Consider the following 144179-nt stretch of genomic DNA (forward strand, 5'->3'; position numbering starts at 1 on the left):
ATAAAATCTCCCAGTTCCTCCCAGAGTTGAATTACTATGTTAACAAAGATGCTCTCTTCTTTTACTCCTTCATATTTACAGTGATTATTTAAACCTGTGCTGGAGTGGAACCATTTTAAGGTCCTCAGTTGCAGTACCTTTCCTTTTACTCTAGAGCTTAGTCATTATTAAAATCCAAGTACCACCGTGAGAGGAATATTTTAGATATTATCTGACATTTTCACCTTAATCAGAATGAAGGATTTGAGAACATGTGTTAAAAAAGAGTATGGAACAGATTAGACTTCAAGATTTAAATATGTAAGGGAAGCAGAAAATGAGATTGCAGAATCTAATGGGGAAGGAATTGAGAAGAATCCTCCCAATTATGAAGCAAACAAATTTCACTTACCTCGTAAATTTGTCTAGAGTCTGTCCTATATTCAGTAGCCACTTATCAGGAAGCAAAATTCCTAGGGGGACAATAAGAATCAATACATATTTTATTGTGTGTCTTACAGTTTTGTGCTTTGTTCACAATGTTTATTCTTCCTTTTGAATTATTTCTGTTTGTATCTAGTAATTTATTTGGGTGCCTATAGTTATTGATAAGAAGATGTAGGATATGCAGTCGTTTATAAGTGACTGATTATTCCCTCCAGAAGTTTTAGGTTCCAGAGGTTGGTCACTCAAAGAGGCTGAATTATGTATCTCCTTGTCATTAATATGTCAGTTACTTCCCCAAAACTGTGTGGCTAGAGCATTCTTCCCAAGTTAACTAAATATAATTTTTCCATAAATCTTAAGCAATTCAGATGAAGCTTATCTTTAAATTACACGTACATATCCAATGATCCCTACTATAATTAGTTTTACTTTCAGGGATATAATAAAATGGATTCAAGTAACTTTGTTTATCAATATTATCAATACATATACTATTAGAAAAAAATCTGTTATAGTTGCCTTAGATGTCAGAATCAGAAAATATCCTTTGGGAATATTTATGACTGGAGAAGTTCAAGATAAATATTTTTTTTCACAGTTTTAATGTTTTACTTTTGATAAAGCAGAGTATAATAGAAAAAACAATCAGTTTCCAGTAATATCTATATCTCTATTCACTTACTGTGGGTTTTAATAAGCCTTGATAAGCTGTAGATCCATTTTTCCTACTCTTCTTTTTTTTTTTAGATAATTACTTTTTATTGAAGGGTAGTTGACATACAGTATTACATTAGTTTCATGTGTACAACACAGTGATTGAACATTTATATACATGATAATTCTAGGTACCAGCTATCACCATACCAAGTTGTCAAAATATTTTGACTATATTCCTTATGCTATACATTACATCCCGGTTACTTACTTATTTTACAATTGGAAGTGTGTACTTTATTTATTTATTTTATTATTATTTTTTTTTGTGAGGGCATCTCTCCTATTTTTTTTGATCAAATGGTTGTTAACAACAATAAAATTCTGTATAGGGGACTCGATGCTTAATGTATAATCATTAATCCACCCCAAGCCTAATTTTCATCAGTCTCCAATCTTCTGAAGCATAACAAACAAGTTCTTACATGGAGAACAAATTCTTACGTAGTGAATAAGTTCTTACATGGTGAACAGTGCAAGGGCAGTCATCACAGAAACCTTTGGTTTTGATCATGCATTATGAACTATAAACAGTCAGTTCAAATATGAATATTCATTTGATTTTCATACTTGATTTATATGTGGATACCACATTTCTCTCTTTATTATTATTATTTTTAATAAAATGCTGAAGTGGTAGGTAGATGCAAGATAAAGGTAGAAAACATAGTTTAGTGTTGTAAGAGAGCAAATGTAGATATCAGGTGTGTGCCTGTAGACTAAGTGTTAATCCAAGCTAGACAAGGGCAATAAAACATCCACGGATGCAGAAGATTTCTCTCAAAGCAGAGGGGGTGAGGTTCTGAGCCTCACCTCTGTTGATCCCCAAATTCTCACCTGATGGCCCCCCTGTGACTGTGCCTGTCTTAGGTTGTTCCTCCCTTGAGGAATCTTACCCGTCTCTGGCTAACCAGTCATCTTCCGGGGCCATACAGGGAAATGTAAAGTTGGTAAGTGAGAGAGAAGCCATATTGTTTGAAAAGGTTAGTTTTTTACTTCTTTGCATATTTATGCCCTGTGGCTTCTAGATAAATATTTTTATAAACAAATTCCCATGGCTTATTTCCCTGGGTTTGTGCCACTGAACATTTGTGAGCTGTTTAGGAAAATAAAGCAATATGACACAGAGGAGTTGTCTACATTTCAGAAAAACACAAATACATTAATGCTTTATTTTATATATATATATTTATCCCTGCATTTCTGAGATTTATTAATTTGAATTTCCAAAACTGGGGAAGTCAACAATCTGTTGCCTCTTTCTTCTTTTTTGCCTCCCTTTTCTCCTTCCCTTTCACACTCTGGAATTCATCAAGATGGGCTGTCTGAGAATTAAATTATAGCCAGAGAGTGACTTGTAGAAATAAAGAATTTCACAAAGCGCCGTGTCAGTATCATGTTGATGGTAGATAGACCTGATGATCTCTGTGTTATCTAAATTAAGATGTCTGATATTTGGGACATGCTTAAATGCAGAAGGAAAGAGAAAAATAGTTGTAGTTCTCTATGTATACATTTTTTAATAATCCAAAGTCTACAAACTTTAACTCTTAAGATAGAATATTTTAATCTTGAAACTGATTGTTAGAAAAAGTCATTGCCCAGATACAAAATATCATTACAAAGCCTAGCTATCCTGGAATAGTTGCACCTATACTCTAGATCTGTAAATTCCTTTACTATTGCATTAATCTGCCTATAGCAGAAAACACAAGTAAATGCCAGAGACTTAAATGTAAAAGAGAACATTTTTTTCTCACTCAAGCAGTTCAGAGGTAACCAGTCCAGAGCTGGTAGTTTGGCTCCTGGCAATGCCACAGGGACCTAGCATCAGCAGCTTTACTGAGTGACTTCATTTTCATGGCCACAGAACTGTTGTTCTACTACAATATAGTGTGTTTCACATATACCAAAAAAAAAAGTGGGCCCATGAATAAGCAAATATTGAATGATTTGTCTTTTTTTTTTTTTTTAACAAGATAAGCAATAGTTTTCTGTAAGCTCTAGCTGTTGAAACACTTCTTATATTATTTTGGTCAGAATGAAATCACAAAGCTACTGATAATCTGTAAAGAGCCTGGAAATTAAAAGTGAAGGTGGGTACTTTGCAACGCTAAACAAAATAAAGGTTTCCTTTGGTAATAAATAAGGGGAAAATGCATGTTGGGCAACAAAAGCAATGTCTGCCACAGTACTGGTTATCCCTTGTCACTGTGAAATTAAGAATTTCCCCAGGGGAAGAGCAAAGGGGACTTTTAATTTTCAAAGTATTTTTGAGAACTTTGCTATGACAGGGCAACAGGGAAAACCTTTGGGTGGCAAAAGTGATTAATCATGGAAAAGGAGTTGGACAGGCCAATAAATATAGCAGAGGCAAGCCGACTTTGATGTATGAGGGGATAACCAACCCTAACTTCCATAGAGCTGTGCCAGCTGCTTTGATGAGAAGCAGATCCTCATTCATAGACTTCTTAGCTGGGAATTGCCACACATAACTGGCGCAGCCACTTTTCATTACTGATGAAGGTCAGAAATACTGAGATGGGCCTATAATCAGTGATGCAACTGTCCTTATAGGAAAATATCTGACCCTGATTTTTCCAGTTTTACTATTATTTAGAGAATGGTAATTTAAGTGAGCCAGGACTCATTAGCTAATCTAACTGGCTCTCCTGCTAGTGGTAATCCCCTTTTAAAAGAATAATGTTGGGATGACAGGTATGCATGAATACATAGTTTACTTCCTATGTTAAAAAAAAAAAAGGGCAGGACAGATGCCACAACTGAGGCACCATCGGAAGTAGTATACACCAAGAATGGCTGGTGAAAGACACTGCTTTTGTCTCTAAGACACTTCTTGCAACATTCAATTTTCATTTTCTACAAAACGTGCTGACGTAAAAATTTTAAAGTTCTCTCGTGAATCTCTCTTCCTTTATTGTTATTCTTAAGCTACTGCCATATTTTACTTTTGTATTATTATAGCACAGTAGTTCCATAACTCAAGCAGAAATTGATATAGATTATGTCATGTTCAAAACATTGTAGTCAGTCAGTATTATTTAGTAACTATTCCCTGTGTTCAGTCACTGTATGAAAACAATGAGGAAAATAAAATGAAATCTGAGGACACTCTCTTCCAATTCACTGGTTACTTTCTTCTGTCTGACTGGCTTAGCTTTTTCTATGTGTCTGGTCTGCTCAGGCTGCATAACAAAGTGCCACAGACCTAGTAGATCAGATAATATAAACGTATCATATCTGTCTCCTGGTTCTGGAGGCTAGAAATCAGAAATTGGGGGGTCCACAGCACTGGTTTCTTCTGAGGACAGAGAGAGACCTGGAACAGAACCTCCTCTCTGAATCCTTCCCTTCTTGGATTATAGATGACCATTTTCTCCCTGTGTCTCTTCATATCATCTACCTTCTATGCATGTCTATCTTGTGCCTGAATATCCCTCTTTTAAAAGGACAGAAGTTAGATTAGGGGCTCACCCTACTCAAGTATGACCTCATCTTAAGTTATTACATCTGCAGCAACCTTATTTCCAAATAAGGTCACATTCTGAAGTACTGGAAGTCAGGACTTGAATATCTGAATTGGAGTAATGGAGGGGGTAGAAGACGACACTAGGAGGACACATACAGAATTCAACCCATAACACCACCCTAGAAGTTCTTCTTGTGTTCTTTGAACTTCTGTGTCAGGTCTCATTTTCCCATTAGTACCAAACTTCTTGAAAGTATATCTAATTAGTCTACAAAGTTACCAAAACATGTTCATATCCAACTATCCCCTTTATCCCTTTTATCTTATACAGTCATATGTTCAAAGAATAGGTGAAATAACAAACGCTAGAGATTTTACATGATTAGACTAAAACCACTGGGCAAGTGCCCAAGCCAGGACACAAATCCATGTTTTCTAACCCCCAGGTTCCATGATCTTTACAATATATCGTTCTGTTTCCACTGCCTTCTATTCATGCACACACTGATTGCAGATCTCACAGTCTTTTTGGTCTTTTTCTGTCTCACTTTTTGGTTCACATACTTTTTAAAAAATGTTTGGTCTATAATACTGTGTCATAAAAACAGTGGAAGTTAACAGAAGTTTAAAAGAAATCTTAGGTAAAATTCTCATTTATCCATGTTAGCTATTTTTAGTATAGAAAGGTTTATGATAAATTGCTTATCACCTAATCTCACTTCTCTAACGCCTCCCAGCTATCTCAAATAGCTTTTAATTTTATGGCTTATTAGAAGAAATGTTCTAAAAATTATTTATCTGTGCTCATTTTAAATACTCATTCACACTAAGCCATTGTGACCTTGTTGTGTCTACAGGAAAATATGTAGTATATTTCTCTAAATATCCAATAAAGCATATTCTACCTAATACACAGCTCTTCAGAGATCATCTATATGGGATAAGAGATAATGAAATGATTTAGTTTACATTATCTGCCACCTCTGAAACCTTATAGGGAATCAGTAATGTCTATAGGATTTGCAAAAAAATAAAATAGTTTCTTCATTTGTATTCTTGGAGAAAAGATCCAAACTCATGAGTAAATATTGCAATTGCATGTTGACTAAGAAAATATCAAACTAGGCCCCCAAACCTTAAGTAGTAGTTACTGGGAGGTTAGGTAGTGAGGGAGGACTTCTTTAAACAGCCGTCCAAATAGTTTATCTTTGATTATATTACTTTGAAAGTCTGATATTGATAGACACTTTAGGTCAAGGACATGTTTTGGTAGATTACACTGTGATGGCAGGAACTATTTTTATTTTTACTACTGTATTCCCAAAATTTAGCAGAGTATTTTGGATATAGTATTTATTCAGAAATAGTTATTGAATAAATGACTATGAATGCTATAAAGTCTTAAAAACACAAGGTCAAAGAAAGATAACTTTTACATACATCTGTCTGCTATGAAAATATAAAATTCATCCTCTTTTCCAAGTGGATTTGGAATTCCTATTTCACCTATTTATCTAGTCATATATGCAATCATTAATTTTTTCATTTATCTGAAACAGGTTAGCCTTTCCAGTATAAACCAGGTGCTGGATTGTTTCAGAAGGATAAGTAAGAACTTACAAAGTGATTTGGAGCTTTAAAGCATGCTAACATATATTTATAGTATAATACATATGCTATATGTAATATATATGTATTACATATATATTGATAGTGAACAGTACCAAAAGACAGACACTAACATGATGCTATAAGAGATTAATAGAGCAGAAAAAAATCCTTCAAACTGGCAGCATCAGTCAAGGGGTCTCATGCTCTTTTCACTCTCTTGATTATTATTTAAATAGTGCTACTGATTCAAATAAATGAGGTCAGTGTGAAAAATGCTGTTCAGCTGAAGCCTAGCCTTTCACCTTGGACAGGCTCCAGAGGGGAAAAAAAATCAGAGAATTGATTTGCTCCAGAGACATCAGCTGGAAAGCCTTCGGCATTTGTTGGCCAATCTAGCACTGAAAAGAATAAATAAGTTAGAGAAAAAGATATCTTTGCTGCCACATTCCTTAGGTGGTGCTAAACTTTCTAGCAGCATTATGTCTAAAAAGAATGGCTTCATTGAATTTAAGTTTCTCATTTTATGCTTTAAGTTTAGTTTTGGTATGTACACACATATACTTGTGCATGTGTATAGTTATATAATTAATATATAAGTATATGTAATAATGTTACATACTATACATTATATGTCTTATTACCAATCAGATATTTAGAATAATCAAAATCAATACAATAAAATCCCCATTTTGATATGCATTATATTAACGCATAGGAAAGTTAAAAGACTTGGTTATCACAACTTTTAACTTCCACCAAATGGCATTTTTTCAAGCATTATCTGTGTTGATCTTCACAAAAACTTTGTGGAGACCTTATCATTGACCTGTGTTACAGTGGAGGAAACAAAGGCTCTAAGTTAGATGGCTCCCCCAAGGTCACACAGTTGAATCCAGGTCTCTAATCAATGTACTTCCCACGACTCTATGACTATGCCATTTTTAAGTAAATGGCCCATAACCTGCTGAAGAACTTTAAGGTCTTCTTGGTTGGATAAAAGATCAGAAAAAAGTGTTTCTTCAGAGCTTATAAATGTGTAATATCCAAAGTAGTTTTGGTTTAGTTTTTCCAGTTCCCAAACCAGGAATACCTTTTCTCTCTCCTCAGTATTAAGTTCATTAGCAATTTCTCTTGACCCTAATATATATCTTGAATCCAGTCACTTTAGTGCTTATCTGTTGATAGTACCTTAGTCTGGTCACCATCATCTTATGCCTGGCTTCCTAGCTCCCTGGGTTCACTCTGGAGCAACAGAAGGTTTCTATGAAGGGTAAAATATGTGAAATTAAATTTATTTTTAAAACGCTAATTTCTGTAAGAAAATTAGTTTAATGCTTTTCTTTTGAAGAAACCATATATTTGTTTTATAACAGGATATTTTCAAAACACTAATGTCATACATGTAAATATTTAACTAGTAAGAACAAAGTACAGGAGTTGAAATATCCTCTATTGTGAAAGTATTAATATATTTCCAAGAAGCTCCAAGTTTTTGAACTAGGTCACCTTGGGTATACTTGAAATTTGTCATCTATGAGGATATGGCCCGGGTGATTAAGTCTAACTGTGTGATTTAATTTTACTGCATGCATATTTTACTCTGTAATTTTGATGAATAGACCTGTGAAGCAATTCAAGATGGAGTGGAAGGTTCTAGACTGATACCATTTCTGTGGTTGTCTTACTCCCACAATTCTTAATAAAAGAAAGAAAAAAATGAGCTTTGCACTGACCTTACCTGACAGCTGCTGTGTAGTCGCTGACCAGTTCTTAAGCACCATTTCTTCTCTGTATATTAAACAAGCAGTGTTCTCTTTAAAGGTACAATTAATCAGTTATCTAAATCTGGTGAATTTTCTCAAAAGCAGCCTCTGTGTCAACAATTAGAGGGTGCCAGGAATAAGAAGTTTGACTGTATACACTCTGTCTCTATTTTCAGGTATTTCTCCATACCCATCCTTCTTGATATGAGAAAGTAGAATTCATTAATGTCCATATCATTTCTATATTGGAGGTCTTTAGCCTGAAAGTTTGTTGAAAATCTTATAATAGTCAATAGATATCTCTGGACATAAAGAAACTAAGGGAGAGAGAAAGAGAATTTAGTATCAGTGAGTGAAATAAGTTTTTCATTAAATTTGAAAGCTACTTCATAGAATTGTCCTGGCCATTAATTGTCATCAAGAAACAGGAGAAATGTAGTTTGTAAAATATATTGAAACTGTTAGGCTCTGAAATATCTGTGGAAGATATCTAGGATAGATGAATACTAGTTTGCCCTTAAAATGTGATTGAGAGATTATGAAACTTGGCAGAAGTCATTAGAAGCTAGCTACAAGCAGCTAAATCAACAGTGATTGTCTTTCAAAAAAACAGTTTTTGGGAACACTGACATTTGGAATGCATTACAGCTGCCTGCAATAATTACTACCAAGCATATCCAGAGAAACAGTGCCCCAGATTGTGAAGATTTAAAGCATTTTCTTCCCACTCTAAGAATAAAGCTGAGTAAAGAAACAATGTTATTAACAAATGGAGTTTCTCAGCATACCTTGTAATAGTAAAATTGCATTTATTTACCTTTCTGCCCATTGTCTTAGTGGTATCTGTGTTTTAGTTCTATGTATTATAAAATCTACCATACCACTGTTATTGTATGTCTTTTAAGAAATCATTATCTTTTTAAGAACATATATATTTGCCATTTCCAATCATTTTTATTTATCTCTAAATATTCAGGCTTCTATCTGGAATCACTTCTCTTCAGCTGAAGGAACTCTGTAACATTTCTTGGATTGCTAGCTACTAATCGTAAATTGTCCCATATTTTCCAAAAGTATTTATTTTAAGTTCATTTTTTGGAAGAGGTTTTCACTGAGTCTATAATTCTGTTTTCTTTTTCAGTATTTTAAGATTTAATTCCATTGTCCTCTGATTTTTGTTGCTAATGAAAAAATCAGCTTTTATGCTTGTTATTTTACTAAATATGACTTTTTTTCTGGCACCTTCAACAGTTGCTATTAAATTTTGGTTTTCACCTGTTATCTAGGATGTTTTTGTTAATCTTTGGATTTATCCTGCCTGAGTTTCACCAGACTTCTTAATCTGTTGGTTTATATTTTTCACTAATTTGGAACAAATTTTTGGCCATTTTCTCCACAATTTTTTTTGTCACTTTTGATCATCACTCTCATCTGGTTTTCAGTCTTAGGTGATATTTATATGATTTTATATGATAAGACATCTGTGACTGTACCATATTCTATAGTTTATCATTTTTTCTCTGAGCTCTGTAACTTGCACTGTATAACTTAAGAATAGTGGTTCTCAATGAGGGGCAATTTTGCCCCAAGAGGGCATTTAACAAACTCTGGAGGCATTATTGATTGTCATAATGTGGGAGAGTAGCTTCTGCTGCCGTAATTGATGAGGTACAGGATAGCCCTTCACAACAAATACTAGTCTGATCTGAAATGTCCATAGTGTTAAGAATGAGAAACTCTGGAGTAAAGTGTTACATAATTTTATGCATCAGAAGACACAAAATTTTAAGATGTTGATGCATCCCAAACTGAGAGATTTATTTTAGTTCACTCCTGGATCAAAATCCCAACAGGATTTGTTGTTAGCAAGTTAATTCTAAATGTTACAGGCAATTTCATATTTGGACCATGAATTTCTTCATAGATATTTTTTCCCAAAAAATTCTAAATCAGGAGAGAGGGTAATAATTACTTTATGTTGTCTGAAATATTCTTAAAATGCATTCCATTGGACGTTTATTATAAGTTCTAAATTGTTTGATTACATATCCAATATCCCTCATTTCAAGTAGTTTTTTTTTTCAGAAAAGATGAATGGGAAATAACATTTTAGCATTCCATGAAGTTAAAGCATAGAATTTTCCATAAGTCTTCAAAAGTTTGCCTTATCTTATTCCAGAATCTATTGTTTTGAATACAAGTAGATAGCAATCTGACTCTTGCTTCTTCATAGGTAACTTGATTCTTTCACTTATTCTTTTCTATGGAAAATTATAGGGGCTTCATTTTTGTTATATACTCTGAAAATTCTTGAGCAGTGCCATGCATTTTTTCTTATTAAGGCATCATTGATGTACACTCTTATTAAGGTTTCACATGAGCAACATTGTGGTTACTACATTCACCCATATTATTAAGTCCCCCCAACACCCCATTGCAGTCATTGTCCCTCAGCAAAATAAAATGCTGTAACTACTTGTCTTCTCTATGCTGCACTTTCTTCCCTGTGACTAACCCCACACCATGAGTGCCAATCATAATGCTCCTCAATCTCCTTATCCCTCCCTCCCCACCCACCCTAACTCACGCCCTTTCCCTTGTTAACTGTAAGTCTCTTCTTGGAGTCTGTGAGCCTGCTGCTGTTTTGTTCCTTCAGTTTTGCTTCATTTTTATACTCCACAGATGAGTGAAATCATTTGGTTCTCATCTTTCTCCACCTGGCTTATTTAACTGAGCATAATACCCTCTAGCTCCATCCATATTGTTGCAAATGGTAGGATTTGTTTTCTTTTTATGACTGAATAATATTCCATTGTGTATATGTACCATATCTTCTTTATCCATTCATCTACTGATGGACACTTAGGTTGCTTCCATGTCTTGGCTATTATAAATAGTGCTGCGATAAACATAGGGGTGCATATGTCTTTTTGAATCTGGGATCTTTTTTTCCTTGGGTAAATTCCTAGAGTGGAATTCCAGGGTCAAATGGTATTTCTATTTTTACTTTTTTGAGGAACATCCACATTGCTTTACACAATGGTTGAAGTAATTTACATTCCCACCAGCAGTGTAATAGGGTTCCGCTTTCTTGCCTGTCTTGTTGATGTTGGCTGTCCTAACTGGTGTGAGGTGATATCTCACTATGGTTTTAATTTACATTTCCCTGATAACCAGTGATGTGCAGTATCTTTTCATATACCTGTTGGATATCTGAATTTCTTCTTTGAGGAAGTGTCTACTCATATCCTCTGCCCATTTATTAATCAGGTTATTTGCTTTTTGGGTGTGGAGGCATCTGAGTTCTTTTTTCTTTTTTTTTAAATTTTATTTTGGTATCACTAATCTACGATTACATGAAGGACATTATGTTTACTAGGCTTACCCCTTCACCAAGTCCCCCCCACATCCCCGTTCACAGTCACTGACCTTCAACATAGTAAGATGCTGTAAAATCACTACTTGTCTTCTCTGTGTTGCACAGCCCTCCCTGTGCCCCCACACACACTATACATGTCAATCGTAATGCACCCTTTCTTTTTTCCTGCCTTTATCCCTCCCTTCCCACCCGTCCTCCCCAGTACCTTTCCCTTTGATAACTGTTAGTCCATTCTTGAGTTCTGTGCTTCTGATGCTGTTTTGTTCCTTTAGTTTTCTTTTGTTCTTATACTCTACATATGAGTGAAATCATTTGCTACTTGTCCTTCTACGCCTGGTTTATTTCACTGAGCAAAATACCCTCTAGCTCCATCCATGTTGTTGCAAATGGTAGAATCTGTTTTTTCTTATACCTGAGTAATATTCCATTGTGTATATGTACAACATCTTCTTTATCCATTCATCTACTGATGGACACTTAGGTTGCTTCCATATCTTGGCTATTGTAAATAGTGCAGCGATAAACATAGAGGTGCATCTGTCTTTTTCAAACTGGAGTGCTGCATTCTTGGAGTAAATTCCTTGAAGTGGAATTACTGGGTCAAATGATATTTCTATTTTCAGCATTTTGAGGAACCTCCATACTGCTTTCCACAGTGGTTGAACTAATTTACATTCCCACCAGCAGTGTAGGAAGGTTCACTTTCTCCAAAACCTTGCCAACATTTGTTGTTGTTTGTCTTTTGGATGGTAGCCACTCTTACTGGTATGAGATGATATCTCATTGTGGTTTTAATTTGCATTTCTCTGATGACAAGCGATGTGGAGCATCTTTTCATGTCTCTGTTGGCCATCTGAATTTCTTCTTTGGAGAACTATCTGATCAGATCCTCTGCCCATTTTTTTTTTTGAGAGGGCATCTCTCATATTTACTGATCAAATGGTTGTTAACAACAATAAAATTCTGTATAGGGGGGTCAATGCTCAATGCACAGTCATTAATCCATCTCAAGCCTAGTTCTCTTCAGTCTCCAATCTTCTGAAGCATAACGAACAAGTTCTTACATGGTGAACGAATTCTTACATAGTGAATAAATTCTTACATGGTGAACAGTACAAGGGCATTCATCACAGAAACATTCGGTTTTGATCACGCATTATGAACTATAAACAATCAGGTCAAATATGAATATTCATTTGATTTTTATACTTGATTTATATGTTGATCCCACATTTCTCCCTTTATTATTATTACTATTTTTATTTTTAATAAAATGCTGAAGTGGTAGGTAGATGCAAGATAAAGGTAGAAAACATAGTTTAGTGCTGTAAGAGGGCAAATGTAGATGATCAGGTGTGTGCCTATGGACTAAGTATTAATCCAAGCTAGACAAGGGCAGCAAAACATCCATGGATGCAGAAGCTTTCTCTCAACACAGGGGTGGGTGAGGTTCTAAGCTTCACCACTGTTGTTCCCCAATTTCTCACCTGATGGCCCCCCTGCAACTGTGCCTGTATTAGGTTGTTCCTCCCTTGAGGAATCTTACCCGTCTCTGGCTAACCAGTCATCTTCCGGGGCCATACAGGGAAATGTAAAGTTAGTAAGTGAGAGAGAAGCCATATTGTTTGAAAAGGTTAGCTTTTTACTTCTTTGCAGATTTATGCCCTATGGCTTCTATGCCCAGCACTTGTCTCGAGGTATCTTTACCACCTGGAGGAATTATGATACTCGGTAAATTCGATATGAGGCACGAATTCTATTTAAGGGTTGTAATTAGGTAGGAAGAAGAAAAGCTATAGAGGTAGCATATGGAAGAAAACATGGGAGGATTGATTATTTCTTTGACATATCTTCTTGCAGAGTACCTTAAGTATGTATAGGTTTTAAACTACTTACTAACTTGCGCACACATATTAACATAATAGGAATACGGTTACATGAACAAAGCAACTGTATAATTACCAGCCATCTCCAGTGAAGCCAAGAAAACCATTTAGGCACCCTAGGCATTTGTGAAAATTAGTCTATGATATGATGGATATTGTCCAACTGTACTTGAACAGTCTGAGAGAAGTCAGACAAATTAAAGCAGCCCATTTCTGGGATCTGTTCACATCCCATATGTTCTTTTAACCGTAGATAGTCTATAGTCGTAAAATTTTGGAGCACTACAACTTGCACCCCTCCCAATTCCTGATTGAGTTCCAACAGTAAAGATCCGGTCAAATTCATTGTCTCACTGTATGCACATGCCAGCCTAGACATCTCCCTCCTCATTTCAATGGCAAGTCCAGGAAATGGTGGGGTGGACGCAGCCACAACCGCAGCATCGCCTGGATCCCTGTGGAGGCTTTTTGATGCTCATCCCCTGGCACGAGTCCTCCAGAGAGTGCTGATGCCGGAAGCTCCTCCTCATATCGTATCTTAGTTCATTTTCTGGGTAGCCAAGCTAGGCCTTGATCTTCTGCATAGAAACAAACAGACCCTTTGCCCACACTTTGACATGCCCTCTATACCACTGTGTAGAACTCATTGGAGGTCAGCACACAGGAACTGATTTTTTTTTTTAATCCTTAATCTACACTTACATGAAGAATACTATGTTTACTATGCCCTCCCCTATATCAGGTCCCCCCTAAAAACCACATTACGGTCACTGTCCATCAGCATAGCAAAATGTAGAATCACTACTTGTCCTCTCTGTGTTGTACAGCCCTCCCTCCCCTTTCTCCCTCCCCCCACTATGCATGCTATTCTTAATACCCCCCTTATTCTTCCCCCCCCTTACCACCCCCTGCCACACATCCTCCCCAGCTCCTTTCCCTTTGATACCTGTTTGTCCATTTTTGGGTTGTGTAATTCCGCTGCTGTTTTGTTCCTTCAGTTTTTCCTTTGTTCTTATACTCCTCAGATGAGTGAAATCATTTGGTATTTCTCTTTCTCCACTTGGCTTATTTCAGTGAGCATAATACTCTCCAGCTCCATCCATGTTGCTGCAAATGTTAGGATTTTTCCTCTTCTGATGGCTGAGTAGTATTCCATTGTGCATATGTACCACATCTTCTTTATCCATTCATCTACCGATGGACGTTTAGGTTGCTTCCAATTCTTGGCTATTGTAAATAGCGCTGCGATAAACATAGGGGTGCATCTGTCTTTCTCAAACTTGATTGCTGCATTCTTAGGGTAAATTCCTAGGAGTGGAATTCCTGGGTCAAATGGTAGGTCTGTTTTGAGCATTTTGATGAACCTCCATACTGCTTTCCACAATGGTTGAACTAATTTACATTCCCACCAGCAGTGTAGGAGGGTTCCCCTTTCTCCACAGCCTCGCCAACATTTGTTGTTGTTTGTCCTTTGGATGGCAGCTATCCTTACTGGTGTGAGGTGATATCTCATTGTAGTTTTAATTTGCATTTCTCTGATAATTAGCGATGTGGAGCATCTTTTCATGTGTCTGTTAGCCATCTGTATTTCTTTTTTAGAGAACTGTCTGTTCAGTTCCTCTGCCCATTTTTTAATTGGGTTATTTGTTTTTTGTTTGTTGAGGCGTGTGAGCTCTTTATATATTCTGGACGTCAAGCCTTTATTGGATCTGTCATTTTCAAATATATTCTCCCATACTGTAGGGTTCCTTTTTGTTCTATTGATGGTGTCTTTCGCTGTACAGAAACATTTCAGCTTAATGTAGACCCACTTGCTCATTTTTGCTGTTGTTTTCCTTTCCCGGGGAGATATGTTCAAGAAGAGGTCACTCATGTTTATGTCTAAGAGGTTTTTGCCTATGTTTTTTTCCAAGAGTTTAATGGTTTCATGACTTACATTCAGGTCTTTGATCCATTTTGAGTTTACCTTTGTATATGGGGTTAGACAAAGGTCCAGTTTCATTCTCCTACATGTAGCTGTCCAGTTTTGCCAACACCATCTGTTGAAGAGACTGTCATTTCCCCATTGTATGTCCATGGCTCCTTTATCAAATATTAATTGACCATATATGTTTGGGTTAATTTCTGGAGTCTCTAATCTGTTCCACTGGTCTGTGGCTCTGTTCTTGTGCCAGTACCAAATTGTCTTGATTACTATGGCTTTGTAGTAGAGCTTGAAGTTGGGGAATGAGATCCCCCCTACTTTATTCTTCTTTCTCAGGATTGCTTTGGCTATTTGGGGTCTTTGGTGTTTCCATATGAATTTTTGAATTATTTGTTCCAATTCATTGAAGAATGTTGCTGGTAATTTGAGAGGGATTGCATCAAATCTGTATATTGCTTTGGGCAGGATGGCCATTTTGACGATATTAATTCTTCCTAGCCAGGAGCATGGGATGAGTTTCCATTTATTAGTGTCCCCCTTAATTTCTCTTAAGAGTGACTTGTAGTTTTCAGAGTATAAATCTTTCACTTCTTTGGTTAGGTTTATTCCTAGGTATTTAATTCTTTTTGATGCAATTGTGAATGGAATTGTTTTCCTGATTTCTCTTTCTATTGGCTCATTGTTAGTGTATAGGAAAGCTACAGATTTCTGTGTGTTAATTTTGTATCCTGCAACTTTGCTGTATTCCGATATCAGTTCTAGTAGTTTTGGAGTGGAGTCTTTAGAGTTTTTTATGTACAGTATCATATCATCTGCAAATAGTGACAGTTTAACTCTTCTTTACCAATCTGGATTCCTTGTATTTCTTTGTTTTGTCTGATTGCCATGGCTAGGACCTCCAGTACTATGTTAAATAACAGTGGGGAGAGTGGGCATCCCTGTCTGGTTCCCAATCTCAGAGGAAATGCTTTCAGCTTCTCGCTGTTCAGTATAATGCTGGCTGTGGGTTTATCATATATGGCCTTTATTATGTTGAGGTACTTGCCCTCTATTCCCATTTTGCTGAGAGTTTTTATCATGAATGGATGTTGAATTTTGTCAAATGCTTTTTCAGTATCTATGGAGATGATCATGTGGTTTTTATCTTTCTTTTTGTTGATGTGGTGGATGATGTTGATGGATTTTCGAATGTTGTACCATCCTTGCATCCCTGGGATGAACCCCACTTGGTCATGATGTATGATCCTTTTGATATACTGTTGAATTCTGTTTGCTAATATTTTATTGAGTACTTTTGCATCTACATTCATCAGGAATATTGGTCTGTAATTTTCTTATTTATTGGGGTCTTTGCCTGGTTTTGGTATTAGGGTGATGTTGTCTTCATAGAATGAGTTTGGGAGTATTCCCTCCTCTTCTATTTTTTGGAACACTTTAAGGAGAATGGGTATTATGTCTTCTCTGTGTGTCTGATAAAATTCCGAGGTAAATCTGTCCGGCCCCGGGGTTTTGTTCTTGGGTAGTTTTTTGATTACCGTTTCAATTTCTTTGCTCGTAATTGGTTTGTTTAACTTTTGTGTTTCTTCCTTGGTCAGTCTTGGGAGGTTGTATTTTTCTAGGAAGTTGTCCATTTCTTCTAGGTTTTCCAGCTTGTTGGCATATAGGTTTTCATAGTAGTCTTTAATAATTCTTTGTATTTCTGTGGGGTCCGTTGTGATTTTTCCTTTCTCGTTTCTGATTCTGTTGATGTGTGTTGACTCTCTTTTCCTTTTAATAAATCTGGCAAGATTTAAAAAATCTATCTATTTTGTTTATTTTCTCGAAGAACCAACTCATGGTTTCATAGATTTTTGCTATTGTTTTATTCTTCTCAATTTTATTTATTTCTTCTCTGATCTTTATTATGTCCCTCCTTCTGCTGACCTTAGGCCTCATTTGTTCTTCTTTTTCCAATTTCAATAATTGTGATGTTAGACCCTTCATTTGGGATTGTTTTTCTTTCTTTAAATATGCCTGGATTGCTATATACTTTCCTCTTAAGAGTACTTTTGCTGTATCCCACAGAAGTTGGGGCTTTGTGTTGTTGTCGTTTGTTTCCATATATTCCTGGATCTCCATTTTGATTTGGTTATTGATCCATTGATTATTTAGGAGTGTGTTGTTAAGCCTCCATGTGTTTGTGAGGCTTTTTGCTTTATTTATACAGTTTATTTCTAGTTTTATGCCTTTGTGGTCTGAAAAGTTGGTAGGTAGGATTTCAATATTTTTGAATTCACTGAGGCTCTTTTTGTGGCCTAGTATGTGGTCTATTCTGGAGAATGTTCCATGTGCACTTGAGAAGCATGTGTATCCTGTTGCTTTTGGATGCAGATTTCTGTAGATGTCTATTAGGTCTATCTGTTCTAGTGTGCTGTTCAGTGCCTCTGTGTCCTTACTTATTTTCTGTCTGGTGTCCTTACTTCTTTCTGTCCTTTGGAGTGAGTGGTGTGTTGAAGTCTCCCAAAATGAATGCGGATGTCTAGGGCTGGGCGTTTAGCAGTTCTGGGCTCCCTCTCCCTCCCCTCTCCAACTCCTCACCTCCCACCGGGAGCTGGGGTGAGGGCCCTCGGGTCCCACTGGGCCACGGCTTGTGTCTTACCCCTTTCACCAGGTGCTGGGTTCTCGCAGGTGTGGATGGAATCTGGCTGTTGTCCTGTGTGGTCTGGTCTCTCTTTTAGGATTAGTTGTATTTGTTGTATTTTCAAAAATATATATGTTTTTGGGAGAAGACTCCCACTGTCCTACTCATGCTGCCATCTTGGCTCCGCCCCTCACATCTGAATTCTTTATATATTTTGGATATTAACCCTTGTCATATGTCATTTATGAATATATTCTCCCATACTGAAGGGTGCTGTTTGGTCTACTGATGGTGTCCTTTGCTGTATGGAAACTTTTTAGTTTTATGCACTCCCATTTGTTCATTTTTGCTTTTGTTTCCCTTGCCCAGGGAGATGTGTTCAGAAAAAAGTTGCTCATTTTTATATTCAAGAGATTTTGCCCATGTTTTCTTCTAAGAGTTTTACAATTTTATGACTTATATTCAGGTCTTTGATACATGTTGAGTTTACTTTTGTGTCTGGAGTTAGACAATCATCCAGTTTCATTCTCTTATATGTAGTCCAATTTTGCCAACACCAGTTGTTGAAGAGGCTATTATTTTCCTGTTTTATATCCATTGCTCCTTTATTGTATATTAATTGACCATATATGCTTGGGTTTCTATCCAGGCTGTTTATTCTGTTCCATCGATCTATAGGTCTGTTCTTGTGCCAGTACCAAATTTTATTGATTACTCTGGCTTTGTAGTTGAGCTTGAACATAGGGAGAATATGGCCCCAGCTTTTTATTCCTTCTCAAGATTGCTTTGCCTATTCAGGGTCTTTTGTGGTTCCATATGAATTTTAGAACTATTTGTTCTAATTCATTGAAGAATGCTGCTGGTATATTGATAGGGATTACATAGAATCTATAAATTGCTTTGGGAAGCATGACCATTTTGACAATATTAATTCTTCCTACCCATGAGCATGGGATTTATTTCCATTTATTGGTGTCTTCTTTAATTCTTCTCATGGATGTCTTGTAGTTTTCAGTCTATAGGTTTTTCACCACTTTGGTTAGATTTATTCCTAGGTATGTAAGTCTTTTTTGATGGAGTTGCTTTCCTGTTTTTTCTTTCATCTAGTTCATTGTTAGTGTATAGGAATACAACAGATTTCTGTGTATTAATTTTGTGTCCTGAAACTTTGCTGAATTCAGTTATTAATTCTAGTAGTTTTGGTGTGGATTATTCAGAGTTTTTTATGTACAATGTCATGTCATCTGCAAACAGTGACAGTTTAACATCTTCCTTACTAATCTGGATGCTTTTGATTTCTTTCTGTTGTCTGATTGCCATGGATAGGACCTCCAGTACTCTGTTGAATAAAAGTGATGAGAGTGGGCATCCATGTCTTGTTCCTTATCTTAAAGTAAAAGTTTTCAGCTTTATGCTGTTATGTATGTTGTTGGCTGTGGGTTTGTCATATATGGCCTTTATTATGTTGAGGTACTTGCCCTCTGTACCCATTTTGTTGAGTTTTTATCATGAATGGATGTTGAATTTTGTTGAATGCTTTTTCAGCATCTATGGAAATGATCATGTGATTTTTTTCCTTCTTTTTGTTGATGTGGTGTATGATTTTGAGGGATTTTCAAATATTGTACCATCCTTGCATCCCTGGAATAAATCCTACTTGATCATAATGGATGATCTTTCTGATGCATTTTTTAATTTAGTTTGCTAATATTTTGCTGAGTATTTTTGCATCTATATTCATCACAGATATTAATCTGTAAGTTCCTTTTTTTGTGGTGTCTTTGCCTGGTTTTGGTATTGGAGTGATGTTGGCCTCAAATAGTGAGTTTGGGAGTATTCCATCCTCTTCTACTGTTTTGAAAACTTTAAGGAGGATGGGTATTTAGTCTTCACTAAATGTTTGATAAAATTCAGCTGTGAGGCCATCTGCTCCAGAAGTTTTGTTCTTGGGTAGTTTTTTGATTACCAGTTCAATTTCATTGCTGGTCATTGGTCTGTTCAGATTTTCTGTTTCTTTCTGGGTCAGCCTTGGAAGGCTGTGTTTTTCTAGAAAGTAGTCCATTTCTTCTAGATTATACAATTTTTTAGCCTATGATTTTGCATAATATTCACTGATATTTCTTTGTATTTCATTTGTGTCCATAGTGGTTTTTCCTTTATCATTTCTGATTCTTTTTATGTGAATAGACTCTCTTTGTTTCTTCATAAGTCTGGCTAAGGGTTTACCTGTTTTCTTAGTTTTCTTAAAGATCCAGTTCCTGCTTTCATTGATTCTTTCTATTGTTTTATTCTTCTCCGTTTCATTTATTTCTGCTCTGATCTTTATTATGCCCCTTCTTCTACTGACTTTGGGCCTCATTTGTTCTTCTTTATCTAGTTTATTAATTGTGAGTATAGACTGTTCATATGATATTGTCCTTCCTTCCTGAGGTAAGCCTGTATTGCAGTACACTTCCCTCCTAGCACAGCCTTTGCTGCATCCCACAGATTTTCCAATGTTGAGTTATTGTTGTCATTTGTCTCCATATATTGCTTGATCTCTGTTTTTATTTGGTCATTGATCCATTGATTAATTACAGGCATGTTATTAAACCTCCATATGTTTGTGGGCTTTTTCATTTCTTTGTGTAATTTATTTCTAGTTTCATCCATTTGTGATCTGAGAAGCTGGTTGGTACAATTTCAATCCTTATGAATTTACTGAGGCTCTTTTTGTGGTCTAGTACATGATCTATTCTTGAAAATGTGCACTTGAGAAGAATGTGTATCCTGCTGCTTTTGGGTAGAGTGTTCTGTAGATGTCTGTTAGGTCCATTTGTTCTATGTGTTGTTCAGTGCCTCTGTCTCCTTATTTATTTTCTGTCTGGTTGATCTGCCCTTTGGAGTGAGTGGTGTATTGAAGTCTCCTAAAATGAATGCATTGGATTCTATTTACCCCTTTAATTCTGATAGTATTTGTTTCACATATGTCGGTGCTCCTATGTTGGGTGCATAGATATTTATAATGGTTATATACTCTTGTTGGACTGACCCCTTTAACATCATGTAATGTCCTTCTTTGTCTCTTGTTACTTTCTTTGTTTTGAGATCTATTTTGTCTGATACAAGTACTGCAATTCCTGCTTTTCTCTCTCTATTAGCTGCATGAAATATCTTTTTCCATCATTTCACTTTTAGTCTGTGTATGTCTTTGGGTTTGAAGTAAGTCTCTTGTAGGCAGCATGTAGATGGGTCTTGTTTTTTTATCCATTCTGTAACTCTGTGTCTTTTGATTGGTGCATTCATTCCATTACATTTAGGGTGATTATCAATAGATATATACTTACTGCTGTTGTAGGTTTTAAATTCGTGGCTACCAAAGGTTCAAGGGTAGCTTCTTTACTATCTAACAGTCTATCTTAACTCCCTTAGTATGCTATTTCAAACTCAGTCTAAAGCTTCTTTTTCTCTTTATTTTTCCTCCCTTTGGAGCATTTTCATCTACATCAGTCCCTCCAAAATACAGTGTAGAGATGGTTTGTGGAGGTAAAATTCCCTCAAGTTTTGCTCATGTGGAAATTGTTAATCCCTGCTTTAAATTTAAATAATAATCTTGCTGGGAAGAGTATTCTTGGTTCGAGGCCCCTCTGTTTCATTGCATTAAATACATCATGCCTCTCTCTTCTGGTCTGTAAGGTTTCTGCTGAGAAGTCTGATGATAGCCTGATGGGTTTTCCTTTGTATGTGCTCTTTTTTCTCTCTCTAGCTGCTCTTAATAGTCTGTCCTTTGGATCACCAATTAAATATAATACTACATAGCTATCATTGCCAAATTTGCTCTTTTTGCCTTCATGTATGCTAAACAGAAGTAGATTCCTGTTTAGTTTATTTCAAGTGTATGTATCCAAATACCAAAATACTATCTAAAATGTAGTAATTGTCTAATTGTACCATATTCATGTATTTCTTTAAATTTACAAATATTACAAGAAAGAGGTCTTAGAAAAAAATATAGGTGATGAAATTTAAAACAAAAATACTAGAAGATTTTGGGGAAAAGTTGTTGAAAAACTTCCCAGAATATAGAGTGGCAAACTGGAGAAGCTAAATATAAAGAAGAAACAGAACATAGAGGATGAATTAAGAGGTTCAGTTTTTGGAATAGAAGTTTCAGAAAGGGCACAGAGGGAGATTAATAATAGCTCAAAAATAGACTACACCTAAATATTTCATCAGATAAAGGAATATTCTCTAATGCAAATGCCTTCTAAAATATTCTAGTAGAAAGTTCATGGCAAGAGAAATTGAACATTATAGAATATTCACAGATCCATTTAGGAATGCTATTCTCTGCTTAGGGTGTGGAGATTCACATCCATGAATGTGTTTCAAATTTATGAGCTGACAGAGTAAAATCTGTAATAGGTGGTACCACTTGATACAAGGGTACAATTTACAATACATCCAAACAGAGTCTGCCAGGTGAAGGCTGTTTCATTATGAGAAATCTAGTGGTCTTAGTTCTTCCCCTAACTATGGGCATTGGAGAGAGAATCACATTCAGTAGTGTTTGGGCAAAATGTCTCTTTAAGTAGGGCCACATTTTCAACTTAATTCAAAATGTCCCAAACCTAAATTTGGAAGTCAACTCTGATTATCATTCAGTATGATTAGGAAAGAGACCTTTACAACTTTAACTCACATCATCTTTTACCACATTTGTTTGGACTATATGACCATTTATCTCAAGATTATAATTTTTGGAGTTTTATAAATGAAGTTATGTTAACTATGTTGGTATTCCTGGAAGCTATGCTGTGAACATGCAATGTGACAAAGGTCAGTTCAGAACAAGCAAGACACCCAGTCTATATATTCTTTGCTGTCCTTATTGGGAGACCTGTTGACCCTCCCCAATTTTGCAAAAAGCTACTAAAGGAACCAAACAGCCCTTATATTCTAAGTAAAGTGTATTCATAATTGCTGTTGCTCTTGACTTTTTTTCAGTTATGTGTGAAGATAATCTTTTTTAGGTATTCTACTTATAAGGAAGAGGTTTAGAGTTTTCTTGTTATGAGATTGACGCTTTTCTATACACTCATAGAAAATGCCCAGGATGCCCATCTTCTTACACACTTTTAGATTTTTCCACAGTACCCTACCTTCTCTCAACTTTTATTTTTTGTAGATGTTACTCCCTCTTCCTGGAACATCATCCACACAACCCTCCTTTTTATGATTCAACATATATAATATATACTACCTCCTCACCCCCAGAAGCTTCCCTTCCTCACCTCATTCCAGTGCAGATTAGATAACAATTCTTAATGCACCTAACACATAGACAAATCCAATGCTGTCGTATCATCATTGCAAGGTACTTGATCTAATTTCTAGACTGTAAGCTCCTTGACAGTAGCAATCATGTTATATGTATTGCTAACATGGCAAAATGCATAAAAATTGATAGACACAGAAATTCATAGACACTTAATAAGTGATCTTATGAATGAATGTTGTTTAAGTAAGCTTAACATACTTTTGTGTGAAAGACAGAAAGGCAGTCACAAATAATTCCTTTCTGTTATTCCTGGAATTCAGACAACTATTCCATGCAACGTCTCTTAATTTGTATTGATCACAGCACTTTTCTAAGGCAAACTGCCGGGAATGCCAGCGATCCCTGAGATTACGGATGAAGGATTACTCCACACCTTTACAGCAAGAGAGGAGAAGGCAAGGGGGTCAGCGCTCAGAGGTGAAGACCCTTTTCTTCAGTTCACTCTCATATTTATTGTGTGCTTTCAAATCTTTACATCATAATTAAAAATAGCACAGGTGCAGATCACAAGAGTGCAGAAAGTTACAGGATGTGATTAATCTCAAACCTTTCATACAATCAAAGGTTTTCACGTGTTGATTATTATCAGAGACACAAAGCAGAGCTCTATGCATGCTTGGTGAAACTAGAACTATACTAAGCAGAAACAGCATTTGTGAAAAACACCTTCAGGCTCATAGGAACAGCAGGAGCAGGTGACTCTCGCGGCTTTTCAACGATAAAGTCTTTATGCAGATCTTGGCTTTCCAAGGGTCCATGCCCTGTCCTGCAGTCCCATGACGCCCTCTGGAGATTTCTGTCTATATCTTCACAAGCCAAGCCCTGTGCACAGCCCTGTCATTAACATTTCCATCCCCCACAGAAAACCCTATGATATTAACTACATCAGCTCGGTATTTTACTCAAGACACCTAAGTACGCATAAAAACACTATATATATCCAAGTCAGGAAAAGCAACATGTAATTCAAATTTCCAATGCCACCTGCCTTGGTGATGGTGAAACTAGTTATTGTACCAACTTCCGTAAAATTTTGTCAGGTTACCAAATCATACATTTAATTTTGTATCTAAATCATGCACATTTATAATAGGATGTTGACAGGGTGGTAGTAGACAAATTGAGAATTGCATGTTATTCACTAGATGGTATGACTTATCTGATCATAAAATTGCTTCTCATAAGCAAGTATAGGTATTATTTCACATGACAGATCACTGTTATCCACTCTACACGGAGAAAATTTAGGAGTTGTTAACATAAAGTCTCTAAAATAGATTTGCCAACCCACTTGATTTTGTCATGTAAGTGGGTAATACAGCCAATGCAGTCACACCAATTTATCACAAGCATCTATACCTACTGCTGTATGGGACGTGGTCAAACAGTCCTAATCAAGAAGCTATATGAATTTTCTGGACTACTAAAGGACATTTTGATTTGTAGTAGAGTTGTTTACAAAATTACAGAAACTTCTAGTTGTTTTTCTTTTCTTTTTTTCAACTGACCAATTTATTTTTCTTAATTTTTTCTTTAAATGACAATTTTTTCAGACTCTTATTTTTCAAAGACTTATTTATTTTTATTGAGGTATATACAATAAAATGCACAGATCTTAATGTACAGCTTGAATTTTGATATGTGTTATACTTATGTAACCATCACCCAGAAAAAAATATCACACATTCTCACTGTTTTTTGTCCCTTTGCCTAATTCATCCATTTCCCTCCTCAGTGAAAACCAAAAGTCTGTTCTCTATGTTTATTAGTCTATTTCAGTTTTGTTTTTGTTTTTAGATTCCACGTATCTGTGAAATCATATGGTATTTGTCATTTTCTGTCTTATTTCACTTAGCATAATCCTCTTAAGTCCATCCATGTTATTGCAAATGACAAGTTTTCATTCTTTTTTAAGGATGAGTAAAAATCATTTTTATTCATTCATCTATCAGAGGACATTTATGTTTTTTTTCCAAATTTTGGCTATTGTAAATAATGCTGCCATAAACATATGAGACCACATATCTTCTCAGATTAGCGATTTTGTTTTCTTCACCCAAATTCCAAGAAATGTTTCTATTTTTACATTTTTGAGAAATTTTCATACTGCTTTCCATAGTGGCTGCAACATTTGCAATCCCACCAGCAGTGTACAGGGTTCCCTTTCCTCCACACCCTTGCCAACACTTGCTATTTCTTATCTTATTGATATTAACTATTCTGACTGGTGTGATATGACATCTCATTGTGGTTTGTTTATATTTCCCCAATAATTAGTTTTATTGAGCACATTTTCATGTGTCTATTGGCCATCTATATATCTTTTTTGGAAAAAATGTCTATTCAGGTCCTCTGCCCATTTTTTTAAATCAGACTGGTTTTCTTTTTTTGGTGTTGTTATATGAGTTCTTTATATATTTTGGATATTAGCCTCTTAGTAGATACATCATTTGAAAATATGTTCTTTCATACAGTAAGTTGTCTTTTTGTTTTGTTGATGGTTCCCTTTGCTGTGCAGAATCTTTTTAGTATGATGTACTCCCACTTCTTTATTTTTTCTTTTGTTTCCCTTGCCTGGAGAGGTATATCCAGAAAAAAAAGTTACTAATGCTGATGTTCAGGAGTTTACTGCCTGAGTTTTCTTCTTGGAGTTTTATGGTTTCAGGTCTTAATATTTAGGTCTATAATCCATTTCAAGTTTATTTTTGTGTATGGTCTAAGACAGTGATCAGTTTCATTGTTTTGCATGTAGCTGTCCAGTTTCCCAAAACTATTTAGTGAAGAGACTGTCTTTTTCCCATTGTCAATTTTTGCTTCCTTTATCATGTATTAATTGACCATATAGGTGCGGGTTTATTTCTGACCTCTATATTCAGTTCCATTGGCGTAGTTATGTGTTCTTGAGCTATATCATACTTTTTTGAATAGTGTAGCTTTATAGTTTGAATCAGGGAGTGTAATACCCCCAGCTACTATGTAAGATTTCTTGGACTACTTGGAAATTTTTCTGGTTCTATACCGATTTTAGGATTATTTGCTTTGTCATTCAAATCCACTGTTTCCTTTATATTTTCAGTCTGGGTGATCTATCCACTGATGTAACTGGGGTGTTAAAGTCCCCTACTATTATCGTATTACTATCAGTTTCTCTCTTCATGTCTATTGGTATTTGCTCTATGTATCCAGGTGCTCCTCTGTACATAGATAGTTATAATTGTTATATCCCCTTGCTGGATTGAGACCTTAATCATTATGTAACATTCTTCTTTGTCTCTTTTTTTACAATCTTTGTTTTAGCCTGTTTTGTCTGATATTGGTACTGCTGCTCCAGCTTTTATTTTCTATTTGCATGTAATATATTTTTCCATCTCTTCAGTTTCAGTCTGTGTCTGTATGTCAGAAGTGAGTCTCCTGTAAACAGCATATGGATGGGTCTTACATTTTTTTTTATCCATTCAGCCACCCTATGTCTTTTGATTGGAACATTTAGTCCATTTACATTTAGTCATTACCGATAGGCATGTACTTATTGCCATTTTGTTAAACATTTCCTGGTTGTTTTTGTCTTTCTTCTCTGGTCCTTTCTTCTCTCACTCTTTCCTTGTGCATGACTTTGTTTAGTGTTATAGTTGGATTCTTTTTTCTTTATCCTTTGTGTATCTGTTAGGATTTGGGTGTTACCATGTGGTTTATATATGACATCTTACCTATATAGCAGCTTAAGTTGATAGTCACTTTTGTCTGAACACATTCTAACAAATAATACATATTTAACTCTCTTTCCTCCACATTTTGTATGTATGATGCTTTCTTTAACACTTTTTATACAGTAATTCTCTTGACCAGTTTTTAGTAGTAGTTGATTTTTTTATTTTAATCTCCATACTAGATTTCAAGTGATTGGTCTACTACCTTTGCTGTTTGCTTTTACTAGTGAAATTTTTCCTTTCATAGATTTTTTTTGCTTCTTGTTAAAAAGGTCTATAACTTTTGCTCTTAAAGAAGTCCCTTCAAACTTTCTTATAGAGCTGGTTAGTGGTGGTGAACTCCTTAACTTTGTTTATCTGAGACTTTCTTTATCCGTCCTTCAACTCTGAATGATAGCCTTGCTGGGTAGAACATTCTTGGTTGTAGGTCTTTCTCTTTCAGCACTTTGACTATATCATGCCAATCCCTTCTGGCATGTAGAGTTTCTGCTAAAAAATCAGCTGATAGCCTTATGCGTTTCCCTCATAGGTAAGTTGTTGCTTTTCCCTTACTGTTTTTAATATTCTCTCTTTGTCTTTGGTCTTTCATATTTCAATTATAATGTGTCTCAGTGTGGACCCCCTTGGGTTTACCTTGTTTGGGGCTTTCTCTGCTTCCTGGACCTTAGTGTCAGTTTCCTTCCCTAGGTTAGAGAAGTTTTCTCTTCTTCTGGGAGTCATACTGTGAATGTTTGAATGTTTGATATTGTCCTAGTGCTCCCTTAAACTGTTCTCATTTTTTTATTCCAGGTGTTCAGTTTGAGTGCTTTCCATTAGTTTCTGTTTTCCAAATTGCTCATATGTTCTTCTGCATCCTCTTATCCATTGTTGATTCCCTCTAGAGTATTATTTTTTATTTCATTAATTGTATTCTTCGTCTCTGCTTTGTTCTGTTTTATCTGTCTCTTTGTAGTTTCATACTGAGTTCCTCCACTCTTCAATCAAGTCTGTTGAGCCTGTTTATAATCATTAGTTTGAACTCTTTCCAACAGATTTTTAACTCTATTTCATTTAACACTTTTTTCTGAAGTTCTGTCATGTTCTTTTGTTTCAAGCATATTTTCATATCTCCTTATTGTGTTTGACCCTCTGTATTTGTTTCTATAGGACAGTCATGAGGGCATTGCCTCATGTAATAATGTTCCCTTGGTGGATGCTGTGTGTCTGAAGGTCTTGGATAGCTGGCTGAGTCTGGGTGGATGTGGACCTGGGTGTCCCAGTGCTGGGATTCCTAGGGCATGGGAAGGGGGTCTCCCGTGTGGTTGCCAGCTGGGAACATGCTAGCTGGGTGGCTGTTGTCTAAGGGGCACAGTCTGGAGAGCTCCCAGGTGGGCAGTGGAGGGGGTCTTCTCTGGCAGGACAACTGGAGGTAGGGAGCATGGTCTGGGGGTCTCCTAGGTGGACACCAGACTGAGGCCATGCAAATTGTTTCACTGAGGACAGAAAGGGTGGGGCAGGGTGGACCCACATGAGTTTCATACTAGTATCACCTTAGTGGGTTGGCTAGATCTCTAACAGGAATGTTTGGGTGTGAGTGGGGGTAGGAGGCTGCCTCCATCACATCTGGACCTGGTATATTCACCTTGACCCTGTTACTGTCCACACTGTCAGTGTAACTTGGAAACATAAAGTGTTGCTCACCCAGCTCCTGTCTGCACTCGGAGTGTCTGGGGAAAATATAAACAATGGCACTCACCCTGCTCTTATTTATGCTAGCTGTGTCCATTGGGAAGTAAACTATGGTGCTTACTCTGCTCCTTTTCACACTAGCAGTGATGGGAGGTCCTAAATGATAGTGCTCACCAGCACTTATGGTCCTGGAGAGAGTTTGACAGTTCACTTGGGTGGGTTTAAGCCCTCTGACTGGTGTTTTATCTGTGGCTCAGGGCAGGTGAGTCTGCACTCCAGTATCTTAACAATATCCTTCCCTATTGCAGGGCTACCCTGGGGATGAGGCTTCCTCCATTACTGTGTCTCCATCTCTCCTGATGTTTTTTATGTGAACTGCTGTGTGTGTGTAGATGTAGATTTTGTGTGAATGTGGGAGGAGGTGGGCTCAGGCTCTTACTGTTCCTCCATCTTGGACCTCTTAGCTAGTTGTTTTTCAAACTTATATCTCAGATCTGTGTTAGTTATATCTCATATGTATGTCTCTAGGCACCATTGTTTTAATGCAGAGTCTGAATGTAAGGAAAGGTTGAACTGAAGCCTTATGGGTGTTGCCAGTATTGCCCAGCCAAGGATATTGTCGGATGGAAGAATTGCACCAATTAAGGAGAATGCTGTTAATGTTGAAGATAATTGACTTATAACGTTTGTTTCATATACTAATGGGTAATTTTAAGACATGACATGACAGATAAATACCACTGAAAACTGGAATGATCAAATTGGAACATTCCCAGCAAAAAGGAAATTATAGTATAACAAGCTCCTTGTCACCTGGCCATATTCTGTCTCCCAATCCCAGTTACTTTCCTGGGTTGTAGTTTTTGCAATTTTCCTGAAATATACATAGTGACCCTGAGACTATGCATTTTGTGACACATTCTGCTACTTATTTTTCCTCTCCTCATCCTAAACATGTCTTTTTTTTCCATTTGCTAACTCACTATCATGATGTTTGTACATCTTTGATTAAGAGTATGGTCTATTCCTGGAAGAAACCATAACAGAGTACATTGAAAAGGAAATTCTTGTGTTCTGATGTGGAAGGGGTTACAAATACATTGTTAAGTGAGAAAAGCTAGGTACAGAATACTGTATGCAGTATGCTACCATTTGTGTAAAAAACAGAAGAATAAAATATTTAAATATGCAGGCATAGACCCATTTAGGAATGTTATATATGACACTGTTATCATTGGTTGCTTCTGCACTTTTTGAATATTGAACTATGTGGATGAATACAAACTCAAGAATATATAAATTTTTTTAAGTTATAAGAAAGGGTGTAAGATGGAAAAAAGTATAGGAAAGGTTCCTCAAAAACCTAAAATAGAACTACCATATGATCCAATAATTCTACTTGTATATATTTCTTCAAAGGAAATGAAAATGCTAACTTTAAAACATATGTGCACACTCCCACTTCCATAGCAACATTATTTACAATAGCCAAGAATATATGCAACCTAAACTACTCATCAACTTTGCCAAAACTTTCTTAGAACTCTGACCTTGTCTTAAGGCCTTTCCTTCTCAACCTTCCGTCCTCTTCCTCTCACCACAGGAGTGGGCCTGCCTCATGGTCTCACAGATTTTCTTCCTCACAACCAGTTTAATTGAGACATAATTGACATACATCACTATATAAGCATAAGATGTATAGTAATTATGGTTTAACTTATATGTATTTTGAAAGGATTACTGCAATTAGATTAGAATTATCCACCATCTCTCATATAGGTATAATAAAAAAAGAAAGCAGAAAAAAGAAAATTAAATTTCCTTGTAATGAGAACTCTTAGAATTTACTCTCTTAACAACTTTCTTATATTTCATACAGCAGCATTAACTATAGTCTCATATTGTGCATTACATCCCTAGTACTTATTTATAACAAAGTTTGTATCTTTTGATCACCTTACTCCTATTTCTCCTCCCTATATCCCCAGCGCAAATCTGATCTCTTTTTCTATGCGTTTGGTTTTTTTTTTTATTCCACAGATAAGTGAGATCATACAATGTTTGCCTTTCTTTGTCTCATTTATTTCACTTATATTACCCTCAAAGTCTATTTTTGTTGTCACAAATGCAGGATTTCCTCATTATTTATGGCTCAGTAATATTCCATTGTTTAAATATAGCACAATTTCTTTATTCATCTGTTGATGGACCTTAAGTTGTTCCCATGTCTTGGCTATTGTAAATAATGCTGCTATGGTAGTGCAGGTATATTTTGGAGTTAGTGTTTTAATTTCCTTTGGATATACTCCCCAAAGTAGAATTGCTGGATCATGTGGTAAGGATCATCTGTACTCTTTTACACAGTGGCTCTACCAATTTACAGTCCCAACAATAGTGCAAAAGAGTTCCTTTTTCCCATATCCTTGCCTATTTTTTATCTCATGTCATTTTGACAATGGCCCTCCTAACAGCCACGAGGTGTTAATATCTCATTGTAGTTTTGATTAGCATTTTCCTAGTGACTGGTGATGTTGAATATCTTTTCATGTGCCTATTGGCCATTCATATGTCTTTTGTTCATTTTTTAATTGGGTTCTTTTTTTGCTATTCAGTTGTATGAGTTCTTTATATAACTTAGATATTAATCCCATGTCAGATATATCTGGCAAATTATTTTCCCCTTTCTGTAGGTTTTCTTTTCACTCTGTTGGTAGTTTCTTTTGCTGTGAAGAAGCTTTTTGGTTTGGTGTGGTCTTGCCTTTTTTTATTTGGTTGCATATGCTTCAGGTGTCAAGTCCAAAACATCATCACCAAGACCCTTGTCAAAGACCATTTTTCCCTGTTTCCTTTTATGAGTTAAATGCTTCAGGTCTTACATTAAAGTTTTTAATTCACTTTGACTTAATTTTTGTGAGTGGTGCAAGATAGGAATCTAGTTTCATTCTTTTACAAGTGAATATCCAGTTTTCTCAGCACCATTTTTTGAAGTGATTGTCTTCTCCATCAAGTATTCTTGGCTCCCTTGTCAAATATAAGTTAATCATATACGCTTGGGTTTATTTCAGGGCTCTTGATCTGTTCCATTCCTCTGTTTGTCTGTTTTTATGACAGTACCATATTGTTTTAATTACTATAACTTTAGAGGATTGCTTGAAAACAGGAAGAGTGATGTCTCCTGCTTTGTTCTTTCTTCTCAAGATTGTTTTGGGTTCAAGGTCTTACTTGGTTCCATATAAATTTTAGGAATGTTTTTTGGGGATCTTGCTAGGGATTGCATTGAATCTATAGATGAGTTTTGGTGGTATGGACATTTTAATAATCTTCCAATCCATGAACATAGGATGAATTTCCACTTATCTGTACCTTCTTTGATTTATTTCATCAATCTCTTATAGCTTCACATTAGAAATCTTTCATCTCCTTGGTTAGGTTTATTATTTGTGTTGAATACTACTTTAAATGAGATCAGTCTTTTATTTCTTTTTCAGATAATTCATTGTTAACATACAGAAATGCTCCTGATTTTGGTATGCAAGTATTAAATTCATTGATAAGATTGAAAAATTTTGGAGCCTTTAGGATTTTTTTTTTACATATAGTATCATCATGTCATCTGCAAACAGTAACAGTTTTATTTCTTTCCAATTCTGATACCAATTTTTTTTTCTTGCCTGTTTGCTATGGCAAGAACTTGCAGTACTGTGTTGAATAGGAGTAGTGAGAGTGAGTACCTTTATCTTGTTCCTTATCTTAGATAAAAATCTTTCACTTTTCACCATTGAGTACAATATTAGTTGTGGGCTTATCTCATATGGCCTTTATTATGTTGAGATAATGTTAAGAGTTTTTATTATGAATGGATGTTAAATTTTGTCAAATGCTTTTCTGCATGTATTAAGATGATCTTACAAATCTTTTCTTTTATTCTATTAATGAAATGTATGACAAATCAAGAACTCTGGAAGCTGAGAAATCTTTGAAGTAAAAAATAGAAGGGCTATTGAGCCATTCCAGATGCTAGCCAGAAAAAGGACTAAGTCCTGGGACAGGAAGTTTCTGCTTCACCAGAAGCAAGAAAAAAACTCATCTACCAGACTCAAGAAATGGGAATATTTATAAGGGGTCTCAAGGAAGAAAATTCTGTAAATTTACACTGGATAAAGATAAAGAAGTTGGGGCTAACATGAAGCAGGGAAAATCCTAGGATAGGTAGAAGGCTATATATATATATATATATATTGGTTGTTTATGATGCACTATTCATGATGCAGTGGCTCTATAAACCTAGATAATTGATGAATGACTTTACTCAGGAATGTGGAGTTTCTGGTTAGCTATGGCCCCAGCTATTGACTGATGACCTTCCCTTGTCTCTCTCCCATTTTTTGACCCTTACATTTTAGGACATCTCAGAATTTTTCCTTATGTATCACATCTATTTATTTTCATGATGCTGAACCATCGTTGCATCCCAGCTAAAGATATCACTCGATCATGTTGAGTGATCCTTTTAACCAATTCTCTTTGCTAATATTTTACTGAGAAGGTTTCCATCTGTGTTCATCAGGGATAGTGGTCTACAGTTTGACTTTCTGGCAGTGTCCATTTTGGCCCTGGAATCAAGGTGATTCAAGTCTCATTAAATGTGTTTGGGAATGTTCCCGCTTCTGAGATTTTGGAAGAGTTTGAGTAGGATTGGTGTTAATTCTTCTTGAAATGCCTCAGTGAAGTCCATCTGGTCCTGGAGTTTTCTTTGTTGGGAAATTTTGAATCAGTGACAAAACCTCTTTACCAGAAATTGATCTATTCAGACTTTCTTCCTGATTCAATTTTGGAAGTTTGTATGCTTCGAAGAATATTTCCCTTTCATCTAGGCTATCCAGTTTGTTGGTTTATACTTGTTCTTAGTAGTCTCTTATGACTCCTCTGGTATCAAATGTAATCTCTCCTTCTTCATATCTGATTTTGTTGACTTGGGTCCTCTGTCTTTTTTCCTTGGTTGGTCTAGTTTAAAATCTATCAAATTTGCTTATCTTTTTAAATAACTCTTTTAGTTTGGTTAATCTGTTATATTGTTATCCTGTTCTCACTTTATTCTGCTCTAACCTTCACTATTTTCTTTACTTATGTCTACTTTGGGATCACTTTGTTCATCCTGTCCTAGTTACTTAAGGGATAGAGTTAGGTTATTCATTTGAGTTCTTTCTTGCTTCTTAATTATTGCTATTAACTTTCTTCTTAAAACTTCTTCTGCTACAGCCCGTAAGTTTGTGTATATTCCATTTTTGTTATCTCAAGATACTTATTTACCCATTAATTTCTTCTTTGATCCATTGGTTGTTCAGGAGGGTGCTGTTTAATTTCCATGTATTCATAAACTTTCCAGGTTTCTTCTTGTTATTGTTTCTAGTTTCATACCATTGTGTTGAGAAGATACTTGGTATGATTTCAATCTTCTTGAACTTGCTGAGCTTTATGTTATGGTCTATCCTAGAAAATGTTCCATGTTCACTTAAAGACAATATGTATTCTGTTGTCAGATGGAACGTTCTGTATGTCTGTTAGCTTATTAAATATCTGGAGAATCTATCCATTGTTGAGAGTGGGTATTAAAGTCTCCAGCTATTACTATATTGTTATTTATTTCTCTTTTTAGCTCTATCCTTGCTTTATATATTAGGTACACCAATAGTGGACACACAAGTACTTACAATTATATCTTCTAGATATATTGACTGCTTTATCATTATATAATGATGTTTTTCTCTTTACCACTTTCAGATTGTCTATTTTATGGAATAAAATTTTAGATACCCTTGTTTTATTTGGTTTGGTTACTTTTTGTTTGAAATTATCTTTTCCCATCCTTTCACTTTCAGTCTTTTAGTCTTTAAGGCTAAAGTGAGGCTCTGGTAGGCAGCATACTATTGGATCTTGATTTTTTTTTTATCCATTCAGTCATTCTGTGTCTTTTGATTAGAGAATTTACTCTGCTTACATCTAAAGCAATTATTAATTAGGGTTATCCTCTTAACTATTGCCATTTTGTTAATTGCTTTCTGATTGATTTGTAAATACATTGTGCCTTGTTTCTGATCCTGCTGGGGTTTGTTTTGTTTTGTTTTGGTGAATTCTTTGGCTTCTTTATCACATGTTCTTTTTTTTTAGAGGGCATCTCTCATATTTATTGATCAAATGGTTGTCAACAATAAAATTCTTATAGGGGACTCAATGCACAATCATTAATCAACCCCCAAGCCTAATTCTCAACAGTCTCCAATCTTCTGAAGCATAACGAACAAGTTCTTACAATGGTGAACAAATTCTTACATAGTGAATAAGTTCTTACATGGTGAACAGTGCAAGGGCAGTCATCACAGAAACTTTCTGTTTTGATCACGCATTATATCATGTTCTTTTGTATAATTACTACAGATATTCGCCTTGTGGTTACCATGAGGTTTACCTTAAACATCACAAAATTGTAACACACTATTTTTAACTAATAACAACTTAACTTCAATAGAATCCCTAAGCTTTACACTTTTACATCTTTCTCTCACATTTTAGGTCATTATAATTTACATAATTTGTGTTGTATAACTAGTAACAGATAATGGTAGTTATGATTATTTTTCCTACAGTGTTTAACTTTTAAACTAGAAGTGTAAGACAATTACATGCTATTATCCTATTACAGAATCTAACTTTAACTATATGTTTGTCATTACCAGTGAGTTTTACACTGCCTTTATTATATTAATTAGCATACTTTTGTTTCTTTTCATAGTCTTTTAAGACAGATCTAGGAGTAATAAATTTCCTCAGCTTGTTTGTTCAGAGAGCCTACCTATCCATTTCTGAATAGCTTCACTGGGCATGGTGTTCTTGGACAGTTTTTTTCTTTCAATATTATTATGAATGTTTTCCCATTCTCTTTCAGCCTGAAACATTCCTGTTGAGAAATCCAATGATAGTGTTGTGGGGGTTCCATTTTATGTAACTTCTCTCTTTTCTCTTTCTGCTTTTACAATTCTCTTTGTTTTTGACTTTTTGGCAATTTAATTGTAATATTTCACAGTATCACAACCTATTTAGGATCTTTCTTTTGGGTCTCCTGGATCTGAATGTCTGTATCGTTCCCCAGATTCAAGAAGTTTTCAGCCATGATTTATTTAAATATACTCTGTCCCTTTCTCTTGCTCTTCTCCTCTCGAATTCCCAGAATGTGAATGTTTCTTTGCAAGTCCAGTGACATTTCTTCACTCTTTTTCAGTCTTTCTATTCTGACTGTATAAATTCAACTGTCCTGTCTTCCAGGTCTCTGATTCTTCTTCTGCATGGCCATGTTTGATTTTGAAGCTCTCTGTTGAAATCTTTAGTTACCGTGTTTTTCATCTCTAGGATTTCTGTTTGATGGTTTCTATTTCTTTGTTGAACTTTCTTGTTCATGTACTGTTTTCCTAATTTTGTTTAATTTCTGTGTGTTTTTATAGTTCATTAAACTTTCACAGGTTATTCTGAATTCTTTCTGATAGCTCATAGATTTTATTTTCTTTATTAGTTACCTTTGGTGATGTCATATTTATCTAGGTTTCCATGGGCCTGATTCCTTATGCTGGCCTGACATTTGAGTAATTGGTCTCTTTTTCCAGACTTTAAAGATTTGCTTTGGCAGACAGTTCTTTACTTGTCAGCTCAGTTTGAGTTTCTGGATGTGTCTGCTGATACATCTTTGGGCAGATGGAGCCTGCTATTAAGGTCTACTTTTGGGTGAGGCAACTGTTAGAGCTCCAAGGTCAGGGGTGGTGTTGTGTGCCACCTCATGGTTGCCTGGATTCTCTGGTTAGTACCCAGCCCCAACTGTCCAGCAAGCCTATACTCAGGAGTAGGTGGGACTATGAATTAGAGTCCATGCCCTGGCAGGGCCGCAGTGTCCTGTCACCCACAGCCTGCACAGCCTGTTGTTTGGAGACACAAATGAGGCAAGAATTTTGCTCTGCAGGCAGGAAAAGCCACAGGCTGTTCTTTCTGTTCAGATGCCACTGTAAACACGGCTGTTGGATGAGCTGTGCAGCTTCCTGTGTGCTTTGGTATGGTTCCCTGGAGAAACAGGCTGAAAGCTGTATGAAACAACAAGTGAGGCTATGAATTAGTCTCCCTGCCTAAACGGGGCCACTGGCTTTGCTCTGAGGGCAATCAACTCTGCCTACATAACTCTTGACTTACAAATTGCTGGGTTAGGAAGCTTTCAGGTGTTCTCTTCTTGGCAGATGGGTTGGTAGGCATGCTTTACAGGAGGTGGGGTTATGCCTTGGTCTCCTGCCTAGGAGGACTGGGAGGGCCCACTTCAGGAAACTCCCAAATTTTCCCAAACAGGTTTTCTTGTCAGGAGGTACCAGGGGCCTTGTTCAACAGTGGGTAGTGATGTGAAATGAACTCCTCTGTCTGGGCTTAGCAGGAAAACCCTCCACGCCTGGTAATAGTTTTGCTTCTAGGGTGTTCAGCTCTGCCTGCCCACCTCTTGGCTCAAGATTTACTTGATTATGCAGCTTCCAGGTGTCCTTGCCAGATGGGACTGGGAGACCTCATTCCATAGAAGTGGGGCTATGACTCAGGCTCCTGCCCAAGTGTGGGTAGATCAGACTCCAAAGCAGAACTCCTCATCTGGAGACCTAAATAAGGCAGAGCTGTATCCTGCCAAATTTCCTGATCAGACTATGCCACTAACGTGGTTCTGCAGATGAGCAAATTCCCTAGTCGGCACCATTACTTGGGCTCTGCAGGTCAGAAATCAGTCTTCCAAGATCTAAGTGCTGGTTATTGGAAGCCCTTCCTCCCTTATCTCTCTCAGATTCCCAGTTTTTGAGCCCCCCAGATTCTCCTGCCATCCCCATGGGGCAAAACAAGAGTAGGAGCTCCCAAGAAGTGAGCACAATGCCTGGGTGCAGGCTGGACGTCACCCTTGGGCTCTTTTCCCCACTGGAGGAACCAGAGGCTCAGGCAAGACTTCTCAGGCAGTGCTGTGCTAACCTAGGGAAGGGACAATGCAGGCTGTCTTGTATTTTGTGACGGCGGGGCAGATACTGCAACTACACTTCCAAGTTCTGGAGTTCTCTCAGTGGTGGACTATCCAGGAATACTTGTTAGTTGTTCTCCTCAGGAGGGAGAACAGAGTCCCTGTGTTGGTGACATCACTCTTCTTTCTACCTCAGAGGCATTTCCTTAATAACACCGTATATGTTCATTTTATCTTGGTATCTGCTGCTCTAAGAGCCAAAACCAGCACAATGAGTAAAATGAAAATATTTTTGATAATCGTCTTTGTATGACTGGAAAGTAGAAATTTGATGAACAAAGCAGATCCTGGAATCAGACCCCATGGTGGGAGGCAGTATAACTGAGACCTAGGCTACCGTCCCACCTCTGTTTTCTCATCTGTAGCAAATGAGATTATACCTTCCTCAGATTTTACTCATAGCTACGGTGTACCTTTCATATTTAATATATCGAATCTCTCTCTAGTTTTTTGTTCTGGGACTGGTCTTGAAGCTGTGTCAGCTACAATTGGTGGCTACTGACAGGTACAATCTTAATATTCAGAGGAGTTAATGTCCCTGAGGAAAACAATGGCATATGTGGATACACATCCTAGCCCCATCCTTTAGATGGACAACTCTGCAAAGTCATTCTCTGTGCAACTTAGAGATCCCTGCCAGAGCACAAAAATCAGCAACACACCTATTTTTCACTTTCTTCCTTTCCTGTTCCACTCTCCATCCTTTACTCTTGCTACCTGGAATAACTTCCAAATAAATTACCCTTGTTTCAGGTTCAATTTTGGGAGAACTCAATGGTAAGTTATCATCTCAATAAAATGATGACATGAATTTTTAAGATGATGATTTACTTTTATCAGTAAAATTCCAACAAATGTTAGTGTGGCATATGTGGAACCTGCAGCTCACAATATGCCCAGTAATAGTGAACAATGTACAGTTCTAATAGTAGTGCTATATTATCAACATTATTATATTTTTCATATGCTACTCTTTCATTCTCTATCAATCTGACTGAGGAAAATAGAAATTCATTTGCTAGTTCTGACACTTTTCCCCTTTCCAGGCTCTGGCAGCAATTTAGTTATAAGTACAGAGGCCTATGCAATAGCATGTATCACATGGCATCATAGCTGTTAGCTCATAGGCCTGTCCTCCATAGTGATTCGTATATTGTCTGGTAATTGGTGCTTCTCGATACATTTTCTGCCCATAAGTAGGAAAATAATAAATTAACAAAATATTTTAAGTAGCATAAAACATGATATATAGATATAAATAAGAAAGCATTCTTGTTCTGAATACATGTAGTATAATACTACTTTTAGTTAATAATTAAGCTTTTTAATAACTGTTTTATACCATATTAAGGCAAATGTTTAGCAGAGAGGAAGTGGCTTTATCCTGAAAAGTCTCTTCCTAAATGTAATATGATCAGTCTAATTTTCAATATATAGTTTTAAAATGGGAAAAAAATTCATTGACTCCCATTTGTATGCTGTTTGTATTGCATTATCTCCTCTGACCTTTGTTAAACAATTTAGAAAAATCACATATTACTCTTTTCATTCAAAAGATAAGAAACAAACTTTATAAGATAAAATGAATCAATCAAAAGCACAGAGGTGAAATTTAAATCTAGACATACTAAAAATAAAGACGTTTCCTTTCATTTGACTCAAACTTCATGGTATAATCATGATCTTAGCTGGCCTATGATAAAATGACAGATGCCATACAGGAATGAAATCTATCACATTTTTGCCATCATAGTGCCAAATACCTAATACATACCTTCTGGATTTTTTCTTTACTTTTTAATATCTTTAGTAGAATAACTTTTCATTCCAAAATATGCCCCTTCAACATATTAATATGAGTGTTTCTTATAAAATTAAAAAAATACTCTTACTGTACAATCCAGCAATCCAAAACCTAGGTATTTACCCCTCAAAATTGAAAAGATATGTCTACACAAATCCTGAGTCAATATTTATAGGTACTTTATTAATGATCACCAAAACTGGAAAAAATCCAAATGTTCATCAGCAGGTGAATGGATGTAAAACCTCCCAATAAACCAAAGTCCAGTCCAAATGGCTTCACAACTGAATTCCACCACTTAAACAAGAGCTAATACCCATCCTTCTTAAAGTATTAAAAAAAGTAGAAGAGGAGGGAATACTTCTAAACTCATTCTATGAGGCCAGCATCACTCTATTACCAAACCAAAGACACTACAAAAAAAGAAAAATATAGACAAATATCTGATGAACAGATGCAAAATCTTCAACAAAATAATTAGCAAACTAAATTCAAAAATACATCAAAAGAATAATCCATCACAATCGGGAATTTATGCCAGGGATGCAAGTATGGTACAATATTTATAAATCAATCAATGTGATTCACCACATTAACAAAAAGAAGGATAAAAACCATGCCATCATCCCAGTAGATGCTTAAGCATTTGACAAAAGTCAACATCCATTTATAATAAAAATTCTCAACAAAACACATTTATAGGGAACATACCTCAACATAATAAAGGCCATATATGACAAACCCACAGCCAACATCATACTCAATGGCAGAAAAATGAAATCTTTTTCTTTAAGTTCAGTATCAAGACAAGAATGTCCATTTTCACCACTTCTATTCAACATAGTACTGGAAGTCCTAGCCGCAGCAATCACACAACATGGAGATAAAAGGTATCAAATTGGAAAGGAAGAAGTTAAACTGGCACTATGGGCAGATGACATACTATATACAGAAAATCCTAAAGACTCCACCAAAAACTATTAGAACTAATAACTGGATTCAGCAAAATTACAGAATGCAAAATTAATACACAGAAATCTGTTTTGTTCCTATATACTAACTGCACTAGTAAATGAGTCAACTACAATTTTATTTACAATTACATCAAAATGAATAAAATACCTAGGAATAAACCTAAACAAGAAAGTGAAAGACTTGTGCTCTGAAAACTATAAGACACTCATGAGTGAAATTAAAGAACATACCAATAAAGGAAATACATCCAGTGTTCATGGGTAGGAAGAATTAATATTGTCAAAATAGCCATTTGCTCAAAGCAATTTGCAGACTCAATGTAATCACTATCAAATACCAATGACATTTTCCATGAACTAGAGCAAATAATGTTAAAATTCATATGGAACCACAAAATACCTCAAATAGCCAAAGCAATCCTGACGAGGAAGAATAAAGCTGAGGGGATTACACTCCTCAACTTCAAATTTTACTACAAAGCCACAGTAATCAAAACAACTTGGTCAGTACCCATAGATCAGACCTATAGATCAGTAGAATAGAATAGAGAACCCTGATATAAACCTATATATATATATAGCCAATTAATATATGATAAAGGAGCCATGAATATACAATGGGGAAACAACACCTTCTTCAACAACTGGTGTTGGCGAAACTGGACAGCAAAATCATAAAACTCTAAGTAGAAAACATAGGCAAAAAAACTCCTGAATATAAACATGAGCAACTTTTTCCTGAACACATCTCCTTGGGTGAGGGAAACAAAGCAAAAATGAACAAATGGGACTACATCAAACTAAAAAGCTTCCTTACAGCAAAGGACCCCATTAGCAGAACAAAAAGGCAACCTACAGTATGGAAGAATATATTTGTAAGTGATTTATCTGATAAGGCATTACCATCTAAAATATATGAAGAACTCATACAAATCAATACCAAAAAAACAAATAATCCAATTAAAGAATATGGGCAGAGGACCTGAACAGACATTTTTCCAAAGGAGAAATACACATGGCCAACAGGCACATGAAAAGATGTACCATATCGCTAATCATCAGGGAAATACAAACCCTAACACAGTGAGGCATCATTTCACACTAGTTAGAATGGCCACCATCCAAAAGGCAAGAAATAACAAGAGTTGGTGAGTATGTGGAGAAAATGGAACCCTCCTTACTGTTTGTGGGAGTGTAAATTGGTACAACCATTGTGGAAAGCAGTATGGAGATTCCTCAAAAAACTAAAAATAGAAATGCCATACAACACAGTAATTCACTTCTAGGAATTTACCCTAAGAAAACAAAATTCCTTATTTGAAAAGATACATACATCCCTATGTTCATTGCCACACTATTTGCAATAGCCAAGATATGGAAGTAACCTAACTGTCCATCCCTGCATGAATGGGTAAAGAGCCTGTACATATACACAATGTAATATTACTGAACCTTAATAAAGAGATAAATCCTGCCATTTGTGACAACATGGATGGACCTAGAGGGTATTATGCTAAGTGAAATAAGCCAGGTGGAGAAAGACAAATACCATGTGACTTCACTTGTTTGTGGAATCTAAAAACAAAACAAAATGAACAAAATAGCAATAGACTTAGAGACACTGAGAAGTGATTGGTAGTTATCACTGGGGAGTGCTGGAGTGGATGTGTGGGGAGGCTATGGGGCTAAAGGAGGACAAAAATCTCAACCATAATACTAGTTGGTCATGGGAGTGGTAGTGCAGCATGGAGAATATAGCCAATGATTTTGCAACATCTTCCTATGTCAATGGATGGTAACTGCACTAGTGCAGTGAGGATTTAATAATGCGGGTAATTGTTGAATCTCTGTTGTATACTTGACATCAATATAATATTGTATAGCAATTATACTTCAATTAGAAACATTTATGAATACTTATGTACTCTATATAAGAGCAACTAAATATATAAAGCTAATATTAACAGACATAGGGAGAAATAGACAGCAATACAATAGTAGGGGACTTTAATACTCCACTTGCATCAATGGTTAAATCATCCAAACAGATAATCAATAAGGGAACATCAGCACTAAACAACATGTTAGGAACAGATGGACTTAACAATAGATATTTACAGAACAGTCCATCCAAAAGCAACAGGATACATATTGTTCTGAAGCACACGTGGAACATGCTCCATGGTAGATCATATGTTAGGCCACAAAACAAGTCTTAAACATTTAAGAAGACTGAAATATATCAGCATCTTTTCTGACTACATGGTATGAAACTAGAAATCAATTATAAGGTAAAAACTGGAAAATTAATAAGTATGTGGCCATTAAACAACATATTACTAAACAACCTAATGAGTCCTCAACAAAGTCAAAAGCAAAATAAAAAAATACCTTGAGAAAAATGAAAATGGAAATACAGTGTACCCAAACTTATAAGCTGCATCAAAAGCATTTTTTTTTTTTTTTTTTTTTTTTGAGAGGGCATCTCTCATATTTATTGATCAAATGGTTGTTAACAACAATAAAATTCAGTATAGGGGGGTCAATGCTCAATGTACAATCATTAATCCATCTCAAGCCTAATTCTCGTCAGTCTCCAATCTTCTGAAGCATAACGAACAAGTTCTTACATGGTGAACGAATTCTTACAGAGTGAATAAATTCTTACATGGTGAACAGTACAAGGGCAGTCATCACAGAAACTTTCGGTTTTGATCATGCAATATGACCTATAAACCATCAGGTCAAATATGAATATTCATTTGATTTTTGTACTTGATTTATATGTTGATCCCACATTTCTCCTATTATTATTATTATTTTTATTTTTAATAAAATGCTGAAGTGGTAGGTAGATGCAAGATAAAGGTAGAAAACATAGTTTAGTGCTGTAAGAAGGCAAATGTAGATGATCAGATGATCAGGTGTGTGCCTATGGACTAAGTATTAATCCAGGCTAGACAAGGGCAGCAAGACATCCACGGATGCAGAAGATTTCTCTCAAAGCAGGGGGGGTGAGGTTCTGAGCCTCACCTCTGTTGATCCCCAAATTCTCACCTGATGGCCCCCCTGCGACTGTGCCTGTCTTAGGTTGTTCCTCCCTTGAGGAATCTTACCCGTCTCTGGCTAACCAGTCATCTTCCGGGGCCATACAGGGAAATGTAAAGTTGGTAAGTGAGAGAGAAGCCATATTGTTTGCAAAGGTTAGCTTTTTACTTCTTTGCAGATTTATGCCCTGTGGCTTCTATGCCCAGCACTTGTCTCGAGGTATCTTTACCACCTGGAGGAATTATGATACTCGGTAAATTCGATATGAGGCACGAATTCTATTTAAAGTTTGTAATTAGGAAGGAAGAAGAAAAGCTATAGATGTAGCATATGAAGGAAACTTGGGAGGATTGATTATTTCTTTGACATATCTTCTTGTATAGTACCTTAAGTATGTATAGGTTTTAAACTACTAACTAATTTGCACACACATATTGACATAATAGGAATACGGTGACATAAACAAAGCAAATCTATAATTACCAGCCATCTCCAGTGAAGCCAAGAAAACCATTTAGGCACCCTAGGCATTTGTGAAAATTTATCTATGATATGATGGATATTTTCCAACTGTACTTGAACCATCAGACAAATTAAAGCAGCCCATTTCTGGGATCTGTTCACATCCCATATGTTCTTTTAACCATAGATAGTCTATAGTCATGAGATTTTGGGGTGCTACAACTTGCACCCCTCCCAACTCCTGGTTGAGTTCCAACAGTACAGATCCAGTCAAATTCGTTGTCTCACTGTATGCACATGCCAGCCTAGACATCTCCCTCCTCCTTCTCATGGCAAGTCCAGGAGATGGTGGGCTGGATGCAGCCACAACCGCAGCATCGTCCGGATCCCTGTGGAGGCTTTTTGATGATCATCCCCCGGCACGAGTCCTCCAGAGAGTGCTGATGCCGGAAGCTCCTCCTCATATCGTATCTTAGTTCATTTTCTGGGTATCCAAGCTAGGCCTTGATCTTCTGCGTAGAAACAAACAGACCCTTTGCCCACACTTTGACATGCCCTCTATACCACTGTGCAGAACTCATTGGAGGTCAGCACACAGTAACTGCTTTTTTTTTTTTTTTTTTAATTAAGAGAAAGGAATATTATCAGAAAAGAGTACCTCCATAGCTGATCATCTGACACCCTTTAAGTGATCAACATTAAGGATATTTAAAGCATGCGTTGATCTTTGATTTACTAATAGTTTTATCCTGTTAAGGAGTAATCCCCCTTTTCTTTCTTTCTTTCTTTTTTTTTTTTTTTTAAATTTTTAATCTACACTTACCTGAAGAATACTATGTTTACTATGCTCTCCCCTATATCAGGTCCCCCCTAACAACCACATTACGGTTACTGTCCATCAGCTTAGCAAAATGTTGTAGAGTCACTACTTGTCCTCTCTGTGTTGTGCAGCCCACCCTCCCCTTTCTCCCTCCCCCCCATGCATGCTAATCTTAATACCCCCCTTCTTCTTCCCCCCCCTTATCCCTCCCTGCCCACCCATCCTCCCCAGTTCCTTTCCCTTTGGTACCTGTTAGTCCATTTTTGGGTTCTGTAATTCTGCTGCTGTTTTGTTCCTTCAGTTTTTCCTTTGTTCCTATACTCCTCAGATGAGTGAAATCATTTGGTATTTCTCTTTCTCCGCTTGGCTTATTTCACTGAGCATAATACTCTCCAGCTCCATCCATGTTGCTGCAAATGGTTGGATTTTTCCACTTCTTATGGCTGAGTAGTATTCCATTGTGTATATGTACCACATCTTCTTTATCCATTCATCTACAGATGGACATTTAGGTTGCTTCCAATTCTTGGCTATTGTAAATAGTGCTGCGATAAACATAGGAGTGCATCTGTCTTTCTCAAACTTGATTGCTGCGTTCTTAGGGTAAATTCCTAGGAGTGGAATTCCTGGGTCAAATGGTAGGTCTGTTTTGAGCATTTTGATGCACCTCCATACTGCTTTCCACAATGGTTGAACTAATTTACATTCCCACCAGCAGTGTAGGAGGGTTCCCCTTTCTCCACAGCCTCGCCAACATTTGTTGTTGTTTGTCTTTTGGATGGCAGCTATCCTTACTGGTGTGAGGTGATACCTCATTGTAGTTTTAATTTGCATTTCTCTGATAATTAGCGATGTGGAGCATCTTTTCATGTGTCTCTTGGCCATCTGTATTTCTTTTTTGGAGAACTGTCTGTTCAGTTCCTCTGCCCATTTTTTAATTGGGTTATTTGTTTTTTGTTTGTTGAGGCGTGTGAGCTCTTTATATATTCTGGACGTCAAGCCTTTATCAGATCTGTCATTTTCAAATATATTCTCCCATACTGTAGGGTTCCTTTTTGTTCTATTGATGGTGTCTTTCGCTGTACAGAAGCTTTTCAGCTTAATGTAGTCCCACTTGCTCATTTTTGCTGTTGTTTTCCTTGCCCGGGGAGATATGTTCAAGAAGAGATCACTCATGTTTATGTCTAAGAGGTTTTTGCCTATGTTTTTTTCCAAGAGTTTAATGGTTTCGTGACTTACATTCAGGTCTTTGATCCATTTTGAGTTTACCTTTGTATATGGGGTTAGACAATGGTCCAGTTTCATTCTCCTACATGTAGCTGTCCAGTTTTGCCAGCACCATCTGTTGAAGAGACTGTCATTTTGCCATTGTATGTCCATGGCTCCTTTATCAAATATTAATTGACCATATATGTTTGGGTTAATTTCTGGGGTCTCTAATCTGTTCCACTGGTCTGTGGCTCTGTTCTTGTGCCAGTACCAAATTGTCTTGATTACTATGGCTTTGTAGTAGAGCTTGAAGTTGGGGAGTGAGATCCCCCCTACTTTATTCTTCTTTTTCAGGATTGCTTTGGCTATTCGGGGTCTTTGGTGTTTCCATATGAATTTTTGAATTATTTGTTCCAATTCATTGAAGAATGTTGCTGGTAATTTGAGAGGGATTGCATCAAATTTGTATATTGCTTTCGGCAGGATGGCCATTTTGACGATATTAATTCTTCCTAGCCATGAGCATGGGATGAGTTTCCATTTATTAGTGTCCCCTTTAATTTCTCTTAAGAGTGACTTGTAGTTTTCAGAGTATAAGTCTTTCACTTCCTTGGTTAGGTTTACTCCTAGGTATTTTATTCTTTTTGATGCAATGGTGAATGGAATTGTTTTCCTGATTTCTCTTTCTATTGATTCGTTGTTAGTGTATAGGAAAGCTACAGATTTCTGTGTGTTGATTTTGTATCCTGCAACTTTGCTGTATTCCGATATCAGTTCTAGTAGTTTTGGAGTGGAGTCTTTAGGGTTTTTTATGTACAGTATCATATCATCTGCAAATAGTGACAGTTTAACTTCTTCTTTACCAATCTGGATTCCTTGTATTTCTTTGTTTTGTCTGATTGCCGTGGCTAGGACCTCCAGTACTATGTTAAATAACAGTGGGGAGAGTGGGCATCCCTGTCTGGTTCCCGATCTCAGTGGAAATGCTTTCAGCTTCTCGCTGTTCAGTATAATGCTGGCTGTGGGTTTATCATATATGGCCTTTATTATGTTGAGGTACTTGCCCTCTATTCCCATTTTGCTGAGAGTTTTTATCATGAATGGATGTTGAATTTTGTCAAATGCTTTTTCAGCATCTATGGAGATGATCATGTGGTTTTTGTCTTTCTTTTTGTTGATGTGGTGGATGATGTTGATGGATTTTCGAATGTTGTACCATCCTTGCATCCCTGGGATGAACCCCACTTGGTCATGGTGTATGATCCTTTTGATATACTGTTGAATTCTGTTTGCTAATATTTTATTGAGTATTTTTGCATCTACGTTCATCAGGGATATTGGTCTGTAATTTTCTTTTTTGGTGGGGTCTTTGCCTGGTTTTGGTATTAGGGTGATGTTGGCTTCATAGAATGAGTTTGGGAGTATTCCCTCTTCTTCTATTTTGTGGAACACTTTAAGGAGAATGGGTATTATGTCTTCTCTGTGTGTCTGATAAAATTCCGAGGTAAATGCGTCCGGCCCCGGGGTTTTGTTCTTGGGTAGTTTTTTGATTACTGTTTCAATTTCTTTGCTTGTAATTGGTTTGTTTAACTTTTGTGTTTCTTCCTTGGTCAGTCTTGGGAGGTTGTATTTTTCTAGGAAGTTGTCCATTTCTTCTAGGTTTTCCAGCTTGTTGGCATATAGGTTTTCATAGTAGTCTTTAATAATTCTTTGTATTTCTGTGGAGTCTGTCGTGATTTTTCCATTCTCATTTCTGATTATGTTGATTTGTGTTGACTCTCTTTTTCTCTTAATAAGTTGGGCTAGAGGCTTATCTATTTTGTTTATTTTCTCAAAGAACCAGCTCTTGGTTTCGTTGATTTTTGCTATTGTTTTATTCTTCTCAATTTTGTTTATTTCTTCTCTGATCTTTATTATGTCCCTCCTTCTGCTGACTTTAGGCCTCATTTGTTCTTCTTTTTCCAGTTTTAATAATTGTGATGTTAGACTATTCATTTGGGATTGTTCTTCCTTCTTCAAGTGTGCCTGGATTGCTATATACTTTCCTCTTAAGACTGCTTTCGCTGCATCCCACAGAAGTTGGGGCTTCGTGTTGTTGTTGTCATTTGTTTCTATATATTCCTTGATCTCTATTTTGATTTGTTCATTGATCCATTGATTATTTAGTAGCATGTTGTTAAGCCTCCATGTGTTTGTGAGCCTTTTTGTTTTCTTTGTAGAATTTATTTCTACTTTCATACCTTTGTGGTCTGAAAAATTGGTTGGTAGAATTTCAATATTGTGGAATTTACTGAGGCTCTTTTTGTGAGCTAGTATGTGGTCTATTCTAGAGAATGTTCCATGTGCACTTGAGAAGAATGTATATCCTGTTGCTTTTGGATGTAAAGTTCTATAGATGTCTATTAGGTCCATCTGTTCTAGTGTGTTGTTCAGTGCCTGTGTGTCTTTACTTATTTTCTGCCCGGTGGATCTATCCTTTGGGGTGAGTGGTGTGTTGAAGTCTCCTACAATGAATGCATTGCAGTCTATTTCCCTCTTTAGTTCTGTTAGTATTTGCTTCACATATGCTGGTGCTCCTGTATTGGGTGCATATATATTTAGAATGGTTATATCCTCTTGTTGGACTAAGCCCTTTATCATTATGTAGTGGCCTTCTTTATCTCTTGTTACTTTCTTTGTTTTGAAGTCTATTTTGTCTGATATTAGTACTGCAACCCCTGCTTTCTTCTCACTGTTGTTTGCCTGAAATATGTTTTTCCATCCCTTGACTTTTAGTCTATGCTTATCTTTGGGTTTAAGGTGAGTTTCTTGTAAGCAGCATATAGATGGGTCTTGCTTTTTTATCCATTCTATTACTCTATGTCTTTTGATTGGTGCATTAAGTCCATTTACATTTAGGGTGACTATTGAAAGATATGTACTTATTGCCATTGCAGGCTTTAGATTCGTGGTTACCAAAGGTTCAAGGTTAGCTTCTTTAGTATCTTACTGCCTAACTTAGCTCGCTTATTGAGCTGTTATATACACTGTCTGGAGAGTCTTTTCTTCTCTCCCTTCTTATTCCTCCTCCTCCCTTCTTCATATGTTGTGTGTTTTGTTCTGTGCTCTTTTTAGGGGTGCTCCCATCTAGAGCAGTCCCTGTAGGATGCCCTGTAGAGGTGGTTTGTGGGAAGCAAATTCCCTCAGCTTTTGCTTGTCTGGGAATTGTTTGATCCCACCATCATATTTAAATGATAGTCGTGCTGGATACAGTATCCTTGGTTCAAGGCCCTTCTGTTTCATTGCATTAAGTATATCATGCCATTCTCTTCTGGCCTGTAGGGTTTCTGTTGAGAAGTCTGATGTTAGCCTGATTGGTTTTCCTTTATAGGTGACCTTTTTCTCTCTAGCTGCCTTTAAAACTCTTTCCTTGTCCTTGATCCTTGCCATTTTAATTATTATGTGTCTTGGTGTTGTCCTCCTTGGATCCTTTCTGTTGGGGGTTCTGTATAATTCCATGGTCTGTTCGATTATTTCCTCCCCCAGTTTGGGGAAGTTTTCAGCAATTATTTCTTCAAAGACACTTTCTATCCCTTTTCCTCTTTCTTCCTCTTCTGGTATCCCTATAATATGAATGTTTTTCCTTTTGTATTGGTCACATATTTCTCTTAGTGTTGTTTCATTCCTGGAGATCCTTTTATCTCTCTCTATGTCAGCTTCTATACGTTCCTGTTCTCTGGCTTCTATTCCTTCAATGGCCTCTTGCATCTTATCCATTCTGCTTATAAATCCTTCCAGGGATTGTTTCACTTCTGTGATCTCTTTCCTGACATCTGTGATCTCCTTCCGGACTTCATCCCACTGCTCTTGCATTTTTCTCTGCATCTCATCCCACTGCTCTTGCATTTTTCTCTGCATCTCATCCCATTGCTCTTGCATTTTTTTCTGCATCTCTGTCAGCATGTTCATGATTTTTATTTTGAATTCTTTTTCAGGAGGACTAGTTAGGTCTGTCTCCTTCTCAGGTGTTGTCTCTGTGATCTTTGTCTGCCTGTAGTTTTGCCTTTTCATGGTGATAGAGATAGTCTGCAGAGCTGGTACAAGTGACCGCTGGAAGAGCTTCCCTTCTTGTTGGTTTGTAGCCTTTTCCTGGGAGAATAGCGACCTCTAGTGGCTTGTGCTGGGCAGCTGTGCGCAGACAGGGCTTCTGCTTCCTGCCCAGTTGCTTTGGGGTTTATCTCCACTGTTGCTGTGGGCTTGGCCTGGCTGGGGCTGTTCCTCCAAAATGGTGGAGCCCTGTTAGAGGGGGAGCAGCCAGGAGACTATTTATCTCCGTAAGGGGCCTCTGTGCTCCCTGCTGCCCAGGGGGTTAGAGTGCCCAGAGATCCCCAGATTCCCTGCTTCTGGTCTAAGTGACCTGTCCTGCCCCTTTAAGATTTCCAAAAAGCACTCTCCAAACCAAAACAACAACAGCAACAATGAGAGAGGGAACAGAAAGGAAAAAAAAAAGAAAAAACACGCGATTTTTTTTTTTTTTTTCCTCAGGTGCCGGTCCCAGGCACCCGCGCACTGGTCCTGCTGCCCTGTCTCCCTAGCACCAGGGTCCCTGTCCTTTCAAGGCTTCCAAAAAGCACCCACCCACCGGTCCCGCAGGGAAGGAACGCTCAATATTCTTTGTCCTCAGGCACTGGTCCCACGCACCCGCTCACCAGTCCTGCCGCCCTGCCTCCCTAGCACCGGGGTCCCTGTCCCTTCAAGGCTTCCAAAAAGCACTTGGCAAAAAGAGAGAAAAAAAAGGGGAAAAACGCGCGATTTCTTCCGTCCTCAGGTGCTGGTCTCAGGCACCCACCCACCGGTCCCACAGGGAAAAATGCGGGATATTCTTTGTCCTCAGGTGCCGGTCCCAGGCACCCGCTCACCAGTCCCGCCGCCCTGCCTCCCTAGCACCGGGGTCCCTGTCCCTTTTAGGCTTCCAAAAAGCACTCGCAGAAAAGAGAAAAAAAAAAGGGGAAAAACGCGCGATTTCCTCTGTCCTCAAGTGCCGGTCTCAGGCACCCGCCCACCGGTCCCGCAGGGAAAAACGGGGGATATTCTTTGTCCTCAGGCGCCGGTCCCAGCCACCCTCTCACCAGTCCCGCCACCGTGCCTCCCTAGCACTGGGGTCCCCGTCCCTTCAAGGCTTCCAAAAAGCGCTTGCCAAAAAGAGAAAAAAAAAAAAAGGGGAAAAACGCGCGACCTCCTCCGTCCTCAGGCACCGGTCTCAGGCACCCGCCCCCAGGTCTCGCAGGGAGAAATGCGGGATATTCTTTGTCCTCCGGCGCTGTTCCCAGGCACCTCCTCACCGGTCCCGCCACCCTGCCTCCCCAGCAACGGGGGCCCGTCCCTCTAAGGCTTCCAAAAAGCGCTCGCCAAAAAAAAAAACTGCTCCGGTTTCTCTCCACCCGCCGGGAGCCGGGGGGAGGGGCGCTCGGGTCCCGCCGGGCTGGGGCTTGTATCTTACCCCCTTCACAAGGCGCTGGGTTCTTGCAGGTGTGGATGTGGTCTGGATGTTGTCCTGTGTCCTGTGGTCTCTATTTTAGGAAGATTTTTCTTTGTTATATTTTCATAGCTCTATGTGTTTTTGGGAGGAGATTTCCACTGCTCTACTCACGCCGCCATCTTGGCTCCCGCCGATCAAAAGCATTTTTAAGAGGGAAGTTCAGTTATAAGTGCCTAAATCAACAAACAAAAACCTCAAATAAACAATCTGACTTTACATCTCCAAGAACTAGAGAAAGAACAAACAAGCCCAAAATTAAAGTTAGTAGAAAGAAGGAAATAACAAAGAATGGAAAAAACAAAATAGAGACTTAAAGGGTCAATGAAAAGAAAGTAAAATTAGCAGACTTTTAGCTACACTCACCAAGAAAAATAAATTACAGATGGGACTCAAAATCAGAAATAAAACAGAAGTTCCAAGTGATACCACAGAAATAAAGATAATATGAGACTGTTATTAAACAATTATATGCCAACAAACTGGACAACCTAGAAAAAATTTATAATTTCTTACAAAAATACAACTTTCCAAGACTGAGTCATGAAGAAATAGAAAATCTGAACAGATTAATTGTTAGTAAGGAGATTGAATAAAAGGATCTCAATAGACATTTTTCTAAAGAAGAGATACAGAAGGCCAACAGGTACATGAAAAGATGCCCAACATCATTAATCCTTAGGGAATGCAAATCAAACCACAATGAGATACTGCTTCACATCTTTTAGATTGGCCTATTATCAGAAAGACAAATGTTGGCAAAAATGTGGAGACTAGAGAACACTTGTGCACCATTGGTAGGAACATAAATTGATGCAACCACTATGGATTACTGTACGGAGGCCTCTCAAAAAATTAAAAATAGAACTGCCATATAATCGAGCAATTCTTCTTTTGAATATTTATCCAAAGAAACTGAAAACACTTACTTTTGAAAAAATATAAGCACCATCATGTTTATTGCATCAATGTTTACAATAGCCAAGACACAGAAACTTCAGTGTCTATTGACTGATAAATGGATAAAAATGTGAGATATATCTATAAAATAGAGTATTATTCAGCCATAAGAAAAAATAAAATATTGCCATTCATACAATATGGATAGACCTGGAGGATATTATGCTAAGTGAAATAAGTCAGACAAAGACAATGGCAAATGATCTCACTTATATGTGGACTCCAAAAAAAAGCATAAGGTTCATAGATACAGAAAACAGATGGGTAGTTGGTGGAAGTAGGTGTGGGTGAAAGAATCAAAAGATACAAACTTCCAGTTACAAAATAAATAAGTCATCAGGATGAAACGAATAGCTTGGTGAGTATAGTTAATGATGCTATATTGCATATTTAAAAGTTGCTAAGAGAGTAGATATTAAAAGTTCTCATCGCAATAACAAGCATTATACTCGAATGTGATGTGCATCATAGGCAATCACTAAGAGATCACAAAGACAGAAGGCAATTTCATCCTATTACGTAGTCAAGTAGATGCTACTCATTACTTATTTATTGTCGAGATAAATAGTAAGTGGTTCTGAAGTAATAGGATTTGACAGCACAATTTGTCACACAGAGTTCATCCTAAATTCACTTGGTAATTGTGCCCATATGTGTTAGATAATTGGCTTTATTCAAAGGAATTATAAACTTCTCATATCTTTATGACAAAAAGTAATTTTTCAACTTGGAGTGAGGCACCCCACTAAAGTAACCAGGAGATAGATACGTTATCTTTCTTGATGATTACATCTCAAAGAGATAGCTCTCAGATCTTGAGATCACAAAGATGGCCTAAGAAACTTGTTTAATTTTAAAAAGAATTTATGTGTATTTAAAAGAGACACAGAAAGAACTTACAAGTTTCCTAAAATAAATGCTCTAGGGAAGGAAGGAAGACATTCACTTCCCTTATGCCCAACAAGGACAAATAAGCCTCTTATATTTTACTTGTCCTTACACAGCACAGCTAGCAGCCCCTATCTAGGCAACATGCTTCCTCATACAAATTGAGAGAAAGGGGAAGGCGGGAAGACAGGATATCTTCCCCCCAGAAAGAATGAAAGTGCTCTTTAGTTTGATTGAGTAAATCTAGCAAAAAAAGAAAAGAAAAGAGAAAGACTATGCACTTGTTATCTTAGGAGTAATGACCTGTTTAACTACCAATCTCTTAAACAATAACAGAGATAGAAAATTGAATTATCTGACTCTGAATCTTTTAGAACACACACTTGGAGGTAGATGTGTGTCAGTTTAGCTCAAACTACACAGGTATCAAATAGCGGGGTTGGGGGTGGAGGGAAAGAAGTAAAGATAGGAGCATCAACCTGACAAGAAATCAATAGCTTATTTGGAGATAACATTTCAGATTCCCAAACCAGGGACCCTTTCTTTTTCCCCACCTGCCTTCAAGTTGGCATTAAAGGGTTACACAGTTATTTCAGTAATGCTGCTATTGTCTGATATAGTCTCAGAACTCTCCTTGAACTGCCTTCAGAGCTGTGGTTCATTATTTTGATTAAGTAAAGGTAAATCATCTTTTGTGGGTGAATTTTGTATCAAGTAATTGCCAAAAGTTACTAGAGCCAAGAAAAGTAAAAAAGGAAATTACATTGAAAAATTCTTCTGGTTTTATTAGAGAAAATTATTAAATGGCTAGAAATATTTTCTTGCATGGTCTCTGAACCTCCTCTGAACAATACTTTCATTGTTCAATTGGGTACATTTTCTCCAAAGGTGATGCTTTGAATGGGAACATATATATTTGAATCTAAGTTATAAAATCTTCATTTTAAAAATGTCTTGATTCTCTTCAATAAAGGAAATCACTTTTATGTTTATTATTAATATACAAATATCCCCAATTTGAATACTATAAACTAATGGCCAATCTTGCTAAATAGTCTGACAATTATTAAATGCAATTTATTGCAAACCTTTATAAATTTAAACTTCCTCATTTCCTGGCATGCTGGCTGAAGCATGAATATCACCTCTACTAGACATCACAGCTATAAAATGTTAGTTGTCTTTTTACATTGTTGCATTTTACTTAGCTGGTGGTGATGGTGTACAGAAGTTTTAGTGCATCCTGCTATACTAATAATAAAGGCTAGAACTAGTCATTTCAAAACTGCAAAAGGATGTGGTAAAAATGAAAGGATTACAGTGGATCTTAGTCATTTCCTTTATGTTCCTATAGATGAAGGTGTTGTGATGGTTAATTTTACGTGTAAACCTGACTGGGCCATAGGGTGTACAGATATTTAGTTAAACATTGTTCTGGGTATGTCTATGAGAGTGTTTCTGGATGATAACTAGCATTTGAATTGGTAGACTGAATAAAGAAGATTGCCTTCCCCAATGTAGATAAGCCTCATTCAGGTGAGCCTCGCCCAGTCTCTTGGAAGCCTGAATAGAACAAAAAGAATAAAGGAGAATTTTCTCTCTGCCTGTCTTCCAACTAAAATATTGGAGACAAACTGAGGCAAGCGCTACAGGGAAAAATAAACACAATGGAACTGTTTTCCTTCAGACTAGAATTTACACCATCAGTTTTCCTGAGTCTCCAGCTTACCACTGCAGATCTTGGAACTCTTCCATAATCATATTAGCTAATTCCTTAAAGTAAGTAGGATGAATCTCTATCTATTATCTACTGATTTTGTTTCCTGGAGAACTCTAATACAGGTATGAATGAAAGCAAAGTAAAAGTGTGGTTAAAGTAAGAATCATTTTTTAATGTCATTCATTTATATTGCACAGTAGTTAGTTATACACATACACACACAAATCAGCTTTATATCAATCCATTCCTCGGGTTATAAATTTGATCCATCCATCTGTTTTTATAGATTATTTCATCACCTTGGAATAAGTGTCATATAACCTCAATTCTAGAATTTTTTGTTAATTTTAACATAGACCCATTTCCTCTTATGATAGGGGATAAAAGTCTCCTTTACTAATTCCATTGGGATGTGGACTAGATGTGCTCATAAAAGCTTTTTATTTACTAAGACTATTTCCAACTGACCCCAAGAATAGGTTCCTGTATCTTCTCTCTCCTTAGCCCGTTTCCAAATGTTCTTTGTTTTCTAAACAAGTCAACTTCCTGTAACTGTTGCTTATCAATTAGCCAGTGGATATTATTGCTGAGACAGTTCTTTCAGGTCTTCTCGTTGCTGGAGAGTTCTGGCTTTCCTCTGCCTAAACCTTTCCACTCCTTCTCACAGCAGGTCACCTGCCAGGACCTATACTTGTATGGCTTTAAGGGTCAGATTCTCCCTCTTCCCCCCATCCCCAGCCAGAATCCTATCTTACTACACTGTTTATTCATTCATTCATTCATTCAGTTAATATTATAGCACCACTCTGCTGCCCAGAGAGCATTCAGTGGGAAACAAAAACGATAATATAGCTAGCTCATCTCTTGGAGCTCATAGTCTAATGGAGGATTTAGCTATTAAAAAGACAAATGATTATGTAATTGCAAGCTAAGGCAAGTGCTACAAGGAAAAACAAACTCAACGGAGCTGTTTTCCTTTTAAAGTCTTTGGTTTTTGACCCAAGGGTTTCTAACACCTAGGCAGGGTAAAATTAAGAAAGAATTAGTTAGAGTGATGAAATGACCTTATGTAACTCGTTTCCCCAGGTGCCTACCTCCTACCCAGGATGCCATGAGGCTAGTAAAAGGAGGAAAAAGTCTTCTCTCCTCTCTGTCCTGAGGGATAAAACTGTGTATTACACATGCCTGGAAAATCTGATTGTCAACTTCTTTCACTTTATGACCATCTTTTTCCAGTTCTGGGGCTATATCTTATGGCTGTTAGAGTTCTCTGATTATGTTGCTTACCACCGTATTAGCTTGGTCCTTCCTCCATTGTTTGGTACAATCAGTGAAAAATGGTCAGTTGATTGTCTTATAGAAACAATAGCAATTATATCTATTTATTTAACTCTCTTTATACCTCATCTTCACCATAGAGCTCTATAAAAAATCCCAGTGGAGGCAATGCCATATGCATGGGATGCATTATGTCCCTTATCCTCTTCCTGTTGCCCCACCCACCCTTGCTGACCCTCAAGCACTTTCTGTACTTCAACTTTATCTTCCTTTGAATGAATAGTTTGCATCTGGTACCTGCCTTGGGTGGGGTGAGGATTAAGAGGGGAATCTTTACAGAACTGGGGGCAAATGATCAGGCCCTAAGTGTCATTTGTTTGGCCTTTATACAACCTTCATAAATAGCTAACTTGTCCGCTGCTTAGCTATACTTTACAGTTGATACAGCTTGGGCCATCAAACTGAGATGCACACTTATCAGTGCTTACTGTTCTGTGGTTTATAAAATAACCCTTCACTTTTCTTTACCCTCCATCTAATCTTTAGGAAACTGTGACTGATGGGAAAGCATTAAAACATAAATGTGATATTTTGTAGATAGGAAATAATATGGATACGGTTGCAGAGATACTGTGTCTTTAAAAATTATTTTTCTCACTAAGTAACAAATGTTATATGTCCATTATAAACAATGAAAAGAAATTATATAAAATTATAAAAAAGGAGATTTACAGAAAAGGAGATAACTATATTATAATTTATTCTTTCTCCTGTAATTGAATATGTAGGTAGTTTCCTTTTTTACTAGTAAGGAATATTATGTCAGTGAATATAATCATCCATAAAAGCTTTTAGTATTTTAATATTTTTTTCCTTAGAATGGCTTCCCAGATGAAAAATGACTAGGCAAAAGAGATAAGCATGTTTCAGACTCATAAAATATAGTGCCAGTTAGCATCCCAGTTGTTTATATTTATGTATACCTCAAAGATCAGTGTCTAATAGTGCCTGTTTCATCATAAATGTGTAAGCTGAGAGGTTTGGAAAATTATGTGATTATTTAGAAGTAAAGATATGCATAAAAGTCTGAGTGAGTAGGTAGCTCAAGAAGCCAAACATGGCCGGAGCACCTTTTTAAAAAAGGCAGCATTCAGGAAATCTGGAAAGATATATGAATCTTGGTTCATTGACTATAAAGAGACATTCCACAGCTGAACAAAAAAATAATAATGGCTTTCTCTAGAAACCAACTATGAGAAGTGTTCAACTGTCCTAAAATCTATTCAGTTTTAATAAATACTCAGATACTATTAACTTAACTTACATCAATGTCTGCCATTCCCATACTGGCTCACATTTCCATCTTCTCTCTTGACTATTGTAATACGTGTGTAATGGTATTAATCTGCTTCCACTTTGCTCCTCTCTAATTCATTTTCCTTACTGTGCTGGAATAACCTTTTTTTAAAACAAATGAAATTCTAGGTATGCTTACTTCCTAGGCCCAAATAGCACCTGTATTTGCCTTCAAAATATTTATCACAATTAATAATTACTTATTCATGAGATTATTTGTCTATGCCAGACTGCAACTCTTAGATCAGATCTATTTTGCTCACCTTTGAATCCTCAGCACCTGGCAGAGTGTCTGGCACATAGCTGGACTGCAACATTATTTATTTATAAAATAGAAACTATTTACTTCTGAAATGAATATATGAATCTGAATTTGGTATGGAAGTTGGGAGACCTAGTAAGAAAGGGGTAGATTTCAACGCATAGAAAGTGCTAACCAATTGAAAGTGCATCAAACAAAGAGAACACATATAAATGGAATTATATTTTCAAACTGTGTTAAGCCAATTGAGTTATGTGAGTCTTCATAACTGATTTTGTTACTTTTGACAAGTTATTTGACCTCTTTTTTCCTGGAATGCCTCATCTGTATAATCTGAATGACACAATCTCATTTATGTATTTTTCAAAACTATATGTAATATCAAAACTATCTATAATTTTTCAGCCTGAATTTGATTCAAACTAAAATAATTGTGCACTTTGGTACAATAACTGTGTGGGTTGTATTATAATAGGTAAGCCAAGGAGGAAATTATAAGGAAAAGAAGGAATAAATATAAATCTCAGCAGGATGAATTTTGAAGGAAATTTTTCTGTCTCTTTTACTTATGAAGAAGCCTTCAGTTTCAGGGGTCAAAAATCCAGAAATACCAAAATTAAAACTACCTCATCAACAAACATTATTTAGTATGAGTTTATTGTGAATATAAGACAGTTCACCAGCTGGGAGCTTTCAAAAACAGAAACTGATATGAAGCTCAGGGGCCTGAAATTACAGGATGGCTTATAAGGAAAGTAAAGCAGTTGTTGTTAACCTTTACAATGATTGGTTATTGTATGGGGGTTTCCAGATGGCAAGAGATTAGTTAAAGGTGATTATCTCATACAGTTTAGGAAAATGACTTGTTTCTTTTAGGTTATTTCTGAAAAATGTCTCTGACAATCATAAATTAAGTTTAACTTATGTTCATTAAATAAGCTAGAGTTAGTTTTGTTTGCTCAAATCCAGTCTCCACTTTGTATTTAATTTTAACAGAGCTGTTTCTTTTCCCACAAATCATACAAACTGATTTAATGGGAACTGTGTAGTCCTGCATTCTCTACAGACAGTAGGAATGTATACCATGAACTCTGAACAGCATATACCAAGGAAGAGTTCATGCTCTGAGCTACACTGTTGCTGCTTCTTTTCTCAACAGAAGGAGAATAATCTTTTCAGTTCTTATTTGGGCAAAATGTTCCTCTGTAAACAATTCCAGCTTTTCTATAGCCTAATTATTGGTTCTTTTTAGATGATCAGATTCTCCTACTTTATCTTCATTTCTTTAAATAACTAGGTATTATGACCATGATTCAAACTCATAACTCTAGCAGGAAAAGCAATTATGGTATGAGCAATGAGCACCATTGGGAAAATACAGGGGAATACAAACCTATAATAAACCATATTTAGGACTGGAGATAATATGAGCTTTGCACAATTCAGACTAGAAAAATATTCAACTGACAGTTAAGATTCAACTAGGGAAAAGTCTCAGAACTATCTTTCAGCCTAAAGTGTGAAAAAGCAGATCCAGTGTGGTACAATCTCGCTATGATATATCCTGGAATTAAAGGGGGTGCAAATGATTACAAACACCTAGAGATTGGAATGTTCAGTCCATAAAAAGTAGAACAAAACTGTGAGAATGAAGTGATATCTAACTTAAGGAGCACGTTATAACTGAAGAAGTCTTGTATTGACATAATTCGGATTTCTCGAAAGATGAAGTCTTTCAGATGGAATTCAAAGAGTTGAAGTCGTGTTATAACAAGATAACAAGAAAGTTCTGAGCAGAGTTCTTATTAGAAAGGAAAAAAAAATCCATCTTTATCACTTAAGTTCAATACTGGTTTGTCTCTGTCAAGTGCTTATCCTGACTTCTAGGCTTCTGTACCTTTAGGCACATTTTCACAAGATCCCTGTAAGTGAAATAAAAAAGAAAGACTTTACAGATATCACAACAAACCTGAAATTAAGCTAACATTTTTCCTATTTTGAAAGCATTTTTAACATAGGGTGGAAACATTTTCTAAAGTATTCTGTCACAGAAAGGAACAAAATGGTTATGTACAGCTAACAGAAACTTTGACCAATATGGAGATACAGGTTGCCTGACTTTGCTCCCCTTCACAAGAAGAACAACTATTCAAGAACAAGACACCACTGAGGGAATCCTGGAACATGGGAGTGAGCCTGAAGTACTGCCCAACCTCAGAAACCAAGATAGACTACATTAGAAGGGTAAGAAAAGAGGCTGCAGGCTGACCATGTTGCCCCTTCCCTGGGCCAGTGCAGCACCACATGGAGAGGTCTTTCCTGAGCCTCCAGTTCCTCTGGTGAGAAAAGAGAACCCAGAGAGGCAACCAGCCCTGCCAGCATTGTGGGTCACTTTGTGGAAACCCCTACTCTGATCTCACACAACAAGGATCACTGCAAAATCTGTGGGGCTCAACCACTGAGAACCTGACTATGATGGAATATTGGGAAGGGGCTTGCAATGACAAGTACATGGATTTTGGCAGACTGAGTTCATACCTGCAGTGGCCAAGTAGTAATCCCAAACAGCAGCTTTGCCCGTTTGCAGAACCAAGTTGGGGGGCATACTGTGACCAGGGAACTTGATGGGGTACAAACCTGATTACTTCCAACTCCTGGCTACTTCCAACCAGAGAGCCTGGTTCAAAAACTGGAAGTAGCCTTGAGTGGCCCCTTTCTCTCTCACACAGGGAAGGGGGCTGATACATAACCCCACCTACTTTGGTTCCTGGACCCAGGGCTGGAAAAATCACCTGAAAGCTGTGGGGTGCAGTTGTGCTAAAACAGAGAAGGGCAGGCAGAGCTAATACTTGCTGAGTAAAGCCAGTGTCCAGTTTAGTCAGGAAACTTGGGGTGAGGGTCAGCTTAGGTTAAGACCACAAACGAAAAGCTTTACCATCTTTGGAGCAACTTCTCCCACTGTACCAGGGCAGGGAATATAATTCATAGCCCTACTCAATGCTGAATACAGCCTTCAGCCTGTCCAGTCAGTGAACCTAACCAGAGCACACAGGAAGCTGTATAGCCCATCAAATAATCCTACATACAGTTGCACTTTAACTGAGAAAGGTACCCTGTGAATTATCCATCTATAGCACAAAACCAGTGGCCTGATCTGATCAGGAAATTCAATGTGCACACAGGTCCAATTTTGGCCTCCAACAAATAGCTGTTCAGGCCCTGAGTCTGGGCCTGCTGTTGTGCAAGGGCATGGAGGCTAATTCATAAATCCATGTACTACTGAATATAGTGCCCAGTACCGACCATTTAGGAAGACTGACTGGGGATTCCAGGCAACTACAGAGCCCATCCCACAGCCTGACTTGGGTAAGAAAGCAAGCCCGGAGTCCTAACCAGTTATTCTCCGCCAGAGGTACACCCTCCACATTCCCATCCTGAGAGCTTAAACAGTTGCTTTGCCCAAAAATAGGCCTAATGGAAGTCCCCACCTAAACAAGGACATCACAGCAGACATACCCAGAAACCCAAACAGAGATAACTAGTAAGAATTATCTCTGACAAGTAAAACTGTAAAGTCTGGAAAAGGAGCCCAATTACTCAGATGCACAGGTACCAATGTAAAGAATCAAGGATGACAAAGAAAATGAAGTAAATATGACACCACCAAAGAATGTTTATAATTCTCCAGCAGCTAGAGAAATGGATATCTATGAACTATCAAAGAATTGAATAATTCTCTTAAAGAATTTTGGTGAACACAAGAAAACACAGACAACTAAGCAAAATTAGGAAAAACAATGAATGGACAAAAGATAAGTTTGATAAGGAAATAGCAACCATAAAAAGAAAGCAGAAATTGTAGAGTTGAAAAGTATAATAACTGAACTGAAGAATTCAATAGTTTCAAAAGTAGACTGAACCATGCAGAGAAAGACAGCAATCTTGAAATAGTACATTTAAATTAGTAAAGGTTGAAAAAGAGTGAAGAAAACTTATAGGAACTATAGAATATAACTTAGAAACAATATTTGAATTATGAAATTCCAGAGAAGAACAGAGACAGAAAATATATTCAACAAAATAATGGCTGAAAACTTTCTGAACTTGGGGAGAGAAATGGGCATCCAGATCCATGAGGCCTGAAGAAGCCCAATAGGCTGAACCCAAATAGGGCTATACCAAGACATAATAATTAAATGGACAAAAGTCAAAGACAAAGAATATTTTAAGAGCAGCAAAATAAAGGAGAGAAGTTACATATCGTGGATTTCTCAACAGGAACTTTCAGGGCAGAAGGGAATGGGGATGATACATTCAAAATATTTAAAGAAAATAACTGTCAACCAAGAATTGTATAGCAAGTGTTGCTGTGAACTTCCCTCTTAGAACTTCCTTTGCTGTATACCGCAAGTTCATAGACCTACTCATTGCTGAATACTTACAGAAACAAAGGAGGGTTTAAAACCTTCCATGAACAAAAAGAATCAAGCTCATTAATACCGGGTATGTGTCACAGGAAATGCCAAAGAGATTTATTTAAAAGAAAGTAAAAGTATGCTAATTTACATCACAAAAACAAAAAGGTAGCCTAAATCTCTCTCATAATGGTAAATATAAAGTCTTATATTCTACAATATGATAACAGTGAGGCATAACAATTCTATTTTAAGATATAAAAAAGCAAATGTAGTAAAAATTACCATAACTACAATGATCTTTTAAAAAATGTAAATTGTAATTTACAACAATCTAAACTGTGAGGGGGAGGAGAAATGAAAGTGTAAAGTATATGAAACCTATTGAAGTTAACTTCTTTTCAGTATGAACTACGCCATTATAAATTCTGGATATTTTATGGAAGCCTTGGTAATCACAAGGGAAAATCCTGTATTACACAAAAGAACATGATAAAGAAGTCAAAGCATACTCCTATGAAAAGACATCAAAACACAAAAAAGATAGCAGGTTAAGAAATAAGAAGTAATGGATCTACAAAACAACCATAAAATTAACAAAATGGCAATAGTTAAGTCCTTACCTATCAATCATTACTCTTGATTGGATAATTTAATCCATTTAATCTAAAGATGGCTGTATGGATTGAGGAAAAAAAGAAACACATCATCTAACAATCTACTTCCTACAAGAGAGTCAATTAGTCTTAGAGACACACAGATTGATAGTAAAAGGATGGAAAAAGATATTTCAAGCAAATTGTAACTAAAACATAAAAAGCAGGGATAGCTATACTTATATTAAACAAAATAGACTTTAAAGTAAAAATGGTAAAAAGAGATAAAGAAAGTCATTAAATAATGATAAAGTAGTAAATACATAAAGAGGATATGACAACTGAAATTATTTATGTTTTCAACACCAGAATATGTAAATATGTAAAACAAAACCAACAGAGCAAAAAGGAGAAAAAAATCAACACTGCACTTATAGTTGGTAACTTTAATACCCCACCCTCAACAATGGATAGATCCTCCAGATAGAAAATCAGTAAGGAAACAGTGGATTTGAACAACACTACAGACCAAATGAATCTAACATGTATATATGGAACATTCTATCCAACAATAGCAACATGCACAATCTTCTCAAGCAGACATGGAACATTTTCTAGGGTAGACCATAAATTAGGCTATAGCACAAATCTTAGCAAATTCAAGAAAATTTAAACTCTACCAAATACCTTCTTCAGTGGTATGAAACTAAAAATCAATAACAAAAGGAAAACTGAAAAATTCATGAATACATGGAAATTAAACAATACTCTCCTGAACAACCAATGGATCAAAGAAGAAATTAAAAGGAAAAAATAACTTTATTGAGACAAAGAAGGAAACACTACATACCAGAACTTATGGTATACAGCCAAAGGAGTTTTAAGAGGGAAGTTCATAGCAATAGCTTCCATTAAGAAGAGACCCCAAGTAAGCTAATTCTATGCTGTAAGAAACTAGGGGAAAAAAAAGAACAAACTGAGTTCAAAGTTAGCAGAAGAAAGGAAATAATAAAGATTAGAGCAGAAGCAAATGAAATAGAGACCAGAATACAATAGAAAATTTTAACTAACCTAAGAATTGGTTGTTTGAAAAGAAAAATTGACAAACCCTTAGCTACACAACCAAGGAAAGAGAAAGGAATTAAATCAACAATAATATAAATGAAAAAGAAGACATTACACTGATATTAAAGAAACTAAAAAATTCATGAAATTACTGTGAACAACTATACAGAAACAAAATGAACAATCTTGAAGAAATATTAAAGTTCTTAGAAGCAAACAATTTACTAAGACTGAGTGAGGAAGAAATAGAAAATCTGAATAGACAATTACTAGTAAAGAGATTGAATTAGTAATCAAAAATCTGTTGATGAAGAAAATCCCAGAACTAGCTGGCTTCACTGGTGAATTTCACCAAACATTTAACAAATACCATCCTTCTCAAACATTTCCAAAATATCAAAGAGGAGGGGGCATCTGAAACTCATTTTACAAGGCCAGTACACTCCAGAGGCCAAAAACTACTGGTTTTCACCAAAACCAAGAAAGGACACTAATAAAAAAATTTTTTTAACTATAGGCCAATATTCCTGATAAATATAGACACAGAAATTCTCAATAAAATACTGGAAAACCAAATTCAGCAACAATTAAAAGTATCATTCACCCTGATCAGGGGGTATTTATCCCTGGGATACAGAGATGGTTCAACATATGTGAAGTAATCAATGTGATACACCACATTAATAGAATGAAAGAAAAGAATTATATTCATCTCAGTAATAATAGAAAAAGCATTTGACAAAATTCAGGATTCATTCATGATAAAATCTATTAACAAATTATGTATAGAAGGAATATATCTCAATGTAATTAAGGCTGTATATGACAAGCCCATAGCTAACATCATACTTAATGATGAAAGATTAAAAGATTTTCCTGTAAATCAGGAACAAGAGAGGGGTGCCTACTCTCACCACTCCTATATAACATAGCACTGGAAGTCCTAGTTGGAGCAATTGGATAAGAAAAATAAATGAAAGATAAATCAGAATTGAAAGGGAAGAAGTTAAATTGCCTCTATTTCAGATGACATGTTTTATATAGAAAAAATCCTGAATTCAACCAAAACTACTGGATCTAATCAATAATTCATATAAAGCTGGACAGTACACAGTTAATACACAAAACAGTATGGTTTCTATAACAATAAAAATTCTGAAAGAGAAATAAAGAAATCTATTCCAAAAAGATACTTTGGAATAAATTTAACTAAGGAGGTGAAAGATCTCTGATCTGAAAACTAAATGACATGTATGAAAGAAATTGAAGAAGATGCAAATCAATGGAATCTTATACCGTGATCATGGATTAGAAAAAATCGTTAAAATGTCCATACTACCAAAAATCCTGTATAGATTCAATACAATTCCTATCAAGATTCCAGTGGCATTTTTATATAATTAGAACAAAACACTCCTAAAATGTATATGGAACCACAAAACACCCTAAATATCAAAGCAATTCTGAGATAGAACAACAAAATGGGAGGCATCACTCTTCCTGATGTCAAGCTACACTATAAAGCTATATTCATAAAAACAGTATGGTACTAATATTAAAACAGACAAATGGATGAATGGAACAGAATCAAAAGCCCAGAAATAAACCTAATCATATATGGTCAACTAATATTTTAACAAGGGAGCCAAGAATACTCAATGGAGAAGATAGTCTTTCCAATAAATGGTACTGGGATAATTGGATATTCACATGTGTATGATTGAAAGTAGACCCATATCTTTTACCACTCAAAAAATTAATTCAGAATGGATTAAAGACTGAACTGTAAGACCTGAAACTATGAAACTCCTAGAAGAAAATAGACAAACTCCTTGACATGGGTCTTGATAATGACTTTTTGGATATGGCACCTAAAGCACCAACAACAAAATCAAAAACAAACAAGGGATTTCACAAAACTACAGAACTTCTGACAGCAAAAGAAACTGTCAATAAAGTGAAAAGACAACCCAAGAAATGGGAAAAAGTATTTTTAAACCATCTATCTGATAAGGGGTTAATATCTAAAATATATAAGTAATTTAATGTATTAATAGCAAAAAAACTAATAACTCAATTTTTAGAAATAAAGGATCTGAATGTCTCCAAAGAAGATATATGAAAGGTCAACAGGTACATGAAAAGATGCTCGACATTACTAGTCATTATGGAAATGCAAATTAAAACCACAATGAGATATTACTTTATGCCTATTAGAATGGCCATCACCAAACGACAGGGGATAACAAATACTGGTGTGTATGTGGAGAATAGGGAACAATTGTGCATTGTTGGTAGGATTGTCCACTGGTACAGCCACTATGGAAAACAGTCTGGAGTGTCCTAAAAATAAAATTACTGTATGATTTAGCCATTACACTTTTGGAAATAAATCTGAAGAAAACAAAACACTAACTCAAGGATATCTGCACCACCATGTTCTCTAGCAGCATTATTTACAGTAGCCAACACATGGAAACAATCTAAGGGTTCATCAATGGATAGATGGGATAAAGAATTTGTGGCAAATGTATGTAATGGACTATCATTAGCAAGAAAAAAGAAAAAAAAGGAAATCCTACCATTTGCTAGAACATGGTTGGATCTGGAAGGCATTGTGCTAAGTGAACTAGGTCAGACAGAGAAAGACAAATACTATCTGATCTCATTTATATGTGGAATCTAACAAAAAAAAAACATAGAAAAAGATCAGAATTTGTGGTTACCAGAGGTGGATGGTTAGTGGAGGGGAAAAAAGAGGAAGTGATAAAAAGATAGAAACTTCCAGTTACAAGAAAAATAAGTACTATGATGTAATATATAACATGATGACTACAGCTAACACTGCTATATGATATACAGATAAGTGGTTAATAGTTTAAGTTCTGGCTGGGTTCAAGATGGTGACTTAGGATGATCCTGAACTCATTACCTCCCATGGATACCACAAATGCACAACTATATATGGAATAATTTACTCTGAAAACAGCAAGAAAACTGGATTACAAAGTTTCCACACAAAGGGCAGAAAGGACAGCATGGAGATGGGTAGGAGAGGCAGACACTTTCTCATAAAAAACTCCATACCATTCACAGTGATTGACAATTGAAAGAAAAATAAAAAATCGGGAACTTTTCCCTGAAGAGTAAGGAGTACCTGCTCCACATCAGGCACTCTGATCCTTAGATCCTGAACAAGAGAGATGAGTTCTCTAAATGCCAGGCTTTGGAAACCTGGGGGAAAAAAATGGGAAATACATCCAGGAAAACCATAAAACTGTAAAAAGGAAAACTCACTCATAAAGTGCTTACATGCAGACTCTTCCATCAAGAGACCCAGGGAAAAATACCAATTTGAAAAGTGCCTAAACCATATGTGAAGAAGAACCACTCACTTACCTTAAACTGCCTCCCAAAGAGACAGGAAACCATTGGGACATTCTCTGGGGACAGAGACACTGAGGTGTGTCACATCTGTGACCTCATCTTACCTTACTAATGTTGGCACTGACTAGTGCCAGTTTGAAACTATCCCTTTAACCTGATAGAGGCAGTGGATGGGCCCAGCTACAAACTCTGCCCACCGCAAAGCATAATTACACATTACAGAAGCGGCAGGTGACAGCTCAACCCACCTCTTTGTCTCAACACAGCTTCACAGTACAGCATGGTGGAGCAACAGCTTCCTGCCTCACCTGACAGCCAGGCCAGTTACCAGCCCCATGCACCCCCACATCACAGAGCATCAACACTTCACACCCAGGCTGGGTGCCAGCCCCAATAACCTCTGCACTGCAGAAATATCCCTGCTATAGCAGATTGTTACATAGAGCCCAAACAGGGTAAACCTCTGAAGCACCTGGTTCATGTGGACAGGGGTGATTGGGCCTCTGGCTATGTGACATCTACACAGGGCACTCCTTCAACACTGGGAGAAATAGGTGATTTGCCTAATGCACAGAAACAAACACAGAGAGTCAGGCCAAATGAAGAGACAGAGGAATATGCTCCAAATTAAAGGAAAAGTCAAATATCAGAAGATGACATTAATGAAATGGGGATAAGCAATATACTTGATAAAGAGTTCAAAGTAATAGTTATAAGAAGCTCACTGAACTCTGAGGAAGTTGAATGAACACAGATCCTCAACAAGGAAAATATAAGAAAATGCTAAACAGAAGTTACAGAGCTCAAGAATATAATAATTGAACTGAAAAATACACTAGAGTCATTCAACAGTTGACCAGATGAAGCCAAAAATCAGATTAGCAAGCTAGAACACAAAGAAATAGAACTCAACCAGACAGAGCAGCAAAAAGAAAAACAAATTTTCAAAAATGAAGAAAACTTAAGGAAACTTTAGCAAAACATCAACCAGAATAACATGTGCATCACAGAGGTCCCAGAAACAGAAGAAAGGGCCAGAAAACTTGTTTGAAGAAATAATAGCTGAAAAACTCCCTAATCTGAGGAAAGAAAGAGAGATATAGATCTAGAGACCCCAAAGAGTTCCAAATAAGATGAACCCAGAGAGCCACAGCAAGGAACAGTATAATGCAGACAGTAAAAGCTAAATATAAACAGAGACTCTTGAAAGTAGCAAGAGAAATACAACTTACCACATACAAAGGAAACCTCATAAGGTGATCAGCAGATTTTTCAGCAGTAAGTTTACAGGCCAAAAGAGATTAGCACAATATATTCAAAATGTTGAAAGAAAAAAAAAAAAAAGCTTTCAACCAGAAATATATAGTAAAAATAGTGCATGAATCACTTATAAAGCAACTGTGAAGGTTAAAAGACAAAAATAGCAAAAGTAACTAAAACTACAATAAGTAGTTAAGAAATGTATAAAGTAAAAAGACATAAAATGTGATATCAAAAATATAAAATATGGGCATGGGAGAAAAAATATAAAGTTTTGGAATGTGTTCATAGTTAAGTTGCTATCAATTCAAAATATACCATTATATACTTAAAAGTTATATGTGAACCTCATGGTAACCATAAAGCAAAACTAACTCACTAAGTTATTTAATAAATATAGTAAACTACTATATTTATACTATTATATATATAACATTATATTTATGCTTATACTTATAATTACTAAGTAATTATACATATAATAAATATGCAAAAGAAAATAAGAATGAAATATGAACATAACACTAGACACCCATTAAACAAGAAAGAGAAGAACAGAAACTATAAAAACAGCCAGAAAACAATGAGCAAAATGGCAATAGATACAATAATTGTGTTAAATTTAAATGAAATAAACTCTCCAACCAAAAAGAGTGGCTGAATGTATTAAAAATCAAAAACAAGACCAATCTATATGCTGTCTACAGCAGACCCATTTCAAATGTGAGGACACACAGAACTGAAAATGAAGGGATAAAGATATTTCATGCAAATGCAAATGAAAAGGAAGCTGGAATTATAATCATAGTAGATAAAATAGACTTTAAACAAAGGCTATAATAATAGAAAAAGAAAGGTATTACATAATGATAAAGTGCCCAATCCAAGGGAACACATAATATTTATAAATATATATACAGCCAATATGGGAGCACCAAGATATATAAAACAAATATTAACAGACCTAAAAGGAGAAACTGTTAACAGTGAAATAATAGGAGACTTTAACATCCCACTTACATAATAGATAGATCATTCAAACAGATCATTAATAAGGATACATAAACCCTAACACATTAGAATAAATGGACTTAATAGATATAAAACATTTCATCCAAAAGCAACAGAATACACATTTTTCTTAAGTGCACATGATAGCCCTCATGTTAGGCTACAAACGTATGTCAATAAATTCAAGATTGAAATCATATCAAATATCTCTGACCACAATGGTATGAAACTAAAAATCAATTACAAGAAGAAAACTGGAAAAACCACAAAAATATGGAGATTAAACAACATGGTACTGAACAATCAACGAAGAAGTCAAAGAAAATATTTTAAAATACCTCAGGACAAATGAAAACAGAACTATAACATACCAAAATCTTTAGAATGCAGTGAAAGTGGTCTAAGAGGGAAGATTGTAGTAATACAGGCCTCACTCAAAAAAACAAGAAAAACTTCCAACAATCAAACTTTACACCAAAAGGAGATAGAAAAAGAATAAATGAAGCCCAAAGTCAGTAAAAGGAATGAAATAATATAAAACAGAGCAAAAATGAAATAGAGACTAAAAAGACAATGGAAGAGATCAATGAAACTAAAAGCTGGTTTTTGAAAAGATAAAATTGAAAAAGTTTTAGTTAGACTAACCAAGAAAAAACAAAAGAGGAAAAAGGGGGCTCTGATGAACACCATCAGAAATGAGAGAGAAGTTAAAACTGATACCACAGAAATAGGAAGGATAAGACACTACTACAAACAATTATGTGCCAACAAATTGCACAACCTTGAAGAAATGGATACATTCCTAGAAATATACAGTCAGACTAAATCAGGAAGAAATGGAAAATGAATACACTGATTACCAATTAGGAGATTAAATTAGTAATCCAAAATTTGCAAACAAACATAACTTTAGGACCAGACAGCTTCAATGGCAAACTCCACCAAATATTTTAAGAAAATGTAATAACTATCCTACTCAAATTCTTCCAAAAAGCTAAAGTGGAAGGAACACAGCCAAGTAATTTTATGAGTTCAGCATTACCCTGATGCCAAAACCAAACAAGGACACCACAAAAAAAGAAAATCACAGGCCAATCTCATTGATAAACTTTGATGCAAAAAATCCTTAACATTCAACAGTACTTAAAAGGGTCATACAACACAATCAAGTGGGGTTTTTTACAGGGATGCCAGCATGGCTCAACATCTACAAATCAGTCAAAGTGATACACCACATTAACACCATGAAGGTTAGAAGACATATGATCACCTCCATGCAGAAAAAGCATTTGACAAAGTTCAACAACCATTCGTTATAAAATCTTTAAACAAAGTGGGTATGGGGGATGTACATAAACAATAAAGGCACATATGACAAACCCATGCTAACATATTCAATGGTGAAAAAACTGAGTTTTCCCTCTAAGATCAGTAATAGTACAAGGATATTCACTCTCATTACTGTGACTCAACATAGTACTGGAAATTCAAGTCAGAACAATTAGGCAAGGAAAAGAAAAGGCATCAAAATTGGAAAGGAGGAAATAAAAATGTTACTATTTGAAGATAAGATATTATATATACAAGAACCTAAAGACTCCACCAGAAAACTGTAAAGACTAAAAAAAAATTCACTAAAGTAGCAAGATACAAAATAAACATACAGAAATATATGGCGTTCCTATGCAGTAATAATGAATTATAGGAGAGCAATTAAGAAAAATGTCACATTTAGAGTGACATCAAGAAGAACAAAATATCTGGAAATAATTTACCAAGGAGGTGAAAGGCCTATACACCGAAAAATGTAAGACACTGATGAAAAAAATTAAAGAAGACACAAGTAAATGTCAAAATATTCCATGTTCATTCATTGGAAGAATTAACATCATTAAGATGTACATACTACCCAAAGCAGTCTACAGATTGAATTCCACTGACATTTGTCACAAATTCAACAAATGATTCTAAGAATTGTATGGAACAACAAAAGATCCTGAATAGCCAAAGCAATCTTGAGAAAGAACAACAAAGCTGGAGGTATCATGTTCCCTGACTTCAAACTATACTACAAAGCTGTAGTATTCAAAACTATAGTGCTGGCATTAAAAACAGACACACAGATCACTGGAACAGAATTGAGAGCCCATAATTAAACCCATACACATATGCACAATTAATTTATGACAAATATACCAAGAATATACCATGGAAAAAGGACAGTCTCTTCAATAAATGGTGTTAGGAATACTGGACAGCCACATTTAAAAGAATGAAACTGGAGCATTATCTTTTACCATTATATAATAATTAACTCAAATGGATTAAAGACTTACATGTAAGACCTGAAACCATAAAATTCCTAGAAGAAAATTTGAATGGAAATCTCTTTAATAGCCATCTTAGCGATTTTTTGTGGATGTGATTCCAAAAGCAAGGACAACAAAAGCTAAAATAAGCAAATGGATTTATATCAAACTAAGCAGCTTCTGCACAGCAAAAAAAAAAGCATCATGAAAACAAAAAGACCACCTACTGAATGGGAAAGATTTTTGCAAATCATATATCTTACAGGGAACTAACATCCAAATACATAAAGAACTAATAAAAACTTAAGAATGAAAAACAACCTAATTAAAAACCCATAGAGGATCTGAGTAAACATTTTTGCAAAGAAGACGTACAATTGGCCAACAGGCACATGGAAAGATGTTCAACATCACTAATTATTAGGGAAATGGAAGTCAAAATCATGGTAAGATATCATCTTACACCTATAGAATGGCTATTATTGAAAAGACAAGAAATAGCAAGTGTTGGAGAGGACGTAGAGAAAAGAACACTGTTCTGCATTGTTGGTGGTAATGAAAACTGGTGTGGCCACTTTGGAAAACATGGAGAATCCTCCAGAAATTAATCCTAGAACTACCATATGATCCAGCTACCCTATGTCTGGGTATTTATCTGAGGAATACAAAAATGCTGAGTTGGAAAGACATGGCCCCCTTTATTCATTGCAGGAATATTTACAATAGCCAAGAAATGGAAAAGAACTAAATGTCCATCAATGGATGAACGAACAAAGATGTGGATATATATACACACACACACACACACAGAGAAACTCTATTCACCCATAAAAAAGAATGAAATCTTACTATTTGTTACAACATGGATAGACCTTGAAAATATTATATTAAGTAAAATATGTGAGACAAAGAAAGACAAATACTCTATGACCTCATGCATACATGGAATCTGCAAAAAATGAACAAAACAAAAACAAACTCCTAGTTACAGAGAAGATATTTATGCTATTTAGAGGGGAGAGGAGAATAGGCTAAATTACTGAAGGTGTCAATTATATGGTAATGGATGGTAACTAAACTTTTAGTGGTGGTCACTTTGTAGTACACAGTTGTCAAATCAGTGTTATATACTTTAAACTCATGTAATTTATATACCAATTTTACTTCAATTAAAAAATAATAAATCCGAAAACTACTCATCACAAAGAGAAAAGTTTTTCCTTTTTTTCTTCCTTTTTTCTTTTCTTCTTTCCTTTCTTTGCATTGTACCTGTATGAGAAGATGGATGTTATCTGAATCTATTGTGATAATCTTTTCACAATACATGTGAATAAAACCATCGTGTTGTATTCCTTAAACTTATACAGTGATGTATGTCAGTTATCTTTTAATAAAACTGGAAAGAAACTTAAATATTTTTCAAAGAAAAAGCCAGGTGATTATTTTCTCTGTGATTTTAATTAAGAATGTGAAATATAAGCCTTCATTTACATAGTAGAGATTGGAAATGCATGCTTCAGTATATGTTTATAGCTATTATGAGGTAAAGGAGAGAGAGGAAAGGAAAGCAAGAAAGGAGAAAAGTTCCGGAAACTCTGAATTACATTTTTAAATGCAAATTAAGTGTCCACAAATGCTAGAGGGACATTCAGGGAAATTGGAATGTTTATTATCTTTGACCTCTGAATTTCTTATTAGCTCTCTAGGAGTTAGAATGCTTCACTTTGCCTGGGGAAAGCTTCTATTCTCATTTTCAGATTGCAGAGATGTTAACAAAAGTTACGACTTATTTTTCCTTGATCTCCTGAGTGTTTGCAACTGCATATTTAGAAGTCTCTGAAATATGTTTTCCTATCTTGGAAAATTTGATAAAGTTGCTAGAAATTTCATTTCTAGGCAATTCCCTTTAACTTTCAAAACTTCACAGACGGCTGAGTAATATTCCAGTGTATATATGTACCATGTTTTCTTTATCTATTCATCTACTGATGGACATTTAGGTTGCTTCCATATCTTGGCTATTGTAAATAGTGCAGCGATAAACATAGGGGTGCATCTTCTTCATGTAATTGTAGATTAATGATACAAAAAAAAAAAACTTCACAGACGGACTTATGTGAGTTCCTTGTAGGTTGGGTGCTCTTATTCTTTTTTCAGAAAAATCTCTGAACCTCTCTGGATATTAAGTTTTCCACTTAGAACATTACTTAATTGGGTTGGGTGATCTCCAGAGTCCATCCTAGCTGCAATATTTGATCATTTATCTCTAAATTTTCATTTGGAATAAGTATTTATTTAGTGATTCTAAGCATCACTCCCACATACTTCAAAGTTCAAACAAAATCCATTCTTGATTGGATCAGTCATAGTAGGAATAACCCATATTTTTCTTTCTTGACATGAAAACCTTTCTGAGAAAAACTGTGAAATGTGTTGACTCTCCTTTGTTCCTCCAATTTGAATGAAGAAATTTCTTTCAAAGTCTCTTAGGAGGAAAATGGTGTAGGAACTACAACTACCTACTTCAGAGTCTCCACCTTCCTTCCCTGACTTGTCTCCACCTCTAACCGATTTAGCTGACTCTAATTGACCTGTCACAGACCTTCAAGTCTACTTATTAATTAACAACCATTACTTCCTCATCATTTCTCTAAGATTTAGCAGAGTAAGACCCTATTGTTATCCTCAATTAATTTAAAATTTAGAAGTAATTTTAAAATTAATTTAAAATTTATAAGTTTAAAACTTAGAGGTAAACCACTATTTAGAATATAAAGAGATGTAATAGAAGAGAAAGAAAACTGCTAGAGGAACATAGGGAAATGATAGTTTATTACACCTCAGTTATATTAAAGAGATTTAGAAAACTTGGTTTTGAACTTTGAAGGAAAAGTTGGCTTTCAATTTGTACAGTAATTGAGCCTTTCAGGAGAGGGACAGGGAACAGCAGGAGCCACAGAACGCTCCCCTCTTTCCTTTCAAAGTGTCTTTATGTCTCTGAAATACAACTACAGATGACCGAGAGTGTGCTGACTCATTCACTCAAGCAACAGCTGTATTTGCCCTTTTTTTGAGTATCTAATGCATGCCTGGCACGGGCCTAGACACGGAGAAATACAGCAGTTAGAAGACAATATTGTCTCTGCCAATGGGGATGGGGACAAGGCACTGATTAAATGGTGCTTTTTAGATCTCCACCAGCTCTAAGATACAATGAAGATTAATGTTTAAACTTTCTATCATTTTCTGAGAATTTACATGCTTATTTTAAAATATGTTGAAAATGATTGGAAGTGTGTCTCATTTAAATAATAAAATAACTTGTTATTCCCTTGGAGCTAAAAAGCAAAAAAAGCTTAAAAGATTTTACTTTCAGGTAATGATCAAATGTTATTTCTCTGAGTAGCTGCGGAATCTGTAGCCAACACTGAGGATTGGTGCTCAAGCCTGTAATTCCCTTTGGCTTTTATCATGCTCTTGGGGGGAAATTTTTGAGCATCAGTGAACTAAATAAAGTATTCCAACTGTCCAATTATTTTCCTTCCACATACCCCTCAGGATGTTTTTTTGAAACTTCCTCATAAGGGATATAACATCAATTATTTAGTACAGATTAGGACATTTTGGTGGCATAGAGCATGCAATTGTTGTACTAGAATGAACCACTTGTTACTAATTCAACCTGATGCTTTTCCTAGCTGAGCCTGAACACACCATCATAGTCATTATTACAAAGTCAAGGCTATGAAACCATTCTCAATCAGAATTAATGAACAAATTAAAACATCTTTAACATAGTGATCTTGTCCAAATATGTCATTTTACAGATGTAGAAACTGAGGATAAAAGAATAGTCCGGATGTGTCCATTTATCTGATTAATGTGAAAGCATGAATAATAACCTATTTTTTTGTGTACTCTTTTCTTCAATAAATAACCCATTCATCTAATATTTATTGAATACTTGCTATCTAATAAATGAGGCACTAGATACATGCTTACACATATGAAAAGTCCATTATTAAAATTTTAAATGACTTTTTAAAAATACACCAGTGGAGTAACAGCAAACTTTTCTGATTGGGAATTCGAATACTTAAACACAGACCAGTTATAATGTTAGACATCTCTAGTCAGCATTGAAAAAAAGAACACACCTTCCTAATTTTTCCAGTGGATGCTTAATTAATGTTTATTTTTGCTAGCTTGCTAGGTTTAAGTAGGTCAAATATAGATAACATTGAAACACTGTGCTTTGCATATTACTATACATACTTGGGGTGCATTGAGCCTCCTAAATAATTACTGTGCTCTGTATGCTTCTGCTGAAGTTATGAAATAATTAAAATTACACTGTGAATCTAAATAATAAGGTTCTAATATAATCTCTGCCTTTAATTACCCATATGCCATTGGTCAAAAATGTGATGTTTCTGGAGCCTAAAAAGTCTTAGTAACATAAAAGAAGTGGGAAAGAGGCATTAAAGATTTTTTGTTTTAACAATAACTAAAAGCATTAATATTTTAAATGATTCTTTTGTTTCACAGTTGTGTTTTCCTTTTATAGATTCTATTTGTTTATACCTACCCTCTTGTGTCTGAACTAATCTACTTACAAACAATGGAAAATAAGCAAGCCAAAAAAGCAGTCTGAACTTATAACATTGGCATAATCCAAACTAAACTATGAGAATGAAAAATACAATTATTAAAATTAGTATTTCAATAGATAAACACTAGTTTAGGCAGAGCTGCAGGAAAGTAAAAGGAAGACTCGAAGAAAATGTACAGAATGAAGCAGAGAGAAATGAACAGTTTGCAACATTTATCTTAAACTAATTCATGGATGTTTCCATAACTGTCCAAATTTGTATACTATAGTTTTATTATTGCTTAAAAGTCACAAAGTATTTTATCATATTTATATAATATACCTGACCAATTCTCTATTTGTGCACACTTACATTGTTTTAATTATTTGTATTCATGGCACTCTGGCATTCAGTATTGCAAAATACATAGTTAAGAAACAGTCTGATTTCTTCTTCTGAGGTAAAAATATACTTGTTCTTCCAGATTCTTGTATTATCTGTTCTTTTAGTTTCAGGAGTTTCTTCGAGCAATATCTAATTGTTATGCTTTTTCTTTTCTTCCTTGTAAGTCATGGGCCGTCTTGATAGTTCAAATTCAGGTCTTTTTCCATTTCAGGACAGTTGTATTAGTATTATCATATTTGAATTCTCTTTCTGTTTACTTTAGAGATATCAAATATTTGTTCATTATAGCACTTATTTAGTCTTCCACATATATTGCTCTCTGATTCCTTTCACTGAATTTTAGATCCATTCCAGGGTCGTCTATGGCAATGTAGGTGTAATTTTCTGCAAAATTAATAGTTTCCCTTTTACCTGACTCTAAAACAAGTTGTATTTTTTCTTATGAATTTCTCTTAAACTTTCCAGTTGCACTCTGCATTGCTGAATATATAGCCAATTAAAATTATATGTTGGTCTTTTACACTGTTAGTTTTTACAAAATGAAATTGACTAGAATTTCTTTTATAGAAAATAATGACCATTTAATTGACATTTTAGTTTATATGTTGAGAATATTAATATTTTATCAATTGAATTCTTGTGCATATTGATTTTGCCTACTCCATTCAAAATCAATTTGTTAAAAACTGCTCAGAGTCTGAGGTTTAACCTTACTTGCAAACTAACAAACAATACTACCACAACTTTAATGGATGCAAGTAGAACACCCGGACTCCTGAGTCTGAGAAAAAGTACTTTTTATTCACAACAATAGCAAATAATACTCAGAGTATTAGCATTTTCACCAGCTGTCCTATCCTCATTTCTCATGAAAGGAATGCCCATGATGGAATTAGTGCCCTTGTAAGAAAAGGAAGAGTCCAGAGCTCTCTCTTTCTCCACAATGTGAAGATATAGCAAAAGGACATCCATCTGTACCAGGAAGAATCCCTCAGCAGACATCAAATCTGCTAGCACTTTCATCTTGGAGCTCCAAGCCTCTAGAACTATGAGAAATAAAGGCTGCTGTTTAAACAACCTTATCTATGGCATTTTGTTATAGCAGTCCAATCTGTCATACACCAGGTGATACCTGCACACAGTAGGTTTTGTTAAAAGAAAAACCTCAAGTTTAGAAAACCTGAATCTTTTATAACAAACAATACTTGACCTTTGTTCTAGAAGGAAGCATTATCATTATTATACTGAATAGTAAACAAACTTCCCTCTGTTCTAAGAGCATACACTCATTGTTTATCTTCTAAGGCTAGTTGCTATACAAGCATCCTTCAAAATATAGTCTGGAACAAAGCAGTCAGACTCTGCTTGCAAGATGTGCAGAAATGAGAGAGACCTATGAAGAGTTGTCTCTCAACATGTACAAGTTAGAAATATGTTTGGTTACATGTAATAGAAAACCTGATGAATGATGACTTAAATTAGAGAGTACATATTTGTCCACTGATCATACAAAAATGTTGAGGGGCGAGTGGTCCAGTGCTGGTTTGGTGGTTCAGTGACATCATAAATAACCACGCCAGCTTCTACCTTTCCTTGGCTTAATTTATCCAGAAGCTTGCTGTCCCGTGGTGGTAGCATGGCTGTTACATTCTATATTTCATGTCCACATTCAAGATAGAAAAGAAGATGGAAAGGGTGGCAGCAAATCAAGACAGCAGAACTTTTCCAAAAGCCCTCAGCTTATGTCCATTCCCCAACATTCTGTAATGCAGGTGCCATTAACTGCAAAGCTATTTGAGGAAACAGGTGTTTTTTATGGCAACTTAGTCTCAACTATTGTGTGATAACCCTTTCTATTTATTGGCCCTATTCCAACTACTGATCTCCAGTACACAGAAGAATCTCCCTGAGATCCTATTTTAGAAGGTATGTTAATTAGCAACCCCACTGCCATAGTTTTCTTTGTCTTGCCAGGTACACATGTCTCCTGCTCCTCATGAATCAGTAAAGAGGAATAAAGCAGAATGCTTTTCTCTCCACAGCTGAGGATAGCACAGCACCCTAGCTGGGGTATTCTAAAGGTTGAGGAGCACTCCTCACTTCATAAATGTCACAATGGGGACTAAAAGATTAAGTGATTTTCAAAATAAAGTCAGTCACAGAAACAGATCTAGAATGCCATGGTACAGAATTTGTATTTTATGCTGTTGCCATGGATACATTATTCACTCTAAATTATCATTGATATTTTCATAAATAATCTATTAAAACACTACTCACATATCTTTTGGGTGGATTTTTGTCAAAGTTTTGACTGGAACATTAAAATAAATGTGAAAATATTCTCCTCTATATTTTTCTTCTTCTCTGTGGAGTTGAATAGGTAATATGTAGTGCCATTAATAATGAGGAGATGGAAAGGATGTCCTTTTCCAGTCCACGGGGCTTATGTTATATTTTTCATGTGAAAGCTTGGTGTTTGTCTTAATGCATTTGAAACCTTGGGCAAGAATTCAGCCCTATTCTCAATAATTTTCTATGAACATTTCCTATAATTGAAAGATAACCCAGAGAGAATAGGTATCCTTATGTGCAAGTGTTTCCCAAATATATTTCCTGTTATAATGCAGTGGTTCAAAGTAGAGTCTTTGGAGTACAAAAAAATCTATGTTTGAATTACCCCTCTGGAACTTATTTGCTTTGAAACTTTGGGCGTTATTAAGCTTCTCAAACTAACTCTCATTATCTGCAAAATTATTATATAGCAATGCCTATCTTGCAGGACTATTATAAGAATCAAATGAGATTACATCAGCAAAAATTTAACACAGTTCCTGCCATTTAGTATATACTTAATAAATGGTGGCTAATACTGTCTTACTAGTAACTGTGCTTGGCATCAGAGTGATATCAGAATGATGTCAAAGCTCAATTCTAGGATGTTCCACCACCATATTTTGGCAGTGCTGGATTTTTACATCACTTGTGATACCTGGAATTTCTGAAGACACACATATATCTCCTTGAATAATTCTATTGACTTTATCCAATAAGAAATATATATATATCTTATAACCTAACCAGTTGATGACTGAAATTCCAAGAACGTGTAAAGGTAGGATAGGATGAAGATCTCTTTCTTTGTATTTAGGCTCTTATTGGTCCAAAATGTCATTCCTTTTATGCATAAGCAAGTTACTTCCAGTTTTTAGCTTTTGTTTATTGATACAACTGTCCTAAAGCTCCAGAGCCCTGAAGAGTTCATTTATATGAAAATTCTATTTTAGAAGGTAAGTTAATTAGCAATTATTGACTGACATTCATCAGATATTCATGAGAAAAAATTAGAATAATTACAAATCCTGCCTGACAATTATGTAAACTGTAGGTGTATCTATGAGTCATACAAAGACAGAACTTTTCCTCTTTTTCTTTCTGTGTATTTTTGTGTCAGTTACTTATAAATGCAAGAAAAGGAATTTTTTTAGTCCTAAAAGATCTATAGAGGCAATAAAGCTATGGATAAACAAGCTGGATATTCTCGTGCATCAACTACAAAACTGTTCTTTTAATTGCAGAATTTGTGATTTGTTGATGATGCTAAGTAGGGAGAACACAGCTTGAATTTCACATCACAGGCTGGATTGTCAACACTAGTAGTTTTAAAAAATCAACTTGTGATTTAGAAACTGTGCAAATGCAAAGCATATGTAATTAAGAATAAATATGGATATCCACAAGGTCATATACCTCAGGATCTTATCACATTTTAATACTAATACTCTGAAAGAAACCATATAGGATGCTAATGGTGCTTCATTCATCATTCATTCAGCTGTTCCTGAAGTACTTTGTAATGGTCTTCCATATATCAGCCCTATTCCACCACTTGAAAATATGGTGATGAAAAACAGGCACACCTCAGTTTCACATGGAGCACAGACATACGTGTAGGAAAAATGTAGGATGCTTGAGAGCTTACGGCAGGAGAATCTGCTCATGGACATAAGGAAATTGTTCCCTGAGTAATGTCACTTGAGCTAAAATCTATATAATGGCCATAAGTTAACTAAGTGAAGGTGCTGGTTGGAAGTGGCATGGGGACAACATGTGCAGCCTTCAAAGTGGGAACTAAAAGAAGATGAAGAGTGTTGAGCCTGATAAATTGAGAGAGAATGGTGAGAAATGACAAGATAATAGATGACCAAGAAGCTACTGAAAGCTTCTAAGCATGGAAGTAACTGGGCGAGGCTTAGGGTTTTAAAAAGATTTTTTTGTATGAAGTGTAAAAATGAATTGGAGGGTGTTGACCAAGAGTGGTTACATGGAGACTCATTATGGGGCTTTTCCAGTCTAGTTTTGAGATGAAGGTAGCTTGACATTGGATTGGAGCAGAAGATACACCCAGAGGAAGTGAGATTCTAGATGGAATAATTAACTGGACTAAGTGATAAGTTTGAAAGAAGGGAAGGAGGAAGTAAAAGGATATATGAAGAATATTTTCAGATTTTTAACTTGTGCAAATAGATAATGATGGTCATAACTAAACTGAAGGATACTGGAGAAGTAAAAGTTTAGGGGGAAGGTCATTAGTCAAGTTTTGGACCCACTGCCAAAGAGGTGCTTTTGAGACACTTGAGATATTGAGAAGCACTTGGATACAAGGATCAGATCTGAAATAGTGACATGCATTTGAAAGTCATTAGCATCTGGTTGGCTACTGAAGTCATGCAGGTGGGATAATCCTATTAAGAGAATATAGAAAAAACTAGGAAAACTAGGATTGAACCTTGAAAAGCTGAAGTGATGAGCCAGTAAAAGGATAAAGGAAAGAGTAACATGGAAGCAGTAGGAAAACTAGAAGGTTGTGATGTTATGGATACCAGTGAAATAAAAGGTGTCCTAGAAGGAAGAAGAGGTCAAATATTATTGAGTGACTAACATGTTGAATAAGTTATCATTAAATATGGCTGTTAAACTTAATGGCAAAGAAGTTGGGACCACTTTTGTAGAGTTCAAGAGGTAACTTAGAAATCTTAATGGCTAAAGAGTGAATGAAAAGTAAAAAAATGGAAACTATAAATATAGACTACTCTTCTAAGAGGAATGAGAAGAGGAATGAGGACAATACCTAAGGTGAAAGTAAAATTGATTGACATTTTTGGTGTTTGCTTATGAGAAAAGAAAAAACTGTTAACTTCAGAAACAAGTTGTTTTCCCAGAGTACATATGCTATTCTCTTGGCCTGAAACTTATTCTTTTTAAGAAAATGGGCAATGTATTCACAGAATATTTCCCTTTCAGTGCATTCATCATGAGTGGAATTTATAATTCACAAAGGATAATTTATATGAATTTTATAAAACTTCTGGTTAAATGTATACATAAGAAATGATCTGTTTGGAAATTTATTTAAATTGATTGCTAGGATATGATTGGATTTGTTAATCAAATAATATAAATAATCTTAACCAAAAAAAACACATTATCTTTTAATTCAGGGTTTACCCAAAGAAGCAAAACCAGTAGCAGAGACTGTATATCTATATCCATACACATTGACATAGATAGGGTATATCTATATTAAGGCATTCATTAAAAGAATTTTCTTAGTCATATGTGGGGGCCTGACTAAGGAAGTTTGAAATCCATAGAGCAGGCATCAAAAAGATAAGGTCACAAGGAGGCTGAAACTCCGAGAGCATAAGCACAAACATTTTTGTCTACAGATGAGCATCTCTGTTTACTCAGGGATGACTGAAAACCTGTTTTAAAGATGTTCAAACTAAGTTAGCCTGTCTAGGATACGTTCCCTTTGCATTTATTCAGTTAACTGACTAGGGATTTTAATTATATCTGCAAAATCCCTTCACAGCAGCACTTATATTTGTGTGTAATTTAGTAACTTCGAGAGGGTAGGTGACATAACCAGGATGGCAACATAGGTTATTCCTGATTTTGCTCCCCTGCACCAGCAAAACATGTAACAGTGATTCATGGGGAAGAAACCACTGAGAGAATCATAGAACACAGGACTAAGGCTGAAACATCCCCTTGTACCACACAGACCAAAACAGACTGAATTAGGTAGGAAGAATGGTGGCCTGCTGACCACATTGCCTCTCCCCAAGTCCAGCACCACACCACCCCAGGAAATCTCCCCTGAGCCTAAGTTTTCTCCAGTGGGAAAGAGCCCAGAGGTGACATCTAGTCCTCATCCTAAGCATTATATATTGCTTTGTGGAAGCCTTTACTCTGGTTTCACCCAGTGAGGATGACAGGGGACTCTGTGGGACTCAGTCACAGGGAATCTGAAGGTGATGGAGAAGTGGGAGGGGCTTTCAATAACCAGAACTTGGGTCTTGCCCAACTGATTTCCTACCTACAGAACCCAAGTAGTAGTCCCAACCAGGGGCTTTGTTCATATGCAGAATAAGTTGGCCATGCAGTCTGACCAAGGAACTCCGCAGGTTGAAGGTCTGCCTGATTTGGGTCCCCAAACAAGTTTTTTTAGGCCTGGGGCCTGGTCTGCCATGTCCAGGTGGGAGACTGTGCCACAGCCTCACCCACTCCAAGTGTGAGCCTCGGCCTGACAGGAAAGGCTGATGAGAATGTCTGGAAGCTGCCTACCCAGCAACTCTCAGGCCAAGGGGGAGGCAGGAAGAGTTGATCACCCCGGAGCAAAGCCAGCAACCCTTTTTGGCTAAGAAAATTGGGCCATGAGTCAGTTGGTGTCAGAACCACAAAGAGCAGTAGTGGCTTGAGCTTCTCGAGAACTACAACTGCACCCAAGCAAGGAAACAAAGTCATAGTTTCATGTGAAAATTACTGCTGAATACAGCCTTCAGCCCACCTCATCAGGGCACATTACCAGAACACACAGGAAGCTGTGTAGCCCACCCAGCAGCACTGTTTACAGTGGCATCTGAACAGAGATCCCAGCCTGTGGCTCTCCCTGTCTGCAGAGCAGAACTGGTGGTCTCACCTGACAAGAATAGTCCATGTACACCCTTGCCTGATTCAGATCCCCAAACAAGGAGCCATGCAGGCCCTGGGTCCTGTCCTGCTTCACTTCCAGAGCAGAGAAACTAGTTCATAGCACCATCTACTGCTGAGTATAGTATCCAATCCCAACTTCCTTGTAAGCCTGACTAGAAAATACAGGAAATCACAAAGCCCCATCAACAGACTCATTTAGGCAGATAATCAAGCCAATAGGCCTATCAAGCTGCTCTCAGCCAGTGGCACATCCTGCCTGACCTCAGGGCTCAAACAGATGGCTTTTCTAGAAGGAAAAAGAGAGAAGTTACATACAAATGAACCTCAATAACTATAGGTGCATTTCTCAACATCAACTTTTAAGCCCATAAGAGAATGGAATAACTACTCAAAATATTTAAAGAAAAAAAACTGTCAACTAAGATACCCATACCTGGCAAAGTCATTCCTCAGAAATGAAGGTGAGAAATACTTACCAGAACAAACAAAATCTGAAGGAATTCATTACTATCAGACCTGCCTTACAAGAAATGCCAAAGGGAGTTCTTTGAACAGAAATAAAAGGATGGTAATAATATAACAATATAAGAATGCAATGTAAAAATATGATAAATTGATACTCGAAGTTGTTAAAATGTTGATAAATTTGTCACTATAATTGAGTTAAAAATATGCAGCAGAAATAACCATGACTACAATAATTATTAGTTACATAATATTAAAAAAATGTAAATTGTAGTATCAATGACCTGAAGTGCATGATGGGATGAGAAGTAAAAATATGAAGTTTAGGAATTCTATTTAAGTTGTTATTAGTTTAAAATATAGTGTTATAATTTTAAGATGTTTATGTAAACCTCATAGTAACCACAAGGGAAAAACAGAGTAATTACACAAAAGAACATGATAAAAGAGGGGCAGAGCCAAGATGGTGGCGTGAGTAGTTCAGCGGAAATCTCCTCCCCAAAACATATACATTTATGAAAATACAATAAATACAACTATTCCTAAAAGAGACACCAGTGGATATAGTACAACAGCCAGGATTCATCTACATCTGTGAGAACTCAACATCACACGAAGGGGGCAAGATACAAGCCACGGACAGGTGGGACCCGAACACACCCCCACCCCAGAACCCGGCGGGAAGAAAGGAGTCGGAACAGGGAGGGAGTGAAAGCCTAGGACTACTAAACAACCAGCTCTAGAAATCCACACCCGGAGCACAGATACAAGGTACACAGGGTGTTGGATATTAGAGAAACAGAAAAGCAAAACCTGCAGGCAAGTCACTGCAACCAACGCCCCTGAGACAAAAGAAAAGTGAGTGCTTTTTGCAAGTCTTAAAGATACAGGGACCCCACAGCTGGACAAAGTCGTCCCGCCACATTTAGCCAGCAGCTGGGAATCCTGGGGAACTTTAGGCACCCTAACCCCCTGGGTGGCAGCACAGGTCTTAAACTCCTCATGACACTAAGCAGCCTGCCAGTTGTTGCCCCAACTGGTGCAGTTCCCGACACACCGGCCCAGAAGTGGGAGAGTGGCAGCACAAGCCAGGTACGGTGGTGCCAGAGGGGACCAGGAGCAGCCCGTGTGAGTTCGCCATGGTGGCGACCAAGCAGCCCAGGAGCAGCCTACATGCACTGGTGGCCGCAGTGCCAGGCGAGTCCGGGAGAGGTCCACGCGAGCCCGCAGCGGCGGGGACCAAGCAGCTGGGATTGGCCTGCACATGCTGGTCACCATGGCACCAGAGGGGCCCAGAAGAGGCCCGCACGAACCCACAGCGGTGGAGACCAAGCAGCCTGGAAGCGGCCTGTGTGTGTGCCAGCAGTGGCAGCACCAGACGGGCATAGGAGAGGACCGTGTGCACCTGCAGTGGTATCAGAGGGAACAGCCATGCTCCCAGCAGCTGACTGGAATCCCAGCCTGACATACAACCACCCAGGCCAGACCCAAAGGCCTCTGCCAGCACACAGTTGCCCGGCAGGGGTACTGCTATTGTGGAGGAGTGCACCTGACGTGCCTGCCACTGCCCGCAGGACTCTGCGATGCTCTGATGGAGACCACAGCAGCTTAGGGGATTAACCTGGTGGCTGCTCTAGGAGTGTGGATAACCGCTACAGGCAGCGGAGAAGGGCAAGGCACCCAGCAAGCAGGAAAGGACTTTCTTCTCCCAGCTGACACACCCTCAACCTGCCTACAGCCACCGCTATCACCATGAAAAGGCAAAAAAATTTAGTCCAGTCCAAAATAGTCCAGACAACCCCTGAGGGAGGATCTGCGAGACAGACCTAACCAATCTCCCTGAAAAATAATTCAAAATAAAAATCATAAACATACTGATGGATCTGCAGAGAAATATGCAAGAGCTAAAGGAGCAAGTACATTGGGAGACTACAGGAATAAAACAACCTTTGAAAGAACTTAAAACCAGAATGGACAGGATGCAAGAGGCCATTAATGGACTAGAAACCAGAGAATAGGAATGCATAGAAGCTGATGCAGAGAGAGATAAAAGGATCTCCAGAAATGAAACAATATTAAGAGAACTGTGTGACCAATAAAAAAGGAACATTATTTGCATTACAGGGGTACCAGAAGAAGAAGAGAGAGGAAAAGGGATAGAAAGTGTCTTTGAAGAAATAATTGCTGAGAACTTCCCCAAACTAGGGGAGGAAATAGTTGCTCAGACTACGGAAGCACACAGAACTCCCAACAGAAGGGACCCAAACAGGATACCACCAAGACACATAATAATTAAAATGGCAAGGATCAAGGACAAGGAAAGAGTTTTAAAGGCAGCCAGAGAAAGAATAAAGGTCACCTACAAAAGAAAACCCATAAGGCTATTATCAGACTTCTCAACAGAAACTTTACAGGCCAGAAGAGAATGGCATGATATACTTAATGCAATGAAACAGAAGGGCCTTGAACCAAGAATACTGTATCCAGCACGATTATCATTTAAATATGAAGGAGGGATTAAACAATTCCCAGACAAGCAAAAGTTGAAAGAATTTGCCTCCCACAAACCACCTCTACAGGGCATCCTACAGGGACAGCTCTAGATGGGAGCACTCCTAAAAAGAGCACAGAACAAAACACCCAACATATGAAGAATGGAGGAGGAGGAATAAGAAGGGAGAGAAATAAAGAATCATCAGACTGTGTTTATAATAGCTCCAAAAGCAAGATAAGTGAGACAGTAAGGTAGTAAAGAAGCTAACCTTGAACCTTTGGTAACCATGAATCTAAAGCCTGCAATGGCAATAAGTACATATCTTTCAATAATCACCCTAAATGTAAGTGGACTGAATGCACCAATCTAAAGACACAGAGTAATAGAATGGATAAAAAAGCAAGACCCATCTGTATGCTGCTTACAAGAGACTAACCTCAAACCCAAAGACATGCACAGATTAAAAGTCAAGGGATGGAAAAATATATTTCATGCAAACAAAATGGAGAAAAAAGCAGGTATAGCAATACTAGTATCAGACAAAATAGACTTCAAAATAAAGAAAGTAACAAGAGATAAAGAAGGACTTACATAATGATAAAGGGCTCAGTCCAACAAGAGGATATAACCATTATAAACATACATGCACCCAATACAGGAGCACCAACATATGTGAAACAAATACTAACAGAATTAAAGGAGGAAATAGAATGCGAAGCATTCATTTTGAGAGACTTCAACACACCACTCACTCCAAAGGACAGATCCGTGAGACACAAAATAAATAAGGACACAGAAGCACTGAACAACACTCTAGAACAGATGGATCTAATAGACATCTATATAACTCAACATCTAAAATCAACAGGATACACAACCTTCTCAAGTGCACATGGGACATTCTCCAGAATAGACCACATACTAGGCCACAAAAAGAGCCTCAGTAAATTCAAAAAGATTGAAATCCTACAAACCAACTTTTCAGACCACAAAGGTATAAAACTAGAAAAAAATTGTACAAAGAAAGCAAAAAGGCTCACAAACACATGGAGGCTTAACAACATGCTCCTAAATAATCAATGGATCAATGACCAAATTAAAATGGAGATCCAGCAATATATGGAAACAAATGACAACAACAACACAAAGCCCCAACTTCTGTGGGACGCAGCAAAAAGCAGTCTTAAGAGGAAAGTATATAGCAACCCAGGCATATTTAAAGAAGGAAGAACAATCCCAAATAAATAGTCTGATGTCACAATTATCAAAATTGGAAAAAAAAGAACAAATGAGGCCTAAGGTCAGCAGAAGGAGGGACATAATAAAGATCAGAGAATAAATAAATAAAATTGAGAAGAATAAAACATAGCAAAAATCAGTGAAACCAAGAACCGGTTCTTTGAGAGAATAAACAAAAGATAAGCATCTAGCCAGACTTATTAAGAGGAAAAGAGAATCAACACACATCAACAGAATCAGAAACAAGAAAGGAAAAATCACAACCGACCACACACAAATACAAAGAATTATTAGAGAATCCTATGAAAACCTATATGCTAACAAGCTGGGAAACCTAGAAGAAATGGACAACTTCCTAGAAAAATACAACCTTCCAAGACTGACCCAGAAAGAAACAGAAAATCTAAACAGACCAATTACCAGCAATGAAATTGAAGTGGTAATCAAAAAACTACCAAAGAACAAAACCCCCGGGCCAGATGGATTTACCTCAGAATTTTATCAGACATACAGAGAAGACATAATACCCATTCTCCTTAAAATTTTCCAAAAAGTAGAAGAGGAGGGAATACTCCCAAACTCATTCTATGAAGCCAACATCACCCTAATACCAAAACCAGGCAAAGACCCCACCAAAAAAGAGAACTACAGACCAATATCCCTGATGAACGTAGATGCAAAAATACTCAACAAAATATTAGCAAACCGAATTCAAATATACATCAAAAGGGTTGTACACCATGACCAAGTGGGATTCATCCCAGGGATGCAAGGATGGTACAATATTCGAAAACCCATCAACATCATCCACGACATAAATAAAAAGACGGACAAGAACCACATGATCATCTCCGTAGATACTGAAAAAGCATTCAACAAAATTCAACATCCATTCATGATAAAAACTCTCAACAAAATGGGCATAGAGGGCAAGTACCTCAACATAATAAAGGCCACATATGATAAACCCACAGCCAACATTATGCTGAAAAGCAAGAGGCTGAAAGCTTTTCCTCTGAGATTGGGAACAAGGCAGGGATACGCATTCTCTTCACTGTTACTCAACATAGTACTGGTGTCCTAGCCATGGCAAGTAGACTAAACAAAGAAATACAAGGAATCCAGATTGGTAAAGAAGAAGTCAAACTGTCACTATTTGCAGATGACATGATATTGTACATAAAAAACCCTAAAGACTCCATTCCAAAACTATTAGAACTAATATTGGAATTCAGCAAAGTTGCAGGATGAAAAATTAATACACAGACATCTGTGGCTTTCCTATACACTAACAATGAACTAATAGGAAGAGATATCAGGAAAAAAAATCCATTCACAATTGAATCAAAAAGAATAAAACACCTAGGAATAAACCTAACCAAGGAAGTGAAACACCTATACCCTGAAAACTACAAGACACTCTTAAGAGAAATTAAAGAGGACACTAACAAATGGAAACTCATCCCATGCACCTGGCTAGAAAGAATTAATATCATCCAAATGGCCATCCTGCCCAAAGCAATATACAGATTTGATGCAATCCCTATCAAATTACCAACAGCATTCTTCAATGAACTGGAACAAATAGTTCAAAAATTGATATGGAACCCCCAAAGACCCTGAATAGCCAAAGTAATCCTGAGAAGGACAAATAAAGTGGGGGGGATCTCTCTCCCCAACTTCAAGCTCTACTACAAAGCCACAGTAATCAAGACAGTTTGGTACTGGTACAAGAACAGAGCCACCGACAAGTGGTACAGAATAGAGACTCCGAACATTAACCCAAAGATATATGGTCAATTAATATATGATAAAGGAGCCATGGACATACAATGGGGAAATGACAGTCTCTTCAGCAGCTGGTGTTGGCAAAACTGGACTGCTACATGTAGGAGAATGAAACTGGATCACTGTTTAACCCCATACACAAAAGTAAATTCAAAATGGATCAAAGACCTGAATGTATGTCATGAAACCATAAAACTCTCAGAAAAAACATAGGCAAAAATCTCTTGGACATAAACATGAGTGACTTCTTCATGAATGTATCTCCCCGGGCAAGGGAAACAAAAGCAAAAATGAACAAGTGGGACTATATCAAGCTGAAAAGCTTCTGTACAGCAAAGGACACCATCAATAGAACAAGAGGGTACCCTACAGTATAGGAGAATATATTCATAAATGACAGATCCGATAAAGTGTTGACATCCAAAATATATAAAGAGCTCATGCACCTCAACAAACAAAAAGCAAATAATCCAATGAAAAAATGGACAGAGGAGCTGAACAGACACTTCTCCAAAGAAGAAAATCAGATGGCCAACAGACACATGAAAAGATGCTCCACATCGTTTGTCATCAGAGAAATGCAAATTAAAACCACAATGAGATATCACCTCACATCAGTAAGGATTGCCACCATCCAAAAGACAAACAACAACAAATATTGGTGAGGTTGTGGAGAAAGGGGAACCCTCCTACACTGCTGGTGGGAATGTAAATTAGTTCAACCATTGTGGAAAGCAGTATGGAAGTTCCTCAAAATGTTCAAAATAGAAATACCACTTGACCCAGGAATTCCACTTCTAAGAATTTATCCTAAGAATGCAGCAGCCCAGTTTGAAAAACACAGATACACCCCTATGTTTATCGCAGCACTATTTACAATAGCCAAGAATTGGAAGCAACCTAAGTGTCCATCAGTAGATGAATGGATAAAGAAGATGTGGTACATATACACAATGGAATATTATTCAGCCATAAGAAGAAAACAAATCCTACCATTTGCAACAACATGGATGGAGCTAGATGGTGTTATGCGCATTCTAATAAGCCAGGCAGAGAAAGACAAGTACCAAATGATTTCACCCATCTGTGGAGTATAAGAGCAAAGAAAATCTAAAGGAACAAAACAGCAGCAGAATCACAGAACCCACGAATGGACTAACAGTTACCAACGGGAAAGGGACTGGGGAGGATGGGTAGGAAGGGAGGGGATAAGGGTGGGAAAAAGAAAGGGGGCATTACAATTAGCATGTATAATGTGGGGGAGTACAGGTTCAGGCTCTACAACACAGAGAAGACAAGTAGTGATTTTACAACATCTTACTATGCTGATGGACAGTGACTGTGAAGGGGTATGTTGGGGGGACTTGGTGAAGGGGGGAGCCTAGTAAACATAATGTTCTTCATGTAATTGTAGATTAATGATACCAAAATTAAAAAATTAAAAATTAAAACACTTAAAAAAAGAGAACATGATAAAGAAGTCAAAGCATATTGTTATGAAAGGACATCAAAACATTAAAAAAAACAGAAGGATAGGAATCTAGGGGCGATGCATCTACCGAACAATCAGAGAACAATTAACAAAATGGCAATAGTAAATCCTTACCTATTAATAGTTGCTTTAGAGGTAAACAGATTAAATTCTCCAACCAAAAGATATAATGGCTAGATGGATTTAAAAAAAAATCAAAATCCACTAATATGCTGTCTACGAAAGATTCACTTGAACCTTAAAGACACCTGTAGAATGAGAATGAAGGGAAGGAGAGATACTTCAAGCAAATGGTAAACATAAAGAGCAAGGGTAGCTATGCCTATATATCAGACAAGATAAACTTTAAAGTAAAAATGGTAAAAAGAGACAAAGAAAGTCATTACATAATGATAAAGCAGTCAATACATCAAGAAGATATAACAATTATTAATATTTATGCACCCAAACATTGCAGCACCTGAACACCTAAAGCAAAAATTAACAGGGCAAAAAAGGAAATATAAACAGTAATACAATAATAGTTGGGAACTTTAATACCCCACCCTCAACAACAGACAGATCATCCAGACAGAGAATCAGTAAGGAAACAGTGCATTTGGACAACACTATAAACCAAATGAACCCAGTGGACACATGTAGAACATTCTGTCCAACAATTGCAAAATGTACATTCCTCTCAAGCACACATGGAACATTTTCCAGGATAGACCATGTTAGGCCACAACACAAATCTCAGCAAGTTCAAGAAAACTGAAATCCTACTGAGTATCTTCCTCAATGGTATGAAACTAGAAATCAATAACAAGAGAAAAACTGGAAAATTCATGAATACATGGAAATTAAACAATACTTTCCTGAACAACCAATGGATCAAAGGAGAAATTAAAAGGCAAATAAAAAATTGTGTTGGGACAAAAGAAAATGGAAACACAGTATGCCAAAGCTTATGGGATGAATCAAAAGCAGTTGTAAAAGGGAAGCTCATGACCTTAAACACCTACCATAAGCCAGAATGATCCCAAACAATGTAACTCTATGCCTGAAAGAACTAGAAAAAGAACAGAGTCCAAATTTGGAAGAAAGGAAGAAATAGTAAAGATTAGAGCAGAAATAAAGGAAATAGAGAACAGGAAAACAGTAGAAAAGATTAGGCACGTTAAGAGATGGTTCTTTGAAAAGATAAACTTGATAAACCTTTAGCTACACTAAAGAGGGGAAAGCAAAGAACCCAAATCAACATTATGAATGAAAAAGGAGACATAACCGCTACCACAGATACACAAAGAATTGTAAGAGGCTACTATGACAACTATATACCACAAACTAGAAAAACAACCTAGATAAAATGGGTCAATTCCTTGAAACATTTGATTTTTTTAAGACTGAATCATGAAGAAATAGAAAATATGAATAGAACAATTTATAGAAAGAAGAATGAATTAGTAATCAAAAATGTCCCAGTGAAGAAAAACCTATAATTTGATGGCTTTATTAGTGAATTTTAACAAATTCTGAAAGAAGAATTAACACGAATTCTCAAACTCTTTAAAAAGTTGGAGAGGGAATACTCCCAAGTCACACTTTCTGATTTTGAGCTCTATTATTATGTTATAATAATCAAACAGTATGGTACTGGCATAAAAACAAATAGATCAATGGAACAGAATCAAGGGTCCAGAAATAATGCCAGGCACATACAATGAACTAATTGACAAAGGAGCCAAGAATATTCAATGGGATGTCTGCAGTAAAATGGTTCTGGGAAAATTGGGTATTCACATGTGAAAGAATGAAACTAAATGCATATCTTACACAATTCACAAATATTAACTTGAAATGGATTAGATTTAAAATGTAAGACCTGAAACTCCTAGAAGAAAATAAAGGAAAAGTGATCCTGGACATGGATGTTAGAAGTAATTGTCTTGGATATGACAACTAAAACATAAGCAACAAAATAAAAAACAAGTACCACCACATCAAACTAAATTTGTTAATAACTTAACATAAAGTTAATACTGCTTTATGATACCATCTATGGAATGGAAAGAAATATTTCAAACCATGTATCTGATAAGGGGTTAATATGCACAATATATAAAGAACTTCTACAACTCAATAGCAAAATACAAATGATCCAATAAAAAAAGTGGGCAAAAGAACTGAATAGACATTTTTCCAAAGAACTTATACAAAAGGCCAACAGGTACATATAAAGATGCTCAATGTCCCTAGTCATTAGGGAATGCTAATCAAAACCACAGTGAGATACTACCTCATGGCTGTTAGGATGGCCATTGTCAAAATGACAAGAGATTAAAAATTCTACAAGGGATGTGGTGAACAGGGATCCCTTGTGCACTATTGATGGGATTGTTAATTGATATAGCTTTATGGAAACAGTCTGGAGGATCCTCAAACTTCCAGTTACAAGATAAATAAGGACATGGATGTCATGTACAGCATGATGACTATAGTTAATACTGCTTTATGATACATATTAAAGTTTTTGAGAGAGTAAACCCTAACAGTTGTCAACACAGGGGAATTTTTTTGCTTTTTAATTATATATAAATATTTGAGATGATAGATGCTAATGAAACTTTGCAGCAATCATTTCACAACGTATGTAAATCAAACCATTATGTTGTATACCTGAAACTTACACGGTGATGTATATCAATTATATCTCAATAAAACTAGGGAAAAAATAACTTGGGGAAGGTGTGTGTATGCCTCACAATGCTGCCACCTTACTTCCATCCTGTAGCTTTCATGAGACAGTATTCCTTATAACCTGTTCTAATTGGAAATCAATATAATCAGTGTAACATTTTACAAAACCAGTCTCTCCTAATTTTACAGAGAAAATTAAGAGATTTGACTAGTAAGTGGAGGATCCTAAAACAAACATCAATAAAGTTTGACCATTTGAACAATAGGGCAGCTCTCGTGAGCCAAATGAAATAGGGATATTAGTAAAGTTAGTTTGAAGAAGTATGAACTAAAAGTAAGCTTTTCTAGTCATTGTATTTTGATATATATCTGACAAACTATGTACAGCTCTATACTGCATTGCAAGCATGTTGAACTTCTGTTATCTATTGCTGCAACAAGTTACCTCAAAACTTAGTGAATTAAAATATCAATAAATATTTGTTATCTAACAGTTGCTCAGATCACATATATAGGAATGGATTAACTGAATGCTCTGTCTAGGGGTTTTCATGATATTGAAGTCAAGGTGGCAGATAGGGCTTTGATCATCCAAAGGCTTGACGGGGGCTGGAGGACCTGCTCCCGACATGTTTACTGGTGACTGTTGGCAGGAGTCCTCATTTCTTCACCATGCAGGACTCTCCACAGGACTGCCGCGGTGTAACATGGTGGCTACCTTCCCTCAGAGCCGGGGATCCAAAATAGAGCAAGGAAAAAGCTGTAATATCTGATGCGATCTAGCGTAGGAATGATACACTGCCACTTCTGCAGTATTATATTGGTCATACAGGAAAGCCATAATTAAAAACTACATAAAGCATGACTACCAAGAGGCAACATCACTGGGGGGGTTCCTGCTTGAGGGCTGGCTATAACACCTGGTATGATATCTTTCAACTTCTAAGGCTATATCTTTCTAAAGAGCAGCTGCTAAAATAAAACACTGACTAAATTTCATAGTCAATCTGAACTGCCGGTTTCAAAAATCCTTAAGGATGTTACTGTCTTTTTTTTCCAACTATTATATAATCATGTATATTGGTTTGCTAGAGTTGCCACCACAAAACACCACAGACAACAGATATTTTTTCGCACTCCTGAAGGCTGGAAGTCTAAGTCTTAGGTACTGGCAAGTTTGGCTTGCACATGACCACCTTACTGCTGTGTCCTTACATGGGCACTCCCCACTCTGACACCTGTGTCCTAATGCCCTCTTTGTAGAAAGATTCCAGTCATATGGGACTAAGGCCCACCCATATGACCTTATTTTATCTTAATTACATTTTAAAAGTCTCTATATCAAAATTTAGTCACATTCTGAGGTACAGAGGATTAGGACTTTGCTATATGAAAGGGGGAAGTTCACAACTCAGTCTATAACACCATGCATCTGACTTAGCTTTTAAAAGAGTGCATAGCCAACATCCAATTATTCAATTTCTACATTGATTTGAGTGACAAAGAATGTCAGTTTCAAATCATTTACTTTAACTTAATTGAAACAAAGCTAAGGGATTTTTTTTAATCAATAAAGAAGCAGTGCCCCTCCCTTTAAAATGTAAATCCACACACAAGAAAGAAAGAAAGGTGGACTTTCTCCTTGGACAGCTCTTCTTGCTCACCTATCACCTTTTCACTGAGGTCTGCCTTTCCTCACTTTCTGCCACAGCCCGATTTTTACCTTGCCCTATATTTTTATAACACTGTCTAATACATAATAGATTTATTTATTATATTAATTGCTTGTTGCTTCCCACTGGACTATAAAGTTCATAGGGCAAGGACTTTTGCCTGGTTAATAATACAGCTCAATAACATCCTTATCCCACTAAATAAGCTCCATTTCTCTTATTCCCATATTTTTAATTGTGTCATCATTATATCTCAAATCTTCAAAATTTCAAAATCAATTTAATACCTTCAGATTAATCTGCTTTGAGGGCACTCTCTGAGCATTGATCCACTACCAAGAATCACAGCCCTTATCAGCCCTATGCATGGACAACTAAGGGAAAACTGAGAGACAAACACTGAAGACTCTCAAGAAACCTCTATTCTGAAAAATAACATCTTCACTTCTTTGCCTTTCATCAAACTACTAGAGAAAGAAATTCAATGTTTTTTAGAAGAGAATTTGTACTGAATTAATTTCCATAACATAATAAATAATATCAAGTCTTTCACTGAATTTCTCTATAAGCAGTATTTTTCCCCCTTAAGAAATACAAAATATCTAAAGAAGATATGGAAGAAAGAAAAGACTATCATATAAACATAAATATGATATGTGCCACAAGACATTAGCAGAGTAAAGGAGGCAATATGTTTGGCTGTGGAATTAAAGGAAATCTTGCTAGAGAAGTTGACATACGACATTGAAGGGAAAATGCTATTTTGACAGGTAGAGATGTCTACTGAGAGGAGGGCCTTGCAGGTGGCCAGAATTAAATCAGAAAACCAAAGAGCCATAAAAGCGTAGCTGTAGTCAGCATTGCCCATACTAATTTGACTGAACCCTGAGTCTATGTGAAGGCACAGTAGAAAGGTAATGGAAAATACACATTGGAGAGAGGTCAAAGAAGACCTGAGCGGCCACAATAAAGTGGAATTTGCTCAGTGAGCAGTGGGGAGCCATTGCAGTTTTCTTGGTAGTGGATCAATGCTCAGAGAGTACCCTCAGGCAGATTAATCTGGAGGTATTAAATTGATTTTGAAATTTTGAAGATTTGAGATAATAATACATCTTATTTAAATCAAAACTCTTTAACTTGGTTAATTAACATACAAGAGTGAAATATTTAGAGAAGAAAGTGCTGTAAAATGATGTATTTAATGTGCCTGTTTCCTTATCTCTAAAATGAAGGTAATAATAGTACTCAATTCACAGAATTGTTAAAAAGATTAAATGATTTACTATATGTAAAACCACTATAAACTCACTTGTAAAAGTGCTATACAAGAGTTTTTACTGTTATTGTTATTATCTGTTTGGTCCTGGACAAGTTATTTAACATCTCTGTGTTTTATTTTCCTTATCTCTAAAATGGAAATAATAATAGTAATCTAGACTACTGAAATATGTTAACAGAGATAAAACTCTAAAATTTCCAGATGCATACCAGGTGATTGATAGAATTAACTATTGTTATTATTGTCACTGTCAATATAAATGCAACTTGAAAACATCAGGAAAAAGGCTAATCTTCTGATGCATTCATACCGAACTTCACATGTCATTATTCCATAATTTAATAATTTAAGTAGATAAGATTTTGATCGTGGCTACTTAACTCAATTCTTCCCAGATATCATTCTTCCCTTCCAAAGTATCTTTTGACCTACATCAATTATATATTTTAGTTTGGGCCAACATGGATGTGATTGACAAGCTAATGGGAGGAGGAATTTTCCAGAAATAAAAGATGGTATTTACTAAATACTCAAAAAAAGTTTAAGGACTTTTCTCATTGGGATAATTTTCAGGATAATTATATTAACAAATTAATCTACCAGAAAATCTTAATTGCACGCTTACTTTGTACAAGGTTCTAACTAGGTGTTCTGAAGAGTACAAATAAATTATAGATAAGGCCTAAGTCTACTTTAAAAACTGAAATGTATGTTAGTTTTCTAATGCTGCAAAACAAATTACCATGAACTTAGCCTAAAATGACAGAAACATATTACTGCCCAGTCTTTGTAGGTGAGGGGTGTAGGGCAGTGTAACTGGATTCTCTGCTCAGGGGATTCAGAGGCTGATGTTAAGGTATTGAATGGTCTGTGTTTTTATCTATGGCTCAGAGTCCTCTTCCAAGCTCATTCAGGTTTATTGGAAGAATTTAGTCCCTGTGGTTAAAGGAGGAGGTCGCATTTTTTGCTGTCTGTGGGCATGGGAGGAGGATCAATCTCAGATCCTAAATTTGTCCTAGCCACATTGCCTTCTCACAACATGAAAGCTGGTATTTCAAAGCTAGCAGGAGAACCCCTCTCTAGTCTGCTAAGAGGGAATCTTATATAATTTAAAGTAATCAGTTGAGTGACTATATTATCACCTTTCCTAAATAGTGTAACTTAATCTTGTTAATAGGCTTCACACACATTCAAGGAAAAGAGATACACAGGGTGGGTAAACCAGAGGTGGCAATCTCAAGAATCATCTGAGAATTCAATATATAAATAAAAAAATACATGAAAGCAAAACCTAGGGAAGAAAACTCCAGGATCTTAGCATGACAGGGGAGAGGAATCATTTTGGGGAGAATTTCTACAGGGAGAAAAAGAGAGGGCAAAGGGGCATGAACAAGTCAGACACATGTTGGTAATAGTTTCACCCAAACCCTCTGCCCTTCAATACTTCTTCTATGCTGAGAATTTTCAGGCTCAACCCCCAGCCAAAAGTTTTTCTTTTTTCCTTCCCAAAAACAGTGTAATGAGAATTTGCATGTTAGTTTCTTCAGAGCATTTTCTCATATATTATATCATATAACATTTTTTAATTCCATTTAAGAATCAAGGACTTCCCGTGTCCTCATCCCCACTCCCTCTTTCTCCCATTATCACCACCATTGCTGATCTCTGGTACTAAATGGAATGCTACTAAGCTCAATGTGCCCAGGAGCCACTGCCAGTCCTTGAATGGAACTCAGAAACAACAGGAGACTCCTGAAATGGTCATTGGCTACACAAGAGCAACCTAGCTGGATCAGGCCTAGTGGCCCTAAGTGTTACTTCAACCAAGCAGACTCTTCCAGTAAGTATTTTTCATGAACTCTTCCAACAGTATCCAGTGAAAGAACCAGGAGTTGCTAAAAAATCCCAAAGATTGTTGAAGTAAGGAATGTTGTATTGTTGGGCAAAGGCTCTGATATTTTTTAGTGTCCAAGACCATTATATTGAGGATAGCAAGGAAAAAAGGGTCTTTATGAACGAAAGTTATATCCACACACACAATTCTTTTTGCTAGTCTTATCTTATTCATACTCTTTAAGAAGGACAATAGCAGACTGTGCTCCTAATCTTCTGTTATTTAGAATGCAGCATACAATTTTCAGGCTACAAATAATCACATCAAGGAACAAAGGATAGAAATTTGAACATACAGGTAAACACAGGATTCCAGTGTAAAATATTTTCCTGAATATAAGAAAAAGCATGTTTTTTTTTTTAATTTTGTTATGGGGACATAAAAATGTAATTAGTTTTGGTCTATTATTTACTTATATGAATGCAAAGCTTTTTTCTGTCAGGTGGTTTAGAAAATAGCATACAAAATGAAGCAATAAAAAACTATAGAGTCTTTTGGGAGCCAACATGGCGGTGTGAGTAGGACAGAGGGAATCTCCTCCCAAAAACATATATTTTTGAAAATACAACAAATACAACTAATCCTGAAAGAGAGACCAGAAGACACAGGACAACAGCCAGACTACATCCACACATGCGAGAGCCCAGCGCCTGGTGAAAGGGGTAAGATACAAGCCCCGGCCCAGCAGACCTGAGCACACCTCCCCCCAGCTCCCGGCAGGAGGAGAGGAGTTCGAGCGGGGAGGGAGAGGGAGCCCAGGACTGCTGAACACCCAGCCCCAGCCATCCGCACCAGAGCACAGACACAGTGCATGCATGGCGTCCTGGATACTAGGGAAACAGGGCAGCAGGACGGGTGAGTGGGTTGCAAAGCTGATGCACCTGTGACAAAGAAAAGCGAGTGCTTTTTGAAAGTCTTAAAGGGACAGTGACGCAACAGCTGGACGGAAACAACACAGGTCCAGTCCTGTAGCTGAAAATTACAGGGAAAACCGGGCACACTAACCCCCTGAGCAACAGCTATGAGACCCCTCATGGAGGTAAACAGCCAAACAGCACCCCGTCCATTACCCCACCCGGGTGATGCAAAAGCAGAGAAGCAGCCTAAGGCTGGCCATGCTCTCAGAAAGAGAGCTTCCTCCATACCTGCGGGCAAGACACAAAGACCCAGTCTACACACAATTACCCAACACAAGGCACTAGGGGTCGCAGTTGTCCCAGTAAAGAAAGGCCAGTAGCAGGTGGAAAGTTTGGCCCCCCAAGCTGACAGTCAATAGCACCTATCAATCAACATGAAAAGGCAAAAAAAATATGATCCAGATAAGACTAACCCAGACAGCTTCAGCATCTGCTACATCTTCCCCTGAGAAGGAACCTGGGGTGATAGATTTAACCAGTCTTCCTGAAAAAGGATTCAAAACAAAAGTCATAACCATCCTGAAGGACTTGCAGAGAAATATGCAAGAACTAAGGAGGGAAAATACAGAAATAAAACAAGCTCTGGAAGTACTTCAAAACAGAATGGACAAGATGCAAGAGACCATTAATGGACTAGAAACCAGAGAATAGGAATGCATAGAAGCTGATGCAGAGAGAAATAAAAGGATCTCCAGAAATGAAACAATATTAAGAGAACTGTGTGACCAATAAAAAAGGAACATTATTTGCATTACAGGGGTACCAGAAGAAGAAGAGAGAGAAAAAGGGATAGAAAGTATCTTTGAAGAAATAATTGCTGAGAACTTCCCCAAACTAGGGGAGGAAATGGCCTCTCAGACCACAGAGGTACACAGAACTCCCATGACAAGGGATCCAAAGAGGGCAACACCAAGACACATAATAATTAAAATTGTAAAGATCAAAGACAAGGACAAAGTATTAAAGGCAGCCAGAGTGAGAAAAAAAAGGTCACCTACAAAGGGAAACCCATCAGGCTATCATCAGACTTCTCAACAGAAACTCTACAGGCCAGAAGAGAATGTCATGATATACTTAATGCAATGAAACAGAAGGGCCTCGAATCAAGAGTACTGTATCCAGCACGATTATCATTTAAATATGAAGGAGGGATTAAACAATTCCCAGACAAGCAAAACTTGAGGGAATTTTCCTCCCACAAACCACCTCTACAGGGCATCTTACAGGGACGGCTCTAGATGGGAGCACTCCTAAAAAGAGCACAGAACAAAACACCCAACATATGAAGAAGGGAGGAGGAGGAATAAGAAGGGAGGAGGAGGAATAAGAAGGGAGGGAAATAAAGAATCATCAGACCATGTTTATAATAGCTCAACAAGCGAGTTAAGTTAGACAGTAAGATAGTAAAGAAGCTAACCCTGAACCTTTGGTAACAACAAACTTAAAGCCTGCAATGGCAATAAGTACATACCTTTCAATAATCACCCTCAATGTAAATGGACTGAATGCACCAATCAAAAGACACAGAGTAATAGAATGGATAAAAAAGCAAGATCCATCCATATGCTGCTTACAAGAGACTCACCTCAAACCCAACGACATGCACAGACTTAAAGTCAAGGGATGGAAAAAGATATTTCATGCAAACAACAGAGAGAATAAAGCAGGCGTTGCAATTATGGTATCAGACAAAACAGACTTCAAAATAAAGAAAGTAACAAAAGATAAAGAAGGACATTACATAATGATAAAGGGCTCAGTCCAACAAGAGGATATAACCATTGTAAATATATATGCATCCAATACAGGAGCACCAACATATCTGAAACAAATACTAGCAGAACTAAAGGAGGAAATAGAATGCAATGCATTCATTCTGGGAGACTTCAACACACCACTCACTCCAAAGGACAGATCCACCAGACAGAAAATAAGTAAGGACACAGAGGCACTGAACAACACACTAGAACAGATGGACCTAATAGACATCTACAGAACTCTACATCCAAAAGCAACAGGATACACATTCTTCTCAAGTGCACATGGAACATTCTCCAGAATAGACCACATACTAGGCCACAGAAAGAGCCTCAGTAAATTCCAAAAGATTGAAATCCTACAAACCAACTTCTCAGACCACAAAGGCATAAAACTAGAAATAAACTGTACAAAGAAAGCAAAAAGTCCCACAAACACATGGAGGCTTAACAACACACTCCTAAATAATCAATGGATCAATGACCAAATCAAAATGGAGATCCAGCAATATATGGAAACAAATGACAACAACAAAGCCCCAACTACTGTGGGATACAGCAAAAGCAGTCTTAAGAGGAAAGTATATAGCAATACAGGCATATTTAAAGAAGGAAGAACAATCCCAAATGAGTGGTCTAATGTCACAATCATCGAAATTGGAAAAAGAAGAACAAATGAGGCCTATGGTAAGCAGAAAGAGGGACATAATAAAGATCATAGAAGAAATAAATAAAATTGAGAAGAATAAAACAATAGCAAAAATCAATGAAACCAAGAACTGGTTCTTTAAGAAAATAAGCAAAATAGATAAGCCTCTGGCCAGACTTATTAAGAGGAAAAGAGAGTCAACACAAATCAACAGAATCAGAAACAAGAAAGGAAAAATCACGACGGACCCCACAGAAATACAAAGAATTATTACGGAGTACTATGAAAACCTATATGCTTACAAGCTGGGAAACTTAGGAGAAATGGACAACTTCCTAGAAAAATACAACCTTCCAAGACTGACCCAGAAGGAAACAGAAAATCTAAACAGACCAATTACCAGCAATGAAATTGAAGCAGTAATCAAAAAACTACCAAAGAACAAAACCCCCGGGCCATATGGATTCACCACGGAATTTTATCAGACATACAAAGAAGACATAATACCCATTCTCCTTAAATTTTTCCAAAAAATAGAAGAGGAGGGGATACTCCCAAACTCATTCTATGAAGCCAACATCACCCTAATACCAAAACCAGGCAAAAACCCCACCAAAAAAGAAAACTACAGACCAATATCCCTCATAAACGTAGATGCAAAAATACTCAACAAAATATTAGCAAACTGAATTCAAAAATACATCAAAAGGATCGTACACCATGACCAAGTGGGATTCATCCCAGGGATGCAAGGATGGTACAACATTTAAAAATCCATCAACATCATCCACCACATCAACAAAAAGAAAAACAAAACCCACATGATCATCTCCATAGATGCTGAAAAAGCATTCGATAAAATTCAACATCCATTCATGATAAAAACTCTCAACAAAATGGGCATAGAGGGCAAGTACCTCAACATAATAAAGGCCACATATGATAAACCCACAGCCAACATTATACTGAACAGTGAGAAGCTGAAAGCTTTTCCTCTGAGATCGGGAACTAGACAGGGATGCCCACTCTCCCCACTGTAATTTAACATAGTACTAGAGGTTCTTAACTTTGATCACTTAAAGGGTGTCAGATGATTGGCTATGGAGGTACACTTTTCTGATAATATTCCTTTCTCTTAAAAAAAAAAAACAAAAGCAGTTCCTGTGTGGTGACCTCCAATGAGTTCTACACAGTAGTATAAAGAGCATATCAAAGTGTGGGCAAAGGGTCTGTTTGTGTTCATACAGAGAATCAAAGCCTAATTTGGATACCCAGAAAATGAACTAAGATACGATATGAAGAAGAACTTCCAACATCAGCACTCTCTGGAAGAGCCATACCAGAGGATGATCATCAAAAAACCTCAACAAAGATCCAGGCAATGCTGCAGTTGTAGCTGCATTCATCCCACTGGTTCCTGGACTTGCCATGGGAATGAAGAAGGAGATATCTAAGCTGGCCTGTGCATACAGTAAAACAACAAATTTGATTGGATCTATACTGTTGGAACTCAACCAAGAATTAGGAGAAGTGCAAGTTGCAGTGCTCCAAAATCTTGTGACTACAGACTATCTGTTGTTAAAAGAACATATGGGATGTAAACATTTCCCAGGAATTGGTTGTTTTAATTTGTCTGATTTCTCTCAGACTGTTCAAGTACAGTTGGATAATATCCATTATATCATAGATTTCACAAATGCCTAGGGTGCCTAACTGGTTTTCTTGGCTTCACTGGAGATGGCTGGTAATTATAGATCTGCTTTTGTTATGTAACTGTATTCTATTATGTTAATGTGTGTGCACAATTTAATTAGTAGTTTAAAACCTATACATGCTTAAGTTACTCTACAAGAAGATATGTCAAAGAAATAAGCAATCTTCCCATGTTTTCTTTCTCCTGCTACTTCTATAGCTTTTCTTCTTCCTTCCTAATTACTACCCTTAAATAGAATTCGTGCCTCATATCGAATTTACCGAGTATCATAATTCCTCCAAGTGGTAAAGATACCTCAAGACAAATGCTGGGCATAGAAGCCACAGGGCATAAATCTGCAAAGAAGTAAAAAGTTAACCTTTTCAAACAGTATGGCTTCTCTCTCACTTACCAACTTTACATCTCCCTGTATGGCCCTGGAAGATGACTGGTTAGCCAGAGATGAGTAAGATTCCTCAAGGAGGAACAACCTAAGACAGGCACAGTCGCAGGGGGGGCCATCAGGTGAGAAATTGGGGATCAGCAGTGGTGAGGCTTAGAACCTCACCCCCCCCTGTTTTGAGAGAAATCTTATGCATCCGTGGATGTTTTATTGCCCTTGTCTAGCTTGGATTAACACATAGTCTACAGGCACACACCTGATCATCTACATTTGCTCTCTTACAACACTAAACTATGTTTTCTACCTTTATCTTGCATCTCTACCACTTCAGCATTTTATTATTAATAATAATAATAATAAAGGGAGAAATGTGGGATACACATATAAATCAAGTATAAAAATCAAATGAATATTCATATTTGACCTGATTGTTTATAGTTCATAATGCATGATCAAAACCGAAAGTTTCTGTGATGACTGCCCTTGTACTGTTCACCATGTAAGAACTTATTCACTATGTAAGAATTTGCTCACCATGTAAGAACTTGTTCGTTATGCTTCAGAAGATTGGAGACTGATGAGAATTAGGCTTGGGGTGGATTAATGATTGTGCATTGAGCATTGACTCCCCTATACAGAATTTTATTGTTGTTAACAACCATTTGATCAATAAATATGAGAGATGCCCTCTCAAAAAAAAAACTATAGAGTAGGAGAAATAAGTTTTAGTCAAATTTTGAAATCAGTGGACATGGAATAATAAGAGAATAGAAATGTCTAGTTGGAGAGACTTCTTAGAGAAAACAGAATCAATGAGAATTAGAAATTGTGTCTCAGATTATTATTTATTCATACATTCTTTTATAAATAGTTATTGGATATCTGCTATGTGATGTTCTCTATGTTAAGTACTTTTCATATATTTTCAGAATTTATTTAATCCTTTCAAAAAACTCATGAAGTTGCCATAATTAGTATCTCTAATTTATGGATGAGGAAATTCAGGGTTAGAAGGGACAAATAAATGGCCTAAGATCACCCAGCTAGTAAATCACAAAACCTGGTTTTGAATCTGCAAGAAATGGGATCAATAAACTGACAATCACTAGATAAGGTATTATAGAACTACCATTGAAAATAGATGGCAATGCTAGGAAGAACAGTTCAGTTTGATTATGGGAGCACCATGCTGAAAATACATTAAAGGCTACTACTCAGAGATTAGAGAGGGCAGTGGGCATTTCATTTATTATTCTTTTTTTTCCTCAGAAATAGACCTCTCTATTTTGAATAATTTATCACTGTTCCTCATCCACTGACTGGTTCTGATGAAAGCCCCAGTCTCCTGGACTATAGCAATTTCTCTGGGCATAGTTTCTTAACCAAAGGAGTGTTAATCACAGCACGTAGGCAGGTTATTTCTGACTAGTACTGTCAAGAAAGAGTCTCTTTCCTCTTAGATCAGTACACTAGAGGAATGTGAATATAGAGTAGCCTGAGACCATGCCCCTTGTCACACAGAGAAAGCTTCTATGTGAAACATATGAAGCCAACAGAGAGAAAATGAGAGAAGGGGAAGAGAGATGGTCAGCCTGCAAGTCCTTGAATTCAGCTGTCCCTAAGGCAAGTTCTACCTCTTTTTTTTTAACCAGGTTAGTTACACATGCCAATAAACTACTTTTTAACTTAAGCTAACTCACTTAAAAGAGTTCTAAGGAATACAAATTTAAAAAAACAGGAGGCTTGTGTTATCTACAACTTTAAGGTAATGGAGAACCATGTGAGAAAAACAACTAAATGGAAGGGAAGTTTTGAAGGACATCATGAAGATAGTATCCACAGAACTTCAAAACAGGATGAACTTGACAGGATAGAGGAAAACGGAGGTTTTAATCTAAGGGAGGAGCAAGGTCATAGGTTAGGGCATGGAAACACCTCTGATTGATTATATCATGACACAAAAATATCATTTGAATTTTGCTCTGTACCTAGTACACACATCAACCCTCTGTGCAAAAAGCTTACTGTAATAACTATGCAATGTTAGCTATGGATTAATATATGGATACATAGGGTATGTATATTTCATGTGTGTGTGTGTGTGCACACACTTGTATTTTCAGACACATTTCAAAAAGTATATAAACTAAAGCACACCCTGGACAAAGACCAAAGCCTGAGTAGAAATATCTTGCTAAAATTACTTGTACTTCATTAATTTCCATTTCTGTTATTTTAAAATTCTAAATAAAAAATCCCATTTTATATTTAAAAACTTATAAAGTTTCAGGAGATATGGGTAGCTAGGTCAGGCACAACTGTATTCATTATGTGGGATCAGATGAAGATTTCAATGCTGGGCTCTCACACTTTCACACTGTTATGACTGAGCAAATTATTCTCTACCTACCTTAATTTTCTTCTCAGTATAGTTCAGATAATAATAGCTCCTTCCTCATAAGGACTTTGTGAAGATTCACTAAGTTAAAGCATGGAAATCCATTAAAAGAGTATAGAGCATGTAGAAGACCTTGATCAATATTTCATTAATAATATTTCATCATAATCGTTATTTCATCATCGTCATTTCTCTATTTCTCTAAATAGTACTTGAAAGGTACCAAAGTTTTAAAAACACCTGGTTCATAAACAGTTACTGCTTAAACAGGGATATTTAAATTTAGAACAATGGGTGAGAATTGAAACAAATGTTTTCCTATGGAAAATTAGTTCTTAGGATATGTACTTTTTATCACTACAAAGTGCAAACATTCTGAGCTGAGAGATTTATGCATATGTTTCAGAGCAGTAAATTACAGGCATTTCTTGTGACCTGAATTGCTGTGGAAAAAATACTGGCCTTCATAATTTTTCTCACATAGAAACCCCATGGATTTTCTTTCAGTTTGCAAGTTATTTTTGTATTATTATTACTATTTTTGCAAGGAAGAAAATAAACTTTCAACAAATCTTTACTCAGACTGGCTTTATATGTCTCATTCTTGGTGCTGCAATCAAAAAAAAAAAAAAAAGGAAAACCTGGGTTGTATTTGTCAAGATGGATGCAATTTTAAAAATGCCAAAGTTAATGGAAGAAAATTTAATAAAAAGATAGACAAAGACTTAACTTTTTGATTAAGATAAAGTCATTTGCTGTCAGGATTTTTAAAGTCATATAGTTTAATTAGTTAGAATGTGTGCCTGATCATTCGAATAGGCAGTTTCCATTTGTCATTTTCAGATTTTTTTTCTTCTTAATAACTGTCCTGCATCTTCAGTCTTGGGACTTTCTCTAAAAACTAGTCTGTTCTCTCCCTGATCCAGAAAGGTAAAGTATACTTGTTCACATGACGAATTTTGAAAAATTCTGAAATGTGTATTTTAATCTAATTAATAAAATAAATTTTAAAATGCTATCCAATCAGAAAAATATACCTTCATTAGAAAAAAATAATGTATAAAGAATAAAGGAGTAACTAAGATAAGAATTAAAAATAATGTGAGACTACTCTTTCAATGAATAATCAGCTAAAATTTTAATGTATATACTTGTACATGTCCATATATAAATATTGTTTTTGGAGGGAATAAAAAATTTTAAGTATTAAAACAATATTATTCTTTTATATTCTGCCTTTTCAATTTAACAAATAGCATGTACATTTTTCCATTTCATAAATTTTTTATTCAGCAACATTCATAAAGTATATTTTGTGAAATATATGTTATTTGAAAAACAAAGATTCTGAGATAATTTGCTATCTGAAAAAATTCTATAGTCAAATACATTTGTGTGATAGCAAGTTAAGTGGGGTTAACCAGGTTTATTTATTGTAGTACTTCCCTCTTTTTAAATCTATTCTACATTGTGATTCCCTAAGTAGGAGATATGTGTCCGAACATGCTTGGCCATGCCACCCTCTTCCTCCAGTGTGTCTCTTGGGCAAGTTTCTGTGGAACAACTTCCAGGAAATGTTATTTTAAACAATAATTTAGTTAGAATGATTGTGTAGTATTGCTTTATTTGTATAGACCATAATTTATTTTGGGTACCTCCCCAACTATTAGACATTTTAGTTTCCAAGTACTTGCTATCATAAAAAATGAATTCATTTTCCATAAATCTTTAGATCTGATTTTTTTTCAAGATAAATCCCAAGAAATGAAATTAATGAATAAATGGCATGATGATCTTTTAAGTATGTTGGTTAATTATCTTGCAACACCTGTATCAATTTATATTCACACTTACAGGATTGAAAATGCTTATTGCTGTAAGTATTTACTAACACTAGGAATTATCAGATTTTATAAATATTTGGAAATAGGTCATTTAGGTTAAGAGAATAAGAATGAGTCAAAACTAAATGAAGCAAAATTATCTCTATTTGAGGATATGATAATATACTTAAAATTCCAAAGAATTGACCATAAATTAATCAAACAAAAGAATTCAATGAGATAGCAGAATAAAAAAGATGTACATATGAAAAGCAGTAGCCTTCATATACACAAACAATAATCATAATGATAGAGTAAACCCTTTCCATACAGTAGATTATATATCCAGCAATAAACTTGACAGGAAATGCGCAAAAATAAGGAAACTCTAATAACCCTCCTGAAAGTCTAGAATAGGCTTGAACAAAATGAAAGACATTCACTGTACCTGGATAGACTAACAACATAATAAAGGTGTCTGTCATTCCTAATTTATAAAGTGAATGCAATCCCAAGAAAATAACATATTATTTTATAAAGTTTGAAAAAGTTGATTTAAAATTTCATATGTAAAAACATTCAGGCCAGGATGGCGGCGTGAGTAGAGCAGTGGAAATCTCCCAAAAACACATAGAGCTATGAAAATATAACAAAGAAAACTCTTCCTAAAATAGAGACCAGAGGACACAGGACAACATCCAGACCACATCCACACCTGCAAGAACCCAGGGCCTTGCGAAGGGGGTAAGATACTCGCGCGTTTTTCCCTACGGGACCGGTGGGTGGGTGCCTGAGACCAGCGCCTGAGGATGGAGGAAATTGTGAGTTTTTCCCCCCTTTTTTTTTTCTTTCTCTTTTTGGTGAGTGCTTTTTGGAAGCCTTAAAGGGACAGGGACCCCAGTGCTAGGGAGGGAGGGCGGCGGGACCGGTGAGCAGATGCCTGGGATTGGCACCTGAAGACAAAGAATATCGCGCGTTTTTCCCTGTGGGACCGGTGGGCGGGTGCTTTTTGGAAGCCTTGAAGGAACAGGGACCCCGGTGCTAGGGAGGCAGGGCAGCAGGACCAGTGAGCGGGTGCCTGGGACCGGCGCCTGGGGAAAAAAAAAAAAATCGTATGTTTTTTCCTTTTTTTTCCTTTTTTTTTTTTCTGCTCCCTCTCTCATTGTTGCTGTTGTTGTTTTGGTTTGGAGAGTGCTTTTTGGAAGTCTTAAAGGGGCAGGACAGGACACTTAGACCAGAGGCAGGGAATCTGGGGATCTCTGGGCACTCTAACCCTCTGGGCAACAGGGAGCACAGAGGCCCCTTACGGAGATAAATAGCCTCCCGGCCGCTCCCCCTCCAACAGGGCTCCACCAGTATGGAGGAGCAGCCCCAGCCAGGCCACGCCCACAGCAATAGCGGAGATAAACTCCATAGCAAACAGCAGGGAGAAGAAGCCCTGTCTGCGCACAGCTGACAAGCATAAGCCACTAGAGGTCGCTATTCTCCCAGGAGAGGAAGGCCACAAACCAACAAGAAGGGAAGCTCTTCCAGCGGTCACTCGTACCAGCTCTGCAAACTATCTCTATCACCATGAAAAGGCAAAACTACAGGCAGACAAAGATCACAGAGATAACACCTGAGAAGGAGACAGACCTAATGAGTCCTCCTGAAAAAGAATTCAAAATAAAAATCATGAACATGCTGACAGAGATGCAGAGAAAAATGCAAGAGCAATGGGATGAGATGCAGAGAAAAATGCAAGAGCAATGGGATGAAGTCCAGAGGGAGATCACAGATGTCAGGAAGGAGAACACAGAAGTGAAACAATCCCTGGAAGGATTTATAAGCAGAATGGATAAGATGCAAGAGGCCATTGAAGGAATAGAAGCCAGAGAACAGGAATGTATAGAAACTGACATGGAGAGAGATAAAAGGATCTCCAGGAATGAAACAACACTAAGAGGACTGTGTGACCAAACCAAAAGGAATAATATTCATATTATAGGGGTACCAGAAGAAGAAGAAAGAGGAAAAGGGATAGAAAGTCTCTTTGAAGAAATAATTGCTGAAAACTTCCCCAAACGGGGGAGGAAATAATCGAAGAGACCATGGAATTACACAGAACCCCCAACTGAAAGGATCCAAGGAGGACAATACCAAGACACATAGTAATTAAAATGGCAAGGATCAGGGACAAGAAAAGAGTTTTAAAGGCAGCTAGAGAGAAAAAGGTCACCTATAAAGGAAACCCATCAGGCTAACATCAGACTTCTCGACAGAAACCCTACAGGCCAGAAGAGAATGGCATGATATACTTAATGCAATGAAACAGAAGGGCCTTGAACCAAGGATACTGTATCCAGCACGACTATCATTTAAATATGATGGCGGGATTAAACAATTCCCAGACAAGCAAAAGCTGAGGGAATTTGCTTCCCACAAACCACCTCTACAGGGCATCCTACAGGGACTGCTCTAGATGGGAGCACTCCTAAAAAGAGCACAGAACAAAACACACAACATATGAAGAAGGGAGGAGGAGGAATAAGAAGGGAGAGAAGAAAAGAATCTCCAGACAGTGTATATAACAGCTCAATAAGCGAGCTAAGTTAGACAGTAAGATACTAAAGAAGCTAACCTTGAACCTTTGGTAACCACGATTCTAAAGCCTGCAATGGCAATAAGTACATATCTCTCAATAGTCACCCTAAATGTAAATGGACTTAATGCACCAATCAAAAGACACAGAGTAATAGAATGGATAAAAAGCAAGACCCATCTATATGCTGCTTACAAGAAACTCACCTTAAACCCAAAGACAAGCATAGACTAAAAGTCAAGGGATGGAAAAACATATTTCAGGCAAACAACAGTGAGAAGAAAGCAGGGTTTGCAGTACTAATATCAGACAAAATAGACTTCAAAACAAAGAAAGTAACAAGAGATAAAGAAGGATACTACATAATGATAAAGGGCTCAGTCCAACAAGAGGATATAACTGTTCTAAATGTATATATGCACCCAATACAGGAGCACCAGCATATGTGAAGCAAATACTAAAAGAACTAAAGAGGGAAATAGACTGCAATGCATTCATTGTAGGAGACTTCAACACACCACTCACCCCAAAGGATAGATCCACCGAGCAGAAAATAAGTACGGACACACAGGCACTGAACAACACACTAGAACAGATGGACTTAATAGACATCTATAGAACTCTACATCCAAAAGCAACAGGATATACATTCTTCTCAAGTGCACATGGAACATTCTCCAGAATAGACCACATACTAGCTCACAAAAGGAGCCTCAGTAAATTCCAAAATATTGAAATTCTACCAACCAATTTTTCAGACCACAAAGGTATAAAAGTAGAAATAAATTCTACAAAGAAAACAAAAAGGCTCACAAACACATGGAGGTTTAACAAACATGCTACTAAATAATCAATGGATCAATGAACAAATCAAAATAGAGATCAAGGAATATATAGAAACAAATGACAACAACAACACCAAGCCCCAACTTCTGTGGGACGCAGCAAAAGCAGTCTTAAGAGGAAAGTATATAGCAATCCAGGCACACTTGGAGAAGGAAGAACAATCCCAAATGAATAGTCTAACATCACAATTATCGAAACTGGAAAAAGAAGAACAAATGAGGCATAAAGTCAGCAGCAGGAGGGATATAATAAAGATCAGAGAAGAAATAAACAAAATTGAGAAGAATAAAACAATAGCAAAAATCAACAAAACCAAGAGCTGGTTCTTTGAGAAAATAAACAAAATAGATAAGCCTCTAGCCAAACTTATTAAGAGAAAAAGAGAATCAACACAAATCAACATAATCAGAAATGAGAATGGAAAAATCATGACAGACTCCACAGAAATACAAAGAATTATTAAAGACTACTATGAAACCCTATATGCCAACAAGCTGGAAAACCTAGAAGAAATGGACAACTTCCTAGAAAAATACAACCTCCCAAGACTGACCAAGGAAGAAACACAAAAGTTAAACAAACCAATTACGAGCAAAGAAATTGAAAGAGTAATCAAAAAACTACCCAGGAACAAAACCTGGGGCCGGGCGGATTTACCTCAGAATTTTATCAAACACACAGAGAAGACATAATACCCATTCTCCTTAAAGTGTTCCAAAAAATAGAAGAAGAGGGAATACTCCCAAACTCATTCTATGAAGCCAACATCACCCTAATACCAAAACCAGGCAAAGACCGCACCAAAAAAGAAAATTACAGACCAATATCCCTGATGAATGTAGATGCTAAAATACTCAATAAAATATTAGCAAACAGAATTCAACAGTATATCAAAAGGATCATACAGCATGACCAAGTGGGATTCATCCCAGGGATGCAAGGATGGTACAACATTCGAAAATCCATCAACATCATCCACCACTTCAACAAAAAGAAAGACAAAAACCACATGATCATCTCCATAGATGCTGAAAAAGCATTTGACAAAATTCAACATCCATTCATCATAAAAACTCTCGGCAAATGAGAATAGAGGGCAAGTACCTCAACATAATAAAGGCCATATATGATAAACCCACAGCCAGCATTATACTGAACAGCGAGAAGCTGAAAGCATTTCCTCTGAGATCGGGAACCAGACAGAGATGCCCACTCTCCCCACTGTTATTTAACATAGCACTGGAGGTCCTAGCCACGGCAATCAGACAAAACAAAGAAATACAAGGAATCCAGATTGGTAAAGAAGAAGTTAAACTGTCACTATTTGCAGATGATATGATACTGTACATAAAAAACTCTAAAGACTCCACTCCAAAACTACTAGAAGTGATATCGGAATACAGCAAAGTTGCAGGATACAAAATTAACACACAGAAATCTGTAGCTTTCCTATACACTAACAATGAACCAATAGAAAGAGAATTCAGGAAAACAATTCCATTCACAATTGCATCAAAAAGAATTAAATACCTAGGAATAAACCTAACCAAAGAAGTGAAAGACTTATACTCTGAAAACTACAAGTCACTCTTAAGAGAAATTAAAGGGGACACTAATAAATGGAAACTCATCTCATGCTCATGGCTAGGAAGAATTAATATCGTCAAAATGGCCATCCTGCTGAAAGCAATATACAGATTTGATGCAATCCCTCTCAAATTACCAGCAACATTCTTCAATGAATTGGAACAAATAATTCAAAAATTCATATGGAAACACCAAAGACCCTGAATAGCCAAAGCAATCCTGAAAAAGAAGAATAAAGTAGGGGGGATCTCACTCCCTAACTTCAAGCTCTACTACAAAGCCATAGTAATCAAGACAATTTGGTACTGGCACAAGAATAGAGCCACAGACCAGTGGAACAGATTAGAGACTCCAGAAATTAACCCAAACAAATATGGTCAATTAATATTTGATAAAGGAGCCATGGACATACAATGGCAAAATGACAGTCTCTTCAACAGATGGTATTGGCAAATCTGGACGGCTACATGTAGGAGAATGAAACTGGACCATTGTCTAACCCCATATACAAAGGTAAACTCAAAATGGATCAAAGACCTGAATGTAAGTCATGAAACCATTAAACTCTTGGAAAAAAACATAGGCAAAAACCTCTTAGACATAAACATGAGTGACCTCTTCTTGAACATATCTCCCTGGGCAAGGAAAACAACAGCAAAAATGAGCAAGTGGGACTACATTAAGCTGAAAAGCTTCTGTACAGCAAAAGACACCATCAGTAGAACAAAAAGGAACCCTACAGTATGGGAGAATATATTTGAAAATGACAGATCCGATAAAGGCTTGATGTCCAAAATACATAAAGAGCTCACATGCCTCAATAAACAAAAAACAAATAACCCAATTAAAAAATGGGCAGAGGAACTGAACAGACAGTTCTCTAAAAAAGAAATACAGATGGCCAAGAGACACATGAAAATATGCTCCACATCGCTAATTATCAGAGAAATGCAAATTAAAACTACAATGAGGTATCACCTCACTCCAGTAAGGATAGCTGCCATCCAAAAGAAAAACAACAACAAATGTTGGCGAGGCTGTGGAGAAAGGGGAACCCTCCTACACTGCTGGTGGGAATGTAAATTAGTTCAACCATTGTGGAAAGCAGTTTGGAGGTTCATCAAAATGCTCAAAACAGACCTACCATTTGACCCAGGAATTCCACTCCTAGGAATTTACCCTAAGAACGCAGCAATCAAGTTTGAGAAAGACAGATGCGCCCCTATGTTTATCGCAGCACTATTTGCAATAGCCAAGAATTGGAAGCAACCTAAATGTCCATCAGTAGATGAATGGATAAAGAAAATGTGGTACATATACACAATGGAATACTACTCAGCCATAAGAAGTGGAAATATCCAACCATTTGCAGCAACATGGATGGAGCTGGAGAGTATTATGCTCAGTGAAATAAGCCAAGCGGTGAAAGAGAAATACCAAATGATTTCACTCATCTGAGGATTATAAGAACAAAGGAAAAACTGAAGGAACCAAACAGCAGCGGAATTACAGAACCCAAAAATGGACTAACAGGTACCAAAGGGAAAGGAACCAGGGAGGATGGGTGGGCAGGGAGGGATAAGGGGGGGGAAGAAGAAGGGGGTATTAAGATTAACATGCATGGGGGGGGAGGGAGAAAGGGGAGGGTGGGCTGCACAACACAGAGAGGACAAGTAGGGATTCTACAACATTTTGCTAAGCTGATGGACAGTAACCATGATGTGGTTGTTAGGGGGGACCTGATATAGGGAGAGCATAGTAAACATAGTACTCTTCAGGTAAGTGTAGATTAAAGATTAAAAAAAAAATAGAAATAAAGAAAGAAAAGGGGGATTACTCCTTGATAGGATAAAACTATTGGTAAATCAAAGATCAACGCATGCTTTAAATATCCTTAATGTTGATCACTTAAAGGGTGTCAGATGATCAGCTATGGAGGTATTCTTTTCTGATAATATTCCTTTCTCTTAAAAAAAAAAAAAAAGCAGTCCCTATGTGCTGACCTCCAATGAGTTCTGCACAGTGGTAAAGAGGGCATGTCAAAGTGTGGGCAAAGGGTCTGTTTGTTTCTATGCAGAAGATCAAGGCCTAGCTTGGATACCCAGAAAATGAACTAAGATACGATATGAGGAGGAGCTTCCGGCATCAGCACTCTCTGGAGGACTCGTGCCGGGGGATGATCATCAAAAAGCCTCCACAGGGATCCGGGCGATGCTGCGGTTGTGGCTGCATCCACCCCACTGTTTACTGGACTTGCCATTGGAATGAGGAGGGAGATGTCTAGGCTGGCATGTGCATACAGTGAGACAACGAATTTGACCGATCTGTACTGTTGGAACTCAACCAGGAGTTGGGAGGGGTGCAAGTTGTAGCACTCCAAAATCTTATGACTATAGACTATCTACGGTTAAAAGAACATATGGGATGTGAACAGATCCCAGAAATGGACTGCTTTAATTTGTCTGATTTTTCTCAGACTGTTCAAGTACAGTAGGACAATATCCATCATATCATAGACAAATTTTCACAAATATCTAGGGTGCCTAAATGGTTTTCTTGGCTTCACTGGAGATGGCTGGTAATTATAGATTTGCTTCATTTATGTCACCGTATTCCTATTATGTTAATATGTGTGCACAAGTTAGTTAGTAGTTTAAAACCTATACATACTTAAGGTACTCTACAAGAAGATATGTCAAAGAAATAATCAATCCTCCCATGTTTTCTTCCATATGCTACCTCTATAGCTTTTCTTCTTCCTTCCTAATTACAACCATTAAATAGAATTCGTGCCTCATATCGAATTTACCGAGTATCATAATTCCTCCAGGTGGTAAAGATACCTCGAGACAAGTGCTGGGCATAGAAGCCACAGGGCATAAATCTGCAAAGAAGTAAAAAGCTAACCTTTTCAAACAATATGGCTTCTCTCTCACTTACCAACTTTACATTTCCCTGTATGGCCCCGGAAGATGACTGGTTAGCCAGAGATGAGTAAGATTCCTCAAGGGAGGAACAACCTAAGACAGGCACAGTCACAGGGGGGCCATCAGGTGAGAAATCGGGGAACAGTGGTGAAGCTTAGAACCTCACACCCCCCCTGCTTTGAGAGAAATCTTCTGCATCTGTGGATGTTTTATTGCCCTTGTCTAGCTCGGATTAGCACATAGTCTACAGGCACACACCTGATCATCTACATTTGCCCTCTTACAGCACTAAACTATGTTTTCTACCTTTATCTTGCATCTACCTACCACTTCAGCATTTTATTAAAAATAATAATAATAATAATAATAAAGGGAGAAATGTGGGATCAACATATAAATCAAGTATAAAAATCAAACGAATATTCATATTTGACCTGATTGTTTATAGTTCATAATGCGTGATCAAAACCGAAAGTTTCTGTGATGAATGCCCTTGTACTGTTCACCATGTAAGAATTTATTCACTATGTAAGAATTCGTTCACCATGTAAGAACTTGTTCGTTATGCTTCAGAAGATTGGAGACTGACGAGAATTAGGCTTGAGATGGATTAATGATTGTACATTGAGCATTGACCCCCCTATACTGAATTTTATTGTTGTTAACAACCATTTGATAAATAAGTATGAGAGATGCCCTCTCAAAAAAAAACAAAACATTCAAAAATAGACATGAGAACACTAAAAAAAAAGAAAAATTACAATTTATTAGCCCTAATATAAAGTCTCTATGATTAAAAGAGTGTTGTAGTGACTATGAATGGACTTTCTATTCTATTCCATTGGTTTGTCTAAAATTAGACTCAACGTAACATACAAATGTAATATATGACAAAGGTAGCATGATAAATCACTGGAGATAAAGGTGAGATTTTTAATAAATGGTGGTGGGAAAACTGGGTAGCCATTTGTAAAAATAAAAATTTTTTATATATTCATTTTTAAAATATAAACATTAAATCCATATGTACAGAAGAATAAGCTCCAAAAGAATTAGTGATCTAAATTTCAAAATTGAAACCATACAGTTTCCAGAAGGAAATATGTATAGAGTCTTCTGTAAACTTGGCTTGGGGAAAGGCTTCTTAACTATAGGTCAAAATTTGAGATTTAATAAAATTATAGATTTGACTATATAATTTTTAATTTGCATGTCAAAGCTACTACAAACAACTCTTAAAAATAACTGACAAACTAGATTATATTTGTAACATATACCACAGAAAAAGCCAATATCACTTACATGCAAAGAACTCTTATAAATTGAGGGACAAATGACCCGATAAGATAATGGGAAAAAGCCATGAACAGACAATTCACTGAAAAAAGAAAGTTAAAAAATGGCCCTCAAATGTATGAAAAATATTAAATTCACTCATAATTAGAGAAATACAAATTAAAGCAACATGCATCATTTGAATCTATCAAGTTGGCAGATGTTTAAAAAATATAATACTTTATGCTGGTGAGTCTGGAGGAAACAGACACTATTGTATTTTGCTGGTAAAAAGACAAATCGGTACAACCCTGTTGGTTAGAAACTGGGCAATATCTATAAATTCACTCATTTTTTTTGTCACAGCATCCCTTATCAAAAAAAAAGAAACCCCTTATTTTATATCCCATACTTGGCTATATTAAAAAAGGAATAATATATCTATGAACTGAAAAGAAATTATTTCCATGTTTATATTTATAGTGAAGAAAGCACAATACAGAGTATTTATAGTGTGCTACCCTTCTTGTAAGAAAGGAGAAAAAATACACATGTATCTGCTAATGTGCAAAAGATTTGTACAAAAGAAATACAGAAGCATAAACAAGAGACTAAAGAGATTGGTAACTTATAGGTAACAGGTAGCGAAGTGGTAGAAAGAGGGGAAAACAGAAACAGTAGCATTGTAGAAGAGGAAGTGACATTGCTTGGAATATATCTTTGTAGATATTTTGACTCTTAGAACCATAGTGACAGTTCATGTACCCTCCACATACCAAAAATGTAAACCAGATTTGGAACATAAACAGCAACAAACCCATTCACAAACAAGTAACATAACCATGAAGAAAATAACCAACATAAGTAATTATGGAACATAGTTATCGAGTGGATATTGTGAGGCTAAAGACAAAAAAAGAGCTGTGCATAATGCTGTAATCTAATTAGCTAAAGTGTTTCCCATAGGGATGTAGGTTAGCAATTTTGCAACTACTAAAATTGAGCAAATAAGTAAATATATAATGAGAGCCAAGTTTCTCACTAGGGGAACAAGGTGTTATAAATCAGGGAAAGGAGAGGTTTAAATTCTGTGTTGTTGGAATGGAATCTGGGGTAACAATAAAAACTCATGACTTTTGATATAGGTACAGATAAGTAGGTATAGATGAGTATATGTGTGGATTAGTTTGAATACATGAATTTTCTAGTCCTTCCTATTGAGAGAGCCTAAAAGAAATGACCCAGAGTCTCTGAGCACAACTAGAGCCCAAATCTTGACTTTTAAACAGCATTTTCAAGAAAAGCAACCAGGGTTCCATGGAGAAGTTGTTGATTCCAGAGCTTGGAGAAAATACAAGACAAGAATGGAACATCTTCATTATGCCAAATAACAAGGAAATGTTCAAAAAAAGAGAAGGTCATTCCAAAAGAATAGAGGAGCCGATCGGAAGGACCTCCTGGTGACCAAAATGGGAGCCATTTGAGCAAAAACAAAAATAATCATAATATTGAATTTTAATCTACAGATTAAATAAATATCCATGAGTTCACACTGATATTAATTGAACAGTTAAAATACAAAATTAATTAATTAAGAAGTTACATCTTTTCCTTAAAGGTCAAATTAGTAAATGGAGAAAGGAAAATAGAATATTGCCATTAAACAAATAGCACAATAATAATTACTGCACACAAGACACACCAACGGATGCTATAATTAGAAGCAAAAGTTTGAGGAGAAACAAGATTTGCAAAATACCTCCTCCAAGATACATGTTAATTTCAAAGATAAAGGTGTAACTTTACAATGGAGAAACAAGGCAGATAACTACTAAATCAGGTGATTGCAAGTAAACATCACCTAATAAGATGCTGACATCATGAATCCCTTGATACAATACAATTACAAATCTACATCATTTTTATGATATTCTAATCAAAATGCATAACATTTTCTAGTCATGAGAAAACAGGAGTCAAACCCCAAATGAGGTACTTTCAACAAAATAACAATATTGTTCAAAAGTATTAAGGTCATATTCCAAGTTAATTATTTTCTCTGTAACTTCAGCTGACAGATGAGTTCAAAAAGTTTTTATATTGTTAATTATTCAATGTTTACTTTGTTGAAGGTTTGGGAGGAATGATTTTTCCACTTTTTCCATGCTAAACAGAAGCTGGAAATCCAAAATATCTTTTTAATAGCATAATTGAGACTCAAAAGGTGAAGGAAATCATCAGGGTTCTAAAATAAAAAAATTAAATAAGTACTTGGATATAGCAAATTAAACAAGATCTCATTGACTTTTATGTCAAAGAATTTTTAACCATCTTTAATGTGCCACATCCATGAATTAGGATCTGCTGAATCAACTAAGAATTGTTAACAAAATCTTAAGCTGGTAAATTTTTAAAAGGTAAATGTTTGCATATTTGGCCCAGATAAACATTTGAGCTGGGTATATAAGAGTATAGATTTTATAAAATTTCTGGTATTACATTTCCCAAGAAACTAAACTGATATTGACTTGAGATAATGTTTAAGTTTCTATGATTATAAATCATGCCATGATTTTACTCACTAACTTCTTTGGTTGCAGGAATAATTGGATTTAGAAAATGGAATCCTTGTATGTAATGAAACTAAAAGATATATGTAGAGAAAACAAATGTAAGTAAGAAATTATGAACCATGTGCTTTCAATAATAGCTCAAATTTTTTATCTGGAGGTTAAGTTTTGGAAAAACTTGCAGTCAGGATTTCTGAGCCTTCAACACTGTAAAATTTATGGATGAGTTTTTGAGATTTAAAATGATAAATAGAATTTTGGGGAATTCTCTAATTAGAGGAATATACTGTGGACTTTTTAAATTAAATGCCCCTAGTAGGTGAAAAATATATGATATTACATGTATTATAAAATGTGTATATATTATAAACTCAAAATATTACTGATTACTAAGTATCAGTCTAAAGATTTCTTACCTAGTATTATAAAATAAAAAGCCTGTGACTGTTGTATTAGTAAAAATATAAAACTGATGCTAATGGAAAGATCAGAGATAATCATTACATGGACATGTCAATTTTACCCATCTGAAGAATAGAGAAAGTAAAGGTACAAGCTTGTATTACCCTAAAATTATTATCAGGACTGGGATAATTATAGATGATAACAAGTGAATGAGTCACATAATGTATTCAGGAAGCACAAATGCTCCCCTGCAAATCCAATATCATATCCATAAGGTTAAGGAAGTTCTGCATAAAAGTAATCTAGAGTGCACTTGATCTCAGCAAGGTATATTTCAATCTCAGGGTTATACAATAGAAAATATGATTAGAGAATGTGGTTCATTCTCTTATACCCTTTATATATAAAGTGATGAGCATAGCTCTTATCACCACTCTCAGCCTCTTCAGACTAACAAAGCCTGCTTCACTTGCATTCCCATTCTTAGACCTGCAGACACAAAACAAAGTTCATTTCTCAAGGAAATGTTAACAGCTCTTGAGAAAGTATAAATCTCATCCTGAAGAGAAAGTATGGATTTGTTTGTGTACAAATGTATTCTCCCATACTGTACATTAGCAACCTAAATGTCTGTTTATGGATGAATGAATAAAAAATATGTACAGTATGGAGAATATATTTTAAATGATTAATCTGATAAGGGGTTATCATCCAAAATACATAAAGAACTCACAAGTCTCAACACCAATACATACATACAGACATACATAAATAAATAAAAAATAATAACCTGATTAAAAAATGGTGGAGGACCTAAACATTTTTCCAAAGAAGAAATACACATGTCCAACCAGAACATGAAAATATGCTCCACATCACCAATCATCAGGGAAATGTAAATCAAAACCACAATGAGATATCACCTTACACCAATCAGAATGGCCACCATCCAAAAAACAAGAAATAACAAGTGATGGCAAAGATGTAGAGAAAAGGGAACCCTCCTACACTGTTGGTGGGAATGTAAGATGGTGCAGCCACTGTGGAAAACAGTATGGAAGGTCCTCAAAAAAACCAAAAATATAAATACCGTATGTCCCAGCAATTCTGCTTCTAGGAACTTACCCAAAGAAAACAAAATCCCTGATTTGAAAAGATACATGTACCCTTATGTTTAGTGCCACATGATTTACAATAGCCAAGTTATGGAGGCAATGAAAATGTCCATAATAAATGAATGGAAAAAAGAAGAGATGGTACATATACACAGTTATTCAGCCATAAAAAAACAAATCCTGCCATTTGCAACAACATGGATAGACCTAGAGGGTATTATGCTAAGAGAAATAAGCCAGGTGGAGAAATACAAATACCATATGATTTAAATTGCTTGTGGAATCTCAAAAAAAAAATAATATGAACATACCAGTAGATTCATAGACACTGAGAAGTGACTGGTGGTTACTATGGGGAAGGGGTTGTGATGGGTGGAGACGCATGGTGGGAATAAAAGGGCACAAAAACTCTCAATCATAACATAAATTGGTCATGGATGGTAGTACAGCATGGAGAATATAGCCATTGATTTTTTTACATCTTCCTATGTTAATAGATAGTAACTGTACTAGTGGGGGTGAGGATTTAATAATATGGGTAACTGTTGAACCACCGTGTTGTATGCTTGAAAAAAATATAAGATTGTATATCAATATATTTCAGTAAAAAAGTTTTAAATAAAGAAAATGTGATTGTATACATATATTTGGAATTTATTCAGTGTTAAAAGAAAAATGGAAAATCCTTCCATTCATGACAACATACATGAACCTTGAAGGCAATGTGCTGAATGAAATGAGCCAGATACAAAAAGATAAAACACTGCATAATCTAACTTATATATGGAATCTAAAATAGTCAAATTCATAGAAGCAGAGGGTAGAATGGTGCTTGCCAGGGATGGACACACGCAGGAAATGGAAAGATGTTGGTTAAAAGGTGCAAAGTTTCAATCATGCAAGATGAATTAGTTGTCTGGAGATCTAAAGTACAGCATGGCGACTATAGTCTGTATCACGTACTTGAATTTGCTAAGAAGGCAGATCTTAAATGTTTTCAGCACACACTGTGAAAGAATGAAAATGATAACTATGTTAGGTGATGTTTGTGCTAATTAACTTGATTGTGGTAATTATTTCACAATGTATATATTTATCAAAACATCAAATACCTTAGACAATTCCTATCTGTCACTTAGAACTCTCAGGTGAAAAATCAGTTTTAAAAAAATAAAAGAATAAAATTTAAAATTAGTGAACATATTTGTGATAGACAAAGGGAAGAATCCCTACCAGCATCAAAAGCAGATTTCAAAGTAATTGAATCACCCATATGCCAATTTCTTTACCCATATTTACACCCTGCCAAAATATGCACACACACCCATACACACATACTAAATTCAGATACACATATACACTCCAAAATAAAAAAGAGCCAAAAACTAAGAACAAAGGGACATAGTTCAAAATGCATGTAAAAACAAAATGCCCTCCATATACTTATTTTTTTGACTTGAGTTCTAATTTAGTACCCCTCTTCCCATTGGAACCAACTAAAAAATGCCACACCATCGATACCAACAAATATCAAGATATTCTCCAGAAACCACTAGTAGGCAATGTAGGTTTTACCCTTGGAAGGCACAGACACTAAAGATGTCTGGTACAGACATTTTAATAATATTAATCCTTCAACCCTCGACAACAAAATGTCTTTCCATTTACTCATGTATTCTTCAATTTTGTTTGTCAATGTCGTAAAGTTTTCAGATCTTTTACGTCCTTGATTAAATTGATTCCTAGGTTATTTTATTCTTTTTGATGGAACCCCAAGCCATTCTTAACTCAAGGAAAATAATGTACTCATTATTCATTTCCCTTCCAAATTATGCCTAGTGTATTATCCAGTATAGACCACAAGAGGTGTAATAATGAGATTAAATTTTAACATTAACGTATTCAAATTTTAAAAATGCCAAAATAGAAATGTCCCAAATTTGAATGTAAATCTGTCAAATTTCCATGGAGCAATTCAAGTCCAAAATTTAAATCCTTTTGTAAGTTAAAGCTTAAGTATGTTGAGGTCCAAAGGAATTCTGATCCTAAAGGAAATTTACTTTCTCTGGTAATTTAACATGTTTAAAAATTAAAGTTCAAAAGTATTTCTCCCCAAATATTAGGCCCGATTACATTTTAGAGGGGTACTCAGGGTTCCTTTAACAACTGTAGCCTGGTCTAACTCACTGACACGGGGTGTTCAGCAGCCTGAATTAAAAAACCATATAGAATATTCAGAAAGATTTGATGAAAATGTAAGGAAGGATCTTTTAAAAAACCCCAATTTATAATTTCAGTGAAAACCAAAAAGATAATTTATCAGTAATGAGAGTAGGCTATAAGAAAAAGAGAGCAAATGCAAAAGAAAGATTTCTTACTATATTAAACAAAAAATAATTACCCCCAAAATAATTACAAAAATACTAATTAAAGAAATAGTCACTGTCTTTTACTATCTCAGCAGGACATTTAGGCACAAGCATTACTACATAATAAAATATTAAGTTTTCCATGACTATCTGATAAATCCAAACTGGTACATACAGGGAACTTCAACAGACATCTCAAAATAAGTGAAAGTGCAATCCACAAATTGGAAACTATCTGTGCAACATACATAACTAACAAAGGATATTAATCCATACAATATACAAATTCCTATGAGTAAATAAGAACCATCTACTAGAAAATGGAGCAAAACATGGACAGATTTTCAGTGAAGAGGAAATACAAATGGCAAATACATACATTGAAAAGATGCCCCATCTTCTCAATGATCAGGAAAATTAAAATTAAAGGCAATTCATTACACCTACATTTTTGGCAAAATATAAATTTGAAAATATAAAAATGATCAAGTATAGCAAGAATGTAAAGCAATGAGAATGCTCAAAGTGCTGGCAGAATTGTAAAATTAGTTCAACTACTTTTTAAAAATAATACAGCATTAATTTCTAAAAATGAAGATGCACACATCTAGCAATTCTCTTAATTATATATGCATTAGTAGACATAAAATTAGGTATAGAATTCTTGTAACTACAAAAATAACTGGAAAAAACACAGCTGCCCTTCAAATACTCTAAAGCATAAGAGTTCTGGAATATTCATATGTTTAAACATACCAACAGTGAAAATGAACCACAGCAACTGTCAAAAATATAATGTGAAAATGAAAAGTGAGGTTGGTAAAGAATAGATGAGGAATGTCTCTCTTTATGATATACAAAACAGGCAAAATTAAACCACTAAACATATAAGCTCACACTCATGCACATGCACACATTTGTGCATGCAAAAAGAAAGAGCTATGTTTAACATGAAATTCAAAATACAGATTTCCTCTGGAGATGAAGGACATATAATATGATTGGGAATGGGCACATAGATACTTCAAAGTTACTGGTAATATTCTATCACTTAAGCTAAATGGCGGATACATGGGTGGTGGCTGGTAAAAAGTAATTAATTATATATGAACATATCTAATCATACATACAATTTATATACATATATAAATATCTGCATCTATTTGTATTTTTTACATATACTGCTTAATGTCTACAATATAATCCTTTAAAGCTTGAAAAATTACTAAATAATACCTAAATATCAATAGCTGCTGCTGAATTTTAACTAGCATATACCAACAAAGATGACTAAAGGGACTGAAGAGGGAGTATAGTCCCTAAACATCCAAGAGATCCCCAAGAAGCCAAGGAACTTCCCCAATCAAAAGACAACCCACTAGTACACCTCATCCTATTAGCATACATACTTCCTTCCTCAAAATCTCCATGGATAGTCTGTGATAATCACCACTTTGTGTCAGCCAAGAAAAATCCAAATGCGAAGAAAAATTCAAGAGGAAAATGTTTAGGTAACAAGTGGGGAAAAGAAGCATTTCAAATCGACTGAACTGTGAAAACAGAAAAATTAATACCCGAGGTAAAAAGAGAGGTAAAAGGAGAAGACGGTTTTGAAATAACTGTAATTTATATCCTCTGTGAAAATAGTCATTACAAGTTGTAATAAGAGACAGAGATCTTAGATATGATACTATTTTTATATAAAACTCAATAGTTGGGTTGAATATAAGAATAGTAAAAATAGGAAACAAATTTGTTAGCTGGAAGTTGAAGCGAGTGATTTCTCCTAAAATGCAAAGACAGACAGATGAAAAAATAAGTGATAAAGGTTAAATGAATAAACAAAACATATATCTAATCCTGAGAGTTTTAGGAGAGACTAGACAGAAACAATAAAGGAATAAATATCAGAAGATTATTTTTAGAGATAATGAAAACTCCTGTACTCTGATTGAAAAAATTCACCGCATCCAGAATAAGGTGAAGGAGAAAACACACTGAGATGAAATTTAAGATATTGAGTACATGAAGAAAATTTAATCTTTTTCCAGAGAGGAAAACAATGGGTTATATACAAGATATATGAATTCCATTGGCATCAAATTTCCTATTCCCAAGTGTAGATTATAGAAAAGAATAGTAAATAAGTTCAATGTAGAAAGAGAATGCTCATTCATCCTTCTGTTATTTCTTTGTCCATTCATTTTATAAATGACTTCTATAAATTTGTATTTAAAAAAAGTGGAGCTAGAATAAGGTGAGTCCCATTTCCTGATGTAATATAATAATTTGAAGCAGGCAAACACTCCCATTGAAAACAACTAGTCAAATCAGAAATTCTACAAAAAAATATACACTTAAAAGTAGGCCTGAAAAAATATAGAGAGCTACGCAAGGTTCTAGAAAAGGGAAAAACTTTCAGAGTTTATGAAATGTCCCTAGGGATGTTAGCACATTTGGATTTATGGTACACACTAGAAATACATCCATTCAAGCAGATAGCTGCATTAGAATAAAGAGAAGTACGCTGAGGATTCACCTGAAGGTTTGAAGTTTAAAAAAAAAAAGTGGAGATTGTAGGGCCGTTTTTCTATTTCCCTCTTTTCATTTGCCAGATATGAAATCCACACTAAGCAAGAAAATAGAGTCAAATCAAATGTTTGAAAAGAGGAGTCCAGTGCATAGGGAATGGGGACCTAAAGAACCCAAGAACAACTTACAACTTAAAAAGAACCTAAGAACAAATGACTAGAATTGAAAACTCAGAGTGGTTTGAAAACACAGAAGTGAGCGGTTAGTTGGCATGGATATGCACATCTTTTGCTAACAGCTAGAGGTGGAGAGTTAAGACTCTACAGGAGCCATTATTGGAGAAGTATAAGAGGTTTGGGGCATTGTTTATTAGTGGCTAGGCAAAAATTAGAGTTTTGAGGGCTTTGTGGCTTTGCATACATACATAGTCTCTCTAAGAAGACATATGTCAGATCCTTAATCATTTGTATTGATAGGATACAGAGACCAGCCAAAATCTTATGAAAAGCACAGAAGAAATTACCATGTTTCTCAGTGTAGTTAAGACAAAGAGCCACCAGATTCTTGATTGTAGATGTTGAAGGGCCAAGTCTTAGAAATAGAAGTGAATCAGACAAAATGGATGAATGAACTCAAAGTCCATACATAGAATATATCCTATATGAAGGAAGTATAGAGATTTTTTTAAAGGGGGAATAAAATCATAAAAGAACACTTTCCTTGGGACATGAGGGAGAAAAAAATCAAATGTACTTGCAATTAGAGTCTGAAGTAGAGAAGTTAGAGAGAACCAACAGAAAAATAATATTTGAATAGATAATAAGTAATAAAAAATTGATTAACAATATTTACTGACATATTCAAGATATTCAGTATGATCCAAGCAGGATTAGTTTAAAAAGAAAATCATCATTTTAATAAATCTGCTAAACAATTGAAGAAAAAGAACTTAAAAGCAAACAGAAGACATCATCATCAAAGGAACTACAATAATATTGTCATGTAACTTTTTAAAAGAAACTATGCAAGATAGAAAACAATGGAACAGTATATTTAAGAGATGTAAGAACATAATTGCATAGAAATTTATATCAAGCAAAAATTCTCCAAAATGAAGGTTTAATGAAGGCTCTTTTCAGACAAAGACTGAAGGAATTAATTGCTAGCAGCTTTCTCTAAAGACATTCTAAGGGAATTAGAAGAAAAGTAAATGAAACCAGACAGAAAAAAGAAATACAAGTGAAAGTAATGAAAAGGTAGAGAGTAAGTATGAGTAAATATAGATTAATACTGACTGTTTAAAACAGTCGTATATTTCTTATAATGTAAATATATTTGAAGTTAAAATGGATGATAACAATAAGGTAAAAATACAAACATTAAAGAAGTTTAAGGTACTAAAATTCCAGCTATATCACAGATATGGTAAAAATAATAGATGTGTAATATAATACATCAAGTATTAACCACTGAAAAGTAATCAAATACTATAAACATAAAAGTTAATAGGTGGTAAATGCAATAATTAAGTCCTCTGATTTCCATATAGTACATAAAAAGCTAGAAGGAATTTTGCTACCAGCCTTACAAAAAAAAAAAGGCCAGATAATCTTCCAAATTAAAATGTTTCTTGAACTCCAAGATACCTGAAGGCATAGGACAACTACACTGTAAATTAAAGAAAGACAGGTACCTCCAAAGGGAGATGTGACAAGAACATTTACTCACCTGGACAGACAACAGATGCCAAGGTAGCACATAAAAAGATTCAACTAAAATTCTAACAAATTTCTCAGGCTGAAGATGGACTAGAATATAGACCCCCTTGCAGCCATAAACACAGGAGAAATGTGCACCTAATCATCGTACCATCTCTATGGACATCACTGAGTACTCACTAGAAAGACTAGGAGGCAGGATCATGGACCAGAAAAAGCAATATGTGTAACTTTCTGCATGTTACAATTGCTTATAGTTATACAGATTTGGGGGAAAAGGCCAAACATTTTTACAAATGCATAAAAACTTCCTGCAAAGAATTGATAGTCATTTATTTTAGTTTTTCTCCCTTTTTCACAAAACTTTTCTCCATAAATCCAAAATACACTCATGCAACTGTACTTACAGAGTTATGCAATATTATCTTTAAGTTAGCTGTAATGCTTTGATTTTACATGTATATGGATGAATCCATTTAAACTCTCACTATGCAATTTATTCAAATCAACTGTAAATTTATAACCTGATACAATTTGGTCCCAGCTATTTTTGTTTTTTCATATCTCCAGTAGAATTTGCTATATTCTAAACTTAGCATACAACAATCACACTTTCTACTGCTCTACCAAATATGTTTGAACAAATTGAGAAATCATTGATGTCAAAATGTTCTTCAATATTCTAGTCTTCATTTTTCCAATTATTTAATTATGAGTATTTCCACTTTGGTATGAACTACCTTTTAGTTTGTAAGTTGAACTCCTTTTTTTGTATTTCTTTCTGGCATTTTCACAGATGACTGTCTTTATTCACAAATGAAACTCAAAATGCATTCTTTATAACTGTCTGGGAAGTAAAATATTTGGACAAAGTTATTTTTCTATATATAATTTTTTTTCAATGTTTATGAATAACAGATGACTATAAATTCATAATACTTCTTTAGTATATTGTTAAATGTTTTTATGTCAATCTAATCATAAATATTTTATGTTATAAATTACTTTTCTCTGTGAATGAACATTTACCAGCACAACAGTCATCAGGAGTAACAAAATATATTACATTCTTTATAAGAGTGTATTACAACTGTAAGAATATTTTTTTAACTCTATAACTTGCCTTGAGTTTGGGTACTTCTAAGATAAATTGTGCTTTGTAAGTGATCACAGTTTGTCCACAAATGTCAAACTGTTGATGAAATAATGGCTGTAAATTGGTGTCAGGTATATATGGACTACTTATTGATGATGAAGAAATATATTGTTAATAGTTCAAAAGTTTTATCTGAAAATTAATGACACTAACATGTGCCTTGAAATTAATCTTTAAAATAATGGTTGTCGATGAAGAAACAAACTCAGTCAAACATTCTGGAGGGTTTGAAAAACATGCCCATCCCCAAACTAGATACCATTCTTATAGATTACTACTTTGCTTAGTGAATATATGCAGTTTCTAGAGCAAATCCACTTGGAAACACAGCTCATCATCTGCTATTAAATTCAAGTCTGAATATACTATGATTAACGACTAAAAAACAATCCAAAAACCTAAAGAGGAATATGTGTAAATATATAGATATTACAAATACACCACATGCCATCCCACACACATATAATCCATGATTTTATAATCCATTATAAAAAATAGACCAAATGTATAGGATCCACCCTATTAATTTTAACATGCGAGTGATGTAGCCCAAAAGTCTCTGGGTTAGCTTAACCTCATTGCAAGAGCTACCTGCTCAGAGGACAAGAAAGCAAAACATTTGAAAGCAATGTTTAGGAGTCTTCATTTTTCAAAACAAACCAAACAGTAAAAATATAATCTTTTCATACATTCTTCCCTTCTCTCTACCTCACAATAGCTTTAGAGCCAATTATCTTCAGTTTCTATTTGAAATATTTAAGTTGTTATAAAAGGATAAGAGTCGAGCTGTGCAGCAACAGATGAGCCAGTCGATAACCATTTATGGGAGTCGGGAGTGGGGGCAGCCCATACTTCTGTTTAGCAGGAATAAAATCTCACCATGAGAACTTTAATAAAAGCTTTTTCTTTTATACTTTGAGGAAAATTAGCTTTTCTAGTACAAATTATGCTTTCTTCACATGCCCCCAAATTGCCTATTTAACAGTATATTTTAAAACATACACTTAAAAATATTTTTCAGATCGTATATTTTCACACAAACAAGGTCTTATCATTTTCAATATGAAAAGGTAAAATTAAGAAGGTTCCTGCAAGATGTTGGTACAGGAAAGTTAAATAATGAGAAGTAAAAGGAGCAGTCATAAAGTAATATCAACTAACACACACACACACACGTTAATAAACTGGTAAATGCTATTACTTAACATTCTACAAAATATTTCAAAAGCCTTACCAAATAACTTGTATTTATGGATTAATTATAATTAATAATTCACTTATAACAGTGACATATAAAACAGAGTTTTTAAAAGCACTGAGTTTTTCTCAAAAGTCATGGGAAGAGCTACTAAATTTCTCTTTAAAAAATATAAAACTCTTGCCAAAACCTCCTCTTTTGTCTACCAGAGAATATGATTTTCTTGAAAAGAATGATTACCTGTTTGTCTGTGAGTAACTTTGAAACTAGAAGACTGTTTGGAATTATCCAATATGTGACCTTATTCAAACTTTCCACAGCACCTGGTTCCCACCTTCATAACTTGATGGAAATTAAGTATATGGTGAGAATCTGAAGTGAAAGCCTGTTCAAGGCTATGAGAAAGTTAAAGAAATTGAACTATATATAAAGATTGCTTTTTATTCTCCAATGTCTTCTGCAGAAATCTTATAATGAATTTTTCAAAAGTTTCAGTTGCAAACAAAGAATACCACTTTAGTCTCAAAATCAACTCTAGGAAATAGAAGCGGCTGTTTTTCCATATGAAAATAAAACTATAAAAAACAATCATCATGGAAAAAGCTATGTGTCATGGTAAATGAGATTTACCTAGCAGTTTGAATAGTTTATGTCTCTCTACAGAATGCCTGTTTTTGTACAAAATAATTGGAAAGAATTTGTTAATTTCTAGGGATTATACATAGATGTAAAAAAAATTACTGCAATCAACCAAAAGAGCCTTTTAAATGTTTATGTTATTAGTAAAGAGTAAGTCGTTGTTATAAGGAATGTCATTTGTTTCTAAGTACAGTAAGAACAAAATTAACTTAATTTCTATGATTTCTTTGCCCCCTAAGCGAGGATCTAGTGAAGGTGCATATTTAATTTATAAGTAATGAAATAACGTGGGTCATGTTATAGTAATATAGAGAAAGAGCACAGACAACTTAGACTTGGTTTGGAATTTGCTGTTATGAAATGTGACGTGAGCACTTGTCACAAGCATCTTCAATGTAGATCACATATCAAATAATATTAAGGGTAAAATGTTCACCATATAGGGTTATCCTAGCTATGTCCATACAATGCAAATATACTTAGATTAAAGCCATAAATTCTTTGTCAACATGTTGAATATTAATTTCCAGACAAAATGAGCACATATTTTTGAGAATGTATGTGACAATAATATTTTCATTTTGAAATGTATCTAAAAGTACAAGAAAAAATTGTACATGGCATTTGAATTGTTTTGATGTTATATAGACAACTTCTTTCCTTTCAAATTTTTTCAGTTTAGAAGAAGCCCACAGTGGCAAACTTTTGATATAAAGGAGAAGAGAAAGGAAACGGAAGACAACTTAGATATAATGGTGTGTGGAGGGAAGACACAAGAAGGGCAACAGGAAACAAAAGAAGGTCGTTAAGTCGTTCAATATCCCATGCCTGGTCACACAATAGTCACAGGGGTTCAAGAGGGAGGCAAGCCCTCTCATGGTTCCGAATTGGCATGCTGTGGCTTCCACCAGTGTTTCGTTGGCCAAAGTAAAGCATAAGGCCAGCTGATTTTGGGTAAAGATAGACTCTTTGAATGGGAGGAATTGTACAACACCTTATAATGGGCATGCTTACAGGAAGGAGTGGAGAATTGGGGCCATTTGTGTAATCAATCTACCACATTGAGTGACCAAGATATGAGATGGCAAACTGTATAATGTTAATGTAAAGCTTATTGTCCCCATTTGTAGGTTAAAAAATAAATATTGATAAAATTTTCAATGTTTCTTTCAGGACTCTTGCATCTCCTTATATATTGTGTCTTCAATGACAAGTATTCAACTTAGTTTACTGAAATTTAACAGAAAAAAAGAACTTCTAGCTTTCAAATAAATAAAAAGCTATTCTTTCACAAAATAAGATTAATAATTTTACTTTTTTTAGCTATGTTTCTATTTAAAACAATAGACTGACTTCCTATAATAAAAAATGAAGACAATATTCCCACAATTTTTATCACCTTCTCTCCTACAGCCTCCTGTATTGATGTGTTATTTTATATATGCCTTTTACAATGTTCATGGTTATCTTTCACACTATATTCTGTAACCATAATATGCACAGTTACTTAGTTTCCATAGTTCAATGAATTCTGTACTTATAGCTAGGGCTTTAACACTCATGTCTCAACTCCTGAACTCTATTTAGATGCACTTCTTAATGTGGCTTAGTCTTATCAGCAAATAGCTTGTTTTATGCATAAGAAGTATATATGGATTCTTTATTGCTTGAATTCTTTCCTGGTTAGAAATCTGTCTTTCTTGTTCAAGTATCAAAATTTAATCTAGGGTAGGCATAATATTTTTGGATCACAATTTCTTTCCAAATGTTATTGGTATTGATTTATTATCATCTGGTTTTGAATTCAGTTTGGAGAAAGCTAAGGAGAGTTTGATTTATAGCTGTAGTTTTCTTTTTTTTGGTTAGATATCACTGTTTTTTTCTGTGTTATTTTGTATAGGTGAAGATAATACTGTGGTAAAATTTCAAACTGCTTTTTTCATCACAGAAAGCTGTCTGCCCCACTTTGTATTCTTGCATAACTTAATGGCTATGCATTCACACTTCATTCTAATAACTGATGTAGTCATAAATTACCAGATTGCAAACAAGGTAAGGATTTCATCTGAAGTCTGCGCATGAAATTCAAAAGGAGGATGGAGTAAATATTTATAGTCATTACTTATTTATAGAATTTGGCATAACTTTCTTCCTATATCCCAAATACATACTTATCATCCGCTAAATAGATAACTAGGTATATTTTAAGTGTTTTTCATTAATATCTATGTCACTAACCTAAAAGAGCATTTTGAATTTGGATAACTTCTATCAACTCTGAAAATTTAATGATGATATGCTATACCTAAATACCCACTGCCTATATTGTATTTAACATGTTCAATTTATTTGCCAAGACTGATTGAAAGACTGCTGCTTTCCAGAAATAAATTCATAAATACAGAGAATGGACTGCTGGTTACCATTTGGTGGAGTACAGTAGGTGAAGGGGATAAAGAGGTGCAAATTTCAAATTAGAAAATAAATTAATCACAGGGGTGAAAGTAAAGCATGGAGAATATTGCTAATATATTATAATATCTTTGTATGATGACAGATGGTAACCATACTTATCATGGTGAGCATTGGTAATGTATGTAATTGTTGAATCACTATGTTCCTCATCAGAAACCAATATAATATTTTTCCCAGTATATTTCAATAAAAAATTTGTTTAAAGATTGCTATTTTTAAATCTCTCTCCATGAGAGTACAAATTATATGACATTGCCTGCTCAAGAATATACCTACTAATTTCTATTTGAAATTTGATTTTTATTTGAAATTCAAGAGAATCAATTTGATAGCACTAAAATACATATTTATGGTAATATAGTGGTCTTGATGGAAGTGGAAAAGACCTTTTATGGAAAATAATGCATACGAAATAAAAGACATAAAATATAAAAAGTAGTTTTAATTAAGGAAGGGAAGAAAAGTAAAGGAAATGACCCAAAACTGTAGTTTCATAGGAGTAATGGAATATCTGAGCCTGTGATTTACCTGGAGGCATCTGAACATATACAGATGCTTGAATTTTAGAATCTTTATGAGATGGATGAACAGGAGACAAGCCTGGGATCTGAGAGTGGTGAGATGCTAGACTGGAAGTATCTACATAAAGGTAAGGCCACAGAAGGATGACATCCTAGGAAAAAAGTGCTAAAGAGGAATAACTTCCTATCTCAGCTTTGTCTATAGATGGAGGGAAGGGGGAAAAAATAAGGTCTCACCTAAGAATTACTTACCTTAAACACATATTCATATCGGTTTGGAGTTACAATTAAAACCCAAGTTGAAAATTTTCAGTATCCTGGGTTGTCAGTGCTCCTGGAAGTTGAGCATAAATAGACTTAAATAATTTCAGAACCAACTATTTTAAACATAAAATTGAAAAAATTTCCATGGACAACATTGCTCTCATCATGATCTCACAATAACAAAAGAAAGAAAGAAGCAAACATGCCATCATGAGCAAAAATACAGAGAAGCTACAAATAATGGCCTCATATATGCAGAGACAACAGAAATTGAAATGATTACATTCATAAATAAAAACGCTAAGAAACAGACCCAGCCATAGGCAGAAATCTGATATACAGTCTAGCTGTCATTGCAGAATAGCAGGTAAAGGATAGGCTATTCAAGAAATAGTGTTATGACAAATGGTCATACATGGGGAAAAAGATTGACACATTACACAGTAATCAATATTAAAGTAATAAGCACTTAAATGTGAAAGACAAAACTTTGAAATCTTGAGAATACAAACTATAAAGGAAAAGAATAAGATCAACTATATTAAAAATAAGGAATTTTATTTACCAAAAGATACCATGAAAGGCTTCCATTTTAACTCATGAGGGTTATCTCCCACTATTAACCCTTAGGAAATTGGGGAAGTATTTATTGAATAATTTTGCAGATTGGACAATGGGTAGTGCATAATTTTTAGACCTCAGCTCATGGAATGGGATTCAAACAGAGGCTAGTTGTCTCTCAGAGAGATGAGACTGAGATGCCAAGATGGTGGGAACTTAAGGAGCAGAATATAGAGGAAGGAGATACTCAGGGAAAAAATGTCCTAAACTGTAGACCCCTTGAGCCTTTTATCAAATACTAAGCTATGCATGTAGAGCATGAAACAAACCAGCTGAAGAACACTTTTCTGGGGAAAGAAAACTTCTGGGGAACCTTAAACCAAACAATTCCAAGAGTTCACAGAAGTCTGAGAATCATCCAAAGTCACACAGACCAGAAGGGAGAGATTCTACTGAATATCTTTAAGCTTTAAGTAGAGATCTCAAATATCAACACCTTAATTTCAGGACTAAGATACTCTTAGTGCAAGGGCTACAATATGCATGATCTTAAAAAGTCTTTAAAACAGGCATGGAAGGAATGAAATTGCTATGCCAGGACTATAATTTCCCTCCAGGAAAAATGCTAACAGACTAGTGAACAGAACATACCCCTGCGATCAATCACATAAACTTCACAATGGTTGGGTCTTACTCAAAAATTACCAGACATGCAAAAAAAAAAAAAAAAGGGAATATGTGATACATTTCCAAGAAGAAAAAAAAAACCACTCAGTGAAAGGGGCCTGGGAATCACAGATATGGGGAAATTAACAGACAAGGAGATTAAAATGGCTATTTTAAGAAATGAATCACTAATACATGTAATGACATGAATGAATCTCTAAGTGAATGCTAAGTGAAAGAAGCCGGACACATAAGACTATGTACAGTATTACCCCTGTAGGTGAAATGTCGGAAAATGTGAAATTACAGGAGCAGAGAACAAATGAGAGGTTGCCAAGGGCTGAGGATGGAGACATGGGCTTTGCTGCAAAGGGGCAGAAGAAAACTTTTAAGGTGATTAAAATGATTTTGGTTGTGGTGGTTTTTTTATATGAATATTCTTAACTTATGAAAATATTTCTTGCTTTTCGTGGTGGCTACATGACTATGTATATTTGTTAAAACTTATTGGGAAAGGACAAAGTTAAGTATATGTAAATTCTACCTAAAAAATCTGACATTTTTTAGAAGAAGGTGTTATAACTGTGTGAAAACAAATGGAAAATACAAATAAACATGGGAAATTAAGAAAAGAACACATTAAAAACAAAAAGTTTAGTGAGCAGGATTGCTAGATTAGACACTGAAGAACAAAACATCAGGGAAATAAAAGATGTAGCCATAGAAACTACACAAAATGAAGCACAGAGGGAAAAAGATTGAAAAAAAAAAAGTCCTAGGAAAGAATATCAAATTCTCTGACATGCATGTCATTAACATCCTAGAACGAAAGGAGTGAAGGAGGAGAATAGAAAAATATATTTGAAGAAATAATGAGGCTTCTAGCATGTACTTAAGCTGTAGACATCTGGAAGAGCATTGCTTCAGCCATAACAAGATAAAGCCATATAATCTGTAACAACATGCTATTTCTTGCATCTACAAGAATGCTGAAGTTGCATGGCAACCCACCATTCTAACATCTAAGGGAAGCCGGGCACCCCAGGTAGTGGGACAAGAGCACTTACCCTCCTGGAGCACGACAAAGAGCAATATGAATTAGTATACAAGGGGGTAATCTCAGTTCTTTAGCAGGTACTAAAGGCCCAGTGTGGGTGAGAGTGAGAATATGGAGTCCTGGGATCTACAACATGGAGGAATTCACACCCTCTTGCAGGTTCTTTGCTGACTTTCACATGGATCCTGAGAAAGACTTAGGCAGGACATCCAGACAGCCAGAATGCCAGCAGCCCCACCCAGGTGCTTCTTCCCTGTGGAACAAGAACCTTTGGACTCCAAGCAAAGGACACCAAAGCCTGTCATCTCCAGGTCACAGGTGAAGATCCACTGAGGCTGCGGAAAGAGAAGGAAGAAAATATTCTCTACTCCTAAAGGTAGGGCAGAAAACTGTTTTGGACCTATACCATTAGAGGTCTAGGCTGAGAGCAAGTGCTGGCTTGACTTTCAGGAAACATTGTTAAGGAAAGTTCTTCAGGCAAAAGGAAAAGTGTATCACCAGGGAACAGCAAATATTTTCTATAAAGGGTCAGTAAATCGTTACTATTTTAGGTTTTGCAGGCCACATGGATTGCCACTCTGTTGCAAGTATTCAACTCTGCCATTGTAGCATGAAAGCAGCCATATATGATATGTAAACAAATGAGTGTGGCTGCCTTACGACTAAACTTTATTTATCAAACTTTGCTGTAGGTCCATAGTGTGCCAACTCCCAATCTTTGCAAAGTGCAAACTTTACGACTTCCCTAACAGCAATTTATAAAAAGGCAAAAGACATAATAAGCCCAATTGCAGAGATAAAATAGAATCTTTAAAATTTTTTTCAATGAATTCAAAAGAAAGCCACAAAGACAGAAAAAGGAAACAAACAAATAAAACAAAAACAACAAAAAAACCCTAGAAGGAATAAAGAACAAATAGCAAGAGAATAGAGGTAAACCCAACTATACTGAAAATCATATACAATTTTAATAGCATAAAATGTAAATAGTTTAAATATACCAATTAAAAGTCAGAGATTGTTAGAATGGTTTAAAAAGCAAGGCCTACCAGTATATGAGGTATGTTTTAAATATGAAAACATGATGGAAAATGATTAAACATGTAAACATGAATAAGAAAGCTTGAGTGGCTACATTAATATCTGAGAAAGTAGACAAGAATAAGGAGTATTGCCAGAGATAAAGAGGAACTGAGTCATTTCTGACAAAAAGTCTGTGAACATTCTTCAAGTTGTTTATCAGTACTGGCTAATTTTAATATTCTCATACATTCTTGGTCACCAGTTTTTGACAATTTGATTAAGATGTGCCATAGTGAGGTTTTCTTTCTGAGATAAAGAGGGTTAATTCTTCAAGAAGACATAACAATCCCAAATGATACATACCTAAAAGCAGAGAATAAAAATATATAAAGCAAAAACCAACAGACTCAAATGGAGATATGGCTTTACCCATGAAATTTTTAAAAGAATATAATAGGTATAAAGATAAAAAAGAATCTAATAGAGATATAGAAGACAAGAAACTAAAAGGGGTGGGGAAGATGGGGTAATACAAATTTACTGAATTAACATAATTCAACCAATATCTGAATGATATATTTTTGAATGTACAATTCAGTGGCTTTTCATATACTCACAAAGTTGTACAACTATCACTATCTAACTCTGATAATTTCCAGCACCCAAAGAAACCCTGTACCCACTAGCAGTCCCTCCTCTTTCTTCCTGCCATGTTCCTCCTGCCAATCATTAGTCTGTTTTCTGTCTCTACAGATTTTCATACTTTGGACATTATATATAAAGGCAATCATCCAATATGTGGCCCTTTGTGTCTGACTTATTTCTCTTAGCATATGCTTTAAGGTTCATCCTCGTGCAGCATGAGTCAATACTCGATTTCTTTCTACGGCTAAATGATGTTTCATTACATTGGTATACTGTGTTTTATCATCTCAGACTTTCTCGATTATTGATTCCTGATTTATTTCATTGTGGTGTCAGAGAACCAAAGGAAATAGGAGGAGAGTTAGAAACACAAGGAGGGGAAGAAATAAAGATTCATAATTTAGATGCCAGTATACTTAATTTTTACTTGCTCTAAAGTCCTCTAAAAAAGGCATAAACTATCATTCTGCTTCATGGTATTCCATCAAGTCTTAATTCTATATATGATTTATCATATTCAGAATGTATACTTGGTTTCATTTGTTTTTACTTTTTCACTATCCTTGAGATAATAATGAAGCTCAAGAGGAGACTTTTTTAAAATTCTGAATTTTATGATAATTTCTTACATATTTAAGTAAAAGCTATATTACTCCACCATAAAGCAACTGTAACTGGAATTACTTTAAGCTGGAACTATCTTTGTTATTTTTAATGAATTTATTATAAATTTAATATTTACTGCTTGGCAAAATTATCCCAGAAAAGTCTCTCTTCCCAGTAATATCATTTGCCTGCCCTGAATTTCCCAGAAATCAATGTCACTTCTCTCAGTTATGCCAACAACTCTTGATCTGAATTTTCCTGAAAGATTATATTAAGAATGCTTTGCAGGAATTAGCATCTAGAATATATTGAGGACATTGTTAAAGACAATATCTTTTACGCTGAAATTAAGTATCTCTAGAAACTGATTTAGCAAAGTCCATTTTTTGCATGCTCGCTTCAGAGTGAAAACTTCTCTTGAATGAAAGAATGTCACAAATTCTCTTCCTTGTTCACAAATGCATCTTACTATGATAATATTCCATTAGTTTGCACTTTGCTAATTGGAAATATAAACATTTAAACAGAAATAAGTTACATTTTACATTTCCTATGCAAATTTTACCTTTGTTTTTGAAATAATTTAAGCAAGATTGTAAGGAAAAACATTTAAGATGCTTTGATGAGCAAGTGGTATTCAAGAATCTTCAAAACACCTACAAACATATGTTCAAGTAGTTTTGAACTAAAGTTTTGAACAGTTTTAAACAGCTCTTTGTTAAAATATATCTCCTAAGAAACTTATGTAATACATCATTTATTCAATAAATATGTATTGACCACCTACTGTGTCATCTTCTAGGTGTCTGGGATGCATCCATGAATAAGACAGTGGGGAGGAGAGAGAAGAATAAACATTCAAATAAGTAAATTATTTAGTACTTTAGAAGATAATAAATCTACAGGAGAAAGAAAAAGTAGAGCTGATTAAAGTACATCAGGAATGTTGGGCACAGGATGGAGTACAGTGCCAGCTACAATTTTAAATAGGGTGCCTCCTTGGAAGGTGACGTTTTTCAAAAGATTCAATAGGTAAGAGTGTGAACTACTGGAATAACTGGAGGAAGATATTCCAGGCAAAGAGAAGAGTAAGTGCAAGTGTCCTCAGGTATTAGGTTTTGAGATCTCTCTAGCTCTGATGTCCCAGCCCTGCAGGAAGGACCAAATCCTTGAGCTTTCCTTTTTCTTTGCCTTCTCCACATAAAGTGCTCCTTGGTTCCCCCTTACTTCTGTCCCTTCCATCCTTCTCGGCAGCACCTTTTCTCAGCGCTTGTATGCATCCTACACAATGGCCTCAATGGCCTCCCAAGCCATACCCTTGGTCTCTCCATCTCACCGTGCTGCTCATGATCCTCCTTACGCTTTTAGTACTTCCCCAGTATCTAGCAGAAGTTCAGATTTCTTAGCATGTAAGGATTTCCCAACTCTGCTCTCTCATTTTTTCTCCTCACCCTCCCACTCCCTCCATGTAGGCCCAAACTGAACCACTAACATTCCATAATATTTCAGGCACTTGCCTCCTCTTTACTTTTCTCACGCTCTTTCCTTTCCTAGAAATGTCCATCCCAGCTCTGTCTCCTCTTACTAAAATCCAAACTGTTCTTAACAGACATATTGATATGCCACTTCACTTCAAAAATGTTTTCTGATTTCCCGAAGTGATGTGGTATCTCACTTTTTTGAAAATCCAGAGCAATGTGCATTCACTTTTACTTCATGGATCATGATCTGCTTTGCATTATGGTTGCTCCTAATATCATAATTGTGGATAAAATGAAACTTCCTGTGGCTAGGATTCTCACCTGGCCCTGGTTGGCTAGCTCACTACACACGTGTGGGCAATATGTTGCTATTGACTCTATATATAAAAGACCTCCGCCCAGTGGTCTGGATGACACAGTGGCACAGCTGCAAGGCTGCAAGAGAGCAGAGCACAGGCTAGAGTGGTGGCAGCACCGAGGACAGAGGCCCAGAGGACGGCTGTGTGGGCAGAGGGGCCCAGAGGCAGAGCCTGGCTTGCTGCATGCAGACTTGCTCTGAGTGAATGAGATTTTAGTGATAGACCTGCCATCGTGGGAATAAAGTTGGGTATAACCCTTTCACCCCAAGAATGTTTTGCTGTCATTTTCTTTGGTCACATTGAATCCATAGCAAACTTACTGAGGGCTGAAACCCATTGGTAAGACAATAATAAACTCCAAATAATTAAAATCTCTATTTTTAGACCCATTTTCTCACACATTTTTAATAGCATCTACAATATCCACCACAAATATGCAGTCAAAATGGAGAACTGAATATGCAGCTGAATCTTCTAGAAAGCAGAATATACACTTGATTGGGTTTGCACGTCATACTGATCAAGTTTCAGAAATATGGGCTGTACAAGGGCTCTAGAGATAGGTATGGATGACTATGAGCTTCTCTCCTAGAAGATTTGTTAGCCATAATAGAAAAACTGACTCTGGGACGACTAACTTATTTGCCTGCTAATATAATAATAAAAGTAATAAAAACATGATACTAATAACTCACTGAATGATGATTATGGACCAGGCACCATAGTTAATACTTCTTTTGATTTACTTTATTTCTTCCACATAAAACTCCATGAAGTAGATTTTGTATTTTCTTCATTTTCAGTTGAAGAAACAGAGGGTTTGGTTGGTTAAGTAATTAACTGAAGATTTCCACATTACCACAGTCTGGGCAAACAGACTACAAGTTTTTCTCCATATATGAACTGATCTATACATTTTCACACATTCAATACTTTATGTGGCTCTTTTGTGAGCATTTGTGGCCACTACACAAGAGCCTCACATTTATTAATTGAATAAAGTAGGATGACTTAGTTTTAGAGTCAAGTTTTACAATACAAATCTAGATTGATAAATCCAAGAGGACTTTTTCATAAAATGACCTCAGTTTTATGTGTTACTAAAAGTGGCCAATAATGAAAAACAAATCCTTTAACAGATTTTAGTGCTGAGTTGAAGGAAACAGAATTCTTAAGCCACTATTCAGTAAAGTACCTGCAGGTGCGTCAAAGTTCTCAGCACAGATTGACTTTCCCCTAATCCCTAATTTTCTCCTGGAGTTGAGATTTTCCTAAGAGATGACATAGCTATCAATTACAATTACAAAAGACTATGTCTACTCTACAAGGAATATTTGACTTCACAATCCAGGGAATGGATTCTAGTCTTTCAAAGTCTTAAGCCAGAAAGAAGGGGTTGGATTACTAGTGCTGTAGAAGTCCCTCCATGATGAGAAAAAAATTCTTTGGATTGGAAAATCATGGAAGTCCAAATCCCCTGGAGTTTTTAGAAAAGTAAGCAAAATAAATTATCTAACTGATGTACAGTATCACTGGTAAAATAAGACATAATGAATGTAACAGAATCCTGAATAAAGTGGGGAATAAGGTATCATAAAGACAAAGGTGTATGCAAAGCAATGGGATTTATAGCTGGGTGATTAGGGGAATTATTTAATAACAAATATCAAGAAGGGAAATGGAAAAAATCGATCATTTTTATGGAAATGATGCAAGCACACATTGAAGATATGTTAACTCTTTATGGTAAATGAAAATTTCTGCTTTATAAAGTCATTTACTGCTTTATAAATCAAAAATATGAAGCAAAATATCTTATTGATTATTCAGATGAGTAAGTTTAAAGCATTTTAATTTATTTCATTGTTATTCTGAGTCACTGACTATACAGTTGTTAAGACTCATTAGGTTAGAAACTTCTCACAGTCAGGAACAAGGTATCTAGTGAAGAATAGTATGTATGATGTTTCAAAAAACAGTAGACAGTAAGTGCTTGCTGAATAAATAGTTTTTGTGTTAGGTTGCAGGTACAGGCAGTTTATGTCCACAGTCTGAGCCAACACTCATGACCATGACTTCACATAGAAAATTTTGAATTTGGCATTCAACTTCCAAAATTGAATTTCCAGATGAATACAAAATGTAGGCCTTTCATCCTAACATATTTATAACTCCACTTAGCAGCTTATCTTACTGAAAGAATCCCAGTGCCAGGCCCCAATTTGCAAAGATAAAAAATACAGGACTTTAGCTCTATAGCTCACACTGAGCAAATAGTGCACATACCATAGTCCAGAAGGCCCTAAATAAATGCTTGCTAAAGAGTGTAGCAGATTTTATAAAGCAATAGACTTTTTAGAAATAACTCTAGCCCCCTGAGATAAAATAAGATTTCCATGCATCTGTGATCCATATCTATTTGCAATGGAGAGATGTGCATTGATCTGTCATGCAGTGACTCTCTCTCTCTCCAACCACTATTGATTTCAAATTACCCAATCGACAAGGTTCACAGACTTAGTTTTAAATGGGTTGAGAGTATATGGGTTGCCAGAGGATAACTATTTATCAAGGGAGCCTTGAAGCCATTGGATGAAATTCTATTGCCAGTAGCCTGTCACAGTCTACTAAATCTATCAGAGTTGGAAAAGTGTGGAAATTTTTCGACTGAAAAATCCACCTTATTACGTCTTGATATTCTAATGCTTCAACCAATTTTAAGCCATCTACTCTTACTCTTTTAAACCAATAGGTATCTTCACCTACTTTTTTCACTTAACTCAGTGTAATAAATTGAGCTAACAGTCAAAAAGTGAGGTCCCTAATGATAGCCATTAACTCACTTTGGGAAATCTACATGTCACTTCCATGCTCCAATTTCCTGAGTGATGCAATACATATGGTAACAGATGCTCATCTCAAACTTGCCATCATTCTCTTATTTCCCTACCTCACAGGGAAACACAGGATTAAGTGAGAAAATGGATTCTATGCCCAAGCAAGCAGTCATTCCAGGGTCCTCTCAGGACCAGAAAGGA

This window comes from Manis javanica, chromosome 1, assembly GCF_040802235.1.
Source record: "Manis javanica isolate MJ-LG chromosome 1, MJ_LKY, whole genome shotgun sequence".
Classification (NCBI taxonomy): domain Eukaryota; kingdom Metazoa; phylum Chordata; class Mammalia; order Pholidota; family Manidae; genus Manis; species Manis javanica.